The 144,179-nt window shown below is 44.9% G+C and overlaps 1 protein-coding gene across 1 annotated transcript; it reads right to left on the bottom strand.

The window, feature by feature from the left end:
• Nucleotides 1-30,427: 30,427 nt before the first annotated feature.
• Nucleotides 30,428-121,326, bottom strand: UCN3 (urocortin 3). The gene is made up of 2 exons (XM_075342610.1): nt 121,206-121,326; nt 30,428-31,334 (listed from the first exon to the last, which is right to left on the bottom strand). The coding sequence occupies exon 2, from the start codon at nt 31,317-31,319 to the stop codon at nt 30,855-30,857; it is 465 nt and encodes a 154-aa protein (XP_075198725.1). The 5' UTR covers nt 31,320-31,334; nt 121,206-121,326; the 3' UTR covers nt 30,428-30,854.
• Between the last annotated feature and the right edge of the window lie 22,853 nt (nt 121,327-144,179).

Here is a 144,179-nt window from a genome sequence, read left to right as displayed (position 1 = left end):
ACTTTTGTAACCTTTTCCAGCCTGATGAAAATCATCAATTCTTCGTCTTAGGTACTCAGAAATCTCCTTTGTTCTTATCATAATACACTACCACAAACGTGTTTTGAAAATCAGAATTTTATAGATTCCTGTTCTTTAAAGAAAACAGATCTCACATTCATACCTAATTGCAATTACACTGTTTAAAAACATCAGACATTAATTTCAGCTTCAAATTATCTTCTACTGCTAAAGGTGGTTACATACTTTTTCTAATCACAAAAGTCTGATATTTTTGACTACTTTGATTTGGTTCTCTTTATCTACTCTTATGACTGGCATGAAAATCTGGGACCTGGAAGCGATTGCTCTCTCTTCCTGTTATTCATGAATTTTTGTGTATTTTGGCCAAAATATCGAAAAATGCGTCATGCATTTTATACATTTTTTTTGTTGCACATTTTTTCATCTTTTAACACTAGAAGTCCCAGGAATTTCGAGCTCCATAGGTTGATGCCTAGTCTTTTAGTGTTGGTTTGGGAATTAAGGTCTCTATCCTTGCTGAGCGCATATGAGCAATCATGCCCTTCATGAATGGTAGGTATGTGAGTGGTTGTCTCATAAGTATTTTATACCTGAGCTGCCTCAGCCTTTTTCATAGGGGGCTGCTGCATCCTGCCATGACCAAGAAACTTAATTTTGGATGTTGGAACTTTCCTTTTTGCCGCTATGCCATTTACCAATCAGGTTAATTGATTTTATACTTTGATAGATCGGGCATTTCTGAACTCAGCGATACCAAATATGTGTATTTTTTAATTTTTTTAACAGCTTAATTTTCAATGGGCAATTTAAACTTTTAGGGGTTTTTTTATTTCTTTTTAATTTTTTAAAACTTTATTTTTTACTTTTTTTTTAAGTTTTCTAGTCTCCTAGGGGACCATAAGGATCAGCAGTCTGATCACTGAATAATTTCTGTTGATCAGACCTGCACAGCTCTGATCAGCAGAAATGCTGTGTTCCTGTTACAGCCACTGCTCTGTCGGCTGTAACAGGAACTATGTCATGACAGCAATAGGAGTCATCACATGACTCATCGCTACCATGGCAACCATCGGCTCCCCGTGATCAAGTCACAGGGACTCTGATGGTGGCAGGGAAAGGTGATTTCCCCACCGTGGCCATTTCAATTGCGCTGTCACTTTTTAACAGCGCAATCTAAGGGGTTAACTGTCACTGGTTGATTGCGGATCCACCTGCGCCTGTTAGCCACACCTGTCTGCTGTTCAAATTATCAATAGAATATCATCCAAAAGTTATTCTGGACATTTGTCAAGTCAGCAGTTTTCCCCATGATTCTGTAGCCTACTGAACAAGACTAAGGGACCAATTTAAATGCTTAGGAAGACTTTACAGGTATTTTGTGGTAATTATTCAAATTTTCTGAGATAATGACTTTTGGGTTTTCATTGGCTGTAAGCCATAATCATCAACATTAACAGAAATAAACACTTGAAATAGATCACTCTGTGTGTAATGACTCTATATAATATATGCGTTTCCATTTTTGTATTGAATTACTGAAATAAATTAACTTTTTGATGATATTCAAATTTATTGAGATGCACCTGTAATACTGTAATGCTTCCTAGCCACAAGGTATTTATCTTATCAAATATATCAATAATTTCTTGAATTTTTTTTAGCGCTTCAGAGAGAGTCTCATCCAGAATTTTACATAATGGGTTTGTGATTTTGATTCCCAAATAAGTTATATTAGAGTTTTCGCACGAAAAAGAAAATTAGTTTATCATTGAGAATTTTAAGTTCTGATCTAAGAAAAAATTTCATTTTTTTGGATTTCTTAAAATTTTTTTTGTAGTACGATACTGCAGAAAAATTATTAATAACCTCAGAGACAGTTCTAGGAGAATTAATTGGATCTGTTATAGTAATTAAGGTGTCATCAGCAAATATAACGATTTTATGTTGTCTGAGGTTAGTATCGATTCCTTTTATGTGGTAATTAGATCTAATTCTTTCTGCAAAGGGTTCCATGATTAATTCAAAGGGTTCACAATTTTTTTTAAGCAACACTGCATACATTAAAATCTTTTTCCTGGTGGGGCTGTGTTCACCAATTTAGATGATCCTGGGAATGAACGTTTAACTAAAGTGTTCCGCGGAGTGTGGGTATACACAAGTCACATGGAAGGGAGAGATTAGCCAATTATTAGTCTTATTGACCCCTCTTGACCCTTTTCATCTTGTTGCTGGAGTCTTGTGAAAGGCAATGTTTTCACAATTTTTTTCATTATTGATCAGTGCTATAGAACTGTTAAACATTCTTTCGCTCCCATAAGTAGTGGAAAATGGAAAAACAATAATAACAAATTAGAGACTATAGAGCAGAGGTCTTAAACACGTACCCCACGTGGCAATCGCATCCGGTGCAGGGGCCACAGCCATCACTGCTTTATTTTCAGATGAATATGTCGCACCCAGGGATATGCGGTACTCGGTGTTGGGCAGTGTACGTCTTGGGAATGTCACGATGGTGGCTATTACCCGGTTCCGTGCCCTGGGCCCTTTTTTGTAATGGGGATATTTACAGGGGATTGGTGAATAAAGTTTATTCGTGACACCACTTGCGGTGTTGCGGCTAAGTATAGGGAGCCGCCGCTGGAGAATGTGTCTATTGGGGCTGATGGTATTAGTAGCTAGTATGGTAGTCACTCCGCAAGTAGGGTATTACCTCAGCGGGTGTATGGTGCGGTGGGCGTCAGAAGAAGGAGTCTAGACAGGTATTCAGTGCAACTGGTTTACTCACTTTGGATGTTAACTGGTTGCCCGAGGCCAGCTGGTTTCGCCTCCAGGTCCCCTTCATCCCAGTGCCAGTCTAGTTCTGTGGTACCTCTGTCCGCCTGACGGTAGCGTGAACGCTGTGGGGTTAGTGTTTCTGGTCCTATCCCCGGCTATCTCTTTGCTACTGAGTCTTCGGATTTTTTAGGGTCAGCAAGGTCCTTGATGGTCCCCTTTGCTGTGCAGGTGTTAACAGGTCAGTTTGAAGCTCTGTCCTGTCCTAGGGTCCTGTACCCCATTGGTGCGTACTCCACCGGCAACCACTTCTCCTGGGTACCAGGTCACCGTCCACCCGAATCAGGGTGTCACTTTACCTCCAACTTCACTCCTCGCCTGTCAGACACTATCTACTGACTACTCTCCACAGTCTTCCCCTCCCACCTGGTCAACTAGTGGACTGGAGTGGCTCCACCTCTAGGCGGCCATCCATTGATCCCACCCTTGCTAGGTACCATTGCATGGGGGAATGTTGGGGAAAACTGGGATTACCTGGGTTTTTGGTGTTACCGACACTGGGGTTCTGGGTCCCTAAGGGGGTAGGCCCTGCATCCTTGTGGGGATGCAGAACCTTGTAGCACCCTGAGGGCTTCAGGGGTGCTACAAATGTTTTACCGGTGCTGCGGAGTCAAGCTCTCTCTGCACTATTCCAATGACTGCTGCTGGTTAATCAGAGGCAAGCAGCTGATGCATATGACATCATCTGCTTACATATGATTTGCCAGCAGCTACCATTAGACTAGTACAGAGAGAACTTGACTTTGCGCGGCAGCGGCAGAACCTTCATCTGAATTTTAGATGAAACACTGACAGCGGCCACGATAGTCAAGGGGAGTTCATGCCTGCTGGCCACATGAAGCAGGAGAGGACACTGAGGGAACAGAGGATAGCTGAGAAGAAGGTTTTGGTGTGTGTGTGTGTGTAGAATGGCACCATAGGAGACTAGGATGGGACATTGCTAGTGTGTGTGTGTGTGTGTGTTTGTGTAGAATAGCACAATAGGGGACCAGGGAGGGACATTGCTAGTGTGTATGTGTGTTGAATGCTGCAATAGGGGACTAGGATGGGACATTGCTAGTGTGTGTGTGTGTGTGTGTGTAGCATGGCACAATAGGGGACCAGGATGGGACATTGCTAGTGTATGTGTGTGTTTGTGTAGAATGGCACAATAGGGGACCAGGGTGGTACATTGCTAGTGTGTATGTGTGTTGCATGGCACAATAGGGGACCAGGATGGGACATTGCTAGTGTGTGTTTGTCTGTAGAATGGCACAATAGGGGACCAGGATGAGACATTGCTAGTGTGTGTGTGTGTGTGTGTGTGTGTCTGTAGAATGGCACAATAGGGGACCAGGGTGGGATATTGCTAGTGTGTCCGTGTGTCGAATGGCAGTATAGGGGACCAGAATGGGACATTGCTACAAGAAGAGGATCAGAAAAGGGGACATTACTACAAGAAGAAAACCTGCATGGGCACATTAGTAAAAGGGGACAAGGTTGGGCACATTACTACAGGATGGGGCACATTACTACAGGATGGGGACAAGGATAGGGCACATTTGTAAAAGGAGACAAAGCTGGGCACTATTATAGGATGAGCAAGAATGGGGCACATTTGTAAAAAGGGACAAGGATGGGAATATTACTACAGGATGGGGATAAATATGAGGCACATTTGTAAAGGGGAAAATGATGGGCATATTACTACAGGATAGGCACATTATTACAGGATGGTGACACGGATGGGGTACATTTGTAAAAGGGGCAAGGATGGACACATTACTACAGAATGGGCACATTACTACAGGATGGGGACAAGGATGGGGCACATTATTACAGGATGTGGACAAGGATGGGTACATTACTTCAAGAAGGGGAACAGGACGGGGCAGATGACTAAAAGATGTTGGCCAAAATTACTATATGGTGCTAATTGTAAAACTATATTAATTACAAGAAAGGGATAAAGTGTAAAGAAAAAAAAAGCATTGTTTTTACCATCAAAAATGTATATATATATATATATATATACATACACACATATACAGTGTGTATGTATATATGTATATATATACATATATACAAAAAAGGGCATATTTGCTATGATAAACGAGCAGAAAATGCTCAAAAACAGTGATCCAAAGGTGTAGAGAAAAAAATATATAGTACCAATAAAAATGTCACTTTGTCCTGCAATGAATGTGGCCCCCCAAGTTATTTTATTTCTATGTGTGGCCCATACACCCAGCCAAGTTTGAGACCCCTGCTATAGAAGTACAATTTTTTCCTGACTATTTGTTGTTTAAAGGGAATCTGTCAGCAGATTTTTGTTATTTTATCTGAGATCTCCATGGTGTAGAACAGAGTCCCTGATTCCAGGAATGTATCACTCATTAAGCTGTACACTGTAGTTTCAATACAATCAGTATTTTATCAGCAGGAGATTATCACTACACTACTAGGACTCAAGTGCATCTCAGTCAGGCTAATCTGTGTAACCCCACCCCCACTACTGATTGACAGCTTGGTCACCATGTACAGAGTGCACAGGAAGCTGCAAATAAGGGGTGTAGGTGGGGTTATACACAGCTCAGACGTCTGACCACAGTTACATCTGCAATAGAGCACAACAGGGATTTTATCCAAACTACTCCAAGCAGTCCAAAAAGTGATATATTGATGGAATCAAGCTTTCTGCCCCTACATCATGCTGCCCTTAGATTAGATAGGAAAGCACGTTGACCAATTCCCTTATAAACACCCTTGGCCCCCTTCAGGATTGATCTTTCCCACTTCTAGTCTGATGTTTCAAAGCTTCCTGTTTTCACCTTTGGAACATACTTGATCATCAGTTGCTTATTAAGTGCATAGCCAATTTTGCTTGGATGCCGGAATTGCAGGGATATATATCGTTATTGGACTTCACATTTACTGGAATCACAGATAATTTGATCAAAATAACTGATTTATCAGGAATGATTTTCTAGCATTATGATTCAGTGAATACATCTAAATAGTTTTGATAGGAGAAACAGCTTAGTCCTTGTATGATACAAAAATCATATTCTGTATTTAACATTATTACATTATAAAGTAAGTGAGTAAATGGTTATTGACATTGAATCCGTTCTTAATAGTACTTTAATTCAGTAAGGCAACAAGTGTAATTTATTTTCTAGCAGTGTCAATGTCATTAACCCAAGTGTCCTTTGGGTTTACAGTATTAATGTGGAGCCATGGGATAACTGTAGATATTAATTATGTATAATAGCAGTTAGTAATGTTATGTATATATTTCTCTGATCAATAGAGAGGTCATTGATTGACTTATCCATCACTTAATAATTAACACAAAAAGATTAATAATCATTTCTAAATTGTTAAATTCATCAAAGTAAGAAAATGTTTTCAACTAAGAAATTCCAAAGCCATGGTGCTTATACAACCTATATATACATTTTGTAAGTATTTATTTAATACTAGCTGTACTACCCGGCTTCGCCCGTGTTAATAACTGCTGTTAACAAAATAGAATGTATTAACAAAAATGTATTCTGCACACAAAAACCACAAAACAAATAGATAGAAATGTAATTATAATGTCTGTCTCCCCCTCTGTATATATCTCTCTCTATCTCTCTTTCCCTGTCTGTCTCTGACTGTCTCTGTCTCTTTCTCCATCTGTCTCAATCTCTTTCCCTGTCTGTCTATCTATCTCTGTCACTTTCCCTGTTTGTCTCTTTCCCTGTCTGTCTCTTTCCCTCTCTTTCCCTGTCTGTCTCTTTCCCGCTTTCCAACTGTCTCTTTCCCTGTGTCTGTCTCTTTGTCTGTCTCTTTACCTGTCTTTGTCTGTCTCTTACCCTGTCTGTCTCTTTACCTCTCTTTCCCTCTGTTTCCCTGTGTCTCTCTGTCTCTTTGTCTGTGTCTGTCTCTTTACCTGTCTGTGTCTGTCTCTTAACCCGTCTCTCTCTTTCCCTCTCTTTCCCTGTCAGCCTGTCTCTTTGTCTGTGTCTGTCTCTTTGCGTCTGTCTCTTTGTGTCTGTCTCTTACCCTGTCTATGTCTGTTTCTTACCCTGTCTGTGTCTGCCTCTATCCCTGTCTGTGTCTGCCTCTTTCCTGTCTGTGCCTGCCTCTTTTCCTGTCTGTGTCTGTCTCTTTCCCTGGCTGCATTGTGACACGCCAACATTCCATATAAGGGCGTGGCTGCGCATTCTTCTGAAGTTCTGGCTGCACTCATTCGCTTTAATGGAGGCAGCTTTTTTTGGCGAATAACTGTAAAGAGCGGGGTTCAAATTTCCCCTCAAAACATAGCCTATGATGCTCTTGGGGTCCAGAAGTGTGAGTGTGCAAAATTTTGTGGCTGTAGCTGCGACGGTGCAGATGCCAATCCCGGACACACACACACACACACACACACACACACACACACACACACACACACACACACATACACACACACATTCAGCTTTATATATTAGGTTTTCTTATGTTATATTTATCATCTTGGAATCTTTATGTACTAGACTTCCATACATCATGATCAATCAGATGGGTTTGTAGAACACTTCTGTCCTAGACCCCTGCTGATCAGACTTCTATGATGTCTGGTTGTAATTCCATAGTAAGAATCCTTTTTAATTCCTTGGAAATAATAAGGAAAACAAGACTTGACCCAAATCCTTATGTATTTGATTTAGCAGATAATTCTGTTAATACTGTACTGTTGTACCTAACTATAACATCTAATATCACCTTTTAATTTTATCATCTTTCACACAGATTTAATAGAAACTTTCTAAAAGAAAATATTTACATGTTGTAATATGTCTGACAATTGCAATGATAACATAGTAGACTCCAGACTTGACTAGGTGAAATGGAACCTTTGTGTCTCAATAAAGTTGATATGGGCCTAAATTGAGGCGTGAAATTCAAGTCACAACCTGGGTATTTACCCTATTAAGAAGTGGACCCTTTGTGTTGCTGTGGTGCCCCTGAGGCTTCAATCACCACAGGGTATTGCATCTCATTTAAGGTGCAGTACTCATCCTGGGTAAGGAAAAGATTAATCGTTGGGGTTTCTCACATTCACAAACCATACACAGTTAGGTGCTTTCTCACCGGGATTAGCCTAGGGTTGACAGGAGGGTGGCCATCACGAGGCATGGGACTTTCCCGGTCACTAGGCAACCACCTGGGGAGCGGGCACCACTTGGGAAAAAGGAAGGAGCATCTTGACACTTGAGCAGTTACCCCCGGGCACAGCTTGTGGTGAGGAGCACAGTCAGGACCTTGGTCCAGTCATCACCTTACACTTCTGGGAGCACTACAAGACTTGCGGCTTGGAGCAGGCAGCTTAGCCTGGGCTCTCTACAGCTACAGGGGATTTCAGGGTGTGCGGAGAGTGCAGGAGTCACCCGCAGCTCATTCCACATTCCATCCACGGTATTGGAGGGACCCCGACCAGAAAGGACACACAGCGGGAACACTGGCGGTGACCTCCGAATTATTTGGGATTGGCTGAGGCCCATCTCGGCAGAGACCGGTACTCCAAGGGTGACAACTGGACTGTGAGTAAAAGCCCTTCATTGTCGGTGCTGGGGCCCCACGCTCTGTCGCCAACGGCCACTGCCACCCCATCATCCTCCCTGGGGCCTAGCTCTACCTGTGGGGAGCTGAACTTACCCGGCTGTGACACCATCTACTCCAGAGGACAGCAACCACAGCGGTGACTGATTCCTAGCCACGTACCACAGGTGGCATCATGAGACAACTACTACACCCAACCTCCTCTACCCCTTGATCCTCATCATCCCCTACATCTTCCCTTTCTCCCTTTTTGTGGACACCTCAGGGTCATGGAACCGGGCATGGCCACCCGTGACATCCCTTGACCCTCACCGTCCCGGTGATGAGTATCCCCCAGACCCCGTGGGGTGCTCCATTGCAATGGATTTTGATGTCCACTTATACTGATGAGTGAAATCTAAATTAATACCTGGATTTTAGCCTAATAATCCGCATTGTAGCGGTCGTTCCCGGTCCCAGTTTGGTGTCCTCATGCATCCTTGCTCCCAGGTCCCAGCTGGGGTCTCGTCGCTCTCACCTGCCTTGTCCCAGCGTGGTATTCCCATGCATCTCAGGTCCCAATGGGGTCACCCTCCCTCTCACCTGCTCAGTCCCAGCGTGATATCCCCACGCTTTCCCCCCTTCCAGGTTTTGGCGGGGGCGCCCTCCCTTTCACTTGCCCGACGGTCCCTCTCACTCCTCTCCTGTCCCTGCTGTGGCCTCCTCCTGCTTCTAGGCCGAACGCATTTCTGCTGTGAGCACCCGTAGGGTGCGCACGCAGTCATGCCCTTTTCTTAAAGGGCCAGGCGTCCCATTACCCGGAAGCTTTTCCTCGGTGAACTGTTACCCTAAAAGTGTTTAAGATGGCCTCCCCTTACAGAAGGCGCCCGAGCAACGTTGTCTACTAGTGTGTTGCTAGTACTCAGGTCCCTGTACGTTACTGTGTCTAGCCCTGCTTTTGAGTCCTAGTTCCAGTCTCGCGTGCCTAACCTCTGTCTCGTCCTAGAGCAGTCATGGCGAACCTTTTACAGGCCGAGTGCCCAAACTGTAGCCCTAAACCCAATTTTTTTTCCGAAGTGCCAACCAATCCTATTATGTAAATAATTAATTGTAACCTTACCTTTGCCGTCTTCTCTTCTCTTCAGCAGGGGGCATCACGCTCATGCTTACCACACATTGAAGCTGAGCCCCTGCCCTTTCCAGACACAGCAGTTGGATTGATCTTTCTGGAAAAAATTGCAGCATATTAGACAGAGATTTTAGCCTGGAATGCAATCAGATGTCACCCTGTAATCCACATCTACATTTCAAAGTCTGAACATCTTGAAATCCCATAAAGACGTACGAGTGGCTCCCCTCCCCATCATTGTGTAGTTCTGTCCCCTTCCTCGGCCACTTCCTGGTAAACATGTCCCCCATCCTGATATATATTTCCTACATTCTGGTATATTTGTCCCTATCATGGCCCCATCCTGGTAAATGTCCTCCATCCTGGTAAATGTTACCCATTCTGGCATGTTCCCCCATGCTGGTAAATGAACCCCATCCTGACATATTGCCCATCCTTGTAAATGTTCCCCATCATGGCATGTACCCCATTCCTGGTAAATGTCCTCCATCCTGGTAAATGTTCCCCCATCCCGGCATGTACCCCATTCCTGGTAAATGTCCTCCATCCTGGTAAATGTTCCCAATCCTGGTTAATTTACCCCCATCCAGGTAAATGTACCCCTTCCTGGTAAATGTACCCTATCGTGGCATGTTTCCTCCATCCTAACAGGCATGTTTCCTCCATCCTGGCATGCATGTTTTCCCCATCCTGGCATGCATGTTTCCTCCATCCTGGCATGCATGTTTCCTCCATCCTGGCATGCATGTTTCCTCTATCCTCACATGCATGTTTCCTCCATCCTCACATGCATGTTTCCTCCATCCTCACATGCATGTTTCCTCCATCCTCACATGCATGTTTCCTCCATCCTGGCATGCATTGTTCCCCATCCTGGCATGCATGTCCCCACGCCATGCTGGCATGTGTGTTCCCCCTCCCCCACCCCATGCTGGCATGTGCGTTCCCCCTCCCCCACCCCAAGCTGGCATGTGCATTCCCCCTCCCCCACCCCATGCTGGCATGTGCGTTCCCCCTCCCCCACCCCATGCTGGCATGTGCGTTCCCCCACCCCATTCTGGCATGTGTGTTCCCCCACCCCATGCTGGCATGTGCGTTCCCCTCCCCCACCCCATGCTGGCATGTGCGTTCCCCCTCCCCCACCCCAAGCTGGCATGTGCATTCCCCCACCCCATGCTGGCATGTGCGTTCCCCCTCCCCCACCCCAAGCTGACATGTGCGTTCCCCCTCCCCCACCCCATGCTGGCATGTGCGTTCCCCCTCCCCCACCCCATGCTGGCATGTGCGTTCCCCCTCCCCCACCCCATGCTGGCATGTGCGTTCCCCCTCCCCCACCCCATGCTGGCATGTGCGTTCCCCCTCCCCCACCCCATGCTGGCATGTGCGTTCCTCCTCCCCCACCCCAAGCTGGCATGTGCGTTCCCCCCCACCCCACGCTGCCATGTACGTTCACCCCCACCCCACGCTGCCATGTGCATTCCCCCCACCCAACGCTGCCATGTGCGTTCCCCCACCCCATGCTGGCGCTGCCCCCCCATCCCCACCTTGGCACAGCCGCACACGAGTTATAAAAAAAAAAATAGAAAAAGCGCAACACACAACTTACCTGCACACGCTCCCCCGCTGCGTGCTGCTGGGTCCTCAGTTCCCACGCGGCCAGCAGACGGCGCCGCTCCTCCGTCTCCTAGGCAACACACCTGCAGCCTGGGAGAGGAGGAGTGTCAGAGCGGAGGAGAAATGTCTCCTCCGCTCCAACACAGATTTGATCTGCCGGTGCCACTGCACTAGCAGATCAAAACTGCAGAATCGGGCGACAGCACGCGTGCCACCAGAATGGGCTCAGCGTGCCCTTGGTGGCACGCGTGCCATAGGTTCGCCATCACTGTCCTAGAGCCTGCTCTCTACCACCACCTCCGTGCTGCCACGTCTGAGCCACTACCTCCGTGCTGCCATGTCTGCGCCACTACTTCTGTGCTGCCACGTCTGAGTCTCTACCTCCGTGCTGCCACGTCTGAGCCATTACCTTCATGCTGCCATGTCAGAACCATCACCTCTGTGTTGCCAAGTCCTAGTTCCAACTACTATGATGAAACATCCTTGCACACCAGCATCGGACATTAAGAGACTGTACCCATGCTTAAGAGACAATCTCCACTGGTCCCTGGCTGTCGTACATGTAGGCTTTCTGTTGGAGCGCCACACTATCCGTGTATAGGGGTTCGCTGCTGGTTGCTCCTCCAGGGGAGTCCAGTGCATGGCCCAGTGGGTCAACCCTCGGACGCTCGCCGCCGCAACACTCATACAGTTTTTTGGACTTCACTACACAAGTCACAGTCTCTGAGTCATCCCTATTAGCAAGATGATGTTATCCAAAACCTAGGGCTTACAGAAAAATGAGTGACGTATTGTTAGATGAGATACAAGACAAGAAAGGCGGAGTACTCTAAATGCAGTATTCAATGAGAAAGTCAGGGCAGGCTGCAGACAGCAGAAATAGCATAATACAGGATGGGTCAGTAACTTAATGACAATGCAGAAGCACAACTTTGCAAATGCAAAAAACAGAAAACCTATTGCTTAAGCAGAGAGTGATAAGGGTCCCTTACATACCTTCTGTTATCTGGGTATCGGCTGGTAAAGATACACTTTGGCCCTTATAGAGATTGTTAGTCATGGCTCACATGTGCTAATAGTATCATCAGAGTTACAGCAGGAAATTACAGCAGTCATGTAACTGCATCTGGAGAGCAGGACAGAGCACAGAGGTGGCTATATTGCTGCTGTGTATTCATGATCCATTTTCACATCTAACACTTGTGTTATTGCTTTTTTTTTATATAACTATTGGAAAAGCATTGAAGTGTTGAAATAAAATTGCTCCTATCAGAGACCAACATATTCTCAATACTGAGAAAGCAAATTTTTCATCCCAAGAATTATTTGGGACATTTATCTAATTTTAAAAATACTTGCTGGGTCAGCATGTTATAGTTGCCACAATTCATGTAAATGTCATTCATATTCTGTGGAATAAATCAGCTTGGATTTTAAAACATGGTATTCCCTACAGCATGCCCTGTCTATCATAGATTTCACACAGACATTTTGCAATTTTCATTCCATTTGCTAGGAATCTGTCAACAAGTCACTTTGATTCTTGTAATGTGTCACTTACTAGGCTGCTGTTTTGATAAAATCTGTGTTTTACCATCAGAAGATTATCACTACAGGACTAGCTGCCTTGTGCCTCCTAGTCAACAGCTCTGTGTAACCTAGCCCCATTACTGATTAGCAGCTTTTGGTCAATGTACAGTGTACTCAGAAAGTTATCAAACAGTGGTGTGCATGGGCTCAGCATTTAGAGAGCAGGTAGATCCGCATCAGAGAAAGCAGTGATGTTATAATAATGACAGCATGCAGCCCAATAAGTGACACATCACTGGAATCAGGTTTTCTGTACCTATATCATGCTGCTCTCAAATTACATAGCAAAAACATGGTGACAAATTCCCTTTAATATCATACAAGCAATCACTGTTTCAAAAATGTCTTAAAAGACATTAATTATTGATCACCATATTCTTACACCAGTAGAGCTATGCAAAAAATTAGCAATTATGCTGACAAGCAATAATTTGAGCAAAATATGATTTTTCAATGTTTGATCAGTTATGTTATTTAATAAATGTAATATGCCAAACTGGATCTGTAGGCACATGTTGAAAGTCATTATATACCATAAATAGAATAATATAAACATTTTAGGTAATTAAGGGAACCCCTTTTTTTCTAACCACATACATAACATGGTCACTAATGACTCATTAAATAGTCGGGAAAGGAGTGGTCTTATATCTAACATCAATGTTGAGGTACCATCACACTAAACGAAGCTCCAGCGATCTGACAAGGCAGGCATCGCTGGAGCATCGCTACATGGTTGCTGGTGAGCTGTCAATCAGGCAGATCTCCACAGCGATCAGTGATCAGCCACCAGCGACCCGTGTAACGACGCTGTGCTTGGTAACCATAGTACACATTGGGTTACTAAGCAAAGCGCTTTGCTTATAGTTACCCGATGTGTACCTTGGCTACGTGTGCAGGGAGCCGGCTTCTAGAAGCTGCGGACGCTGGTAACCAAGGTAAATATCGGGTAACCAAGCAAAGCCTTTGTTTGGTTACCCGATGTGTACCTTGGTTACCAGCGTCTGCAGAAGCCGGCTCCCTGCTCCCTGCACATTCAGATCGTTGCTCTCTCGCTGTCAAACACAGCGATGTGTGCTTAACAGGGAAAAGCAACGACCAAAAAATGGTCCAGGACATTCAGCAACGACCGGCGACCTCACAGCAGGGGACAGGTCGTTGCTGGATGTCACACACAGCGACATCGCTAGCAAGATTGCTGTTGCGTCACAAAAATCGTGACTCAGCAGCGATGTTGCTAGCGATGTCACTTAGTGAGACGTGCCCTTTACTTTAGAGCTGATTCCTGCTGCTGATGGCATGCGCACAGCTCCTGTGGCCGTCATACCTTTTTCGGCAATTTCTAAGAAGTATATACTTCCTGTGCTGTAAATATGTGATGCAGAAAGGGGTTAATATTATCATAGAACTCCTTGGTAACGCTGACTATTCCAATAACTTAAAGAAGGTACATTAATATGATTACATTTATAGATTTAAAAATATACTTATTTATAGTTATTTTCTTTACCAATAAAAAGTAAAAAAAATAGTTTTTAAAAATATGAAAAACTAAAAACACCCTTAAAAGTTCAAATCACCTCCTTTTGCCCCATTGAAAGTAAAACAATGAAAACCCACATATTTGGTATCACCACATTCAGAAATGCCCAATCTATCAAAATATAAAATCAATTCAGTTGATCGGTAAAGGGCTCAAAACATCGGCAATAACAGGCGATCAAAACATTGCATCTACCCAACAATGATATAATTAAAAACATCAACCCCAGTTACTGAAAAATTAGAACGATACAAGTTTCGGAAAATAGCGACAAAGCGCAATTTTTTTACAGCATTCTGGAAGTACATTTGGAGTCTTTGTCCTGCTGGTAGACCCATGACCTAGGCTGCAAACCCATCTTTCTGACACTGGGCACTACATTGAGACTCAACGTCTTTTAGTAAACTTAAGATTTCATGATGCCTTGCACACAATCAAGGAACCCAGTGCCAGAGGCAGCAAAACAACCCTGAAACATTTTTGAACCCCCTCCATATTTGACTGTAGGTACTGTTCTTTTCTTTACGTTTTTTGTAAACAGTAGAATGATGTGTTCTTCAAAAAACCTCTATCTTGGTTTCATCTGTCCACAAGACTCTTTCCTAGAAGGATTTTAGCTTTTTCATATATATTTTGGCAAACCGCAGTTAAGTTTTTTTTTATGTCTGTGTCAGCAGTAGGTTCTTCCTGGGTCTCCTGCCAGAGGGTTTAATTTCATTCAAATGATGCACGCTGAGCCTGCAGGAAAGCTTGGAACATGACTGGGGCTGCTGGTTCACTATCTGGACTATTCTGTGTTGCAAACGTTGAGCAATTTTTCTCAGCCATCCACATCCAGGAAAATTAGATACCGTGACATACATTCTAAACTTATTGATTATGTTGCATACCATGGACAAAGGAACATCAAGATCTCTGGAGACAGTTCTCTTCTTTTCTTTCTGTTCTCCATGCTTTGTCAACTTCTCCCCTTTTTATCTGGTTTCAGGTGTGAGTTTTATTTTGCCCACATGCGATACTTTCCACATGTGAGTTTAAAGTAGCATCACGTGCTTGAAACAAATTTTCTTTTTTACTCTTTTTTTTTCCTGCGTTCCCCAATATACACAAAGGAAATAAACATGTATAACAAAACTTGTGTAATTGTAATAATTTTCTGGGAGCAATGCTTAATTTTGTAGAACAGTTTCAAGGGTGCCAACACTTTTGGGCATGACTATATAAATACAGTTAGGTCCAGAAATATTTGGACAGTGACACAATTTTCGCGAGTTGGGCTCTGCATGCCACCACATTGGATTTGAAATGAAACCTCTACAACAGAATTCAAATGCAGATTGTAACGTTTAATTTGAAGGTTTGAACAAAAATATCTGATAGAAATTGTAGGAATTGTACACATTTCTTTACAAACACTCCACATTTTAGGAGGTCAAAAGTAATTGGACAAATAAACCAAACCCAAACAAAATATTTTTATTTTCAATATTTTGTTGCGAATCCTTTGGAGGCAATCACTGCCTTAAGTCTGGAACCCATGGACATCACCAAACGCTGGGTTTCCTCCTTCTTAATGCTTTGCCAGGCCTTTACAGCCACAGCCTTCAGGTCTTGCTTGTTTGTGGGTCTTTCCGTCTTAAGTCTGGATTTGAGCAAGTGAAATGCATGCTCAATTGGGTTAAGATCTAGTGATTGACTTGGCCATTGCAGAATGTTCCACTTTTTTGCACTCATGAACTCCTGGGTAGCTTTGGCTGTATGCTTGGGGTCATTGTCCATCTGTACTATGAAGCGCCGTCCAATCAACTTTGCGGCATTTGGCTGAATCTGGGCTGAAAGTATATCCCTGTACACTTCAGAATTCATCCGGCTACTCTTGTCTGCTGTTATGTCATCAATAAACACAAGTGACCCAGTGCCATTGAAAGCCATGCATGCCCATGCCATCACGTTGCCTCCACCATGTTTTACAGAGGATGTGGTGTGCCTTGGATCATTTGCCGTTCCCTTTCTTCTCCAAACTTTTTTCTTCCCATCATTCTGGTACAGGTTGATCTTTGTCTCATCTGTCCATAGAATACTTTTCCAGAACTGTGCTGGCTTCATGAGGTGTTTTTCAGCAAATTTACCTCTGGCCTGTCTATTTTTGGAATTGATGAATGGTTTGCATCTAGATGTGAACCCTTTGTATTTACTTTCATGGAGTCTTCTCTTTACTGTTGACTTAGAGACAGATACACCTACTTCACTGAGAGTGTTCTGGACTTCAGTTGATGTTGTGAACGGGTTCTTCTTCACCAAAGAAAGTATGCGGCGATCATCCACCACTGTTGTCATCCGTGGATGCCCAGGCCTTTTTGAGTTCCCAAGCTCACCAGTCAATTCCTTTTTTCTCAGAATGTACCCGACTGTTGATTTTGCTACTCCAAGCATGTCTGCTATCTCTCTGATGGATTTTTTCTTTTTTTTTCAGCCTCAGGATGTTCTGCTTCACCTCAATTGAGAGTTCCTTAGACCGCATGTTGTCTGGTCACAGCAACAGCTTCCAAATGCAAAACCACACACCTGTAATCAACCCCAGACCTTTAACTACTTCATTGATTACAGGTTAACGAGGGAGACGCCTGCAGAGTTAATTGCAGCCCTTAGAGTCCCTTGTCCAATTACTTTTTGTCCCTTGAAAAAGAGGAGGCTATGCATTACAGAGCTATGATTCCTAAACCCTTTCTCCGATTTGGATGTGAAAACTCTCATATTGCAGCTGGGAGTGTGCACTTTCAGCCCATATTATATATATAATTGTATTTCTGAACATGTTTTTGTAAACAGCTAAAATAACAAAACTTGTGTCACTGTCCAAATATTTCTGGCCCTGACTGTATATACAGCAGATATATACACTGGAGATCAAAATAAGAGAATAGCACACAGCTTCCTAAATGTTAAGGTCATTGTGATTATATCCTAACATGAGTAAACTAGCAGTATTTTAAGCTTATTGCAGAAATTGATTTTTTTCAAAAGCACATAATAAAAATGTAAATGAGATAAATGAAGAAGAACACTGATCAAAATTAGAGAACACTTTCAGATACCTGCAAGTTATTGGTGTTAATCTGGTACCTGGTGCTAATTTCCTTAATTATCTGACAAACCCTATGTAACTGGCAGACTAACTTTTCAGTTTGCACTTACTTTGCAAAAATGGTGTGCTGTTCCAAAGTGACTGAAACCCTCTGGCAGAAAGTTATCCAGATAAAGGCCAAAGGGGTGACCATATGAACCATAGCAAGAGAAGTTGGCCATTCCAGTGTGTGATTTTGAGAATTTTGCATCTTTACAACATCATAAACTCTTTCAAGTCCCCCAAGAAGTCTGGTCGCCCTCGAAAGACAAATGCAAGAGAGGACATGGTAATGCGGATAATCTCCAAAAGTAATCGTTTCAACTCTGCAGCTGGAATTGCTCAGCAGTTCAGCACTGAACAGAGTAAACATCTGTCTCGTCATACAGTATAAGGACATTTAAGAGCATTTGGACTGAAAGCCCACTCTGCAGTGACTAAACCTCTCATTAGCAGAAAGAATCAAAGGGCTAGACTTACCTTTGGTGAGGAGCATGTTGAGTAGACAGAGAAGAATGGTCCATAGTTCATTTTAGTGATGAAAGCAAGTTTAATTTATTTTATGTCTAATGGGATATATTATGATCGTCGACAAACTGGGGAAAGACTGAACCGAAAGTGTGTTAAGAAGTCAGTGAAAGGTGGTGGAGGAAGTGTCATGGTTTGGAGAATGTTTTCTGTAGCAGTAGTTGGACATTTAATACAGCTACATGGCAGAGTGAATGCAAGTGTGTATCTGAACCTCAACATCACGTGGTTCCTTATTGGTATTCATCACTTAATCTGCCATCAATTTTCATGCAGGACAATGCCCTCTGTCACACAGCAAAATGGATAAAGCAATTCCTTAAAACAGAAAACATTGTAACAATGAAATGGCCAGCACAGAGTCCTGATCTAAACCCAATAGAAAACCTCTGGAAAATCCTTGGTGACAAAGCTATGGCCAAGAAACCCACAATAGTCAAAGAACTGTGGAAAAGACTGGAAGAAGAGTGGACCAAAGTCACACCAGAGCAGTGTGAGAGACTAGTGATGTCCTGTGGCCGCAGACGTGCTGAAGTCATTCAAATCAAAGACCTGTACACTTCCTACTGATTGGTGACTGTTGTTACCTTTCGAACATTTAGTTAGGATCTTTCTCTGTGCTACAGTCATTGCTGTTCTCCATTTATGATCAGCATGTTTTGGACAAAATAAAGGTTTTATGTTGATAAACTTTGGATTTTTTGTAAAACACTGTTCTAGTGGCATTGGTGTAGCCATTTACAAAAAAAACTTGAAATGTTGAATGATGTAGATTATATTATTTCAGAAAAAAAGCAAGTGGCATACATTATTCTCTAATTTTGATCTATATGTATATGTGTATATATATATTTATATATAGTAGCGCAATCAGCTGAGCTGTCACTGAGGTTACCCGCGGCCACCGCTGGATCCAGACCAAACTCGCACGTGTTTGACGGATGTGTGAAGGGGGCCTAACATGAAGGACAGATCACAGTTCAACCTCACAAGGTTGTTCCCTGAGCCACCATTGTTAGGGGACGATCCCTCATCTATCTGGCTACACATTTATTATAGAATTCTGAACATGCATATAAATGTATTGTTAATGTCTGTTTGTATGTTACTCTCTGTTTATAAATTTATATACAAATGACCTCTTTCTTTCTTTCTTTCTTTATGTCTTGTAGTGGATCGTATTCTCGGTTGGATGGCACATAGATCTTGCGAGACTAATTTGGAAAAGATGTCCAAACTGCTACAGTCAGTGGCCGGGGGCATTTTTGTGCTTTTGATTTTCAAATTAGTGAAAGGGCCCTTTCCTGTATGATTCCCATTATCATTGGATAGATCTGCCAGCAGTCTGACATCCTCCAGCATTTCCATTGCTATTCCTAGCCTTGCACATTCGGCCTTATCGTTGTGTTTGAAGAATTTCCTCCATCTAAGTTTTCTAAGGAACAGTTCCACATCCTTCACCCAGTTGAAAGGATCAAACCTTGTTGTAGGAACAAATGATAGGCCATAACTAAGAACCCGTTTTTCAGTGTCTGTAAGAGCATGACTAGATAGATTAATTACCTGGTATCCCATCGAATCCTGAGGGACTATCTTCTCCTGGGGTTTCTTGATGTATGGTTTCGTAAATTGTATGGGTCTCTTGTCCCTAAAAAAGAGGATGATGTTGCTGGAGGGGGTAGTGATTGTGACAGTGGTAACGGTAAGGAGGGGATAGGGGCAGTTGAAGGGTTTAGTATGGCTCTCTGCCCAGATCCATGTCCCAATGATCCATAAGATAAGGATGAGTTGGGTTGCTGTTGTTCCTGATCCCATTGTCTCGGCTGTCTATAGTTTGGTCTACTCCAGTTGTTTCTATTTCTATAGTTTCTTCTACCCCTGCTTCTACTCCTGTTAGGTTGACCCTGAGGTTCCGAGTCGGAAATGTCTGATGAGGAGGGGTCAAATGACGCTCCTCTCGTCGGCACTGACAGGTTATTACTCCCTGAAAAGTACCCCAGATCTCTAAGGAAGTGCTTGTGCTTTCTTGCCTTTAAATTTTGCTGATATTTATCCACAGCTATTTGTAATGCTATTTCTTTAGTGCAGAAGTCTGAATCACCTTGGTGTTTTAGGGCTTCCTCCCTCAATGTTTGTAAATCTTTGGAAGTTTTTTCCAGGGTGATTTTTTCTTCATCCACTAGAATGGTCATCAACCTAATGGATGAGTTTGTCAGTTCTTCTTCCCACTTTTTGAGAAGGCTTTCTGTCCTGGAACGCATCATCTATTTCAGGTGTCATTCTTTCCAAGAAGTGATTCTTCTATATCCCCTGATGATCCCCCATACTGCGTTAGGGGGGTGAAACGCGTCGGGAGAGCTAGGAGATCCACAAGCTAAGTGGTACTCTAAGCTCTAACCTAACCTTCCAGTACTTCCAAACTAGGGAAACCTATGTAATAGAAGAACCCTGGACATCTAACGCCTATTGTCTCTGTTGTCTATGGTTCTGTATATTTGTACTACACTTTTAATCACGATATTTTGGTGGTGGTAGCCCCCGCTGGAGATGAGCAAGGACGGTGAGACTGACATACATCTACAGCGTTATTTCAGGCTCTACTTAGTGAAAAAATCTAACCTATGAGGGGTAGTCACAGCATATATCAAGCAGTATCACTCTGACAGTGACGAATCAACGCCCCCACTTCACTTGTTCATTAACACTGTCTGGGGCTGTCCCCAGGCGAGGGCACTGTTTGTCTGACACCTGCACCTGATATATGTTTCTATGTTTTCGAAATATTTATGAGAAGAACAATATATTTGTTCTGTTTTAATTAATTATAATAAACGATTTTATAAGAGTAGATTTAATAGTGGTTTTTTTGGTAACTACTACTCTATACAATATTTGTTAGTGGTTCAGACATTATTTATGGCGGGCTTCCTGTCAGGACCCATTAATACCACAAAGTGGTTAGATGATGCTGATGAAGTTTTCTCAGAAAAAACACCAGAGGGCCTAGGGAACACCAAAAACACCCTAAAAAACATATTTTCAGACCTATTGTTGGCCTATAAGCTCAACATAAAATCGTGGTGGGAGGTGCAGTCCCTTGAACAATATATAAAACAAAAAATTGTACCTAGGGGGTTGAGGGTCAACCTAGTCCCAGCGGAACGTTCCAGGACAGAAAGCCTTCTCAAAAAGTGGGAAGAAGAACTGACAAACTCATCCATTAGGTTGATGACCATTCTAGTGGATGAAGAAAAAATCACCCTGGAAAAAACTTCCAAAGATTTACAAACATTGAGGGAGGAAGCCCTAAAACACCAAGGTGATTCAGACTTCTGCACTAAAGAAATAGCATTACAAATAGCTGTGGATAAATATCAGCAAAATTTAAAGGCAAGAAAGCACAAGCACTTCCTTAGAGATCTGGGGGACTTTTCAGGGAGTAATAACCTGTCAGTGCCGACGAGAGGAGCGTCATTTGACACCTCCTCATCAGACATTTCCGACTCGGAACCTCAGGGTCAACCTAACAGGAGTAGAAGCAGGGGTAGAAGAAACTATAGAAATAGAAACAACTGGAGTAGACCAAACTATAGACAGCCGAGACAATGGGATCAGGAACAACAGCAACCCAACTCATCCTTATCTTATGGATCATTGGGACATGGATCTGGGCAGAGAGCCATACTAAACCCTTCAACTGCCCCTATCCCCTCCTTACCGCTACCACTGTCACAATCACTACCCCCTCCAACAACATCATCCTCTTTTTTAGGGACAAGAGACCCATACAATTTACGAAACCATACATCAAGAAACCCCAGGAGAAGATAGTCCCTCACGATTCGATGAGATACCAGGTAATTAATCTATCTAGTCATACTCTTACAGACACTGAAAAACGGGTTCTTAGTTATGGCCTATCATTTGTTCCTACAACAAGGTTTGATCCTTTCAACTGGGTGAAGGATGTGGAACTGTTCCTTAGAAAACTTAGATGGAGGAAATTCTTCAAACACAACGATAAGGCCGAATGTGCAAGGCTAGGAATAGCAATGGAAATGCTGGAGGATGTCAGACTGCTGGCAGATCTATCCAATGATAATGGGAATCATACAGGAAAGGGCCCTTTCACTAATTTGAAAATCAAAAGCACAAAAATGCCCCCGGCCACTGACTGTAGCAGTTTGGACATCTTTTCCAAATTAGTCTCGCAAGATCTATGTGCCATCCAACCGAGAATACGATCCACTAAACCTAATCTAACAATGGAAGAATGGGGAGCATTAAGGGATTTGGAAGAAAACACGAATCTGACCATCAAACCGTCAGATGAAGGCGGAAATATTGTGGTGATGGATACGATAAACTACCCGATTATGTGCAAAAAAATTTTATCGGATGTAACGACCTATGAAATTTTAACAAAAGATCCCACATATGAATATACAGGCCTGTTAAAAGATACTCTTGATAGAGCCTCAGACCTTAAACTTATTTCTGATAAGGAATTGGATTTCCTTCTCCCTAAACACCCAGTAATAGCTACGTTCTATGCCACCCCAAAAATTCATAAGGGCCTATCCCCACTAAAGGGGCGCCCGATTGTGTTGGGGATAGATGCTCTAAGCCAGAACTCTAGTGTCTATTTGGATAAAATCCTTCGCCCATTTGTCATCAGTTTACCGTCCTATGTCAGAGACACGAACGATTTAATATCCAAACTAGATGGAATCGTCTCTGAAACCATATTAGTCTCGATAGATGTGGAACAGCTGTATAGCAGCATCCCACATGAAAAAGGGTTGGAGGCGGTACGATATTACCTATCCACAAGAGGGAATCAATATGTCGCACATAATGACTTTGTGATCGAGATGCTTACATTTGTATTGACACACAACTATTTCCTCTTTGGGGGGAAGTTCTACCACCAGCTGAGGGGCACGGCAATGGGCAGCCCGTGTGCCCCCACTTACGCTAACATATTCCTCGGCTGGTGGGAGGACACGCTTGTTTTTAGGGAAGAGGATACTACGTTCTGTCCTCATATTCATATGTGGGGTCGGTACATCGACGACATCCTCGTCTTGTGGACAGGGGGGACTTCCTTGTTCCTCCAGTTCATGGAAAAACTGAACACTAATGACCTAGGGCTAAAATTCACCCACGAGATAGGAGGTGAATCATTGGCATTTCTGGATGTTAAAATATTTAAGAATAGGGATGGAACACTATCCACCTCTATTTTTAGGAAACCTACAGCCACTAACAGTCTTCTAAGATGGGAGAGTCATCATCCCACACCCCTGAAAAGAGGCATCCCTAAAGGACAATTCTTGCGCCTCAGGCGCAACTGCTCATCCTTGAGAGAATTCGAGCTACAGGCGGTGGATATGAAGGGTAGGTTCCACAGTAGGGGCTATCCTGACCCTATTGTGGAACAATCATATCGACATGCCAAAGACAGGAAAAAAAAACAAACCTACTAATGTCTAAAAAGAACGAGAACAAGAATGACATCATTAGGCTTATTGCGACATACGACGACCAGAACATGAGGATGATGGAAATCCTGAGAAGACATTGGCCTATCTTGAAAGCTGACCCAGATATATGCGACTCTATTTCCTCCAACGTCAATGTCACCTTTAGAAGAGGGAAGTCCATTAAGGACTATATTACTCACAGCCACTTCACACCACAGAAAGGGACAGGTACATGGCTGGATAGGAAACCCATAGGGACTTTTAGATGCGGCAGATGCACCTACTGTCCCTATATCAGTCAAAATAAGACCTTCTGTAATCAAAAAACTAAGAGAACATTTAAAATCAGGGACTTTGCGAACTGTAGAACGGAAGGCGTGGTATACCTGCTCCTGCTCACGTGGATACGTGGGCAAAACCAAGAGACAATTACGGTCAAGAATTGGGGAACACATAGGGGACATCACACATAAAAGAGACACAGCTATAGCCAGACATGTTAACCTCTTTCACGGGGGAGACCTAAGGAGTATATCCTTTCAGGTTATAGAGGCTATCCCCAAACCCCCACGCAAGGGAGACTGGGATAGAAAAATCCTGCAGCGGGAAGCCAGATGGACTTTTCTGCTGGATACAGTCTCCCCAAATGGCCTTAATGAGATGATCCGCTTTCATAGCTTCATATAGCGATTCTGACCACAAATTTCTTAAACTGACAGGATAGGTTTTGTTTTTACGTTATGTACCCCGCGTATGGTCATTGTATACCATGTACTATTCAACATTAAACATGAGACTGCAGTACTCACTGGACATCCCACTTATACGACTTACTACTACATTCCCATCCTTAATGGAGATATCCTTGTGGATATAGTGATAGCAAGTAATTGTTCATTATCTCACATTTAAGATCTAATAACCTGGATGGTTACCAAATCGAAAACCATAGGTCCCCCTGTGCACCTCACTATGATACACATAATATGACACTGACGTGCCAATAAGGTGCGCCTGGCTGATACAGCGCTGCTTTAGCCATTCTGTGACATCAATGATCATGTGTCTGTATGGAACGCAAGCTTGCGCTCCATATTTGACCCTGCCTACACTGGGAATGCTATGTGCTCCAGTGTGCGATCTAGTACACCCCTAGTACCGTCCCTGGCTAGTCACCTGACCTATGTAGTATGTGACGTGCAGCGATATACCTATCGCTATGCACTCCAAGTATGCGATCAATCACATCCCTTAGTACCGCCCATGGTCAGTCACCTGACCTGCTAAGCATGTGACGCACAGTGTCACATCCGGCCGACGATGCATGTGACACATAGCGATACGTCACATCCGGCCAACGGGGCACTTCCGGTTTACGGGCGGGATTTTCAATCCTGCCCGGAGAAGGCTTAAATACCTCATCCAGAGGTACGGATAGCACAGGAACAAGCAGACGAGGTGGCTCCCCTGGCATCCTCCCCTGGCATCCTCCCCTGACGTCCGTGGACCGTGGGCTCCCAGCGTGTATAGAGTGGTACCACTCGGGACTGACAGTCCTTGCTGGTTGAGCTCACAGCAGGGTAAGTGATTTGACCGCCTAGATAGAAGCATATATAATGCCAACCACCCTGCCAACCATCAGGGATCATCCTTAGTACAGACACTACACCTGTCCTTAGAGTGTAGGGGGCAGGATGATTACATACCTGTTCCAAACCTACCTTAGGCCCTTAACGTAATATCTATATCATGCCCCCCCTTCTTTGGCAGTGCGCATGGGATTTTGTGAAAAATATAGTGTATCAATACAGGACACCCGTTTGTGTTTCTAGGGAGTATATACCTGGAGTCTGCAAGGCATCACAGTTCCTTCATAGGCCTCCGTCTGTCGCTCCCGTACAGGTATAATAATTATTCCATATGTATCACTATAGAAGACCTATATCGACTCTAATGCATATATTAATTATTATATGAGCCTAACTACATGATATACTAATGGTTACAGGATCATACATTGAGCCCCCTGTGGCTGTATATATGGAATCTAAAAAATGAAAAAATACGATACATGAATACAGGTCACCTTTTTCTGTTACAGGGAATATACACCTGAAGTCTACATATAGCCATAAGTCCCATGACAGACCTGCCCTCTCCGCCTCCTCACAGGTAGATCAATTACCCCACATATATCACTGTATATTAAAACCTATGCATGTACTGAGCATTACTCAGTGAACCTAACTGGTATAATAATTGGTTACAGGAGAAAGGATTAAACCCTGCACACGTCACTGAAGGCAGGCAACTAGGGACCCCTGCACCTGCTTGCCATACATCTATATATGATTTGCTACCTACAGGTAAAAAGCCCCGTCAAATTTGGTTGTGTACTGAGATGTTTGTCTTGAGAATTATGAGGACATCTAGCATAAGATTATACTTCTCCTATAGGCAAAAAACCAGTAGTCAGCCATACCCTGAGGAACTATATCTTTCCAAACCGTATAGGTGGATCTGTCTGGTTATCAGAAGGTAACTGTTACCCATAATATAGTATAATCTGGTAGATGGGATATAGGCTCATACCTACCATATATTGTTCATAGGACCTGTCTTTGACCCAGACACATAGTGCAAAACCCGAACAATGGATTCAAATTCCCGGCTACAATAGACATGCCCGTTATGCTTGAACATTCAACTACGGAGAGTCAAGGTAACAGATGGATAGCCTCATACCAATGAGACTCTCTCTAACGCTATAAGTCGTATGAGATATGATCTATAATGCATTACACAATGGGTATTCATTGTCCTTTTGACATACAGGTACTAATTTGATGGGAAACTGTGATCACTATCTAGATTGGAGATAGTCACCTTACAAGAACACAAGTACTTAATCACAGGGATCAACTATCTTGTAAGTTGTTCCGAGGGCTCTGGCCTCATAATGAATGCAGTCTAAAAATTATACATACTCATACTTTTGTTTATTTACGCATCATCTATTTCAGGTGTCATTCTTTCCAAGAAGTGATTCCTCTATATCCCCTGATGATCCCCCATACTGCGTTAGGGGGGTGAAACGCGTCGGGAGAGCTAGGAGATCCACAAGCTAAGTGGTACTCTAAGCTCTAACCTAACCTTCCAGTACTTCCAAACTAGGGAAACCTATGTAATAGAAGAACCCTGGACATCTAACGCCTATTGTCTCTGTTGTCTATGGTTCTGTATATTTGTACTACACTTTTAATCACGATATTTTGGTGGTGGTAGCCCCCGCTGGAGATGAGCAAGGACGGTGAGACTGACATACATCTACAGCGTTATTTCAGGCTCTACTTAGTGAAAAAATCTAACCTATGAGGGGTAGTCACAGCATATATCAAGCAGTATCACTCTGACAGTGACGAATCAACGCCCCCACTTCACTTGTTCATTAACACTGTCTGGGGCTGTCCCCAGGCGAGGGCACTGTTTGTCTGACACCTGCACCTGATATATGTTTCTATGTTTTCGAAATATTTATGAGAAGAACAATATATTTGTTCTGTTTTAATTAATTATAATAAACGATTTTATAAGAGTAGATTTAATAGTGGTTTTTTTAGTTAATAAACATTGCCGGAACACTTACAGGTCCCCGCGACACGTCCTGCACTCTGTCTCCCACCGCTTTTCTTTCCGATAATCGCTGCGTCCTCCTGGTAACCAGCACTGATGATAGGACCTATCGTGACGTCAAAATAGCATGTGACCAGTCACATGTCTATTATCTCATTGGCTACAGACTGGTCATATGGCTATGACGTCATGCTAGGTCCTGTCAGAGCATCTCTCCAGTACTTGATGATCGTTCCAGCATGTCCGTGTACCGGCGAAATGCTCTGGCACATGGTCGACTCCCCGTTCCTGCATGTGTGCCCTCTTTACAGAGTCAGCCCACATGCAGGGACTAGCTGTCACAGCCAGTAAATAGCGGCACCGGGAATCACGTGATCGGAGCACCATTGCTATGGTAACCCGCTTGTCAGCGGTGATGTCACCGCTTACAGCCTGCAGACTCTGCTCACTCACTGAGTGAATAGACTGCACGGGGAGCAGCAGCATCTTCCTCCCATGCAGCGCTGTCTGATGTAGCAGAGCTGCATGGGTTGAAGAAGAAAGAAGACAGAAGACCATGGATCGTGGAGGGCTGACAGAGAGTAATAAACATGGAGTCTCTAATGTGTCTGTGAATTTATCTCTATTAAAGTATTCTTTCTCTGTGTGGTGAGTTTTTTTTTAAACCTTTATTGGAGATTCTTAATGGCCGGGTCAAACTTGCCTGACATTAAGAATATCTGGCTTAATACTGGCTAGTAAAATAAAGCTAGTATTAACTCATTATTACCCAGCGATCCACCCGGCTTCAGGGCAGCTGGAAGAGTTGGATACAGCGCCAGATGATGGAGCTTCTATGAAAGCGCCATTTTCTGGGGCGGCTGCGGACTGCAATTCGCAGCAGAGGGGCCCAGAAAGCTCGGGCTAACTGTGCCGTGGATTTCAATCCCCAGCTGTCTAGTTGTACCTGGCTGGACACAAAAATGGGGCAAAGCTCATGTCGATTTTTTTTTTAATTATTTAACACAAGGAATGGACATTAGACCAGTGGAAATCTGTGCTTTGGTCTGATGAGTCCAAATTTGAAATCTTTGGATCCAACCACCGTGTCTTTATGCGACGCAGAAAAGGTGAACGGATGGACTCTACATGCCTGGTTCCCACCGTAAAGCATGGAGGAGGAGGTGTGATGGCGTGGGGGTGCTTTGCTGGTGACACTGTTGGGGATTTATTCAAAATTGAAGGCACACTGAACCAGCATGGCTACCACAGCATCTTGCAGCGGCATGCTATTCCATCCGGTTTGCATTTAATTGGACTATCATTTATTTTTCAACAGGATAATGACCCCAAACACACCTCCAGGCTGTGTAAGGGTTATTTGACTAAGCAGGAGAGTGATAGGGTGCTATGCCAGATGACCTGGCCTCCACAGTCACCAGACCTGAACCCAATCAAGATGGTTTGGGGTGAGCTGGACCGCAGAGTGAAGGCAAAAGGGCCAACAAGTGCTAAGCATCTCTGGGAACTCCTTCAAGACTGTTGGAAGACCATTTCTGGTGACAACCTCTTGAAGCTCATCAAGAGAATGAAAAGAGTGTGCAAAACGGTAATCAAAGCAAAAGGTGGCTACTTTGAAGAACCTAGAATATAAGAAATATTTTCAGTTGTTTCCCACTTTTTTGTTAAGTATTTCATTCCACATGTGTTAATTCATAGTTTTGATGCCTTCAATGTGAATCTACAATTTTCAGAGTCATGAAAATAAAGAAAACTCTTTGAATGAGAAGGTGTGTCCAAACATTTGGTCTGTACTGTATGTACTGCCCCTGAAGCCATTAGGAGCTACAAGGTACTGCATCCTGTCAAAGATTCAGGGCCTACCCCCGGGGACCCAGAAGACCAGTGCCGGTAACATCAAAACACATACATAATCCCTGTTTTTTCCCTTCCCCAAGGACTGGTGACAGACTAGAGTTGGACCCAATAGATGGCCACCTAGGGATGGAGCTGATCCAGTCCACTACATGACAATCAGGGAGGAGGGGTCAGACAGTCAGTAAGTGGAAGTGAGAGGAGACGGACGTGACCGTACTGACGGGAGTGTGTAACAGTGACCTGTCAGGCGCAGGCGTGTGGTTGACGAAGAAATACAGTAGAGTACTCTCGGAACCATAGCACCGACGGGGTACAGAGCCCTACGTCAGGCAAACGCTCCAGGCAGACCTGATAAAATCTGCACAGTGAGGGGACCATCAAGGACCTCACTGACCGTAAAGTTCAGGGGCACCAGCAGTGACGGGAGAACCATGGACCAGAATGGAACACCGACCCTACAGGGTTCAAACTGCCCATCGTACAGAGTCGTACAGACTAAAGACTGAGAAACTACCAGGAGGTGACCCCCAGACGCTCCAAGCCACGAGGACCCACCAACTAGAGAGAGGTGCAGGGGAAAGAAGCCACTAGATCACCAAACCGGCACTGGGACTAAGGGGACCAGTGGTGAGGACCAGCCTTCCTCAGGGTAACAGCAATCATAGCGCTGTGAGTAAATAAAACCAGTTACACTGCAATCCCTTGTGTGGCCTACCTTCTTTCCTCGCCTAACTCCATCACCTACCCTCTGGTGTCCCGGCCCTACTTGCGGAGGGCCCAACATCAAGGCTGCCATTACCATCAGCCCCAGCGGTGAGAGACTGTGCAGCGGCGGCTCCATCTACCTAGCCGCATCTCACAAGTGGCGTCACAACATAAACTTTATTATTTCTCCCCTGCATATTACCCCTTTCAAGTGACCCCCAGGGTCACAGAACCATGCAACGGCCACCCAGTGAACTGTCCCCATAAATATACGGCCCGGGACCGAGTAACCCATAGCCCTGGGGCGAGTCATATATACCACGATGGAGATCATTTATACCAGGATGGGGAACACATATACCAGGATAGGCATCATATATACCAGGATGGGGGACATATATATCTGGAAAGGGCCCAGGATGAGGGACATTAATACAGAAATGGGGGACATTACTCCCATAACAGTGTCTGCAGTAGATCCTTCCTATAACCCTGCGTCATGACCACATTTTTTTCTTCAATTTTTTTTTTACTTTTTTCTGCCTCTAACACCTAGGTGCGGTTTATAGTCCAAAAAATACGGTACGCTTTTTCCTACACAAACTATCGTTAGTGCCTAGGATTCCTTGGAATTAGCACTGAAAAGTGTAGTCTACTACATTATTCAGAACATCAAAAGTACATATGTTAAATAGCAGCAGTTGTTTCTCAACGTATTTATTATATATAAATGACTTGAGTAGATAAAACACATTTAAAGGAAAGCATAACACTTTCTAGAACTTGTTTTAATAAAAAAAAACATCACAGTGGGAGATGCAAACATATTTTTTTTTAATAATTTTCAATTTGTGCATTAAAATCTCAATGTAAAGGAACAGAAACTACAAAGAAAATAGCAGAGAAAAAAAAGATATAATAAAATCTATAGGACACCAATAAAGCCAAAATACAGAAATTTCAGAGAGTTAGGAAAAGATAAAGATAGAGAAAATAAAATAGAACAAAAGTTTATTTTTATTAAATAATTATAAAAGGGGGCAAGATGGGTGACGTATCACCCCCTGGGCATAGACATGTAGGAATTAAATGCAGCTTTGAAGGACTCATAATATAGCAATGTACTGTACAAATAGAAGTTCCAAGGCTCGGCCATATGTGGGACTGGAGATTTCATGACACAAGTCCTGTGCTAGTTTATCTACCTCCATTTGTGAGCCACACACGGCCTAGCCATCCTTACTTTCGCCTACCAATTTGAGCCATCAGTTGGGCATTTGCTGCAGCTTTTGCCCTCATGTTTTTAGCCTTAGCAATGTCTAATAGGATGGTCATTAGATTAGTAGGTACATCCAATGAAAGAGTGAATTTGGTCCGACGGTCACTTTTTGCCTTGTTTTGATACACCTTGCCCTTCACCTGGGCCTGTGACAGATATCTATAACGTGCAGCTGGAAATGTCCTCTTTTCTTTCTCATCCTCTTCTTCCTCCTCTTCCTCCTGGGATAATAGGTTATCACTCGGTCCAAAGTCATAGCCCCTCTTGCTAAGAACTGAATTGTCTTCTAAACTTCTTCTTTTGGCCTCCTCAAGGACTTCTTTGAGGCAGCTGAAAATTGACTCTGTTTTGTAAAAGTTATAGTGAAGACTTGACCGGGCCATGCACAATATGAACAGTAGCAGGAGTAGCCTAGTGTGTGGCATACTTCCACCATTCACCTAGGAAAACAAAAAAAAAGGTTTTATTCCATGATTTATGCAAATCAGAAGCCATTCAAAAGCAATATGAGAAACTTGTATTTATGAGAAAATAATAAAATAGAGCTCAACATTGGTTTAATGACCAGTTTGAGGCTACCCCACACATACCTTTAAAGTGGACACATCATTACAAAGAAAATAAAAAGTGCAATTCCTCCCTTGATATCAGAGATAAGAATTAGGCTGCTTTCACACTTGCGTAGAACACCATCCGTTGCTATCCGCCGCCTTGAGGAACTACGGTAACCGTTGCAGGAAACCATTTTATTCCTCATAGACTTCTATTAGCTACGGATAGCAATGGATGGCCTTGCGTTGCATCCGTCAGCCGACGCTGCGTTGCATCCGCCTGGCGGATGGAACACTGCATGTAGCATTTTTCTGCGCTTGGCGGAGTGTCAAAAAAACGCAACCTGCAGGATTCCGTCGGCATCCGTTTTTTTTTAAAATGGACGCCTATGGTGGCAGGTTCCGTTAGAATCCGTCATTTGATGGATTCCGTTAACGTAACCATTTTTACACAACTGCGCATGCTCAGATGTGTAAAGTCAAGAAAAAAAACCTATAACGGATTGCGTTATTTTGTACAATCCATAGCATCCGTTGTGCCACTATATGCAACGCATCCGGTGCATCCGTCATACAACGCAATGCTACAGATGCCATTCAACGCAAGTGTGAAAGCAGCCTTACGTTTTCATGCTGTGTTTTAGGAGCAAAAAAAATGGAATTGAATACTCTGATTAATCCATCACATAAGAGAGAACAATGAGTCTTCGGGTGCTGAATTTACTACAATGTGGTTCCCTAAAGTCTGCATGATGGTGATGGAAAAAAAGGGCAGCTTGGTTTTATATGGAATCTGAGATGGAGGCCATAATAGAGCCCAGCTGAAGGCTGGACTCATATTATGGTTTCTTTGCCTCCCATCAGTGACTCTATTGAGGCGTCTGTCAGCACCTGTTAAAAACGACATTCTAGTGGAATCCCTGGGCCATTGACATTAATGATGCAGACGGTCACTTTGTGCTTTCTTGAGACGGTTACAAAAGCATGGTTAAGTGACGTATTGCAAAAACACCATATTTTTATTTAGAGAGAAACAGGAGCTGGGCAGATGTCTTCTTCTGCTGCTCATTCTACACTCTGGCACCCTGCAGTCTTTAAAGGGAATCTGTAACTAAAACCTATTTGCCTAGGCAACTAAACCCCTAAACTACTAAATAGTTTAGGCGTTTACTAATAGGGAAATGAAATAGTAATCAAGATTACCCCTACACTGACTTATGAACTAATAAGTCTGTAACTAAATATCACGATGAGACTGCAGGTGTCACGTCAGGTACTAGAGAACTCCCAGCATGTGGTGCAAAATAGGAAAATAGCAATACAAGGGTAGGCCCTGGTGCTAGGGAGAGGGGAGCAGGATCACCTACTAATACTCACATGAGGCTGATCCCTGCATTCCCTAACATCCCTAAACAGGTCGTTCCCCTTGTGCGCTGTCACATGCCTAGCTAGGCCCTCGCTGGTACTGAACCCTGACTAGTGAAGGTCAGCTAGATGCTAGTCTCGCCACTGCAATAAAAAAAAAACATGAGGAAGGTAAGACAAATAGGTGAAGAAAGACTCAACAAATAACTCTCCACAACTTCTCCAGCAGAAACCTCCCAGCTGCATCAGAAGTGACACCTCAGCTTCCCAAGAGACTAGCTCCATTAAATTGGGCAGTATAGATATGAAATATACATGGCATAGGGAAGAGTGAGGAACAAGTATTTATAGCCATATAAACATTTACTGTTTAACTGCAGAGATACTATTAGTGGTAAGGAGATTTCAGAAGAAGGAGCCTGAAGACAGAGAAATTAAAGTTACAGGCTGCAGCGAAGCTATGATGATGTCAGTATTTCCCCATATAAGATTTGTTACAAAATTGAGATTACCTGTGACAATTCTAGAACCGAGACTAAAGGGTGCTTTACACGCTGCGACATCTAGAACGATATATCGTCGGGGTCACGGTGTTTGTGCCGCACATCTGGAGTCGTTAGCGACATCGCAGCATGTGACAGCTAGGAGCGACGATCAACGATCGCAAAAATGTCAAAAATCGTTGATCGTTAACACGTCGCTCCTTTTCATAATATCGTTACTGCTGCAAGTACAATGTTGTTCGTCGTTCCTGCAGCACCACACATCGCTACGTGCGAAACCGCAGGAACGACGAACATCTCCTACCTGTGTCCACCGGCAATGCGGAAGGAAGGAGGTGGGCGGGATGTTACGTCCCACTCATCTCCGCCCCTCCGCTTCTATTGGCCGGCCGCTTAGTGACGTCGCGGTGACATCGCGGTGACGCCGAACACACCTCCCCCTTGAAGGAGGGATTGTTCGGCGGTCACTGCGACGTCGCCGACCAGGTATGTGCGTGTGATGCTGCCGTAGAGATAATGTTTGCTATGGCAGCAATCACAAGATATCGCATGTGCGACGGGGGTGGGTGCTATCGCGCTGGACATCGGTAGCCGATGCTAGCGATGTCGCAACGTGTAAAGTACCCCTTACTGTCTGGCATTGTTCGTACAACTACCTAAAACCTTTCCACAGTACTGTCATATACAGTTAGGTCCAGAAATATTTGGACAGTGACACAATTTTCGCGAGTTGGGCTCTGCATGCCACCACATTGGATTTGAAATGAAATCTCTACAACAGAATTCAAGTGCAGATTGTAACATTTAATTTGAAGGTTTGAACAAAAATATCTGATAGAAATTGTAGGAATTGTACACATTTCTTTACAAACACTCCACATTTTAGGAGGTCAAAAGTAATTGGACAAATAAACCAAACCCAAACAAAATATTTTTATTTTCAATATTTTGTTGCGAATCCTTTGGAGGCAATCACTGCCTTAAGTCTGGAACCCATGGACATCACCAAACGCTGGGTTTTCTCCTTCTTAATGCTTTGCCAGGCCTTTACAGCCGCAGCCTTCAGGTCTTGCTTGTTTGTGGGTCTTTCCGTCTTAAGTCTGGATTTGAGCAAGTGAAATGCATGCTCAATTGGGTTAAGATCTGGTGATTGACTTGGCCATTGCAGAATGTTCCACTTTTTTGCACTCATGAACTCCTGGGTAGATTTGGCTGTATGCTTGGGGTCATTGTCCATCTGTACTATGAAGCGCCGTCCGATCAACTTTGCGGCATTTGGCTGAATCTGGGCTGAAAGTATATCCCGGTACACTTCAGAATTCATCCGGCTACTCTTGTCTGCTGTTATGTCATCAATAAACACAAGTGACCCAGTGCCATTGAAAGCCATGCATGCCCATGCCATCACGTTGCCTCCACCATGTTTTACAGAGGATGTGGTGTGCCTTGGATCATGTGCCGTTCCCTTTCTTCTCCAAACTTTTTTCTTCCCATCATTCTGGTACAGGTTGATCTTTGTCTCATCTGTCCATAGAATACTTTTCCAGAACTGAGCTGGCTTCATGAGGTGTTTTTCAGCAAATTTAACTCTGGGCTGTCTATTTTTGGAATTGATGAATGGTTTGCATCTAGATGTGAACCCTTTGTATTTACTTTCATGGAGTCTTTTCTTTACTGTTGACTTAGAGACAGATACACCTACTTCACTGAGAGTGTTTTGGACTTCAGTTGATGTTGTGAACGGGTTCTTCTTCACCAAAGAAAGTATGCGGCGATCATCCACCACTGTTGTCATCCGTGGACGCCCAGGCCTTTTTGAGTTCCCAAGCTCACCAGTCAATTCCTTTTTTCTCAGAATGTACCCGACTGTTGATTTTGCTACTCCAAGCATGTCTGCTATCTCTCTGATGGATTTTTTCTTTTTTTTCAGCCTCAGGATGTTCTGCTTCACCTCAATTGAGAGTTCCTTAGACCGCATGTTGTCTGGTCACAGCAACAGCTTCCAAATGCAAAACCACACACCTGTAATCAACCCCAGACCTTTTAACTACTTCATTGATTACAGGTTAACGAGGGAGACGCCTTCAGAGTTAATTGCAGCCCTTAGAGTCCCTTGTCTAATTACTTTTGGTCCCTTGAAAAAGAGGAGGCTATGCATTACAGAGCTATGATTCCTAAACCGTTTCTCCGATTTGGATGTGAAAACTCTCATATTGCAGCTGGGAGTGTGCACTTTCAGCCCATATTATATATATAATTGTATTTCTGAACATGTTTTTGTAAACAGCTAAAATAACAAAACTTGTGTCACTGTCCAAATATTTCTGGACCTAACTGTATGTATTTTATGCTTACAACAAGTCATCTAGTTGAGAAGACCACTCCCTAAAAAACATCTGAACTTGCAATTATCATGTCATATACCGTTTTTTTTGGACTATAAGACACACTTTTTTCCCCCCAAATTTTGGGGGCAAGTGGGGGGTGCGTCTTATAGTCCAATGGCTGCGGTGCGGTGGTGGTGGAGTGGCTCATCAGAGGCAGGAGCAGGCTGTAACAGCGCTACCCTGACCACGTGAGCCCGCTCATTTGATATGCACGCCCATCATCCCGCCCATCTCTCAGCCCTGAAGCCGGAGCTGACAGGAGGGCGGGATGATGGACGGGTGATCACCCCAGGCAACTACAGCCTGGAGGGATCATGTGCGGCTATATTCACTGCTCCCCGTGCACCATCATCAGCGCGGGGGCAGTGAATAAGTACGGTATACTCACCGTTTCCCCTGCAGCATCGCGGTGTCCTCCTGTCTGCCGGCTTGCTGATGTGTGTGGAAAGCGGTGAGCACAGCGATGATGTCATCGCTGTACACACGGCCCCACACAGGTCAGCTGGCACACAAACAGAAAGCGAGTGATGCTGCGTGAAATGAGGAGCGGTGAGTATACAGCGGGAGTCTTCCAGCTGTTACCACAAATCCGGCCGCGGCTGAAGTGACCGCGAGATCCGCGGTGATTTCAGTCAGGTGATGTGCAGTGACAGCTGAAGTCCCCGCTGATCCCGGCTCACTTCACTTACGGCCTGACCCTCACAGAGAGCGGTCGTGCTCTATGGCTGCTCTCTGTGATTTTCAGATGTAGCAGAGTTGGATGTGTCGTGGCACATCGTGTGGATTACATCGGACCTCGGTGTTTTAGGGGTTAATAAAGTGGTGAAAGAGGGTGCTTTTTTGTTTTTTATTTCAAATAAAGGATTTTTATGTGTTTGTGCTTATTTACTTTCACTACAGTTTAGTGATGAGGGGGTGTCTCATGGACGCCTGCTATCACTAAGATAAGACTTAGTGGCAGCTATGAGCTGCTGCCATTAACTCATTACCCCGATTGCCACCGCATCAGGGCAATCGGGATGAGCTAGGAAAAGTCCCAGGACTGTCGCATCTAATAGATGCGGTAATTCTGGGTGGCTGCTGGCTGATATTTTTAGGCTTGAGGGGCTCCCAATAACATGAGTCTCCCCAGCCTGAGAATACCAGCCCTCAGCTGTGAGACTTTATCTTGGCTGGTTATCAAAATTGGGGGAACTGCAAGCCGTTTTTTTTTTTTTAAATTACCCCCATACAGCAGCAGATCCTCGTCCCATAACAGTGTGTCATGACTAGAGATGAGCGAACCGGTCCCGGTTCGGCTCGAGGCGGTTCGCCAAACGGGGGGTCTGGCTCGAGTTCGGCTCGTCGAACGTTCGACGAACCGAACTCGAGCCCATAGGAAACAATGGCAGGCAATCACAAACACAGTAAAACACCTAGAAAACACCCTCAAAGGTGTCCAAAAGGTGACAAACAACTCACAACACAACACAAACACATGGGAAAGTGACAAGGACATGTACTCATGCGAAAACAAAACAGCTGGACAAGGAAAAAGAGGAGGACACACAGATATAGGCATGGCACGCCCTTCTAAAGTCATGTAAAACACCGCAAGGTGACTCCAAGCGGAGTCTCCCTTTTTTCCAAAAATTGGGCCCCACACACCCACCCCTTCAGTGGCAGCAGTTGTGCCCCAGTTGTACACTTCACAGCTAGATTTGCATCAAGCACATTCAAAAATACGCCATTCTTATCCGTCCCCAGGATGACACCGGGGTAGGTAGCAAAGTCTTTCCTGATCCCAGCTCTGTTCATCTTGGCTTCTTTTAAAAACACAGCAAGCAAGGGTTACTCCAAGCGGAGTCTCCCTTTTTTCCAAAAATTGGGCCACACAGACACCCACCCCATCAGTGGCAGCACTTGGGCCCTAGTTGCAAACAGGATGTTTTGATTTACATCAAGCACATTCAAAAATACGCTATTCTTAGCCGTCCACAGGATGACACCGGGGTAGGTAGCAAAGTCTTTCCTGATCCCAGCTCTGTTCATCTTGGCTTCTTTTAAAAACACAGCAAGCAAGGGTTACTCCAAGCGGAGTCTCCCTTTTTTCCAAAAATTGGGCCACACAGACACCCACCCCATCAGTGGCAGCACTTGGGCCCTAGTTGCAAACAGGATGTTTTGATTTGCATCAAGCACATTCAAAAATACGCTATTCTTAGCCGTCCACAGGATGACACCGGGGTAGGTAGCAAAGTCTTTCCTGATCCCAGCTCTGTTCATCTTGGCTTCTTTTAAAAACACAGCAAGCAAGGGTTACTCCAAGCGGAGTCTCCCTTTTTTCCAAAAATTGGGCCACACAGACACCCACCACATCAGTGGCAGCACTTGGGCCCTAGTTGCAAACAGGATGTTTTGATTTGCATCAAGCACATTCAAAAATACGCTATTCTTAGCCGTCCCCAGGATGACACCGGGGTAGGTAGCAAAGTCTTTGCTGACCCATGACTTGTTCATCTTGGCTTCTTTTAAAAACAATGTAAGCAAGGGTTACTCCAAGCGGAGTCTCCCTTTTTTCCAAAAATTGGGCCACACAGACACCCACCCCATCAGTGGCAGCACTTGGGCCCTAGTTGCAAACAGGATGTTTTGATTTGCATCAAGCACATTCAAAAATACGCTATTCTTAGCCGTCCCCAGGATGACACCGGGGTAGGTAGCAAAGTCTTTCCTGATCCCAGCTCTGTTCATCTTGGCTTCTTTTAAAAACACAGCAAGCAAGGGTTACTCCAAGCGGAGTCTCCCTTTTTTCCAAAAATTGGGCCACACAGACACCCACCCCATCAGTGGCAGCACTTGGGCCCTAGTTGCAAACAGGATGTTTTGATTTGCATCAAGCACATTCCAAATCCACAAGCATTTACTCTCCCCAGGATGACACAGGGGTAGTAAATTCCTTCTGGATCCATGACTTGTTCATTTTGATGAACGTCAGTCTGTCCACATTGTCACTGGACAGACGCGTGCGCTTATCTGTCAGCACACACCCAGCAGCACTGAATACACGTTCAGAGACAACGCTGGCAGCTGGACACGACAAAATCTCCAAGGCGTAAGTTGCGAGCTCTGGCCATTTTTGTAGGTTTGAAGCCCAAAAGGAGCAAGGCTCCAGTTGCACAGTCATGGCATCGATGTTCATTTGGAGATACTCCTGTATCATCCTCTCCAGCCGTTGACTATGTGTCAGACTTGTTGTCTCTGGTGGCCTTGCAAAAGAGGGTCTAAAAAAATTATGAAAAGATTCCATAAAATTGCTGTTACCGGCACCAGAAAAGGTCCTACTGGTACGGGTAGACTGTTGAAGATGACGAGACCGTCCCATGTTTGTCAAGTTACAACTGGGAGATTCACTCCCTGCACCTGCACGGTTGTTTGGTGGAAAAGCCGAGCTAAGATCTAGTAACAGCTTCTGCTGATACTCCTGCATACGTGCGTCCCTTTCTATGGCTGGAATTATGTCACAAAATTTGGACTTGTACCGGGGATCTAATAGTGTGGCAATCCAGTAGTCATCATCACTTCTAATTTTGACAATACGACTGTCATGTTGGAGGTAGTGCAACAAAAAGGCACTCATGTGTCTTGCGCAGCCATGCGGACCAAGTCCATGCTGTGTTTGTGGCATAGAGGTGCTACCCGTTCTTTCTTCCTCTGACATCTGACCCCAACCTCTTTCAACTGAAATTTGACCAAGGTCTCCCTCATCCGCTGAGTCTTCCATGTCCATGGACAGTTCGTCCTCCATTTCTTCATGTTCTCCTGCACCTTGCTCAACATTTCGCCTGCTACTATGCGCCCTTGTCGATCCCTGTCCCCCATGGTCCCATGCCTGCTGCGTTGGTGATGATGAACGTCTGGACCTTCGTGATGTTGTTGTCCCTTGCGCATATGAATCCTCCTGTAGTTCCTCCCCTTCATGTTGTCCCACCCCCTGACTCCGAATAGTGTTTAGCGTGTGCTCCAGCATGTAAATGACTGGAATCGTCATGCTGATAATGGCATTGTCAGAGCTAAACATATTCGTCGCCATGTCGAAACTGTGCAGAAGGGTGCATAGGTCCTTGATCTGAGACCACTCCATCAGGGTGATCTGCCCCACCTCTGCATCTCGTTGGCCCAGGCTATACGTCATGACGTATTGCACCAGGGCTCTGCGGTGCTGCCACAGTCGCTGTAACATGTGGAGAGTTGAATTCCAGCGTGTCGCCACATCGCATTTCAGGCGATGAACCGGCAGGCCGAAAGACTTCTGGAGCGATGCAAGTCGCTCTGCTGCGGCGCTTGAACGGCGGAAGTGAGCTGACAGTTTTCGTGCCCTGTTCAGAAGGCCATCTAGGCCGGGATAGTGTGTTAAAAATTGCTGCACGACAAGGTTCAACACGTGAGCCATACAAGGTACGTGTGTCACCTTGCCCAGGCGAAGTGCCGCACCCAGGTTTGCAGCATTGTCGCACACGGCCTTACCAGGCTGCAGTTTGAGTGGAGACAACCATTTATTAAACTCGGACCGCAAAGCTGACCACAACTCCTCAGCTGTGTGACTCTTATTACCAAGACATGTCAAGCTAAAGACCGCCTGATGCCGTTGCGCTCTGCTGCCAGCATAGTAATGAGGGGTGCGTGATTCCTTCTGCGCAGTGAGAACGCTGGTGGCCTGACCAGGCAGGCTTGGGGCGGAGGTGGAGGACCCAGATGAGGTGGAGGATGCAGAAGCAGTGGCGGAACTTGGACAGACAGAGGATTGACACACAAGTCGTGGGGACGGCAAGACTTGTGCAGCAGACCCTTCACCATCTATCACCATAGTTACCCAGTGCCCAGTCAGCGACATGTAACGTCCCTGTCCATGCTTACTGGTCCAAGTATCGGTGGTGAAATGCACCCGTTCACACACAGAGTTTCTCAAGGAAGCGGTGATGTTGTGTGCGACATGCTGGTGTAGCGCGGGCACACCTTTCTTAGAGAAGTAGTGGCGACTAGGCATCTGGTACTGGGGCACAGCGACAGACATAAGGTCTCTAAAATCCTGTGTGTCCACTAGGCGGAAAGGCAGCATTTCGGTAGCCAACAGCTTACAGAGGGATAGAGTCAACCTCTTAGCTTTGTCATGGGTCGGAGGAAGTGGCCTTTTATTTGACCACATCTGAGGGACAGAGATCTGGCTGCTGTGTGTAGACGGTGTTGAGTAGGGTGTCCCTGGAAAAATGCAGGTTTGTGAGGAAAGTGCAGGCGGAGACATGATGTTGCCTTCATCCAACGTTGGTGCTATCGATGTCTGAGAGAGCTGTACACACTCACTTGTTTCCCCTTCCAAACCAACTGACGACCTTACAAGCAAACTGCCTGTTGCGGTTACAGTGGTGGAAGTTTTGCGTGGAAAAACAGGTGTGGCAGCTGTCCCCACAGTCCTAGAAGATGAAGAGCGCGCGGATGCAGTGGAAGGGGCGGGCGGTGGATGGTTCGCTCCGCTAGGCCGCATTGCAGCACGGTGAGCTTCCCACCGGGACTTATGATATTTATTCATGTGACGATTCATGGAAGAAGTTGTCAAACTGCTGAGCTTTTGACCTCTACTAAGAGAATCATGACAAATGTTACATATCACATGAGTTGGGCGATCTTTTTCGATGTGAAAAAAGGACCAGGCTAGGCAAGGCTTAGAGGCCATGCGACCTGTTGATCCACCCCGAATAATGCTCATAGGCAGAGTGGTGGCTGAGGATGCAGTTGTAGACGTGCTACCAGTGCTCCGACTCTGTCCAGGAAGGCGCAAGGTAACTTCGTCGTCGGTTGCATCCTCCTCCACCGCCTCTGTTGACCTCCTCGAGTGCCTGACTGGGGGTTGACAGTAGGTGGGATCTAGAACGTCATCATCAATTGTTGTGTTTGCACTCCCCTCCCCCTCAGACCGAGCCTCTTCTTGCCCTGACGGAATATTTAAGTTGTCATCCCAATCGGGTATCTGCGTCTCATCTTCATCAGTATGTTCCTCATTGTCTATAACCACAGGTGTTACAGTTTGTGACAAAGGGTCAACATTATGCTCAGAAACTTGGTCCTCACGGCCTGAATCTGAGTCACAAAGGTTCTGGGCATCACTGCAGACCATTTCCTGTTCTGTACTCACTGTAGCTTGGGAGCAGACCTCTGATTCCCAGGCTATAGTGTGACTGAACAGCTCTGCAGACTCAGCCATCTCAGTTCCACCATACTGTGCAGGGCTGATGGAGACTTCAGAGCTGGGAGAAATCAAGTGTGATTGGGATGACAACTCAGAGGACTGGTGTTTTTTGGATGCGGTACTTGAAGTGGCTGAGAGGGCACTTGTTGGACCACTTGAGATCCATTCAAGCATTTTCCTTTTTTGCCCATCATCTACCTTTCTTCCTGTTGTTCGTGTCCGTAAAAAAGGGAGCACATCGGATTGTCCACGGTAAGTAGTAGACATCTTACTTTTGCTGGTAGATGGTCTATCTTCAGCAGATGATAATGGAGCTTTGCCACCTTCCCCACGGACAAAACCTTTTTTGCCTTTTCCACCACGCCTCTTCCCCTTTCCACCAGCATCTGTCATTTTGCCACTCATGTTGATTGCGACAAGATTGTGGACTGAAAATGTGGTAGTAAAAATTGAGAGGTGGTGAAGATTGCAGTGGTGGTCTAGCTTTATTAACAGCAGAATAATAAAGAATAAATATCCCTGACAATGCAACTTAGTTATAATTAGTTGGAGTGTGCAACGCAGGCAGACGTGCTGCAAATGTCTTTGCACTAGTGGGACTATAGCAAAGTCCAATAGCCACGTATAGGATGCCACTAGGTACACTGAGTGTTTGCTAGTATAATGGCTTGGTTAGAATGAGTTGTAGTGTGCAACGCAGGCAGACGCGCTCTGCAAATGTCTTTGCACTAGTGGGACTATAGCAAAGTCCAATAGCCACGTATAGGATGCCACTAGGTACACTGAGTGTTTGCTAGTATAATGGCTTGGTTTTAATGAGTTGTAGTGTGCAACGCAGGCAGACGCGCTCTGCAAATGTCTTTGCACTAGTGGGACTATAGCAAAGTCCAATAGCCACGTATAGGATGCCACTAGGTACACTGAGTGTTTGCTAGTATAATGGCTTGGTTAGAATGAGTTGTAGTGTGCAACGCAGGCAGACGCGCTCTGCAAATGTCTTTGCACTAGTGGGACTATAGCAAAGTCCAATAGCCACGTATAGGATGCCACTAGGTACACTGAGTGTTTGCTAGTATAATGGCTTGGTTAGAATGAGTTGTAGTGTGCAACGCAGGCAGACGCGCTCTGCAAATGTCTTTGCACTAGTGGGACTATAGCAAAGTCCAATAGCCACGTATAGGATGCCACTAGGTACACTGAGTGTTTGCTAGTATAATGGCTTGGTTAGAATGAGTTGTAGTGTGCAACGCAGGCAGACGCGCTCTGCAAATGTCTTTGCACTAGTGGGACTATAGCAAAGTCCAATAGCCACGTATAGGATGCCACTAGGTACACTGAGTGTTTGCTAGTATAATGGCTTGGTTAGAATGAGTTGTAGTGTGCAACGCAGGCAGACGCGCTCTGCAAATGTCTTTGCACTAGTGGGACTATAGCAAAGTCCAATAGCCACGTATAGGATGCCACTAGGTACACTGAGTGTTTGCTAGTATAATGGCTTGGTTAGAATGAGTTGTAGTGTGCAACGCAGGCAGACGCGCTCTGCAAATGTCTTTGCACTAGTGGGACTATAGCAAAGTCCAATAGCCACGTATAGGATGCCACTAGGTACACTGAGTGTTTGCTAGTATAATGGCTTGGTTAGAATGAGTTGTAGTGTGCAACGCAGGCAGACGCGCTCTGCAAATGTCTTTGCACTAGTGGGACTATAGCAAAGTCCAATAGCCACGTATAGGATGCCACTAGGTACACTGAGTGTTTGCTAGTATAATGGCTTGGTTAGAATGAGTTGTAGTGTGCAACGCAGGCAGACGCGCTCTGCAAATGTCTTTGCACTAGTGGGACTATAGCAAAGTCCAATAGCCACGTATAGGATGCCACTAGGTACACTGAGTGTTTGCTAGTATAATGGCTTGGTTAGAATGAGTTGTAGTGTGCAACGCAGGCAGACGCGCTCTGCAAATGTCTTTGCACTAGTGGGACTATAGCAAAGTCCAATAGCCACGTATAGGATGCCACTAGGTACACTGAGTGTTTGCTAGTATAATGGCTTGGTTTTAATGAGTTGTAGTGTGCAACGCAGGCAGACGCGCTCTGCAAATGTCTTTGCACTAGTGGGACTATAGCAAAGTCCAATAGCCACGTATAGGATGCCACTAGGTACACTGAGTGTTTGCTAGTATAATGGCTTGGTTAGAATGAGTTGTAGTGTGCAACGCAGGCAGACGCGCTCTGCAAATGTCTTTGCACTAGTGGGACTATAGCAAAGTCCAATAGCCACGTATAGGATGCCACTAGGTACACTGAGTGTTTGCTAGTATAATGGCTTGGTTAGAATGAGTTGTAGTGTGCAACGCAGGCAGACGCGCTCTGCAAATGTCTTTGCACTAGTGGGACTATAGCAAAGTCCAATAGCCACGTATAGGATGCCACTAGGTACACTGAGTGTTTGCTAGTATAATGGCTTGGTTAGAATGAGTTGTAGTGTGCAACGCAGGCAGACGCGCTCTGCAAATGTCTTTGCACTAGTGGGACTATAGCAAAGTCCAATAGCCACGTATAGGATGCCACTAGGTACACTGAGTGTTTGCTAGTATAATGGCTTGGTTAGAATGAGTTGTAGTGTGCAACGCAGGCAGACGCGCTCTGCAAATGTCTTTGCACTAGTGGGACTATAGCAAAGTCCAATAGCCACGTATAGGATGCCACTAGGTACACTGAGTGTTTGCTAGTATAATGGCTTGGTTAGAATGAGTTGTAGTGTGCAACGCAGGCAGACGCGCTCTGCAAATGTCTTTGCACTAGTGGGACTATAGCAAAGTCCAATAGCCACGTATAGGATGCCACTAGGTACACTGAGTGTTTGCTAGTATAATGGCTTGGTTAGAATGAGTTGTAGTGTGCAACGCAGGCAGACGCGCTCTGCAAATGTCTTTGCACTAGTGGGACTATAGCAAAGTCCAATAGCCACGTATAGGATGCCACTAGGTACACTGAGTGTTTGCTAGTATAATGGCTTGGTTAGAATGAGTTGTAGTGTGCAACGCAGGCAGACGCGCTCTGCAAATGTCTTTGCACTAGTGGGACTATAGCAAAGTCCAATAGCCACGTATAGGATGCCACTAGGTACACTGAGTGTTTGCTAGTATAATGGCTTGGTTAGAATGAGTTGTAGTGTGCAACGCAGGCAGACGCGCTCTGCAAATGTCTTTGCACTAGTGGGACTATAGCAAAGTCCAATAGCCACGTATAGGATGCCACTAGGTACACTGAGTGTTTGCTAGTATAATGGCTTGGTTAGAATGAGTTGTAGTGTGCAACGCAGGCAGACGCGCTCTGCAAATGTCTTTGCACTAGTGGGACTATAGCAAAGTCCAATAGCCACGTATAGGATGCCACTAGGTACACTGAGTGTTTGCTAGTATAATGGCTTGGTTAGAATGAGTTGTAGTGTGCAACGCAGGCAGACGCGCTCTGCAAATGTCTTTGCACTAGTGGGACTATAGCAAAGTCCAATAGCCACGTATAGGATGCCACTAGGTACACTGAGTGTTTGCTAGTATAATGGCTTGGTTAGAATGAGTTGTAGTGTGCAACGCAGGCAGACGCGCTCTGCAAATGTCTTTGCACTAGTGGGACTATAGCAAAGTCCAATAGCCACGTATAGGATGCCACTAGGTACACTGAGTGTTTGCTAGTATAATGGCTTGGTTAGAATGAGTTGTAGTGTGCAACGCAGGCAGACGCGCTCTGCAAATGTCTTTGCACTAGTGGGACTATAGCAAAGTCCAATAGCCACGTATAGGATGCCACTAGGTACACTGAGTGTTTGCTAGTATAATGGCTTGGTTAGAATGAGTTGTAGTGTGCAACGCAGGCAGACGCGCTCTGCAAATGTCTTTGCACTAGTGGGACTATAGCAAAGTCCAATAGCCACGTATAGGATGCCACTAGGTACACTGAGTGTTTGCTAGTATAATGGCTTGGTTAGAATGAGTTGTAGTGTGCAACGCAGGCAGACGCGCTCTGCAAATGTCTTTGCACTAGTGGGACTATAGCAAAGTCCAATAGCCACGTATAGGATGCCACTAGGTACACTGAGTGTTTGCTAGTATAATGGCTTGGTTAGAATGAGTTGTAGTGTGCAACGCAGGCAGACGCGCTCTGCAAATGTCTTTGCACTAGTGGGACTATAGCAAAGTCCAATAGCCACGTATAGGATGCCACTAGGTACACTGAGTGTTTGCTAGTATAATGGCTTGGTTAGAATGAGTTGTAGTGTGCAACGCAGGCAGACGCGCTCTGCAAATGTCTTTGCACTAGTGGGACTATAGCAAAGTCCAATAGCCACGTATAGGATGCCACTAGGTACACTGAGTGTTTGCTAGTATAATGGCTTGGTTAGAATGAGTTGTAGTGTGCAACGCAGGCAGACGCGCTCTGCAAATGTCTTTGCACTAGTGGGACTATAGCAAAGTCCAATAGCCACGTATAGGATGCCACTAGGTACACTGAGTGTTTGCTAGTATAATGGCTTGGTTAGAATGAGTTGTAGTGTGCAACGCAGGCAGACGCGCTCTGCAAATGTCTTTGCACTAGTGGGACTATAGCAAAGTCCAATAGCCACGTATAGGATGCCACTAAGTACACTGAGTGTTTGCTAGTATAATGGCTTGGTTAGAATGAGTTGTAGTGTGCAACGCAGGCAGACGCGCTCTGCAAATGTCTTTGCACTAGTGGGACTATAGCAAAGTCCAATAGCCACGTATAGGATGCCACTAGGTACACTGAGTGTTTGCTAGTATAATGGCTTGGTTAGAATGAGTTGTAGTGTGCAACGCAGGCAGACGCGCTCTGCAAATGTCTTTGCACTAGTGGGACTATAGCAAAGTCCAATAGCCACGTATAGGATGCCACTAGGTACACTGAGTGTTTGCTAGTATAATGGCTTGGTTAGAATGAGTTGTAGTGTGCAACGCAGGCAGACGCGCTCTGCAAATGTCTTTGCACTAGTGGGACTATAGCAAAGTCCAATAGCCACGTATAGGATGCCACTAGGTACACTGAGTGTTTGCTAGTATAATGGCTTGGTTAGAATGAGTTGTAGTGTGCAACGCAGGCAGACGCGCTCTGCAAATGTCTTTGCACTAGTGGGACTATAGCAAAGTCCAATAGCCACGTATAGGATGCCACTAGGTACACTGAGTGTTTGCTAGTATAATGGCTTGGTTAGAATGAGTTGTAGTGTGCAACGCAGGCAGACGCGCTCTGCAAATGTCTTTGCACTAGTGGGACTATAGCAAAGTCCAATAGCCACGTATAGGATGCCACTAGGTACACTGAGTGTTTGCTAGTATAATGGCTTGGTTAGAATGAGTTGTAGTGTGCAACGCAGGCAGACGCGCTCTGCAAATGTCTTTGCACTAGTGGGACTATAGCAAAGTCCAATAGCCACGTATAGGATGCCACTAGGTACACTGAGTGTTTGCTAGTATAATGGCTTGGTTAGAATGAGTTGTAGTGTGCAACGCAGGCAGACGCGCTCTGCAAATGTCTTTGCACTAGTGGGACTATAGCAAAGTCCAATAGCCACGTATAGGATGCCACTAGGTACACTGAGTGTTTGCTAGTATAATGGCTTGGTTAGAATGAGTTGTAGTGTGCAACGCAGGCAGACGCGCTCTGCAAATGTCTTTGCACTAGTGGGACTATAGCAAAGTCCAATAGCCACGTATAGGATGCCACTAGGTACACTGAGTGTTTGCTAGTATAATGGCTTGGTTAGAATGAGTTGTAGTGTGCAACGCAGGCAGACGCGCTCTGCAAATGTCTTTGCACTAGTGGGACTATAGCAAAGTCCAATAGCCACGTATAGGATGCCACTAGGTACACTGAGTGTTTGCTAGTATAATGGCTTGGTTAGAATGAGTTGTAGTGTGCAACGCAGGCAGACGCGCTCTGCAAATGTCTTTGCACTAGTGGGACTATAGCAAAGTCCAATAGCCACGTATAGGATGCCACTAGGTACACTGAGTGTTTGCTAGTATAATGGCTTGGTTAGAATGAGTTGTAGTGTGCAACGCAGGCAGACGCGCTCTGCAAATGTCTTTGCACTAGTGGGACTATAGCAAAGTCCAATAGCCACGTATAGGATGCCACTAGGTACACTGAGTGTTTGCTAGTATAATGGCTTGGTTAGAATGAGTTGTAGTGTGCAACGCAGGCAGACGCGCTCTGCAAATGTCTTTGCACTAGTGGGACTATAGCAAAGTCCAATAGCCACGTATAGGATGCCACTAGGTACACTGAGTGTTTGCTAGTATAATGGCTTGGTTAGAATGAGTTGTAGTGTGCAACGCAGGCAGACGCGCTCTGCAAATGTCTTTGCACTAGTGGGACTATAGCAAAGTCCAATAGCCACGTATAGGATGCCACTAGGTACACTGAGTGTTTGCTAGTATAATGGCTTGGTTAGAATGAGTTGTAGTGTGCAACGCAGGCAGACGCGCTCTGCAAATGTCTTTGCACTAGTGGGACTATAGCAAAGTCCAATAGCCACGTATAGGATGCCACTAGGTACACTGAGTGTTTGCTAGTATAATGGCTTGGTTAGAATGAGTTGTAGTGTGCAACGCAGGCAGACGCGCTCTGCAAATGTCTTTGCACTAGTGGGACTATAGCAAAGTCCAATAGCCACGTATAGGATGCCACTAGGTACACTGAGTGTTTGCTAGTATAATGGCTTGGTTAGAATGAGTTGTAGTGTGCAACGCAGGCAGACGCGCTCTGCAAATGTCTTTGCACTAGTGGGACTATAGCAAAGTCCAATAGCCACGTATAGGATGCCACTAGGTACACTGAGTGTTTGCTAGTATAATGGCTTGGTTAGAATGAGTTGTAGTGTGCAACGCAGGCAGACGCGCTCTGCAAATGTCTTTGCACTAGTGGGACTATAGCAAAGTCCAATAGCCACGTATAGGATGCCACTAGGTACACTGAGTGTTTGCTAGTATAATGGCTTGGTTAGAATGAGTTGTAGTGTGCAACGCAGGCAGACGCGCTCTGCAAATGTCTTTGCACTAGTGGGACTATAGCAAAGTCCAATAGCCACGTATAGGATGCCACTAGGTACACTGAGTGTTTGCTAGTATAATGGCTTGGTTAGAATGAGTTGTAGTGTGCAACGCAGGCAGACGCGCTCTGCAAATGTCTTTGCACTAGTGGGACTATAGCAAAGTCCAATAGCCACGTATAGGATGCCACTAGGTACACTGAGTGTTTGCTAGTATAATGGCTTGGTTAGAATGAGTTGTAGTGTGCAACGCAGGCAGACGCGCTCTGCAAATGTCTTTGCACTAGTGGGACTATAGCAAAGTCCAATAGCCACGTATAGGATGCCACTAGGTACACTGAGTGTTTGCTAGTATAATGGCTTGGTTAGAATGAGTTGTAGTGTGCAACGCAGGCAGACGCGCTCTGCAAATGTCTTTGCACTAGTGGGACTATAGCAAAGTCCAATAGCCACGTATAGGATGCCACTAGGTACACTAAGTGTTTGCTAGTATAATGGCTTGGTTAGAATGAGTTGTAGTGTGCAACGCAGGCAGACGCGCTCTGCAAATGTCTTTGCACTAGTGGGACTATAGCAAAGTCCAATAGCCACGTATAGGATGCCACTAGGTACACTGAGTGTTTGCTAGTATAATGGCTTGGTTAGAATGAGTTGTAGTGTGCAACGCAGGCAGACGCGCTCTGCAAATGTCTTTGCACTAGTGGGACTATAGCAAAGTCCAATAGCCACGTATAGGATGCCACTAGGTACACTGAGTGTTTGCTAGTATAATGGCTTGGTTAGAATGAGTTGTAGTGTGCAACGCAGGCAGACGCGCTCTGCAAATGTCTTTGCACTAGTGGGACTATAGCAAAGTCCAATAGCCACGTATAGGATGCCACTAGGTACACTGAGTGTTTGCTAGTATAATGGCTTAGTTATCAGTTGGAGTGTGCAGAGGACAAGAGGGTACAGTGGCAGGATTGTGGTGCTCTGGGTAGAGGAATGGAAGACTGCCTTTCTATTCCCTCCTAATGGTGAAATGCAGGTAGGAAATCCCTGACCTGGGCTACACAGACGCTGTTGCTGTTTGCAGGACCTGTCACCTATGGCTCTCTGACCCTGCCGGTTGGAGCCCTTAAAAGGACTGCTATAAAGTGCTCTCCCTAAGCTGTCTAACGCTGTGTATGCAGCGCATACAGCTGTATCGGCTATAGGACTCAGGAAGACGGAGCTGCGACAGTGATGTCTGACACCAAAGACGCAGAAGGCAGATAATGGCGTCCGTGAAGAAAATGTCCGGTTTTATAATGCAGGGACATGTGACATGCAGATCCTATCACACATGCCGTTGCTTCTCTGGCTCAAAGTCCACTTAGCTGTGTGTGTGTCTGGGATTGGCTGACATGCTGGCCCGCCCCACAAGACGCGCGCGCTTAGGGAAGGAAGACAAGAAAAAAAAAAAAAAAAAATGGCGATCGCCATTATAGAAACAGCAGTGATCTGAAGGCGCTGTTCACGCACACTATACACTGAAATGTGATAATAGTTTGATTCACAGAGTGACTTACACTATTACAGCAGAAACCAAGCTATGATTTAGCTGTTTTTTGGCTGCTAGAACCGTTCTCGAACGTTTCTAGAACTACCGAGCTTTTGCAAAAAGCTCGAGTTCTAGTTCGATCTAGAACATGCCCCAAAATCACTCGAGCCGCGAACTGGAGAACCACGAACCACGAACCGCGCTCAACTCTAGTCATGACCAGATTTTTTGCTTAAAATTTTTTTTTTCCTATTTTCCTCCTCTAAAACCAGGGGGCATCTTATGGTCCGGTGCGTCTTAAGGGGGATTTACACGCTACGATATCAGTGCCGATATCGCTAGCGTGCATACCCGCCCCCATCGTTTTTGCGACACGGGCATATCACTGCCCGTCACGCACAAAATCGCGCACCTCCGTCACACGGACTTACCTTCCCTGCGACGTCGCTCTGGCCGGCGATCCGCCTCCTCTCTGAGGGGGTGGGTCGTGCGGCGTCACAGCGACGTCACACAGCAGGCGTCCAATAGAAGCGGAGGGGCGGAGATGAGCAGGACGTAACATCCTGCCCACCTCCTTCCTTTCGCATAGCCGGGGAAGGCAGGTAAGGAGATGTTCTTCGCTCCTGCGGTGTCACACATAGCGATGTGTGCTGTCGCAGGAACGAGGAACAACATCGCTAATGAGAGGTAAACAATTTTTTGATTTAGGATGACCTCTCCGCGGCAAACGATTTTGGCTGCTTTTGCGATCGTTTTAGGTCGCACAAAAGTGTTACACGCTGCGATATCGTTAATGACGCCGGATGTGCGTCACTAACGACGTGACCCCGACGATAAAACATTAACGATATCGTCGCGTGCCCCTTTATAGTCCGAAAAATACTGTAGGTTTCACTTTGTTATTTAGTCTAATATGAAGCATGCTTATTTAGTGTTATTGAATCAGGTAATTCTGTGGAAGCTAATTTACAATTCTTATATTATCATAACTATTATTATAGCATTGAAACTGCTTTATATTTAGCCATTTCTATTAGTGAAGTTATCTAGCAGTCCTCTCAAAAGAGTTTAGACAATGAAAACAGATGTTGGTGTCTGGTAATGAACAAGCAATCAGTGGTAATATTTAATTTTCACTCTTAAAAGGAAATCTAAATTAACATTTATGTAGTAAATGAATTTTACAGATTTAGAATAATTATAGTTCCTGTATGTAACAGCTTACATTTTTTAAATTAATTGTTTTCCTAGACAATGATCTTAATAAAACAGGTATAGGAGAACAATCGTGATATTTTACCGTATATGTTCATAAATATATATGGGGCAATTTATTAAGATGTTTATGGAAGAATTATGGCATAAAACACCTTGATAAGTCACAGTAAATTGCGCAACTTGGAAGTTGTGTAAAAATATTGTGACATTTTATGTTTACTCGCCAGGGTCGTAGCATGGGTGTGATGTGCCAAGGATATGACCATCATTAGCCAAGTTAATCATAAGTTAGGCCCCTTAACTTAATGATTTAGGCATATTAAACTACAGTGAGCCCCTTCAATAATACTGGTTTACGTAAGGCTAGTCTTAAAGGGACTCTGTCAGCAGATTTCTGCAATGTAATCTGAAGACAGCATGCTTCATGTGTTGAAACAGATACTTCAGCCCTGCATCTTTTATCTCTCAGTCTTTTTTTTTACCTGCAATGTTAGCTTAAACCTATTATCTTTATCATTAGTGAGTCTCAGCAGTGCTTGAGTTGTAGTCCAACTTCCCCCTCTTTGATTAGCAGCTTTTGTCTATGGAAATGTACACTGAAAACCTGGTGTGCCTTAATCATACTGCTCTCAGATGAGGTAGCAAAAAGCTGCTGATAGATTCCCTTTAAAGAATCTGCCCCTATGTCTCTAATTGCATATACTTAGAAGTATAGTAAGTAATTTAATTTTCAAGTACAGCTTTGTCAAAAATCAAACATAATAGAACGATTTATTTTCTGTATCAGTGAAAGGCAGGGGCCAATGAAGTAGCTTTGGCAATGTACAAATATGTAATTTCTTATTGTAAGTGGTGCAGAAGGGTTAATGCCATGCTACCATGAATGAAAGGAAACTGCAGGAGGGATTTAATGGTGATTTTATTAACAACGCGTTTTGGAGATATTCATGTGCTGCCCCCGCGACAGCTGCTGGGACCCGGATCCACAGTGGCTCGAGGGGTCTCCGGATCCAAGGCGGGGTCGCGCGGCTACCTCGGAAATAAAAAGGGGGGAAAGATGTGTTTTGGGTGGTGAATGGGATAATGTTCGTGACGCCACCCACAGTGCGTGGTAATGTGAGAGACCACCGCTGTTGTTGGGGAGCCCGGTGACGATGTTGAAGCAGCAGGATGTTTAACCCCTCCGTGGGTAGGGGGTTTGGTGTCCCGGGGCCCGGTGATGAGATGGAGTGGGGAACCCGTCGGGGGTGAAGGGATATCGGGTACTCACACAGTCCAAAGTCACTGACGCTGACACCAGGTAAACCAAACTCTTGCATGCTCTGCTTCTCTTGGTTGAGCACGCTGAGTCCGTGCCCCTTTGGTGTTGCTGGTTGGTCTGAAGCCTTGTCCCTTGGCACTGTGTGTAACTTTGTGGATCCCTTTCGCCTAAGACTACTCGGGTCCCGCTCACCTGCGTGGCTAGCAAGGTGAGCCTGCCCTCAGGGTTCACGCTTGGGATTTTTTGGACGATTTTGGGAAGTCCTATTTCCCTTTTTGCACTAGTACCCCGATTCTGGAGCGGGTGGGGAACAGTTCCTGAAGATTCCGTTCCCGATGGGTGAATTACTGGGCTGCGTGAAGCTTCATCCCAGCCTAGGGTCCGCGTACCCTTTTGTGCCCTGGCCCCTGCCCGGTTGTAACACAAGGCAGCCGGCCTGCTCTCTGTAAGAGCAACGTACCCCCTGTAACTACCCCCTGCGACCGGGGTTCTAGCTCCTTCTGGCCAGGCCAACGTCTGGCACCTGGGACGGGTACAGGAGCCCAGCTCCACAGCATGACCTGCAGTGTCACCGCTGTCTCACTGCTCAACTCTACTCAACTCAACTACTGACATCCCTCTTCTATCTCCACATCTGGGTGGCCCTATTCCCCTCAGGCTGCCCAATGGGTGAATGGTGGGTGTGGTGCAGAGTGTTCCTCAGGATTTTTGTACACCTATTGGTAGCAACACCAAATTGACAGGACCCGTAACCAAGGAGGAGCGGGTACCATGCAGAAGGGCAGATTGCACGGCACCCTTGTGACGACCTAATAGGTTAGGGCGTCACATTCATCTCCTTCAAATAAGCATTCAAATTACGATTTTTCACCTGATGAAGGAGTTGAATATTCCTGAAACGCATTGTTAATAAAATCACCATTGAATCTCTCCTGGAGTTTCCTCTCATTCACGGTAGCCCGACATTAATCCTTCTTCACCAGTTTGTATTCACCTTCTATGTGGACCTGCAGAGGCTGAGTTCTAAGCTATCAAATTGGTTGTGAGTGTCACAACTAGAGTTGAGCGATGTTCGAGGTTCGAGATTCGGCAATTTCATGTTCGAGTGATTTTGGGGGTGTTCGAGATCGAACGCGAACGCGAGCTTTATGCTAAAAGCTCGATAGCTCGAGTTACGTTCGAGAACAGTTCGATCAGCAAAAAGCCTAGCTATTTACTAGCTGGCTTTTCACTGTAATAGTGTGAGTCACTCTGTGATTCACACTATTATCTAATTTCAGCGTATAGTGTGCGGGGGCGGCGCATTTAGATCAGTGCTGCTGGGATAATGGCGATCGCCATTTTTTCTTCCCTTAGCGCGCGTCCAGTGGGGCGGGCCAGCATGTCAGCCAATCCCAGACACACACACAGCTAAGTGGTCTTTTTTGCCAGACAAGCAAAGGCATGTGTCATAGGCTGCCCATGTCACATGTCCTTGCATTATAAATACGGGCATTTTCTCTCACGGCGCCATTATCTGCTTTCTGCGTCTAGGTGTCAGTCACCGCTGACGCAGCTCCTGGCGCCGCTCCGGCTGTGTACGCTACACACACAGTGCTCTACAGATTAGGGACAGAAGTTTATTTCAGTCCTTTTCAGGGCTCATTTTCTCTGGGTTAAGATCCATAGGTGACAGTCAGGTCCGTGAAAACGGTGTATACAGCTTCAGATAACAGCATCTGTGTACCTAAGCTCAGGGAATTCTTTGCTGCATTTCACCATTAGGAGGGATAGAAAGTGAGGCTTCCTTTCATGTCCACTGACCCAGAGAACCCGGCCACTGTACCCACCTGCCCACTTTTGCCACGCTATTTTTATAGCAAACAGTGCTGGACATAAGTGGCATCAAAAAAGTGGCTGCTATACTCCATTGCTGTCCCACTGGTGAAAGCATTTTCCAGCATCTCAGCATTCAACCCTCATGCACAGTATGCTACGCTATTTCTATAGAAAACAGAGCTGAACATAAGTGGCATCAAAAAAGTGGCTGCTATACTCCATTGCTGTCCCACTGGGGCCAAGCATTTTCCTGCACCTCTGCATTCAACCCTGATGCACATTTTGCTACGCTATTTTTATAGCAAACAGTGCTGGACATAAGTGGCATACAGCTATACTATGCTATATACAGATATACTATAAATACTATACTATAAACTATGCATACAGATATACTATGCTATACTAATTTTGTGTCCCACTGGTGCCAAGCATTTTCCAGCACCTCTGCATTAAACCCTCATGCACATTTTGCTACGCTATTTTTATAGCAAACAGTGCTGAACATAATTGGCATCCAAAAAGTGGCTGCTCTACTAATTTTGTGTCCCACTGGTGCCAAGCATTTACCAGCACCTCTGCATTAAACCCTCATGCACCTTTTGCTACGCTATTTTTATAGCAAAGTCTGGGAATTCCTTGCTGCATTTCATCATTAGGAGGGATAGAAAGTGAGGCTTCCTTTACTGTCCTGGTACCCACAGAACACGGCCACTGTACCCACCTGGACACTTTTGCCACGCTATTTAATTTTCCCACATAGCTAACACTTTTTCTGCCATCCTAAAATTGTCTGGAATACTAAGTTAATGTTGCTTTGCTGCTAAGCAAGGTACAACACATGTGCATTCTACACTCCTTTCCATTTCTGGAACGCAATTATTAACTGCAGGTAGTCCAGCCAATCTGTGACGAAGGTGCAGGCGTGGATATAATGTTGCCTTCATCCAATGGTGGTTATCTCGCTGTCTGACAGCTCAACAATACCATCTGTTTCCACTTCCAAAACAAGTGACGACCTGCCAATCACACTCCCGCTTACGGGTACAGGGGTGGAAGTTCAGCATGAAAAAGCATGTGTGACTGCTGTCCCCACAGTCACAGAGGATGAAGAGCACGCAGATGCACTTGATGGGGCAGGCGGTGGTTGCACAGCCCCGCTAGGCCGCATTGTAGCACAGTGAAATTCCCATTGCGACTTATGCGTCATTTTAAGTCTTGTACTTGGTGGGCTCCCCAGTATGCAGCCAAACGGAGCAACAGGAAAAGGACTCTAGGCAGTTGGGTTGAAAAATGATTGTTTAACTTTCCCAAAACAAACAATAAGAACCATGCATAAAATTGAAATAATAGAACAATCTATTCAGTTGCCTACTACCAGCTAATCCCTCTGCGTAGCAGCATTAATTGTGTGTTTGTGCGTGTGTGTGTGTGTGTGAACATGACTTAAGCTGGGTTTACACACTGCAACATCTCAAACGACATCGCTGTAACGTCACCGGTTTTGTGACGCAATAGCGATGTTGTTTGCGATGTTGCAGTGTGTGAAACCTATCAGCGACCTGGCCCCTGCTGTGAAGTTGCTGGAAGTTGCTGATCGCTACAAGTCGTTCAGGACCATTCCTAGGTCCTTTGTTTCCCGCTGTGCAGCATGAAGTTTCAGTGTGTGAATCCTTTTCAGCGACTTTGTTAGCAACTTCCCTTTCAAAAGGCTGCTTATCAACGTCCCCAACAACCAGCTAGGTCGCTCTGCAGGTCCGGATCGCTGGTAAGTTGTTGGCCAGGTTTGCCGGTTTGAACGCTCACCAGAGACTTAGCAGAGACTTAGGGAGGTCGCTATTGCGTCACCAAACCGGTGACGTTACAGCGATGTCCTTTGCGATGTTGCAGTGTGTAAACCCAGCTTTACCAGTGGCGCATCACAAGAGCTTCAAAGTTATCTACCTAAACATAGACAAAAACATTACCCCCCCTGAATACCCTTGTTAGCTGAAGCCTCACAGATAAGGTAGATGATAACAGTGTGAATGCAAACCACACAGCTCTGCAACACAGTCATGGAAATCTTGAAAAGCAACAGTCAATGCAAACATGTGTCGCTGTCACTCTATGATTTAAACTGTAAGTGACAATTTGACAGTGAAGCAAGTCTTATTGTCTATATAGTCGGCCAACCCAGAACAGATGTGTTTTGCTAATAAAACAAAGTGTTGCATGCACGCATTATTGTCTGGGCACAGCCTACCGTACCCGGGTACTGTGATGTCCAGTTGCCATAAATACAGACTTTACGCTCCTCTCACGGTAAACAGTATAGACAGCACTGGAAGAATGTTGCTCCTTGCTGTAAAACACACCTTTAGCTTTTCCTTCTGTTCATAGACAGCATCTCCAAGTCCACACCCGAAGACCAATTTGCTATTGCTATAGTGACCAAACAGACAAAGGCAGATCCCCCAAAAAAACAGCCCCTTGTGTGTAGTCTGCAACAATGCATGCAATGAACGGCAAATAAGCATGTTGCATTGACAGTGGCTAAAGCTGAGCAATACACCTTCACGCTATCAATTCATATCCATGTGACACTTCATGGAGGAAGTACTCAAAGTTGTGAGTTTTTGCCTTCTACTTAGAGATTGTTGACAAATCTTACAGATAACATGACTTGGGTGATCCTTTGCGATGTCCAAAAAGTCCCAGGCTAGGCAAAGCTTACAGCCCATTAAACCTGCATAGCCAACATGACTTATGCTCAGAGGCACAGTTGTGGCTGAGGATTCAGCTGTTGACGTGCTTCCAGTACTTTGTCTGTGTCCATGAAGACACAACGTAAACTCGTCGTCAGTAGTATCCTCCTCCACCTCCTCTGCTGACGTCATCGAGTGACTGACTTTGGTTTGACAGTAAGTGGGGTCTCCAACCTCACCATCACCCTGTGTGTTTTCATTCCCCTCGTCCTGAGTCCTTTGTGACAACCTCTTCCTGCCCTGACCGAATAGCAAAGTTGTCATTACAATCAGTTATCTGAGTCTCCTCATCATGTTCCCCATTGTCTCCACCAGGATGATGTACGGTTTGGAAATGAGGGTGTACATTATGCTCAGCACCTTCTTCATCGGGGCCTGGATCCGACTCACAAAGCTTCTGGCCATCTGTGCAGATCATGGAACTCGCTGCTTCAACATGTCAGATTATCTGCTACACCCGCAAGCTTCAAACGGAAACTGAAAACTCATCTGTTCAGAAATCACTATAACCTTCAATGACCCCACCACCGTGCGTAGCTGCCGCCCAACCTACACCCCACTGTCTCCTCCACAAAATCCTTTAGAATTTAATCCCGCAAGGGCAGGGCCCTCTTCCCTCTGTATCAGTCTGTCTATTGTTACTTGTATATGTATTCTGTATGTAACCCCCTTCTCATGTACAGCACCATGGAATCAATTTATAAATAAATAATAATAATAATAATAATAATACTACTAATAATAACTTCTTTGTCTGTACTTACTACAGCTTTGGAGCAGACCTCTGATTCCCAGGCTATAGTGTGACTGAACAGCTCTGCAGACTCAACCATCTCTATTACCCCATACTCAGCAGGGCTGGTGGAAACTTGAGAGCTGTTATCAAGCAAGTGCGATTGGGTTGACACCACAGTGGAATTGAGTATTTGTGATATTGAACTTGAGGTGGAGGAGAGCCCACTTTATGGCGCACTTGACATCCGTTGAAGCAGCTGCTGTTTTGGTGCCTCATCTACTTTTGTTAACGATGGTCGTGTCCGTGAAAAAAGGATCATATCAGATTATCTACGGGAAGAAGTACACCTGTTATTTTGGCTGTTATTTGTTGTTATGAATCGGTGCTGCCGTAAACGCAAGCAACCTGCTGCGGTTCCAGTTGCGCCCAGGCGTCAGCTGCCATTTAGGGCTGTGCCTCGGGTTGTCCAGCTGGCTGCTTTCTCCTCCACGTCTAAGTGTGGAGAGGTGGCTCGTGTGCATGCGTGTGCCGTTTTACCCCAGCCGCAGCCTAACTCCAGTGTTTCGCCTAGTGAGTATACTCAGCCTGACTGTGCCATTCCTGAGGCTAAGTCTTCATTTTGGGCTACAGCGCATGTTCCCACACTTTGTGCGAAAAGCCTCTTTGCACAGGTACTTGGACTCTAAGTCCTGTGTTGTGCCTAGACAGCATGCTGAAGCTGATAGTCTTTTTTCGGAGACTATTTCATGCTACTGAGCATGCTCAGGCACTTACTGCATCAGAGGCTAGGTCCGGTAAAGAACTCTTTGGCCCTGCCCCTGATGTGGGGGGCACATATAGACCACAGGGTATCAGGTGCCCTGACAATGTGGCCAGGCAACTCCCAACTGGCTTGCAGAGGCCCGCCCCTATGACTTGTCACCTCATTATTGTTGGTCAGACGATGACTGGTGAGGTGTTTGGGTCATGGCTGCCATTCGGTCATCATTGAAGTGGAGGTTCCAAATAGGACGCTAGTTATGCCACTCATGACGTGTCACTCTGCTGTTGTCTCCAGGAGGTGCATTGTGGTCCACCCTGGTTTGGTGCGGACCCAGATTATAAAAGGTGCTGGAGCCAACAAGGAGGTGCGCAGTCTTCTATTATGCTCCAAAAGAGCACACCTCCATATGTTGAACCCATTGCGGCTTTAGGCCAGAGGTAGGCAGGGATAGGGTGTCAATGCATGCCGCCACCACAGTTGGTAACGCAGAACAGTTAAGACCAGCTCCTGTCCTACCAGTCCTGCTAGTGCAGCCCAGTGGCATTAACAGGCCTGCTGCTGCTGATGCGCCTACTGTCCACAGGTGTGGCACCTACGCACGTGGACAGCGTACCCAATGGCCCCTGTGTTGTTAACAAGGAGTTCCTGGGCTGGGTGGGCGTGTGGACCCTGTGACGCTAACAGTGCTCCCAGTCTCCAGATCCGAGTGTCGTCTAACTCGGTTCAGGCTACTATTAGTTTCAGAGCCACCCAGCTCTGTATCCTCCACCTAACCTTCCAGTTGCCAACCTCTCCTTTTCCATCTGGGAGCACGGTGGACACTGACTGGCGATGGGGATATATACCTTTCTCTTTCTTTCCTTCTTAATTTTTTTATATAGCGGTAACATAGTATATACCACCTTATCCAAATCTGCCAGTCCCACCATAACAGATGTTGTTTGTTCAGCAAATGTTACTGTTGCTTAACCACCAAACCCACGGACACGAACTTTTTTCCCCTTTCCAACCCACCTGTTCCCATTTCCACCAGCATCTATCCCTTTTCAACTCATTTTGTATATGACCAAAAGTGCAACTCTGCAGGGACACCGTACTCAACGCCGTCTCAGCACAGCAGCCAGCCCACGGTCCCTCAGATGTGGACAAGTAAAAGTCCATTTCCTCCTATCCATGACAAAGCGTTGAGATTCACTCTGTGCAGCACTGGTGTTTAGTAGAAAAGCCGATCTAAGATTGCGTACCACCTTCTGCTGATACTCCTGCATACGTGCGTCCCTTTCTATGGCAGGAATTATTTCGCCAAATTTTGTCTTGTACCGGGGATCTAACAGTGTGGCAACCCAGAAGTCAACATTACTTCGAATTCGTACAATCCGAGGGTCATGTTGCAGGTAGTGCAGCAAGAAGGCACTCATGTGTCTTGTGCATCCAGGAGGACCAAGTCCTTGGTGTGTTGGTGTTGGAGAGGTGAGAATCGTGCCTCCTTCCTCTTCCCTCTCCCCCCAACCTCGCACAACCGAAATGTGAGCAAGCTCTCACTCATCTGCTGAGTCTTCCATGCCCATCGCCAGTTCGTCCTCCATTTCTTCATGGGCTCCTGCACCTTCCTCAACAGTTTTGCTGATACTATGCGCCCTTGTTAATCCCTCTCCCCCACCATGACTGCCGCCTAGGTGCCGCTGACCGTCTGGACCTTGTAGATCTTGTTATCCCTTCCGCATATGACTTCTCCTGTACTTCCTCCCCTTCCTCTTGTCCCAAAACCTGACTCCGAATAATGCTTATAGTGTGCTTCATCACGTAGATGACCAGAATTGTCACGCTGAGAATGGCATCGCCAGTGCTAAACATCTTCGTCGACATTTGTAAACTGTGTCGAAGGGTGCATAGGTCCTTGATCTGACACCACTCCAGCAGCGTGATCTGCACCACCTTTGGATCAAGTTAGCCCAGGGTATACGTCATAACCTATTTCAGCAGGGCTCAGCGGTGCTGCCACAGACGCTGCAACATGTGCAGATTCAAATTCCTGCGTGTCGGCACATTGCATTTCAGGCGTTTAACCACCAGACCTAAAGACTTCTGTAGCGATGAAAGTTGTTGAACTGCTGGGTGCGAACCATGGAAGTGAGCACATAGCGAGCGTGCCCGCTGCACAAGGCCATGTAGGCTGGGATGGTGTTTCAAAAATTGCTGGAGAATCAGATTCAACAGGTGAGCCATACAAGGCACGTGTGTCACATTGCCCTGACGAAGGCCCGCAGCCAGGTTTGCATCATTGCCGCACACGGCTGTTAAGTCACCACCGGAGTCCGCTCCATCAATTTGTACTCCGGTCGTCAGGTGACAACGTGTATAGTGCTGATGATGGGAGAGGAGTCGATGCCAGTGGCGCAGGTGGACACAGGTTATGCTCACCCACTGGGCTGCGTTACCTTGACAGATGCAGAACCACTGGCTGAATGTAGGTGGTGGGTATCTCACAGATGAAGTACCATCATTCAGTTACAACCAATGGGAAGACACCACACCCTTTTTTAGGCCCATCCTGTCTGCAGACCACTGCCAGACATAGCTATGAACCTGTGGTTACTGTTACCCCCAGTTCAGTTTTATGATTTTGTGTGCTTGTTACCTGACTACTTTTCCTGCTTGCTGTTTATGTACCTCGTTGGCCGATCCGCAGTTCACCTCTGCTTGTTTTCTGATTAAGTCCTGGCCGTCCCATTCTATTCCTCTTCCTCAATTAATGTTTTGACCCTGCCTGACTACTATTCTCTGGAACTGCAGCCTTCCACAGGTATTGATCAACTTGGGCCCTGTGTAATTCCAAATCCCTGTATAGGGGTTAAAGGGTTTCATTGTTCTGGGGGTCCTGCTTGGTGAGTGGCTTCCCTCTAGCCTATCCTTTACAGCCCATCTGAGTGTGTGGATCAAGGAAGGCGTTACACCGTGCTCTCTGCAGAAGGCCATGTAGGCCAGGATAGTGCTTTAAAAATTGCTGGACAACCAGGTTCAAGACATGAGCCACACAAGGCACATGTGTCACATTGTCACGGCGAAGGACCGCACCCATGTTTGCATCATTGTTGCACCCGGCCTTCCCTGGCTGCTGGTTGAGTGGAGACAACCATTGATGAAACTCGGTCTCCAGAGCTAACCGTCCACAACTACTCAGCGGTGTGACTCACATTTGCCATACATTTCAAAGTAAACATTTGACCGCAAGATGTTATTGAGCTCTTTTGCCAGCATAGTAAGGAGGTGTGTGGGATTCCTTGTGCGCAGTTACAAGGAAGGGTGGCCTGACCACACAGGGTTTGGGCCGAGGTGGAGGACCCAGACGAGTTTGAGGAGGCAGAAGCAGTGTATTAACTTCTATATACAGAGGAAGGATTGGCATAACTCGTGGGGACGGCAAGACTTGTACAGCAGACCCTTCTCCATCTCTCCCCATAGTAACCCATTACCCTGTCAGCGACATGTAACGCCCCTGTCCATGCTTACTGGGCCAAGTATCTGTGGTGAAATGCACCCTGTCGCACACAGTTACTCTAAGAAGCGGTGGTGTTTTGTGCGACATGCTGGTGTAGCGCGTGCACGCCTTTGTTGGAGAAGGAGTGGCGCCTGGGCATCGGCTCTTGGGGCACTGCAATGGGCATAAGGTCTCGAAATTCCTCAGTTAAAAAGGTTGGAAAGGCAGCATTTCGGTAGCCAACAGTTTGCAGATGCTGAAAGTCAACCTCTAAGCCATGTCATGCCCTTCTAAAAGCATGTAAAACACAGCAAGGGGACTCCAATCACAGGGGGTCTCCCTTGTTTCCAAAAATTGGTCCACACACAGCCCACTTGACTGGCATCAGTTGACCCCCATTTTCAAGATGAAAAAGATGCTTTGCATGAAGCACTCTCAAAAATACACGTGCCTTTCGCCTCCCCTGGATGACCCAGGGGAAGAAAAGTCCTCTGAGAGCCATGACTTGTTCATCTTGGTTCTTTTTTCAAAAGCGAGGAAACTCCAACCACAGTCTCCCTCGTTTCCACTAATTAGGCCACACACACCCCACTTGACTGGCATCAGTTGACCCCCATTTTCAAGATGAAAAAGATGCTTTGCATGAAGCACTTTCAAAAATACACGTGCCTTTCGCCTCCCCTGGATGACCCAGGGGAACAAAAGTCCTCTGAGAGCCATGACTTCCTCATCTTGGTGAACGTTAGTATGTCCACATTGTCAGTAGACAGACGCGTGTGCTTATCTGTCAGCACACCCCCATCAGCACTGAGGACACGTTCCGAGAGAACGCTGGCTGCTCGACACGACAAGGTCCCCAAGGCGTACGTGGTGAGGTCAGGCAATTTATCCAGATTGGAAGCCTAAAATGAGCAGGGCTCAAGTTGCACAGTAATGGCATAGATGTTCCCTTGCATATACTCATATATCTGTGTCTCCTCCTCTTTTTCCTCGTCCAGCTGTTTAGTTTTCGCATGAGTATTTGTCCTTGTCACTTTCCCATGTGTTTGTGTTGTCTTGGGAGTTGTTTGGCACCTTTTGGACACCTTTGAGGGTGTTTTCCATGTGTTTTTAGGTGTTTGTGATTGCCTCCCATTGTTTCCTATGGGGTTCGAGAATTTGACAAACGGTTCGACGAACGGCTCGTCGAACGGGGCACCGTTCGACGAAACGAACCGAACTCGAACTTTAGGGGGGTGGCTCATCTGTAGTCACAACCCATAAAGGTGAGCCTCTTTCAGTGCCTATCCTTATTCTTTGACCCGGATAAGACCCTATTTGTGCTCCTTTGTCTTGCAGCCTTTTTTACGCTGTATAACATCACAAGCATACTGATGTACATAAAATACCTAAGCAGGGCAGGAGCAACGCATTATATATAAATGATTTACTGATCCTTAGTATTGTATTGTGCATAAAACATTTACTCATATACTGTCAAAGTTTGTGTAGGTGGAGGCTATGACAATAAAAGTTAAAAATATTCATTGTTATGCTTGTGTCTAGGGGGAGAGGGGCTGAAAAGTTTAGGTTTAGTGTGCAATCCATTCAACAAATGAAAATGCAAATTTATAGCAGATGTAATTCTACAGGAGCCATGGGGTACAATTATTCTAACTATTGCTAAGATGTCACCAGGTTTTGTCACCTAATCTGAAAGCTGCATAATGCAGAGACAGAGAACCTGATTCCAGCGATGTGTCACATACTGAGCTGTTTGCTTCAGCTTTGAAATATTCACAGTTTTATGTTCTGCAGATCTAACAGTTCTCTGAATGCTCAGCTCAGTCTAACTCTGCCCATACCTCTGAGCTTTCTGTGTACACTGTGGATAGGTAGAATGGTACCAATCAGTGTTGGAAGCAGGGTTATACATAGTTTATGACTATGGCAATATACTTGCTTGGTCTCATGATAATCTATTGCTGATAAAACAATTATTTTATCACAAGAGGACTAGTAAATATGTTGTCTTTAAGTCCTTCATAGTCATGAACTCTGTGTTATCCCACCCATCACTGATTGGTAGCTTTCTGACTGTGAACAGTATACACAGAAAACTGCCAATAAATTACAGTCATATGAAAAAGTTTGGGCACCCCTATTAATGTTAACCTTTTTTCTTTATAACAATTTGGGTTTTTGCAACAGCTATTTCAGTTTCATATATCTAATAACTGATGGACTGAGTAATATTTCTGGATTGAAATGAGGTTTATTGTACTAACAGAAAATGTGCAATCCGCATTAAAAGAAAATTTGACCGGTGCAAAAGTATGGGCACCCTTATCAATTTCTTGATTTGAACACTCCTAACTACTTTTTACTGACTTACTAAAGCACTAAATTGGTTTTGTAACCATTAAGCTTTGAACTTCATAGGCAGGTGTATCCAATCATTAGAAAAGGTATTTAAGGTGGCCACTTGCAAGTTGTTCTCCTATTTGAATCTCCTATGAATAGTGGCATCATGGGCTCCTCAAAACAACTCTCAAATGATCTGAAAACAAAGATTATTCAACATAGTTGTTCAGGGGAAGGATACAAAAAGTTGTCTCAGAGATTTAAACTGTCAGTTTCCACTGTGAGGAACATAGTAAGGAAATGGAAGAACACAGGTACAGTTCTTGTTAATCCCAGAAGTGGCAGGCCAAGGAAAATATCAGAAAGGCAGAGAAGAAGAATGATGAGAACAGTCAAGGACAATCCACAGACCACCTCCAAAGACCTGCAGCATCATCTTGCTGCAAATAGTGTCACTGTGCATCGGTCAACAATATAGCGCACTTTGCACAATGAGAAGCTGTATGGGAGAGTGATGCGAAAGAGTCCGTTTCTGCAAGCACGCCACAAACAGAGTCACCTGAGGTAAGGAAAAGCATGTTTGGACAAGCCAGTTACATTTTGGAAGAAGGTCCTGTGGACTGATGAATCAAAGATTGAGTTGTTTGGTCATACAAAAAGGTGTTATGCATGGAGGCAAAAAAACACGGCATTCCAAGAAAAGCACTTGCTACCCATAGTAAAATTTGGTGGAGGTTCCATCATGCTTTGGGGCTGTGTGGCCAATGCCGGCACTGGGAATCTTGTTAAAGTTGAGGGTTGCATGGATTCAACTCAGTATCAGCAGATTTTTGACAATAATTTGCAAGAATCAGTGACGAAGTTGAAGTTACGCAGGGGATGGATATTTCAGTAAGACAATGATCCAAAGCACCGCTCCAAATCTACTCAGGCATTCATGCAGAGGAACAATTACAATGTTCTGGAATGGCCATCCCAGTCCCCAGACCTGAATATCATTGAACATCTGTGGGATGATTGGAAGCGTGCTGTCCATGCTCGGGGACCATCAAACTTAACTGAACTGGAATTGTTTTGTAAACAGGAATGGTCAAATATACCTTCATCCAGGATCCAGGAACTCATTAAAAGCTACAGGAAGCGACTAGAGGCTGTTATTTTTGCAAAAGGAGGATCTACAAAATATTAATGTCACTTTTATGTTGAGGTGCCCATACTTTTGCACCGGTCAAATTTTGTTTAAATGCGGATTGCACATTTTCTGTTAGTACAATAAACCTCATTTCAATCCAGAAATATTACTCAGCCCATCAGTTATTAGATATATGAAACTGAAATAGCTGTTGCAAAAACCCAAATTGTTATAAAGAAAAAAGGTTAATATTAATAGGGGTGCCCAAACTTTTTCATATGACTGTATGTGGGTGGGGTTTCTGTCCAGACATCATGCTGTTCCCAGATAGAGTAGCAATAACTTGGTTACAGATTTCCTTTATAAAATGTTTATTACTAAAGCCTCATTAAAGGGTATCTGTCAGTAGGTTTTTCTTACTTCATTTGACAGCAACATAATGTAGGCAAGGAGATTCTGAATCCAACAATGTAGCACTTATATTACTGGGTACAGCAGTTCTCACATAATCGAAGAATTGAGTTTTAAGTATGTAGCTGAGCTGGGAGAGCTATTCCCGCCCACACCAGGATCTCAGTAGAGATTGTATATTGACTGTGAGGTGTCTATCACAGCAGGTGGCGTGTCAGTCTTCTCTGCACATACTTTTCTGGTCCTGCAATGTTTATCGCAGGGTAATAAAGCCATTGGTTTAAGTGCATAATAGCACACACAGATAAGAGAAGCACAGTTGCTTTTTATTTTTGAACCCCTACATCATGCCATGCATCTATATCTTTCGCTTACATAGCAAAAACCTGCTGACAGATTCCCTTTAAACTAACAATATATACAGTATGACTGTAGGATTCTTGCATTTAGCAATAATAAAAGATGGACCATGAAAAATGGTCCAATTTCTTGTGTGGTTTGTATAGGATAAAGCTTACCAGGCTTCATTTATCAGAGCCATATTACAGTAAAACTGTCTTTGTTGCCAATAGACACTAATTAGAACTTGAGCTTTCATATAACCAGATCAGTGTAAGAAGTGGATGAAACTATCAGCCAGTCGGGCTGTATCTTTGTGGTGGGCAGTAGTGTTTGTGTCCAATGTAGTGCCCCTGAGGTCATCAGGGAGCTACAAAGTACTGCATCCCCACCGGGATGTAGGGCCTACCCCCTAGGGACCCAGAAAACCACACAAACTCTCCAGAAAATCCCTGTTTTTCCCCAATTATCCCCCATAGAATGGTACAAGGCTAGGGTCGGACCAATGGATGGCCGCCTAGAGGTGGAGCCACTCCAGTCCACTAGACAACCAGGTGGGAGAGGCAGACAGTGGAGAATCAGACAGAGGAGAAGACACAGTAGTAGTGGTGGAGTGAAAATGAGCAGACGAACTGACCGGAGTGAACTGTGACCTGACGGCCCAGGCAGTTAGTTGCCGGTGGAGAACTCCCGGAACTACGCACCAACAGGGTACAGAATCCTAGGTCAGGAAAATGCTCCAGGCAGACCTGATATAATCTGCAGAGTGAGGGGACCATCAAGGACCTCACTGACCTTGAAGTTCGGGACTCAGTAGCAAAGGGAGGGGTGGGGACAGGACCAGAGATTCCAACCCCACAGGGTTCACGCTACCGTCATACAGACTGCTGAAGTAGACAACCAGGAGGGGACCCCCGGCCGCTCTACGCCATGGGGACCCACCAACCAAAGACGGGTGCAGGGGAAAGAAGCCACCATGTCACTAAATTGGCACTGGGACTAAGAGGACCTGCGGTTAAGACCAGTGACCAGCTTGTAGTGAGTAAAAAGAACCAGTTACACCAAACTCCCGTTGTGGCCTACCTTTTTTCAACACCCACCTGCAACATCTATCCTCTGGGGCCTGACCCTGCTTGTGTACCGCCCTGAGAGGGGCCCGGCCGCTTCCTCCGCTTGCTCGGGCCGCGATGCTCGAGGTCCGGGCTCCGGTTATTGGTGGCACGAGCGCCTCCGGACCGGGGGCCACGTCACTCTTGTTAAGGGAAGGCAGTGGGGGGTGGTGGTTGTGTAACTGGTCGTGACGCCACCCACGGGTCGTGGTGACGGGGGATGCACCACCGCTGCGGCTGAGGTGATGGCGGGCTCGTCCGGGATCGGTGTTGCGGCCGCAGCTGAGATGTTAGCCCCTCCGTGGGTAGGGGCGGTGTGTCCCGGGGCCCCGGTGGGGGACTGCGAGGGATAATGTTGTCGTCGGGGTGCAGGGCGCTGTGCCGTGGTGTAGCGTCGTGCCCGGATGGCACTGGTGTACACAAGATTGATTCACACTCAGAGTCACTGGTGAAACAAAGTTCGGAAGTGGTTGGTCCCCATGGCCGGCTGCTGATGTCCCCTGTGGGGTTGATGGTGGCCCCTTTTCCCGTGCACCTCTAGATGTTTGTGTTTTGGCCCCCCCTGCCTAAGCAGTGGTGGCCCGCTCCCCGGCGTTGATCTGCCGGAAGAGCCCTCTGTTGCCCGCAGGCGCTGGCCCGTCAGGTGTTTGGCCCTTGGCGGTGGCGCTCACACGGATCATGTGGGCTTTTGCCTTCTTTCGGGACTTTGGGTGTGGATGAATCCGTGAGGTCCGGCCAGCAATCAGTCAATTTGCCTATACTCAGTGGCTTCTAAGCTAGGACGGCGTCTGAGTACCCTCCTGTTGGTGCTCCAGTACATGGTTGACTCCCCGGTTCAGGACCGGCGGGCTCCAACCCAGGCCCGGTCCGTACGGTTCCGCCGGTTGCTGTAACAGTACTCCTGCAGACGGCCACCACCGTCTGCCTGCCTAACGTTTACAAGGGGGCCCAGGCTCTCACCCGGGTCCCTGACAGCTGCTCCACTACCACTCACTGTCAACTCTAGAACTCTTCTCTCCCTACTCTCCTTTGAACTTCCTGCCTCAGGACAGTAGACTCCTCGGTGGGCATGCCTTTCTGCCTGACTCCGCCCACCTGGTGTGCTCTACTTGCCCTGAGGGAGGCATCAGGTCTCCCTTTCGGGTGACATGAATATGACCTCACAGGGGATGGGGGTGTGTGTGTATGTGGTAGATGTTATTACCTGTGACCCCTAGGGTCCAGGGCGTCAAACTTGCGGAGGGCCTAACATCCAGGCTGCCACTAACACTAGCCCATGTCTATAGCCGCAACACCACAAGTGGCGTCACGTAAAAACTTTATTCAACAATCCCCTGTAAATATTCCCCTTTTTTGCTGGTCAATTTCCATTGCTTCCCATACATGGTTTGGCGTGGAACTGCTATAACACAGTATAGTCAATTTAAATACAGTTATATGTTACCTCATCGACTTTTGTTACATACATCCAAGAGAAGATTAGGAGAAGCCCATGGAAATCTAAATAGAAATGATCCCAGAGGGCATACGTCAGCAAAACAAAATGTCAACATATTCTGAAATCACTCCCCCTGAAGCAATACTAAAAGGCTGTTGTGAAAAATTAAAGAAAGGGGAAAAACAGGAGCACATGGGATAATGATTGTAGACTGGCTTTAACCTGCTGCAATAAATCATAAATCTGATAAAGCGTGGTTCCCTTCTCACTGGGTGCAAGTCATTGATAAAACAATAGCTAATGGATCACAGGCAACTTACATGAGTTTTCACTTCATGGTCCAAAAATCAGCATTTGCTGCCCAGCTGAGTGCAGATTATATATGGATATCTTCAAATGAAATTTTGTTTCAAACTTGTATCTCTTTTCATTATGCTGTCAACCTTGTATATTACGTGATATGAGTTTATTTGGACATGTTAGATAACCTTTTTTGCCAATTTCTGCAACAACGTCAGTTTGGCAAATGTTTACTTGATCTAAATGGGCCACTTTTAAATGCAGTGAAGTATAAATGCACTGTGATCTGTTATTCAGTCAGGGCCAGAAATATTTGGACAGTGACACAAGTTTTGTTATTTTAGCTGTTTACAAAAACATGTTCAGAAATACAATTATATATATAATATGGGCTGAAAGTGCACACTTCCAGCTGCAATATGAGAGTTTTCAGATCCAAATCGGAGAAAGGGTTTAGGAATCATAGCTCTGTAATGCATAGCCTCCTCTTTTTCAAGGGACCAAAAGTAATTGGACAAGGGACTCTAAGGGCTGCAATTAACTCTGAAGGCGTCTCCCTCGTTGACCTATAATCAATGAAGTAGTTAAAAGGTCTGGGGTTGATTACAGGTGTGTGGTTTTGCATTTGGAAGCTGTTGCTGTGACCAGACAACATGCGGTCTAAGGAACTCTCAATTGAGGTGAAGCAGAACATCCTGAGGCTGAAAAAAAAGAAAAAATCCATCAGAGAGATAGCAGACATGCTTGGAGTAGCAAAATCAACAGTTGGGTACATTCTGAGAAAAAAGGAATTGACTGGTGAGCTTGGGAACTCAAAAAGGCCTGGGCGTCCACGGATGACAACAGTGGTGGATGATCGCCGCATACTTTCTTTGGTGAAGAAGAACCCGTTCACAACATCAACTGAATTCCAGAACACTCTCAGTGAAGTAGGTGTATCTGTCTCTAAGTCAACAGTAAAGAGAAGACTCCATGAAAGTAAATACAAAGGGTTCACATCTAGATGCAAACCATTCATCAATTCCAAAAATAGACAGGCCAGAGTTAGATTTGCTGAAAAACACCTCATGAAGCCAGCTCACTTCTGGAAAAGTATTCTATGGACAGATGAGACAAAGATCAACCTGTACCAGAATGATGGGAAGAAAAAAGTTTGGAGAAGAAAGGGAACGGCACATGATCCAAGGCACACCACATCCTCTGTAAAACATGGTGGAGGCAACGTGATGGCATGGGCATGCATGGCTTTCAATGGCACTGGGTCACTTGTGTTTATTGATGACATAACAGCAGACAAGAGTAGCCGGATGAATTCTGAAGTGTACCGGGATATACTTTCAGCCCAGATTCAGCCAAATGCCGCAAAGTTGATCGGACGGCGCTTCATAGTACAGATGGACAATGACCCCAAGCATACAGCCAAAGCTACCCAGGAGTTCATGAGTGCAAAAAAGTGGAACATTCTGCAATGGCCAAGTCAATCACCAGATCTTAACCCAATTGAGCATGCATTTCACTTGCTCAAATCCAGACTTAAGACGGAAAGACCCACAAACAAGCAAGACCTGAAGGCTGCGGCTGTAAAGGCCTGGCAAAGCATTAAGAAGGAGGAAACCCAGCGTTTGGTGATGTCCATGGGTTCCAGACTTAAGGCAGTGATTGCCTCCAAAGGATTCGCAACAAAATATTGAAAATAAAAATATTTTGTTTGGGTTTGGTTTATTTGTCCAATTACTTTTGACCTCCTAAAATGTGGAGTGTTTGTAAAGAAATGTGTACAATTCCTACAATTTCTATCAGATATTTTTGTTCAAACCTTCAAATTAAACGTTACAATCTGCACTTGAATTCTGTTGTAGAGGTTTCATTTCAAATCCAATGTGGTGGCATGCAGAGCCCAACTCGCGAAAATTGTGTCACTGTCCAAATATTTCTGGACCTAACTGTAGATACTTGTAGTGAGCATGTTCCTATAGAGGCCTTTTAAATGAGGGGACAGGACTAGAGATGAGTGAACCTGTCAAGGTTCGGTGTGTTTCATGTTCGCTTACTTTCCCAGTGTTTGCCAAGCAGCTCGATGAACATATCCGAACACCATTGAATTCAATGGGAGGCAAAACATGTGTTAGAAAGGGCTAATGAGGCTGGTGTTAGTAAGCACGGGGGGTCTGGTGTTAGTAAGGACATTAGGAGTCCCAAAAACTCACTTGACCCCAACTTCCTTCATTCACTAGGGGGGTTACTTAGTGTTAGAATTATACACAAATACAGTAAGACTTCTATAAGGTGCCAGAATAGGAAATTAGTGCTTTAAATACTTTAAAAGGAGTTTATGACCAGGTTTTGACACCTAATCTGGGAGCAACACTTACTCGGCTGCTGATTGTAGTTTTAATAAAAATTACTGATTTATCAGCAGATATTCACTGGATCACTAGTGAACCTGCTTTCCATGTAGTCCTCCATATTCATGAGCGCTGTATAACCGCATCACTGATTGTCAGTTTTTTGTGTACACTGTGCATAAGTAGGAAACTGCCAATCAGTGGTGTGGGCAGGGTTACATGGAGCACAGCATTCAGACAACTGATAGAGCTGGAGCACATAAAAACGTTTTTTTGAAAACTGCAGCATGCAATACATAAAGAGTCTCTGCCCCCTACATCATACTGTTTTTAAATGGTGTAGAAAAAGCTGGTGATTTCCTTAAATCAGAAGATTCTTGACCACTGGCTGATAGTATGGAAGCATTGATAGGATTTAAAACAGCATAGTGCACTGCACACATATGTGTGACTGATTTGTGTGCAATTGTCATATTAAAGGGGTTGTCAACTAATAGGTCAACCCCTTCTGATTAAACTCATTTCCTTAAGTTAAAATAAAAAACCCTGTACTCACCTTCCATTCTGGTGCCATTCCAGCGCTGTTGATAAATGCAGTGTGGGGTTCACGTGACATTGTGACATCACGCAAGCTCCGCCTCCGTCTAATCATTGCCGACTTTTTGTACCAAATGAGCAATCAACAGGAAGTGAGTGGCAGTGTTAGTGTCACTTCCTGTTGATTAACTTATCTGATCCGAAGGTGGGGAAAGAGACGCTGGCGGTGATTGGATGCATGGCTCGCATGACGTCACAATGTCACGTCAGCCCCAAACTATGGTTATCAACAGCGCTGGAATGACACCAGAATGGGAGGTGGGTACAGGGCCTTTTATTTTAACTGGGGAAACAAGTAAAATCTGAAGGAGTTATCCTAAATTGAGGTCACTAACTTTACTGAGGTCACCTGAGGTCAAGTTACCTGTAATTACAGGTGGAAGACCATAGGAACCTCCAGCTGTAACCACAAATAACCTGAGTGACGTCACCGCTCATCGTGCAGTTCAGCCCCTGCCTGAAGCTAACAGTGGGCGGTCATTGTTCTATGGCCGCGCTATGCCTTCAGATGTAGAAGAGCTGGAATCGTTGTGGAACCTATTGTGGATTACGTCAGACCTGGGTGTTTTGGGAGTTAATAAATTGGTGAAAGAGGGTGTTTTTTGTATTTTATTACAAATAAAGGATTTCTGCTGTGTTTGTGTTTATTTCTTTTCACTTACAGATCAATACAGGAGAGGTCTAATAGACGTCTCCCATTATTAATCTAGGGCTTAGTGGCAGGTGTGGTCTGTTATTAACTTATTATTACCCTGATTGCCATCGCACCTGGGCAATCTAGAAGAGTCGGGTAAAGTTCCAGGATTGTTGCATCTGATAGATGTGACAACCCTGGGAGGCTGCAGGCTGCTATTTTTAGGCTGGGGGCAATATGCATGGGTCTCCCCAGCCTGAGAATACCAGCACCAGCTGTTGGCTTTATCATGGCTGAGTATCAAAATTGGGGGGGACCGCACATCGTTTTTTAAATTTATTTATTTATTTAAATGATTTAAAAAAAAAAAGCCTCACATGGTCCCTCTTATTTTGATACACAGCCAAGATAAGCACACGCTGGGGTCTGCAACCTGGTAGCCTTATGCTCTATCTGTATTGAGTACCATAATATAGAGGGACCTTACGACAATTTAATTATTTATTTTTATACCACCATAGTGACCCGGAGACAGGGTCTGTGATCGCTAGCAGTCAGAATCTGTCACACAGGCTGTGGACGCGTCTAACTACAACCAATCACAGACGCCAGGACTGCTGGTCGGCATGGGAAAAATTGAATATGTACGAAGCTAATAAGCAGCCCTGTAAGAAGAATGAGCGACCCAGAAGCAGTTACAGCCACACCGGAGACTCAGTAAGTATTGCGCACTTGCTTTATTTTTCCTTTATTGTTTTTTTAATTCCTAAGTTGCCCTATCCGGATCTTTAGCCAGAGATCCCTGAGAATTCCAGGCCCGGCACCTGGATACTTTTGAAACTGCGCGGATTCGGACTTTTAAAGTCCGGGTCCGGCCATCACTACAGGTGAAATGCTTTCAAAGACAACATGGCAGCCTGTGACTCACTGTTAGGCTATGTGCCCACAGGACAACGTACCCGCGGATTTTGCAGCTGAAAACCTGCGGATTTATCTGGATTTTCTAGATAAATCTGCAAGTTCTAGCAAGTACAGACACTCCCCATGGTACCCTATACGATTTGGGGAGTGCTGTATCAATGGTGCGGTATGTGCGGCTGCAGAATATGCTGCGGATGTCCCGCAGCCGCATGTAACTGCATGTCAGTTATTCATGCGGAAATATCTGCGGAATTCCCGCTCCTCCATTATGGAGATACAGGGCAGGAATTCCGCAGGTATTTCCTCACTTGTCCCGCAGCTTTACCGCAACAACTCCGCACATATACTGCAGCGATGGATAGCTGCGGATTCCGGGGATCAGCTGCAGTAAACCTCTGGAAAAACCTGCGGAAATGTCCACAGGTACGTTGTTCCATGGCCACATAGCCTTAGGGGCACTTTGCACACTGCGACATCGCAGGTGCGATGTCGGTGGGGTCAAATTGAAAATGACGCACTTCCGGCATCGCATGCGACATCGCAGTGTGTAAAGGCTGGATGATACGATTAACGAGCGCAAAAGCGTCGTAATCGTATCATCGGTACAGCGTCGGCGTAATCCATGATTACGCTGACGCGACGGTCCGATGTTGTTCCTCGCTCCTGCGGCTGCACACATCGCTGTGTGTGAAGTCGCAGGAGCGAGGAACGTCTCCTACCGGCCTCACTGCGGCTTCCGTAGGATATGCGGAAGGAAGGAGGTGGGCAGGATGTTGACATCCTGCTCATCTCCGCCCCTCCGCTCTGATTGGCCGCCTGCCGTGTGACGTCGCAGTGACGCCGCACGACCCGCCCCCTTAACAAGGAGGCGGGTCGCCGGCCACAGGGACGTCGCACGGCAGGTGAGTGTGTGTGTGAAGCTGGCGTAGCGATAACTTTCGCTACGCCAGCTATCACCACATATCGCTGCTGCGACGGGGGCGGGCACTATCGCACTCGGCATCGCAGCATCGGGCTGCGATGTCGTAGTGTGCAAAGCCCGCCTTAGTGTTTCTGCCTGCCATAAACCAGACCTAGTAAAAGAAGAGGTTAAATATATAAGTGCCAGCAGTTTCTCCTTCAGAACAGGGAGCGGCATTGGCCCCACCCGTCTCAAGTGGCCTCAGCATTCGCATAACCTTGCCAGGTGCTACCAGTCCTGTGTTTTGTTTACAGGAATGTACTGTAAAGTATTTTTTATATAAATGTGTTTTTCTACTCGTATTCATTAACAGCAGTAAATCCACAGGTCCCTATTAAGTTCTAATTAGCACCAGGTGATATCACTGTTTTGATATCTCATATCACACATTATTTTAAATTGAACATATGCTATTGTTATGTGAAATTAAGTCACACAGTAAGAGTATTCACGTAAATATCTGTTTTAAAAAAATACAAGTTTTAAAAAATACAGCAAGCAGCATAATGCTACTGTGAGTGACATTTATCAAATATAGCCCTAAGACAAATTGTTGGAGGCTTTGTTATTTGCGTAGTTACATTAGGCCTCAAATAACCTGACAGCACGTTGTACTGTACAGTATCTGGAAAGCTGCATACATATAGCAATAACATCTAATAAACGGCTGTCCATCAGTACACCGGTTCCATCAAATTTGCTAGGGTGGTGACCTTCCGTATTGAAGAGAATTCATACTGTATTTAACACAATATACAACTGAAACCTAAACTCTAATACATTGCAAATAAATAATGTCCTCAAATAACATCAATGTGCTAAGAAACTTTAGTTTTAACCGAGAAAGAATAAAGTCTTTATTACAACACTTTCTATGTCAGATATAATAGGCAATGTCCACAGGTATACATGCGCATTATTATGGGTGATGCTCTGTGTAAGTCAGGGAGATGCATCGAAGTCCTTCCCGAAAAGAAGTACTGATCACATACTGTAGATCTTTATCAAAATTTTTTGTGTATTTAAACCATCTGAGGACGTGAAACAATCTTCAGCTGTAAGCTACTACAGCACACTCGCCTCCCATAATTTATATCCTGCATGCACCTTGTGGACATTTTTTTATGAAGATATAAGTGAAGATTGCCATGAATACACCTCTTTTCATAAAGAACTTTAGCTTTGTACTTTCAAATTTTCCTTTTCTTTTTCCAAGAACTATGACTTTTTAAATTTCTATAGGCAAAGACACATGATGGCTTGTTTTTTGCAAAAAAAACCCAAATAACAAAAAGTGGAAATCTGTCATTGTTTTGCTTTTACAGATTTCATTGGTAGTATAAATAACCTGGCCATATGATTCTTCAGGTCAATACGATTACAGCGATACCAAACTTGTAAAGTTTTTTTAGTGATAGTATGACCCACTATTGTGTGACTCTCTGCTGTGACCTGGGGTGACCTCATGAGGTCATCTCAGTTCACAGCTGTGGTTCTCACACAGTATAGTGTATGACGCTACAGTGGTTACTCTCTCAAACAATGAGGAATGATCTGTTCTTCATTGGCCGGGACAATGAGTCTTGGAACATCATGGGACCCCCTTTTGGATTGCGGCAAACCTTGGATTAGAGTTTTTGCAGGGAAATAAAATGGTGAATGAAGGTGTCTTTTGTCTTTATTTTTTTAATCATTTTCTCTTTTTATGTCTTTCAGATTCGCTTTTGGGAAATGTTGTGGGACATTGCTATGCATTACAGCTGACTTTTTTTTTTAAAACACATTTTTAATAAATTGGTGAATGAGCGCTGTAGTTGGGAAGGTGTTTGTTCAAATAAAATATATTTTTTTCTATTTTCCACTACTGTATTAGTAATGGGGGTGTCTAATAGACACACACCCATTACTAGTACCAGGGCTTGATGTTAGTTGGCAATTCACAGCTGGTATCAACCCATATATTACCCTGTTTGCCACCGCACCAGTGCAACTGGAAGAGCCGAGTACCATGCCAGATTTGGTGCATCTAATAGATGCGCTACCTCTGGGGTGACTGCGGGCTGCTATTTTTAGGCTGGGAAGGGCCAAATAACCATGCTCATTTTTTTCAGAAATTATTTATTAACTCTGCTAAATAGCTATACAAGCTATCTAGTAATATCTCTATGTATTATCTATCTATCTATCTATCTATCTATCTATCTATCTATCTATCTATATATCTCTCTATCTTTCTATCTATATCTCTCTATCTACTGTATCTATTATCTCTCTATCATTATCTATGTATCAATCTATCTCTCTATTCATTTAGCATTTATCTTGCATTTTTCTAGCTTTTAACATCTTTTAAACATAAAAAACATTCATTTCAGTATGATGCATTTTTTTCCAGTACCGGCCAGACGGATATCACATGAACGTTTCACAAGGACATATGGACGGTACACGGATGGCACATGGATGACACACACAGACACACGGATGTCCATATGAATGGACAAAAAGGATCGTGCATCAAGTGCTTTTTTTTACATGGATGTGTGAAGTGGGCCTAAGGCCCCCTTCACACGTCCGTGAAAAACACGCACGTGTGTTACGGGCCGTTTTTCGGGTCCGTGTCCCGTTTTTGTGTCCGTTTTTATGGTTCGTGTGGCATCTGTGTGAATTGCGTATGCTAGCCGTGTTTGTGTGTAGAACGTCCGTGTGTGCGTGTGGAATTAACGTGTATGTGTACGTGGAATGTCCGTGTGGAATGTCCGTGTGTGTGATGCACAATGTCGTTTATAAATGTCGGCTGACAGCAGACAGAGTTGCGCGATGAGAATGAACTCGGGTGAACTTCACCCGACTTCATCCTCATACCGCGGCACTGTCTGTGTCGAGTACTGATTAGCGGTCACCTGTGAAGGATTCACCGGTGACCGCTAATCCCCTGAGTGACTGAAGTTTCCCCCCCTCTCTCATACTCACCGTTCCTCGATCCCCGGCGCGGCGCTGCACGGCGTTCACACTGCTGCGGCGGCTTTTACTATTTTGAAAAAGCCGGCCGCTCATTAAACAAACTCCTATTCCCTGCTTTCCCCGCCCACCGGCGCCGATGATTGGCTGCAGTGAGACATGCCCCCACACTGAGCGACAGGTGCCTCACTGCACCCAATCACAGCAGCCGGTGGGCGTGTCTATACTGTGCAGTAAAATAAATAAATAAATAATTAAAAAAAAACGGCGTGCAGTCCCCCCCAATTTTAATGCCAGCCAGATAAAGCCATACGGCTGAAGGCTGGTATTCTCAGGATGGGGAGCTCCACGTTATGGGGAGCCCCCCACCCTAACAATATCAGTCAGCAGCCGCCCAGAATTGCCGCATACATTATATGCGACAGTTCTGGAACTGTACCCGGCTCTTCCCGATTTGCCCTGGTGCTTTGGCAAATCGGGGTAATAAGGAGTTAATGGCAGCCCATAGCTGCCACTAAATCCTAGATTAATCATGTCAGGCGTCTCCCCGAGATTCCTTTCATGATTAATCTGTAAATTACAGTAAATAAACACACACACCAGAAAAAAATCCTTTATTAGAAATAAAAAACACACACATATACCCTGGTTCACCAATTTAATCAGCCCGAAAAAGCCCTCCATGTCCGGCGTCATCCAGGATGGTCCAGCGTCGCATCCAGCTCTGCTGCATGGTGGTGACAGGAGCTGCAGAAGACACCGCCGCTCCCGACAGCTCCACGCGGCAAATAAAGACAGCCGCGCGATCAGCTGAGCTGTCACTGAGGTTACCCGCTGTCACTGGATACAGCGGTGGCCGTGGGTAACCTCAGTGACAGCTCAGCTGATCGCGCTTCTCACCTCAGTTGCTGCGTGGAGGTGACCGGAGCGGCGGTGTCTTCTGCAGCTCCTGTCACCTTCATGGAGCAGAGCTGGATGCGACGCTGGACCATCCTGGATGACGCCGGACATGGAGGGCTTTTTCGGGCTGATTAAATTGTTGAACCAGGGTATATGTGTGTGTTTTTTATTTCTAATAAAGGATTTTTTTCTGGTGTGTGTGTTTATTTACTGTAATTTACAGATTAATCATGAAAGGAATCTCGGGGAGACGCCTGACATGATTAATCTAGGATTTAGTGGCAGCTATGGGCTGCCATTAACTCCTTATTACCCCGATTTGCCAAAGCACCAGGGCAAATAGGGAAGAGCCGGGTACAGTTCCAGAACTGTCGCATATAATGTATGCGGCAATTCTGGGCGGCTGCTGACTGATATTGTTAGGGTGGGGGGCTCCCCATAACGTGGAGCTCCCCATCCTGAGAATACCAGCCTTCAGCCGTATGGCTTTATCTGGCTGGCATTAAAATTGGGGGGGACCGCACGCCGTTTTTTTTTAATTATTTATTTATTTTACTGCACAGTATAGACACGCCCACCGGCTGCTGTGATTGGGTGCAGTGAGGCACCTGTCACTCAGTGTGGGGGCGTGTCTCACTGCAACCAATCATAGGCGCCGGTGGGCGGGGAAAGCAGGGAATAGGAGATTGTTTAATGAGTGGCCGGCTTTTTCAAAATAGTAAAAGCCGCCTCAGCAGTGTGAACGCCGTGCAGCGCCGCGCCGGTGATCGGGGAACGGTAAGTATGAGAGAGGGGGGGAAACAGACCGACAGACTGTGAGAGAGGGACAGAGAGACCGACAGAGAGACCGACCGACGGACTCAGGGAGATTGACCGACATACACAGAAATAGAAAGAATAGCCGACATCACTAGAAATAAAAACACCAAACGGACACGGACTATAGGTAGATGCATACGTGTTTACTAACGTGTGTGCACATACCCATAGACTTTCATTGTGTCCACGTGTGCGTGCTCCGTGCAGATAACGGACATGCATCCGTGCAAAACGCAAACACATACGGATCACGGACACGCACACACGGACATAATGAAATAACGCACGTGTGACCACAATCATAGATTAACATTGGTGCACGTTTGGCCGTGTCTCCGGTATATACGGAAACGGACCAAACACACATGTGTATCACGGACGTGTGAAGGGGGCCTAAGACAGCAGATGAGTTTACCCAATTAAAAACCTTATCTCGTCATTTCGAGAAATTTCACAATTGTAATCCGAATCTTTTGAAAATTAAACCTACTGATCAAGTTTCTCTTAGGATAAGGGGAGGTGATTTGTGTAAAATCCTTACCAAAGCAGAAAGTAAGTGGATTTATAGCTTAGGCACCATGACCCCAAAAGGTCTTAATTAAACTTTAGGGTTTAATGCATTCCTGTAAAAAAACTTATCCATATTATAAATATTCTTGGTTGGTATTGGTGTGGGTAGGGAGTCTTAAGGTTTTTAATTCTTAGGATTTTTCAATGATGTTACTGTAATCATGATTTTATTTTTTTTTTCTATGTATTTCAGCAGTTTCTCCATTCATCTGTAACCTGGTCCTGAGAGAAATTTATTTCTGATGTTAAGTACAATATTCCACACTCTCGCTAGGGATTCAGAGACTCTTCATTCAACTTTTGTCAGCAATGCATAAACATGGCGGTTTGTCATTTTCTGCATGTTCCACATAACTTTATTAATTTTGCTAATTCTTCTATTTTTTTTAGATGATATTTATTAGTATCATTTTCAGTATTCTTTGTGTATCACAGGTACTGCACTTGCACTTTAAACATGTATTTACATGTTTTATGTATTTCCACTTGTACTTCATCTACTGTATAGAAGCTATTTAGTTTACATTCTTTATCTTTACATGTTCATCAATTCACTTTTCACTCTTATTATATAGTTGTATAATGGCCTTACATGTTATTTATTGGTTATTAATATGACACTCATTTCATCATGCTCTTTAATTGTACATGTTTATAATTAATAATGCCACCATAGGGCCATATTTGCCTTCCCTTTCACTACACTAACAGGCATAAATTGTTGCCTAATTGCCTCATAAACCGATGCAAAAGTGCGCTTGTGCTGCTGTGACCAGCCTCGGACTTCCATAAGGCGCACACAGGTATGTGTTGTGTGTCTCCAAACTTCAAGGTGAGTGACACGCACACTGCAATCCACCGCCGTTTGGCCTGAAGTCACCTTTCCATCCATAGGGGATGTTACGCAGTGTAATGAGCGCTACACCCCTTGCACTAACACGTAATCCCTTTCTCTCTCATACATTAGACCTCGATCTGAATTTACCCCAAAGAAGCAGGGTAAAACGCGCGTCGGGATGGAGGCACCTGGACTCCAGCCTACACTTTCCTACAACATTGAGGTATTTATGATCCATCTATATTGGCTCATGGCATATCTACACTATTTTTCTGCAATTTAATGTTCTCATTCAGCATGCATCTGTAGGATTACCACACTGCCACCTTGTGCCTATAATTAGTACAGCAGCCTATGCATATTGTATCATTCATATGCAGTTCTAATTGCAGGATTTGTTTTGCATGCCTACCATCATTAGTGGTGCATTTAAGATCAGCCACTGTCCTCATGGATCCTATTTTCATTTTTATCCAGTGAGACTTTTATATCCATATAGGGCACTTTATATAACCCTCCTCATTCATACTTACCATAACTTTTTCTCGTAAATGGATATATGTACTGGGCATTTTATACGTTAATCTACCTCTCTTATTTGTGAGTTACTTGTATATTGTGCACTTTATATAAATTCCTCCTTTTTTCTAGTTATATACAATTTTTTGTGCCCTCTATAAAGGCTCATTAGGTGGTTTGTTAGATGGTAATGGTGTTACTACACTTGGTATACTTGTACCTTGGTATATTGTTCTGTGTATTGTCAGGTACCTCATTTTTCACTGTAGTATCCTCTCGCATTTTATTTATTTATTTATGTATTATAATATATATTCATTAAAAAATATTATTTTATTCCGATTGTTAGCTTCGTGTAGGAGGGATTCATATTGATCTCCTTTCTGTACTTATATATTTGCAATTTGAAGCTGTTGGGTAGGGGAACATTCCCGCATTCTTTAGGCCAGAATATTTTTGTTATATTGAATTCAAATGCAGTGTTTGATTTTCATTTGTTGATATTTAGAAATTTTAAATTGAAAATTACTTTTGTCAGTTTCAAGTTATTTTAATGATCATTGTTATGGTTTCTTTTTTAAATTTTAACAAAAGGTACCAACAGTTTTGTCCATCTGTGTCTATATTTATTTAATTTTTAATTTTTATTTTTATTTTTAATGGAGGGTGGGAAAATTGGTTGATTGGAATTTTTATATATTCTTTTACTTTACTTTTTCTTTTCGGGGGACTTAAACCTGCGATTGTATGATTGCTTGTGTGACGCCCTTGCAAAACCAGGTAGTCACACAGATAAGCCCCCACACAACACCTTTCCCACACAGGGTTAAACCAGCCGACCTGAAACCCTAGTCACCCCCCTCAGGGTAGGACAGACACACCAGTGGGCGGGACCAGGCAGAAGGGAACGCCCACCTAGGGGTCTAGAGAACCCGGGGCGCGAAACAAGTCAGATTAAATTTGGAGTTCAAGTAGAGTGGAAGCTGGGGCTAGGTGTAGCTCCAGTGGACAGAGAAGCTGAAGTTGACAGGTGCCGGGGTTGGAGCCCTGGTGCCTTGGATAGGTGGCAGGATCAAAGAGGACCTAGCGTCACCTATCACAGGTGCTCAGGAGAAAAACAGTCTAATAGGAGTGAAGTAGCTCCGGCACACCATTTATTTCCCAATTGTGATTACACATAAAAAAGAAGAATGAATGTTTCTTTTGAATATTTATTGAAAAAAATGATACAGTTACAGAAAGTCCGCCTATGACAACGTTTCGGCCATCGTTTCGGCCTTCATCCGGTCGGACAGACTGGCTAAACATATTTACAAAATAAAATAAACATGACAAAATTAATCAGTACACTTATAAGTGAACATGTTATATTCAGCAATGTACAAAAGGAGAAATAAAGGGTAAGGTGACGTGAGAAATAAGGAGAAGCCATTGTTCATGTGAATCGGACATAAGGACGAAAGTCACCCTGAAAAGTATGGTAAGTCCTGTGAGGGAGGAGTATGTGTAGCCACGTCCTGGGACTAACCTGGTTGAAGAATGGTTCCAAGAGGGGCAAAGGAAGCTGGTGAAAATGGTGAGTCGTGTGAATACGTTATTAGTCTGTGATGGAGATGAAGGGGGAAAAAAAGGGGGGGGGGAAGGAAAAGAAGAGGAAAGAAATGAGCTACTAAGTTAATGAGAACAGAAGCTTAGAAAGAAGATAGTGTGGGAGTATATTATACCTATTGATAAATGGACTTATGAATCCTAGGACAATAACGGGGCCCCATCAACAATTCAGATAATACTTGTAGGAGTACTCAGTGATGCAGAAATAATGCTTGGCTCTAAGAAAGCGTAAGACCAATCTAGTAAAAAAGGGGAGGGGGAGCGGGAGGGGGGGTTCATAGTTAGTAATGGAAAACAGAAATTAACTGGGTATAGCATGAAACAATACATCCGGTACTGGTACCCATATATGAGTGGCAGGGTGTCAAGAAATCCTGAAGCAGGGCTTCTATGTGGCAGGTTATTATTCGGAAGAGATATTAGTGTCAGAGAGTCAAATTAAGCTAATTTGCCATAGAAGATCACCCAATCTCAAAAATAAATTGATACGAGCAGATATTGGTTCAGCTAATACTAGTCCACATCAGAGATTTTTGGGCACTCCCCAACTGGGTACCTTCCCATGTTTGGGTTGTGCCCAATGCTCTAATGTTATCAAAGGTAACACTTTTTCTCACCCTAGGTCAGGCAAAATCTTCCAGATCAAACATTTCTTCACATGCGACAGCACTTTTGTCATATATTACATCAAGTGCCCTTGCGGTCTCGGATATGTTGGGGAAACCACCCAGCATATCCGAGACCGCATAAGTAAACATAAGTCCGACATTAGATGCGGACGTATGTTGCTACCCATTCCCCATCATTTCATAACAGCTGGCCACAAGATTTCCCAGCTTCGATTTCAAGTTATTGATACAGTTGAAATTCATCGCAGAGGCGGGAACAGGGTTGAACGCCTTCGTGACAAGGAGGCCAGGTGGATACACACATTAGGTACCATGGAACCCCATGGACTGAATAGAAAGTACGAAACAGGTTTTTGAGCATTTCCTTCTTACTTTTGGTACATGTCTCTCTCCCTGCTCTTAGTCATTGGTCATTGTTCTTTTAATTATAATTACAGGCCCCTAAGATCAATACTCCTGTTACGATTGAGATTCCTGTTATAATGGGTGTCCTAATAATGTGCTATTCCTTAGTGAATTCCCCATCACATACATCATGATATGATTCTGACTAGTACCTTTCCATACTTGCATTTTTATGTTTACCCATTTAATTATAATCACATAATTCTCCAATATTGTTTCCTGTATTATGTATTATCGATACTGTATAATTGGTACTGTTTTGACTTATACCTAACTTGATTTTTCCCTTTTCTTACAGAACTATAATCTCACTTAGACCTGCACAGCCTGCTCCCACCATCATCTTGAACCTTGCACTGGATCCACTTCCTTATTTGGCATAGAGTACATCACTCCTTCAGTTCCACAGCCGGCCACTACCGCCGAGTGCGCTCTCACGCCACACTACACACACTCTTACATGGTATTCTCACCAAAAACCCCTATGTGTCCAGAGCGCATGCGCGACATGCGTTTCACCGGCCTGTCTATCACTTCCGCGTGTCAAACACCGGAAGTGACGCTGTACCACCAGCGCTATTTAACACTGTCATCAGTATGATCCTCCCACCTCACCGGACGCACAGGGCACATAAGCGGTTTCCACACATACTGGTAAGTGATCCCCCTCCACACCTCCCCCGCAGCATGCTGAACACTGTTAATCCTTCTCTCCTTTCTGTCAGATTACCCCTGCATAGGTCCTCTAACCTGATTCACCGCTGTATCCCTAAGCCCCATTGGTAACTAACTAATCCGGATTTGAGGTATACCATCTACTTTACCATACTGGCGCTTATTTTCTCCCTGTATTTAGCGCGCTACTATATCTTATGTCTATATTTGCCATATATCCTTAGGCAAAAGCCCCGGCTCCCATACAACTGTGGATAACACTCCCTTGTTTTTTCACTATGTGCAAATGAACGAAGGTAGGAGGTTCTCCAACCCCCCTTATGATTTTTCAGAGGTAAAAGAATATCTGCCCCTAATTTTTCTTAAAAGCTTTATCTAATCTTTTGATATCACAGTCCTATTGGTAATCAATCATACCCTTTTTTTAGGTAAACCATCCGTTTTACCAGATTGGCACTTATTTCCCCTTGACTTTCTACTATGCGCAAACGAACTGAGGTATAAGGTTCCCCAAACCCCCCCCCCTCCCCCCCTCTTTTTTGTGTATCATGATCTTTCATAAGCGAAGGAATATAATAAATATTTTTTTCCTATGTTTTCTCTTTAGAGCTTAATTTAACTCTCTGACACTAATATCTCTTCCGAATAATAACCTGCCACATAGAAGCCCTGCTTCAGGATTTCTTGACACCCTGCCACTCATATACGGGTACCAGTGCCGGATGTATTGTTTCATGCTATACCCAGTTAATTTCTGTTTTCCATTACTAACTATGAAACCCCCCCCCTTTTTTTTCTAGATTGGTCTTACGCTTTCTTAGAGCCAAGCATTATTTCTGCATCACTGAGTACTCCTACAAGTATTATCTGAATTGTTGATGGGGCCCCGTTATTGTCCTAGGATTCATAAGTCCATTTATCAATAGGTATAATATACTCCCACACTATCTTCTTTCTAAGCTTCTGTTCTCATTAACTTAGTAGCTCATTTCTTTCCTCTTCTTTTCCTTCCCCCCCCCCCTTTTTTTCCCCCTTCATCTCCATCACAGACGAATAACGTATTCACACGACTCACCGTTTTCACCAGCTTCCTTTGCCCCTCTTGGAACCATTCTTCAACCAGGTTAGTCCCAGGACGTGGCAACACATACTCCTCCCTCACAGGACTTACCATACTTTGCAGGGTGACTTTCGTCCTTATGTCCGATTCACATGAACAATGGCTTCTCCTTATTTCTCACGTCACCTTACCCTTTATTTCTCCTTTTGTACATTGCTGAATATAACATGTTCACTTATAAGTGTACTGATCAATTTTGTCATGTTTATTTTATTTTGTAAATATGTTTAGCCAGTCTGTCCGACCGGATGAAGGCCGAAACGATGGCCGAAACATTGTCATAGGCGGACTTTCTGCAACTGTATCATTTTTTTCAATAAATATTCAAAAGAAACATTCATTCTTCTTTTTTATGTGTAATCACAATTGGGAAATAAATGGTGTGCCGGAGCTACTTCACTCCTATTGGATAGGTGGCAGACAGTAGTCAGAGCCAGCAGGAGATGGGAAGACGGCTGCCGGAGATCCGAGGTGGACCGGGACAGGGTTGTAGCCCGCCAGTACCAACACCGGAGAACCGACCCGGAAACCGTGCACAAGGGGGTACTCGGACCCTGAAGCCAGGACTGGCACCGACGGCCTAGCTAATTAATCGATTGAGGGCAGAATTTTAGGTCCTGTCCCAACCTAAGTCCCGAAAAGTGACAACCACCCACCGAGGGGGATAGGGCATCCGCCAGGGACCAGGAGATCCCAAGGGTCAGCGTTGATGGGCACGGCTCCGCACAAAAGGACCGGGAGCGGACTCCCGCGTTACATACCGGGAAGTCTATTGAAAGAAAACACACAGTGCAGAGGAGAGGGACACTGACTACTAGCCCGGGTGTGGGACCAGATATACCCGTAAGTGGAGGCCGGCCACCACCACCTTGGATGACCACAAAGAACGTTGTGCTTCTTGTCTCCATACCGCCGTGCAATCCCGTCCAGCATCAGGACAACTGAACTGTGAGTGTGTGAAACCTGCAACTCTGCACAACATTGGGTCCCGGGGCATCCATCCCTACCCACGGAGGGGTTAACATCAAGCTGCCACTACATCTCCCCCGGGTATCCCATAACAGCAGCAGTGGTGTTACAATTCACCACACACCGTGGGTGGCGTCACAGACAGTTTACAACAAATCCCGTACATTTACGTCCCCCTTTGATTCGACATGTCCGCACGAACCCCAGGTCCGGAACACCCCTCGAGCCGCACCGTAGGTCCGGATCTGAGCAGCGCCGGCTGCTGGCGTGGGGGTGGCACACTTGTTTTAAATCACAGGCATATCATCATGGCAGGCCAACAGTAGGCCTCAGTTGCCAAGGTAACCCAAGCCCTGCATATTGCAGGAGAGAGATGGATACATACAATGGTGCTCCACTAGATGCAAAGATTTTTCAGCAGCAAGCGGAGCTGCTCTCACTGCTTTGAGAGGCAGATGCTGGTTGTGTAAGAAAGCCAACATCTGCTGGATATGATGGGGGCTCAGATTCTGAGCTACATCATACATGGGGACCTGACATTAGATGTACCAGTACAGGTTAAACAGTATCTGTCATGTTATACATGTAATCCAGACTGTGGGTAACATATTATAGAGTATTTGAATCAGTACACACTAATTTTGTGGGAATTCATTTCAATTACTGTTAATTTGAACCATATGAGTCCATAGTGATTGACAGCTAACTGCACAGTCAAACAAGAAAAGCTGTCAATCACTGCTGAGTGGGGATTTAAAGAGAAACTGTCACTAGGTATTTGCCACCTAATCTGAGAGCAGGATTCCAGCGATGTCACTTACTGAGCTGCTTAGTGTAGTTTTGATAAAATCAGTGATTAATCAGCAGTAGATTATCATTAGAGGACTACTTGGCGTGCTGTCAATTAGTCCAGCACATTCATGAGCTCTGTATATGGCCAGAGTCACACTGTGTAACTGGTGCGAGTCTCACATCGCCTCACCCGGCACGGCCGCACACTCTCCTGACAGGAGCAGGTTGGTTGCATGTATCTCTATGCAGCTATACCGCTCCTGTCCGGAGAGTGTTAGGCTGTGCTGGGTGATGCAATGTGAGACTCGCGTGAGTTACACCCAAGGCACTCCCAAGTGTGACTCTGGCCTAACTGCTAGATCAGCAGCAGAGAAAACCTTGATTTTATCAAAAGAACACCAAACAGCCCAGTAAAGGCCGCTTTACACGCTGCGACATCGCTAAAGCGATGTCGTTGGGGGTCACGGAATTCGTGACACACATCCAGCCTCTTTAGCGATGTCGTTGCATGTGACACCTACGTGTGATCGAAAATCGTCGCAAACACGTGCAAAATCGTTTATCGTTTACATGCTCCCCTATTTCCAATTATGGTTGCTGCAGCAGCACACATCGCTACGTGTGACACCGCAGAAACGAGAAACCTCACCTTACCTGTGGCCGCCGGCAATGAGGAAGAAAGGAGGTGGGTGGGATGGGCGGGATGTTACGTCCCGCTCACCTCCGCCCCTCCGCTTCGATTGGGCAGCCGCTTAGTGACATCGCTGTGACGCCAACCGAACCGCCCCCTTAGAAAGAAGGCGGTTCGCCGGTCACAGTGACGTTGCTAGGCAGGTAAGTAGTGTGACGGGTCCGCGCGATTTTGTGCGCCACGGGCAGTGATTTGCCCGTGACACACAAACGATGGGGGCGGGTACACACGCGGGCGATCTCGCCAGTGAGATCGCAGCGTGTAAAGCGGTCTTAAGTGTCACATCAGTGTAATCAGGGTCTCTTCCCCTGCATTATGCTGCTCTCAGTTGGGGGAGCAAAAACTTGATGACAGATTCCCTTTAGTGAATAAAGTAGACGCTGCACTTTTGTTCCTGCACTAAGCATAAATACATGAATCTGTCCTCTTGTTGTTCTATAATTTATTTTTTTGCAGATCACACACCATGTTCACTGTGACAAGATTTCCCTAAACTGTAGGGCTAAATTTACCGTTTCCATACTCAGAAGAAATCTTTTTGATCTTTCCAGATTATTCTTTAAAAAGTATACATACACCATTAATGGTATCCTCACTGCAAATGCTCCATGGTATGTTTTCTGGAGCAGCTCATAAGATGCACCTTGCCCAGTCAGCACTAAATTGCGGGAACATAGTTTTTGTTAGTTTTGAAATACAGTATTGCATGTAATGACATATGAGGACATGGCCTGGCTTAGCTATTTTCGATATGTTTGTTTGCACTTGGCATCGACTGGTAGACTGTAGTGGGTACAACTTCCCACCTCTGTGTTTTTGCAAACGTTGCTCTAAGCTCTGCAGTAGTAACCAACGATAGGAACATCTCTGAGTATGAGGATGAAACAGCAGGCACTAAATGGTACTTTACACGCTGCGATATCGGTATCGATATCGCTAGCGAGTGTACCCGCCCCCGTCGGTTGTGCGACACGGGCAAATCGCTGCCCGTGCCGCACAACCTCACTTACACCCGTTACAAGGACTTACCTTCCCTGCGACGTCGCTCTGGCCGGCAAACCGCCTCCTTTCTAAGGGGGTGGTTTGTGCGGCGTCACAGCGACGTCACACGGTAGCCGTCCAATAGAAGCGGAGGGGCGGAGATGAGCGGGACAGAGGTAAGGCGATGTTCGCATTGCTGGTGGACGGAGGTAAGGCGATGTTCGTCGCTCCTGCGGTGTCACCCATAGCAATGTGTGCTGCCGCAGGAATGACGAACAACATCGCTAATAAGCAATTAACGATTTTTTGATTCAGGACGACCTCTGCATGGCGAATGATTTTGACCACTTTTGCGATCGACTAAGGTCGCTCGTACGTGTCACATGCTGCGATGTCGTTAACGTCGCCGGATGTGCGTCACAAACACCGTGACCCCGACGATAATACGTTAACGATATCATAGTGTGTAAAGCCCCCTTAACAGCTATTTGCTTGTGTGAGGGAACACATTTTCCTGCCTGTCTGTTTTGTCAAAAAAGTGAATGTTTCTGCTGCGTCACAAGTCCAAGCAGGGAAATGAGAAAATAGCTGCTGCAAGCCCCTGCCATTTCATCTGTATATGTGACGCCCTGGCAAAACCAGGTAGTCACAGATGTGTATACATTCTCCTTGTTACCATCAGAAACCTGCACTTAGAGATAACACACAGCCATTAAATCCTAGCCACCCCCTCATGATAATAGGGACACACCAGTGGGCGGAATCAGGTGGATGAGAACGCCCACCTAGGGGTCCTGAGGTGTCAGAGGCGGGAACAGTTGAGTTCAGTTAGTTCAGTGAGTTGAGAACTGATAGTGAAAGCTGACAGTTGTAGTGAGAAGTGAAGTGAAAACTGTGCAGTGGTAGTCAGGGGTAGTGGCCCCTGGACTACTTGGCTAGGTGGCAGATGGTGAGCAGAGCCACAGGCGACGGAGATCCGGTCGCGGGAGACCTAAAGTGGATCAGGGCAGGGTTGTAGACTGCCGGTACCGACAGCAGGAATCGGGTCCGGAGTCCGTGCACAGTCGGGGTGCCTGACCCTTGGGCGAGGAAGGTTGCAAGCCCCTCTCCAATTGGCCAGCCGGGGACAAGGTTCCAGACATTGTCCCAATTTACTGCCCAGATAGAGCGAAACAGAAGCCCAACGCGGGGGATAAGGTGTCTGCCAAGAACCCACTGAAATCCCAAGGGTCAGCTTTCGCGGGTCACAGCTCCCAAAACAATTAGAACTGGGAGTGGACTTCTCCGATCCATGCAAAGTCGTCCAAAAGAGAAAGAAACACAAAGTGCAGGAGGAAGGGATATCTGTTCACCAATATGGGTGCGGGACCCGAGTGCACCCTCCAAGGGCAGCCGGCCACTGGCAACTTGGTTTACTACTGGACTTGTGTGAAGTTATTGAACTGTGAGTACACCACTGCCCCCCGGTCCGGCGCACCACCTCCAGCAGCCATCACTCCCATGTTCGACCCTCGGTCCTCGGGACTACACCTCCCCTACCCGTGGAGGGGATCCCACCTTGCTGCCCCCCTGCTCCATCAGCCCCGGGCGCCCCATCAACCGGCAGTGGCAGTGCCAACATCCCTCATTGCAACCCATGGGTGGCGTCACAGACAATCTCCCTTGTAAATATCCCCTTTTCCGACGATTGTGAGGACGGGCGGCCATGCGAGCCCGGGTCCGGTCACCACTCGAGCGGCAGCAATGAAAGCAGATCCGAGCAGGCCCCCGAGAAGAAGCAGCAGCGGCCCCCGCCCACAACAACCCGAACCTGGCGTCACGAACAGGATTCTTACCCCATCGGTAGATGATGTGCGCCTTGCTTTAAACTCCATGAACTCTTTGAAAATTTTGAGCTGTCGCCATCTTGCCCGCCTTCTTTGGCGCCAAAACAATTCCGTCATCTTTTTGCCCGAAAAAGGAGCGAAGTTGAAGCCCCAACCCGTGGGACCGTGGGCGGAAGCTGGGGACTCCCAAGACAGGAAGTGCAAAGGACAGTGGGTCCCGCGAGACTGCTGTCGAAAAACCAAGGGGGAAGGCAGGAAGAGCGGCATGTGATCCGAGGAGATAAAGGGCAGGGACACCATAACTTTGCCAAATCCCGTTCCTGGACACAAGAGCGACAAGATGTCTCAGCGGTCCGGCATCCAGCATGTGGCGGGTCCTATCCCCGGGACCGCCAACTGGATTGAGGAGCAGACGGACAAGATGTGCCGAAGAATTCAGGCCCAGGCACATTTTATCTTGACGAAGTGGACAACCAAAATGAAGGGCCTGGCTGCAGCCGTCCAGGCACGCGAAATGGAGATGGCCTCGGAGGAGAGGGTAAGCAGCGACCCACGCCCCTATGTTCTCCAGAAACCGGCCATCCCGGCTGAGGGGTTCGGCCTGCCCCCGTCCACCATGTCGCCTCCCTCGCCACACATGTCCGCGGACAGTGCCCCGATTGGCCCGCTAACCCAAGCAATGGCAGCGGAACCCATCCCATGTAGAAAAGAGGACCCAGCAACGGGGACTTCGAGCCTTGCCTGCACCACCGATCTGGCACCCGTCTCGGCCCCGAACCAGGCCACAACCCCGATGATGTCTTCCCGGCCCCGGCAGTGCACCCGGCCGCAACAGTGATAATGTCGGCCCCGGCAGTCTGCCCGGCCGCAACAGTGATGACGTCGGCTCCTGCAGTCTGCCCGGCCGCAACGGAGGTGGCACCCGACTTGAAATTTACTCCGGCTGCGGCGCCAGCCACTTTCCAGTACCCCGTCCCGGCTGTGGAGCAGCCGGGGTGTACCTGCTGAGAGGAGGAGCAGGCCACCGGTCGATGGGGCCCACGGCAATGTGAGAGGCCGGTCGTCGTCGGTGCCGAGGGCATCCGTGTAGGCCTGGCTCCTGAACAGGAGGTGAGGCATGGAACCCGTGCCCCGTACTAGGAGCGACAGCAACGGCAGCTGCGCCAAGAAATTGCCGCACGAGAGAAATGCAAAGCGGAGGTGCTGGCCCGCACCTATAAGGAGAAGGACCACCTGCGGCAGGCTACTTTCCGGGTCCTGGGCCCGACCTACTGAGGGCAAGTCCGCCACTTTGACCTCCAAAAGGGGTGGGGGTTCACCTACGAACCGGGACTGGATGCAGAAATTTTCGTGCCCCGGAGGGATGTGGCCCCTCACTTGCCGATTGGCCATCCAGATAGGAATCTGGAACCCGGAGACATGGTCAGTTAAACCAGACACTGTGGAGAGCGAGGGTGGTTTGCCCTTGATATAAAGAAGTGGGTGGTAGTGAACAAAACCCCCTGCCTCGCCTCCCACCATTTCTTGCATGAAGATAAATAGTAGGTAGCGGTTCCCGGCTACCCTTATCCTGTTTAAAATGTTTACCCTTTTGTTAAAAAGTTAAACAATGGACAATGGCTCATGAACTGGCAGAGCCACCCCAAAAACTTTCTTGGGTCTTGTAAATACTCCCACCTACTTTCTTGTTACCCCACCACCAGGAGGCGGCACCTCTGGATAGGTTGGTTGAAGGAAGGGCCTGCAGTAGAGTCGGCCGAGGCCCAGTCACTAACAAAACCGGTGGCTAACCTGCAGGCCAAGGGTTCCCGGACTATGGAACTCTTGTAGTGGACTGGCGGGCGAGGGACCTTGCCTGGACATTGCAAATGCCCCCAGGAACCCAGAACGGTGTGCATCTGAACTAGCGGTGGCACCGAGGGTGGTTTCAGGTGATTTGGGTGGCGGGTGAAAACGGGAAATGTAGATGACTGTTTTAGTTACTGCAACGTTCAAGAAATGTGCCTCCCATAAGGGATGAATGTTTTACCATGTTTTTATATCTTTGTTACTTTTCTACTTTACAGTTGCCGAAAAAAATAAATGTCAGTAGCCGGACAGCCCGTGGACGGCCTGTATTCAACCAAGAGGGAGTGTGACGCCCTGGCAAAACCAGGTAGTCACAGAAGTGTACATTCTCCTTGTTACCATCAGAAACCTGCACTTAGAGATAACATACAGCCATTAAATCCTAGCCACCCCCTCATGATTATAGGGACACACCAGTGGGCGGAATCAGGTGGATGAGAACACCCACCTAGGGGTCCTGAGGTGTCAGAGGCGGGAACAGTTGAGTTCAGTTAGTTCAGTGAGTTGAGTACTGACTAGAGATGAGCGAACCGGTCGCAGTTCGGCTCGAGTTCGGTTCGCCGAACGGAGGTCTCGTTCGAGTTCGGTTCGGCGAACCGGTTCGACGAACCACTCGAACCGCATAGGAAACAATGGGAGGCAATCACAAACACATAAAAACACCTAGAAAACACCCTCAAAGGTGTCCAAAAGGTGACAAACAACTCACAACACAACACAAACACATGGGAAAGTGAAAAGGACATATACTCATGCGAAATCAAAAGAGCTGGACAAGGAAAAAGAGGAGGAGACACAGATATAGGCATGGCATGCCCTTCTAAAATAATGTAAAACACCGCAAGGTTACTCCAAGCGGAGTCTCCCTTTTTTCCAAAAATTGGGCCCCACACACACCCACCCTTTCAGTGGCAGCACTTGTGCCCCAGTTGTACACTTCACAGCTAGATTTGCATCAAGCACATTCAAAAATACGCCATACTTAACCGTCCCCAGGATGACACCGGGGTAGGTAGCTAAGCCTTTCCTGATCCCAGCTCTGTTCATCTTGGATCATTTTTAAAAACACTGTAAGCAAGGGTTACTCCAAGCAGAGTCTCCCTTTTTTCAAAAAATTGTGCCACACACACCCACCCCTTCAGTGGCAGCACTTTTGCCCCAGTTGTACACTTCACAGGTAGATTTGCATCAAGCACATTCAAAAATACGCCATCCTTAACTGTCCCCAGGATGACACCGTGGTAGGCAGCAAAGTCTTTGCTGAACCATGACTTGTTCATCTTGGCTCCTTTTAAAAAACACAGCAAGCAAAGGTTACTCCAAGCGGAGTCTCACTTTTTTTTCCAAAAATTGGGCCACACACACACCCACCCCTTCAGTGGCAGCACTTGTGCCCCAGTTGTACACTTCACAGCTAGATTTGCATCAAGCACATTCAAAAATACGCCATACTTAACCGTTCCCAGTATGACCCCGGGGTAGGTAGCTAAGTCTTTCCTGATCCCAGCTCTGTTCATCTTGGATCATTTTTAAAAACACTCCAAGCGGAGTCTCCCTTTTTTCCAAAAATTGGGCCACACACACACCCCCCCTTTTCAGGGGCAGCACTTGTGCCCCAGTTGTACACTTCACAGCTAGATTTGCATCAAGCACATTCAAAATCCACAAGCATTTACTCTCCCCAGGATGACACAGGGGTAGTAAATTCCTTGTGGATCCATGACTTGTTCATTTTGATGAACGTTAGTCTGTCCACATTGTCACTGGACAGACGCGTGCGCTTATCTGTTAGCACACACCCAGCAGCACTGAAGACACGTTTAGAGACAACGCTGGCAGCTGGACAAGACAAAATCTGCAAGGCGTAAGTGGAGAGCTCTGGCCATTTTTCAAGATTTGAAGCCCAAAATGAGCAAGGCTCCATTTGCAAAGTAATGGCATCGATGTTCATTTGGAGATACTCCTGTATCATCCTCTGCAGCCGTTGACTATGTGTCAGACTTGTTGTCTCTGGTGGCCTTGCAAAGGATGGTCTAAAAAAATTATGAAAAGATTCAATAAAATTGCTGTTACCAGCACCAGATACGGTGCTACTGGTACGGGTAGACTGTTGAAGATGACGAGACCGTCCCATGTTTGTCAAGTTACAACTGGGAGATTCACTCCCTGCACCTGCATGGTTGTTTGGTGGAAAAGCAGAGCATCGAGTAACAGCTTCTGCTGATACTCCTGCATACGTGCGTCCCTTTCTATGGCTGGAATTATGTCACAAAATTTGGACTTGTACCGGGGATCTAATAGTGTGGCAAGCCAGTAGTCATCATCACTTCTAATTTTGACAATACGAGGGTCATGTTGGAGGTAGTGCAGCAAGAAGGCGCTCATGTGTCTTGCGCAGCCATGCGGACCAAGTCCACGCTGTGTTTGTGGCATAGAGGTGCTAACCGTTCTTTCTTCCTCTGACATCTCCCCCCAACCTCTTTCAACATAAATTTGACCAAGGTCTCCCTCATCCGCTGAGTCTTCCATGCCCATGGACAGTTCGTCCTCCATTTCTTCATGTTCTCCTGCACCTTCCTCAACATTTCGCCTGCTACCATGCGCCCTTGTTGATCCCTGTCCCCCATGGTCCCATGCCTGCCGCGTTGGTGATGATGAACGTCTGTACCTTGGTGATGTTGTTGTCTCTTGCGCATATGAATCCTCCTGTAGTTCCTCCCCTTCCTGTTGTCCCACCCCCTGACTCCGAATAGTGTTTAGCGTGTGCTCCAGCATGTAAATGACTGGAATTGTCATGCTGATAATGGCATTGGCAGCGCTAAACATATTCGTCGCCATGTCGAAACTGTGCAGAAGGGTGCATAGGTCCTTGATCTGAGACCACTCCATCAGGGTGATCTGCCCCACCACTGTATCTCATTGGCCCAGGCTATACGTCATGACGTATTGCACCAGGGCTCGACGGTGCTGCCACAGTCGCTGTAACATGTGGAGAATCGAATTCCAGCGTGTCGGCACATCGCATTTCAGGCGATGAACCGGCAGGCCGAAAGACTTCTGGAGTGATGCAAGTCGCTCAGCAGCGGTGGTTGAACGGCGGAAGTGAGCAGACAGTTTTCGTGCCCTGTTCAGAAGGCCATCTAGGCCGGGATAGTGTGTTAAAAATTGCTGGACAACAAGGTTCAACACGTGAGCCATACAAGGCACGTGTGTCACCTTGCCCAGGCGAAGGGCCGCACCCAGGTTTGCAGCATTGTCGCACACGGCCTTACCAGGCTGCAGGTTGAGTGGAGACAACCATTTATTAAACTCAGTCTCCAGAGCTGCCCACAATTCAGCCGCTGTGTGACTCTTATTTCCAAGACATTTCAAGCTAAAGACCGCCTGATGCCATTGCGCTCTGCTGCCAGCATAGTAATGAGGGGTGCGTGATTCCTTCTGCGCAGTTAGAACGCTGGTGGCCTGACCAGGCAGGCTTGGTGCGGAGGTGGAGGACCCAGACGAGGTGGAGGAGGAAGAAGCAGTGGCGGAACTTGGACAGACAGAGGATTGACACACAAGTCGTGGGGATGGCAACACTTGTGCAGCAGACCCTTCACCATCTATCACCATAGTTACCCAGTGCCCAGTCAGCGACATGTAACGTCCCTGTCGTTGCTTACTGGTCCAAGTATCGGTGGTAAATGCACCCGTTCACACACAGAGTTTCTCAAGGAAGCGGTGATGTTGTGTGCGACATGCTGGTGTAGCGCAGGCACACCTTTCTTAGAGAAGTAGTGGCGACTGGGCATCTGGTACTGGGGCACAGCGACAGACATAAGGTCTCTAAAATCCTGTGTGTCCACCAGGCGGAAAGGCAGCATTTTGGTAGCCAAGAGCTTACAGAGGGATAAAGTCAACCTCTTAGCTTTGTCATGGGTCGCAGGAAATGGCCTTTTATTTGTCCACATCTGAGGGACAGAGATCTGGCTGCTGTGTGTAGACGGTGTTGAGTAGGGTGTCCCTGGAAAAATGCAGGTTTGTGAGGAAAGTGCAGGCGTAGACATGATGTTGCCTTCATCCAACGTTGGTGCTATCGATCTCTGAGAGAGCTGTACGCACGCACTTGTTTCCCCTTCCAAACCAACTGACGACCTACCAAGCAAACTGCCTGTTGCGGTTACAGTGGTGGAAGTTGTGTGTGGAAAACCAGGTGTGACAGCTGTCCCCACAGTCCTAGAAGATGAAGAGCACACGGATGCACTGGAAGGGGCAGGCGGTGGATGGTTCGCTCTGCTAGGCCGCATTGCAGCACGGTGAGCTTCCCACTTGGATATATGATATTTATTCATGTGACGATTCCTGGAAGAAGTTGTCAAACTGCTGAGGTTTTGCCCTCTACTAACAGAATCACGACAAATTTTACAGATCACATAATTTGGGCGATCTTTTGCTATGTCAAAAAAGGACCAGGCTAGGCAAGGCTTAGAGGGCATGCGACCTGCTGATCCACCCCGACTAGTGCTCAGAGGCACAGTGGTGACTGAGGATGCAGTTGTAGACGTGCTACCACTACTCCGACTCTGTCCAGGAAGACGCAAGGTAACTTCGTCGTCAGTTGCATCCTCCTCCACCGCCTCTGTTGACCTCCTCGAGTGCCTGACTGTGGGCTGACAGTAGGTGGGATCTAGAACTTCCTCATCAATTGTTGTGTTTGCACTCCCCTCACCCTCAGACCGAGCCTCTTCTTGCCCTGACCGAATATTTAAGTTGTCATCCCAATCTGGTATCTGCGTCTCATCGTCATCAGTATGTTCCTCATTGTCTATTACAACAGGTGTTACAGTTTGTGAATAAGGGTCAACATTATGCTCAGAAACTTGTTCATCACGGCCTGAATCTGAGTCACAAAGGTTCTGGACATCACTGCAGACCATTTCCTGGTCTGTACTCACTGTTGCTTGGGAGCAGACCTCTGATTCCCAGGCTATAGTGTGACTGAACAGCTCTGCAGACTCAGCCATCTCTGTTCCACCATACTGTGCAGGGCGGATGGAGACTTCAGAGCTGGGAGAAAGCAAGTGTGATTGGGATGACAACCCAGAGGACTGGTGTTTTTTGGATGCGGTAGTTGAGGTGGCGGAGAGGGCACTTGTTGGACCACTTGAGATCCATTCAAGCATTTTCTTTTTTTGGCCATCATCTACCTTTGTTCCAGTTGTTCGTGTCCGTAAAAAAGGGAGCACATTGGATTGTCCACGGTAAGTAGTAGACATCTTACTTTTGCTGGAAGATGGTCTATCTTCAGCAGATGTTAATGGAGCTTTGCCACCTTCCCCATGGACAAACCATTTTTTTCCTTTTCCAACACGCCTCTTCCCCTTTCCACCAGCATCTGTCATTTTGCCACTCATTTTGATTGCGACAAGATTGTGCACTTAAAATGTGGTAGTAAAAATTGAGAGGTGGTGTAGATTGCAGCGGTCGTCTATCTTTATTAACAGCAGAATAAACAACAATAACTATCCCTGACAATGCAACTACGGCCCTTAAACTGGCAGCATAGTTTGCTAGTATAATGGCTTAGTAACAATGAGCTTGAGTGTGCAATGCAGTGGTGCTGCAAATAGCTTTGCACTAGTGGGACACTAATGGAAGTCCAACAGCCACTTTTAGGATGCCACTAAGTTTACTCAGTGTTTGCTAGTATAATGGCTTAGTAACAATGAGTTTGAGTGTGCAATGCAGAGGTGCTGCAAATAGATTTGCACTAGTGGGACACTAATGGAAGTCCAACAGACACTTTTAGGATGCCACTAAGTTTACTCAGTGTTTGCTAGTATAATGGCTTAGTAACAATGAGTTTGATTGTGCAATGCAGTGGTGCTGCAAATAGCTTTGCACCAGTGGGACAATAATGGAAGTCCAACAGCCACTTTTTTAGATACCACTAAGTGTACTCAGTGTTTGCTAATATAATGGCTTAGTAACAATGAGTTTGAGTGTGCAATGCAGAGGTGCTGCAAATAGATTTGCACTAGTGGGACACTAATGGAAGTCCAACAGCCACTTTTAGGTTGCCACTAAGTTTACTCATTGTTTGCTAGTATAATGGCTTAGTAACAATGAGTTTGAGTGTGCAATGCAGAGGTGCTGCAAATAGATTTGCACTAGTGGGACACTAATGGAAGTCCAACAGCCACTAAGTTTACTCAGTGTTTGCTACTATAATGGCTTAGTAACAATGAGTTTGCGTGTGCAATGCAGTGGTGCTGCAAATAGCTTTGCACCAGTGGGACAATAATGGAAGTCCAACAGCGACTTTTAGGATGCCACTAAGTTTACTCAGTGTTTGCTAGTATAATGGCTTAGTAACAATGAGTTTGAGTGTGCAATGCAGAGGTGCTGCAAATAGCTTTGCACTAGTGGGACACTAATGGAAGTCCAACAGCCACTTTTAGGATGCCACTAAGTTTACTCAGTGTTTGCTAGTATAATGGCTTAGTAACAATGAGTTTGAGTGTGCAATGCAGAGGTGCTGCAAATAGATTTGCACTAGTGGGACACTAATGGAAGTCCAACAGCCACTTTTAGGATGCCACTAAGTTTACTCAGTGTTTGCTAGTATAATGGCTTAGTAACAATGAGTTTGAGTGTGCAATGCAGTGGTGCTGCAAATAGCTTTGCACCAGTGGGACAATAATGGAAGTCCAACAGCCACTTTTTTAGATACCACTAAGTGTACTCAGTGTTTGCTAGTATAATGGCTTAGTAACAATGAGTTTGAGTGTGCAATGCAGAGGTGCTGCAAATAGATTTGCACTAGTGGGACACTAATGGAAGTCCAACAGCCACTTTTAGGATGCCACTAAGTTTACTCATTGTTTGCTAGTATAATGGCTTAGTAACAATGAGTTTGAGTGTGCAATGCAGAGGTGCTGCAAATAGATTTGCACTAGTGGGACACTAATGGAAGTCCAACAGCCACTAAGTTTACTCAGTGTTTGCTACTATAATGGCTTAGTAACAATGAGTTTGCGTGTGCAATGCAGTGGTGCTGCAAATAGCTTTGCACCAGTGGGACAATAATGGAAGTCCAACAGCCACTTTTAGGATGCCACTAAGTTTACTCAGTGTTTGCTAGTATAATGGCTTAGTAACAATGAGTTTGAGTGTGCAATGCAGAGGTGCTGCAAATAGATTTGCACTAGTGGGACACTAATGGAAGTCCAACAGCCACTTTTAGGATGCCACTAAGTTTACTCAGTGTTTGCTAGTATAATGGCTTAGTAACAATGAGTTTGAGTGTGCAATGCAGTGGTGCTGCAAATAGCTTTGCACCAGTGGGACAATAATGGAAGTCCAACAGCCACTTTTTTAGATAACAATAAGTGTACTCAGTGTTTGCTAGTATAATGGCTTAGTAACAATGAGTTTGAGTGTGCAATGCAGTGGTGCTGCAAATAGCTTTGCACCAGTGGGACAATAATGGAAGTCAAACAGCCACTTTTAGGATGCCACTAAGTTTACTTAGTGTTTGCTAGTATAATGGCTTAGTAACAATGAGTTTGAGTGTGCAATGCAGAGGTGCTGCAAATAGATTTGCACTAGTGGGACACTAATGGAAGTCCAACAGCCACTTTTAGGATGCCACTAAGTTTACTCAGTGTTTGCTAGTATAATGGCTTAGTAACAATGAGCTTGAGCGTGCAAAGGGCAGGAGGGTACAGTGGCAGGGTTGTGGGCCAGTGTACAGGAAAGGAAGCCTCACTTTCTATCCCTCCTAATGGGGAAATGCAGCGAGGAAGTCCCTGAGCTTAGCTACACAGACGCTGTTATCTTCTGTAGCTGTTAAAATCTGTTTCCATGGACCTGACTGTCACCTATGGCTCTGAGCCTGCTGTTATTAGCCCTTACAAGGGCTAATAGAAACTTCTATCCCTATTCTGTATAGCGCTGTGTGTAGAGCGTACACAGCAGTATCGGAGACAAGAGCTATGCCAGCGGTGACTGACACCCAGACGCAGAAGGCAGATAATAGCGTCCGGACGGGCAGATACCCGTTTTTATAATGCAGGGATATGTGACATGGACATCCTATCACACATGCCGTTGCTTCTCTGGCTAAAAGTCCACTTAGCTGTGTGTGTGTCTGGGATTGGCTGACATGCTGGCCCGCCCCACTACACGCGCGCGCTTAGGGAAGGAAGACAAGGAAAAAAAAAAAAATGGCGATCGCCATTATCCCAGCAGCAGTGATCTGAATGCGCTGTTCCCGCACACTATACGCTGAAATTTCATAACAGCGTGAGTCACAGAGTGACTTACACTATTACAGCGGAAAGCCAGCTAGTAATTAGCTTGGGTTTTTGCTGCTAGAACCGTTCTCGAACGTAACTAGAACTATCGAGCTTTAGCAAAAAGCTCGAGTTCTAGTTCGATCTAGAACAGCCCCCAAAATCACTCGAACCGCGAACTGGAGAACCACGAACCGCGAACCGCGCTCAACTCTAGTACTGACAGTCGAAGCTGACAGTTGTAGTGAGGAGAAGTGAAGTGCAAACTGTGCAGTGGTAGTCAGGGGTAGTTACCCCTGGACTACTTGGCTAGGTGGCAGACGGTGAGCAGAGCCACAGGCGACGGAGATCCGCTCGCGGGAGACCTATAGTTGACCGGGGCAGGGTTGTAGCCCGCCGGTACCGACAGCGGAAATCAGTTCCGGAGGCCATGCACAGTCGGGGTGCCTGGACCCTAGGGCGAGGAAGGTTGCAAGCCCCTCTCCAATTGACCAGCCGGGGACAAGGTTCCAGACATTGTCCCAGTTTACTGCCCAGATAGAGCAAAATAGAAGCCCAACACGGGGGATAGGGTATCCGCCAAGAACCCACTGAAATCCCAAGGGTCAGCTTTCGCGGGCCTTTTCCCAACACAATTAGAACCGGGAGTGGACTTCTCCGTTCCATGCAAAGTCATCCAAAAGAGAAAGAAACACAAATTGCAGGAGGAAGGGATATCTGTTCACCAATCTGGGTGCGGGACCCGAGTGCACCCTCCAAGGGCAGCCGGCCACTGACAACTTGGTTTACTACTGGACTTGTGTGAAGTTATTGAACTGTGAGTACACCACTGCACCCCGGTCCGGCACGCCACTTCCAGCAGCCATCACTCCCGTATTCGACCCTCGGTCCCCGGGACTACACCTCCCCTACCCGTGGAGGGGATCCCACCTTGCTGCCCCCCTGCTCCATCAGCCCCGGGCGCCCCATCAACCGGCAGCGGCAGTGCCAACATCCCTCACTGCAACCCACGGGTAGCGTCAGAGACAATCTCTCTTGTAAATATCCCTTTTTCCGACGGTTGTGAGGATGGGCAGCCGTGCGAGCCCGGGTCCGGTCACCACTTGAGCCGCAGCAGCGAATCCGGATCCGAGCAGGCCCCCAAGAAGAAGTGGCAGCGGCACCCGCCCGCAACATATACTCACTTATCATAAATGACTTATGCTTCCTCCCTTTTTCAATAGCTGTGGTATGTATATACCAGGAACTGGAGCAGCTTTGCATGTTCAGACATGGTCATTACTCAATACATAGCAAGGGCTCATTTATAAGATTATCTCAGCACAGGGATATTTTTTTTCACACATGCAATTGTGGAAATTATTATTATTCCAATCTACAGGGTGGGCCATAAGTATCGATACACCCTGATAAAAAAGAGTAAAGTTAAATTCAAAATGGCGGCTTTGCAGATGGCTGCCATGGGCGTCACCCGGCCATGGCGGTCATGTACTAATATGCCACAAACGGTAAGATGATATCAGCAACCACTTCCATTTTATCAGGGTGTATCCATACCTATGGCCCACCCACGGTGTATCCATTCTTATAGTCCACCCTGTATTGATTAAAATATACTTTGTTTTTGGGACAGTCCTTTTAAACCATGGAATGATGGGCAGAGAATAGTAAAAAAGGGTTTGGCTTAGCAGGAAGAGGGTCTCAAGCACAGATATACAGTATATGGTTTCCAGGAATACTGTTTGCCAGTTGTGAAGAACCATCAGTCCATATAAGAAAGCAGGTAAGTATAACAATGCGAGCGATGTACTATGTGTCATTTATGCATGCAGTGTGTTTAGTGTAGCCAATTGTATAAGAAAAATATACAATATTGTGTGGGCTATTAATGACAATAGTGTTAAATATATGCTGAGTGCATGCCATATGCTGTATATGTCCAGTGCATGAGTTCTGTGCAGTATATGAGAACTGTGTGAGTGGTTTGTGCAGTATACACTGTTAAGCAAAAGGGTAACAATGTTTTGAACTACTGACTTTCAGGTTCCATATCTCCCCATCCACTACAGCTTTGAGTGTGAGACGTCCTTCATATTATAGACAATCATCTTGGATATATCATACATAAATTTGACTTGCATCTATTTAGAATATCATTAATTATGCAGATTCTTGTCATGTCATTGCATTGTTACTGTTTAGCTCCTGGTGTTTGAAAAATCTTTCTTTTCCTGTATATTATAAATTACAACCATTTTTCATATTCCCTCATAGCTTAATGTGTTATTAGGTTGATTCCCAAGGGGAAGGTGACAGGTTTGAATTGAGAAGCAGCCATGCTTATTGATAGTGGTCTCTTGGCAAAAAAATAGTCAAATTGCTTCATGTGAGTGGCATTACAGTTGGAAGAATACAAAATCAAGTCTGTCCATCCATTAAAAAGCCAAGAGGTGGATGTCTAGGCAATATATCGAAGTCAACATGTTGGCTCAAAACAAGGTCTATCAGTTCTGGCACAACAAATACAGCAGTGGAGGTGGCTGGTATGCTTCGTAATAGTGAGATCAAACAAAATGGAAATAAGGCCATAATACTGTGAAATTAACACCGGGGTACCACTATGTACTGGCCCCCGAGTGGGTATGCTCTTCAATAAACATTATATAAAAGAGGAGAACAAAAAGAACGAAAACCAAGAATGTCGTGGAAAAAATGATTCATTTTTATTAAATATTTTAATATGCAAAAAATGTGATTGGTACAAAATAGGGTTAAAAGTAGAAAGATAAGGTACAGAGACAATACTGGCTAATATTTCGTGAAAACCTGCACTAGATGGACAGGAAAACGGGAGAAGAGCCCCCTCTCCCAGCCAGCATGACCACTGGAAAAATGTGGAAAATTATTTATCTGTAAAAATATCACATAGGATATAATGTTGGATATCAGAATGCCTTTCTGTTGTAAAAAGGAAACATATATCACCCGTTGTGGGCTGACATCAAAAATAGATGGAATAAATATCACGGATATAATATCTCAAAAATGGCTGTCTGAATCAGCATGTTTAGACATAACTAAGCCCAAAAAATAATAATATATATATTTTATTGACTGTCAATTAATCAGTATATGTGTGCAACGGTTAGGAAAACTATCAACATGCCTAAAAAATGGCTATGAACCCTATATACACCACAATGGCGTAGAGGAAGGCCAATAGTTAAAGATGGAAAAGTATATAAAAAAACTAGACAGATCACAGGGTATAATATAGAGATATCACTGAGTGCAAAAATTGCCCACAACGGGAGATATATGTTTCCTTTTTACAACAGAAATACATTCTGATATCCACCATTACATCCTAGGTGATATTTTTACATAATCTTCGTCATTTTTCCAGTGGTCACGCTGGCTGGGAGAGGGTGCTCTACTCCTGTTTTCCTGTCCATCTAGTGCAGGTTTTCACGAAACATTAGCTATACCTGATCTTTCTACTTTTAACCCTATTTTCTACCAATCACATTTTTGCATATTAAAGTATTTAATAAAAATGAATCATTTTTTCACCACATTCTTGGTTTTCGTTCTTCTTGTTCTCCTCTTTTATATTATATAATAGTGAGATTGCAGACATCCATGCAAGCACCATGTGAGGGATGCATGTTACACAAGTCTGGAATGATGGCTCAAAAAAAGGTGATGAAGCCTCAACTTCAATATCATCATAAAATTCATCATCTCGAGTTTGCAAAAAAAGATAAAAAGTCGACATTAGTAGATTGGAAACGGATTATTTGAAGTGATGAGACCAAATTCAATAGACTAGGCTCTGATGGGTGGAAACGGGTCTGGAAGAAACAAGTTGAAAAGTGGGTACAATCAAGAAATTGAAGGAACCGTCAAGTTCAGTGCTGGAAGCCTGATGATATGGGGTTGTTTCACAGCCAAATGCATTGGATACTTGACCAGGATAAATGGTGGTCTCAATGCTGAGCTATATGTGAGTATCCTACACCATGAGTTACTTCATACATTCAAGTAGTATGGGTATGACATAGTGTTCCAGTGGGAAAACAACCTGGAGTATACATTGAGATTGGTGAAGAAATGGTTCAATGACAATGAAGTAGAGATCCTGGATTGTCCACAACAGTCCTCAGACCTGAACCCAATCGACCACTTATGGGTAGAGTTGAAGAAAAGCTGTGTACATACCCAAGTGAGTCAACCAGAATGCATCAACATTGGAAATGTGTAGAGGATACCTGGGATCAGATTTCAGTTCAGACATGCTTGAATTTGATCGGGAGCACGACCCGATGATTCAGCCAGTGTTGAATCCAAAGGTAGATTTACAAAATACTAGACAAATCATAAAAATTTAAAATGTTGAATTTTAGGAGCAAAACTAACAATGCAGTGACATGACAAGAATCTGCATAACTAATCCTATGCTAAATAGTTGGAAGTCAAATTTATGTTTGAGATAGCCAAGATGATTGTCAATAACCTGAAGATAGTCTCACTTTCAAAGCTCTAGTGGATGGCGAGATATGGAGCCTGAAAGTCAAAAGTTCAAAACATTGTTAAGCGTTTGCTCATCAGTGTATGTCCAGTTTATGAGTACTGTAAATGCTACATGATGGCAGTTTGTAGTATATGTCCAGTGTGTAAATGCTGTCTGTGGTAAGTGGCCAGTGTGTGAGTGGTGTAAGCAGTATATGGCCAATGTGTGAGGGCTATTTGTGGTTATTGGTATTATTTAAAGGCCTTCAGCTTGATCTTGAGCAATGGCGACTTGATGGATAAGTGCTCTGTAGCAAGATCAATCTTGTGCAAGCCTAGCTAGGTCTACCAGGATCTTCTCTGCTGCTTTCTTGATTATATCAAGCCATCCTGTTGATGGTTTTCCACTTCACCTATTTTCTTCTATTCTTCCACTCATTACGTTCTTCTCCAGTAATTGTGCTCTTCGTATAATGTGTGCAAAGTAGGTAAGTTATAGCTTGGTGATCTTTGCTTTCAGACTTCTGGCTTAATTTATTCCAAACTTCATTTTTTGTTCTTCTTGCCTATCCATTGTATTGATCACATCCCTCTTCAGCACCATATTTCGAAGGCATTGATTCTTCTTTTTTTTTTTTAAACATCTTTTTATTGAATTTTAACCGAATTTCTTTTACAATCTGCTCTTATACAAAGAGCATTCCATTGATGACATTATAATTAAAACAGTCCCGCCCACCCCTCCCCCCGCTCTCTTCTTTTGTTTTGTTTCTTCATCGTACAGGTTTCACAACCATATGTTACTACCGAAAAGACCAGACTATGTATGAGCCATGTCTTTGTTGCAGTGAACTGTTCCTCATTTTGAAAACCTTGTCCAGTAACTTCATTGTTGATGTGCCTATAGCCATTCTTCTATTGTCTTACGTTGTCATCATCGCATCTTGAATGATCTTTGATCCAAGTAGGTTGAAGTCCTTTACAACTTCCTGTTTATTGCCGTCCATTAGTATTGAGAGAACCTGGACTGTAAAAGTCTGGATTCACATGGGTAACCTAGTACCCCTGCACCAATCCCGGCCCCAGAGTTCTCAGAGAATTCCGGGTAACCATCTGGATCCGGCCACTCTGGTAAATAAAAAATTAATAACTAAGAAAATGAAAGAAAACAAGAATAAAGCAAGTGGGTTATACTTACCAATCTCCGTGCAGCTGTAACGCTACTTCAGGGGCCGCTCATTATCCTCATGCATATGAGTCTCGGCGTCTGTGATTTGATGCAGTCAGACCGCGCTTCCACTCTGTGTGACAGAGTATCTGACTGCTTGGAATCACAGGCGCTGATCGTGATGCAAAAATAAAATACAAAAAAAATCAATCCTCTTTCACCCCTTTATTAACACCAAACACCCAGTTCCGAAGTGATCAACACAAGGTCCCACAACGATTTTGGCACTGCTACATACTGAAGCCACAGTGCACGGGCACAGTCGCAGCGATGATTGATGACGTCACTCAGTTAATTTGCGGTAACAGCTGGAGGTTCCCACGGTACCCCACCTGTGAGCGCAGGTATACTGACCTCACATGACCTCATAAATCTCAGTGACCCAGCGTGTTGTGCCTTCAGTATTTATGTAGCAGAGTTGGAATCGTTATGGGACCTCATGTGGATTATGTCAGAACTGGGTATTTGGGGTTAAAAAAGGGGAGAAAGAGGGTGTTTTTTTGTATTTTATTTCAAACAAAGGATTTTTCGGTGTTTGTGTTTATTTCTTTTTAGTTACAGATTAGTAATAGGAGGATCTCAAAGACTCTCTCCATTACTAATCTAGGGCTTAGTGGCAGCATTGAACTGTCCTTAACCCTTTATTACCAGGGTAATCGGGATGGGCTAGGTAAAGTCTTGGGATTGTCGCATCTAATGAATGCGACAATTCAGGTTGCTATTTTTAGGCTGGAGGGCCCAATAACCATGGGCTTCTCCAGCCTGACATTACCAGCCAGTAGCTATCGGCTATATCATGGCTGGGTATCAAAATAACCGCAAGCCGTTTTTAAAAGATTTCTTTCTTTCTTTCTTTATTTTTTTTTAAAAAGCCACATAGGGTCCCTTCTTATTTTGATACACAGCCAAGATAAGCACACAGCTGGGGGGGGGGCTGCAGACTTTAGCCATATGCTTCATCTGTGCTAGGTATCATAATATGGGTGGAACCTATAGCAATTTATTTATTAATTTTTACACCACAATTGGGATACACACAGCATCTGTGATTGGTTGCAGTCAGACACGCTGTCAAACAGGGTGGGGGTGCGGTCTGACGGCAATCAATCACAGATGTTGGGACTGCCGATGGGCGGGGGAAGCAGTGCATATGTATGAAGGATAATAAGTGGCCTCAGAAATACTGTTACAGCCGCACGGGAGACTGGTAAGTATAACGTACCTGCTTTACCCTTTTTTTTCCTTCTTTAATTACCTGAGTTGCCAGATCTGGATAGTTACCCTGAGTTCCCTGAGAACAGGAGCATGGATACTTGTGACATCGCATGGATTTGGATTTTTACAGTCCGGGTCTGTCCATCACTAGTTCTCAATAGAAACCACCTAATCGCGCAACGACCTGCTGCCAACTCTGGCACTGGACAGTATGCTTAGTTTGATACCTCAGTTGAAACATATCCACCTGGGGTGTCCCTTGATGGCAAAATACATTGCCGACAGCATGGCTTTCAACATCACTGACCCACACAAATACACACAACAGACACCCAAAACAGGCAAAAAAATCACAAAGCCCACATCAAATAAACAATACACACAACAAATAAACAATACAGACAAATTCACAATATTGAGATCAAATACACAATTTAGACATCAAATACACAATACAGACAACAAAACCACAATACACTCATTAAATACATAACACACAACAAATACATAACACAGAAAAATGCACAATACAGATATCAAATACACAATCTAGACACCAAATATACAATACATACATCAAAAAACACAATATACACATCAAATATAGAACAAATATCAAATACAGACATCAAGCACACAACACAGACACCAAATACACAACACAGACAACAAAAAACACAATACAGACACCAAACACGCAACAACACATCAAATACACACAGTAAATACACAACACAGGCAAAAAACACAGCGCAAACACCAGACACACAACAGACACTAATCACACAACACAGACAACAAATGCAAAACACACACATAAATACACAGCACCACAACACAGTGCCAAAACAATTCCATCATACAAAGCCCAAACAATGCCAAAACACAGTGCCGAAATAATGAAAAGGAAATAATATGCATATAGAGTGAAACAACCTCCACAAAACACATAGTGCCCAAACATGCACCAAAAAATCCCATTAATTTTTGCAAAGATTTACATAGGCTGCCTTTACCCCTTATAAAAAAAGCTAATGTGTCGTGCAGTGTTCTGTGTTACATTCATTGGGTGTCATAGCAGTGTCGGCCTCTGTTTACACTGCAGAGTCTGACAAAACAGCCTGGGATCACTTAGGGGTTCGATTACGAGTAGCTCGAGAAAAGCTGACAAACGGTTAAATGGGGACTTGTTATTCCAGGCTACCAGTGTGAGTGACGATGACTCCAACGTATACTGTGACTCTAGTAAAGTAGAAGGTGAGTACAGTAAAGAAGAGCCAAGCAAAGAGGGCACTTTATCCTCCCATCGCCGGAGATGCAAGAGGCGCAGAGGGGCAGAACAAGCTTCACACTCTGAAAATAAGATCAAGGTGAAGACAGTGTTGTGTGCTTCTGTTGAAAATCTGGATCCTCCTCAAGACTCTGAGTGGGTAAGGAGGGAGGAAGAAGTCATGTTGCCAGTCACAACTGCTGGGTTAGATGCAGAGAACAATGTGCTGCAAGAGGAATCAAAGCTGGAGCTGACACAGGAGAGTGAAATCATTTGAAAGGGGCCAAGTGAGAAAGCAGTATTGGTGTCCTCTACGATTTCTAAATATAAAGCTGATGGTGTGTTGGGTGATAGAGCTATAGAAGAAGAAATCCACGAGAGCGCTATAGGAGAAGAAATCTATGAGAGCACTATAGGAGAAGCAAACTGTGAGGGCTCTGTAGAAGCAAAAATCTGTGAAAGTGATGTAGGAGATGAAATCCGTGTGAGCGTTGTAGGCGATGAAATCCTGGCAAGCGTTAGTTGAGGAAAAATCCCCAAACATCCAAAAGAGTAAAGCGCCGAGGGGGTGTGACATCCTGGCAGAAAAAGAAGAGAAATCTGTAAAGGAATGTGGTGAAGACTCCAAAGAACCTGAGGCCGAGGAGTTGGAGTGTGAGAAAACCTCTGAAGTTCTGGAAAACTCAGAGGAAATTGAGGGTGATGCTGCAGAGACCAAGATGGAAGACACAGAGATTGACTCAGCTAAAAGTAGGAGACCCGAGATCAAAGGCAACGAGAAACCGAAAGGCTCTAAGACTGGGGCTGAACCTGAGGAGTATGCACTCAAGAGGTGGAGTCTTTGGTAGGGAAAAGAGATGGATGTGTGACACCCTGGACTAGCCAGGTAGTCACAGGTAGGCCCTTGCATAACACCCTTCCCCTAAAAAGGTATCACCAGCCACCCTTAAAACCCTAGTCACCTACCTTAGGGTTTGATGTACACACCAGGGGGCGTGCCCAGGCGGTTGGACATGCCCACCGAGGAGTTCACAGGCCCTGAGGCAGGAGAAACTAGTTAGTCTGAGATTAAGTTGGAGTGGAGAGGAATGAAGTTCAAGTGCAGAGGCAGACCTGTACCCAGGTCTGCCACAGTCTAACACCAGGTGTCTGGGTCGGAGCCCAGTCACCTCTGGCTAAGAGGCATATGGTGGCCTCAGCCTGCAGGAGCCGGGAAGACAGCTCGGTGGAACCGTAAGGGACCGGGGCAGGGTAGTGGCCCGCCGGTACCGAAGCGGGGAACTGACTAGAAACCGGAGCACAAAGGGGGGTACTCAGACCCTGAAACTCAGTCCAGAAACCAGTGGGCCCAGTTAATTAACTTATTGAGGTCTGGACTATAGGTCCTTTCCCACCCAAGTCCTGACTGAAGACAACAGCCTACCGAGGAGGATAAAAAGCCACCGCTCAGGCAAAGAGATCCCATGGGCTAGTGTCTGCGGGCAAACAGGCTCACACACATAACGCCGGGGAGCGGACTCCCATTGCTGAAGCACGGGCTGTCCACAGCTACACAGAAAGTGCAGGAGAAAGGCGGAGACTACCAACCCGATTGGGGGGCCAGACGCAGCCGGCTGCGGGCACCGACCACCATCTTTTTGGTTTACCAGAGACTCTTGTGGATCTGTAATAGTGAGTACAACTGTGCCCTCGGGCCATGCACCGCCCTGCACCGCCAAGCACCCTCATACCATCCCCAACGGGCTCCGGGACCATCACCCCTGCCCACGGAGGGGGTTAACACCTTTGCTGCGCAACATCTCCCCCATGTGCCTACTAAACAGCAGCAGTGGTATCCAAATTCACCACAACCCGTGGGTGGCATCACGAACTCAAACCAAAAAAACCACGGCCTTGGCCTAACCCTAATCCCCCTCAAAAACGCCAGCCCCTTTCAGAGCGAAGTGACCCCCGGTCCGGAGGCGCTCGAGCCACCTACAAACAAACCCGGATCCGAGCGGCTCAGCTGCAGCCGAGCGCGGGGCGGTACAGATGCAAAAGACTCAAGGAACTGTCCGATACCCTTGAAGGTAAAGAAATCCGTCCAGTCTTTAAGTGCATGGTAGATGTGCCCGAAGACTTAAGAAAAGCTTGTGCCAGTGAGACGGTGCATGAAGGTTTCAAGAAGGCTGTAGTAGCATGTAGTGTGTACTTTACCTTAGAGACAAATCAACTGATTATACTGTATGCAAGTGAAGCCACAGTGAAGCAGGTTACTATCTTGAGTAACATGCAGCTATGTTGTGTTTGTACGAAACAGATAATCATGTTAAGTAATGAAAAAGCTGCCAGACACTTAATGTGTGCAAAGAAGCTGACCGCAGCATTTCAAGAAGTTATAGTAGTGGGAAGAGATTTAATTGGGCTTACCATACATACACACACTCAAAAGTAACATTCAGCAAGCAAAGAATCCCGGGTATCACAGCAATCCAATTCGAAGAAGATAGAGGAACATTTTAAATTTATGGTGTGGAAGCTGTGAAGAGAGCTCGGAATTTATTGGAACTTGTGGAAGATTTTATCCAGGTCTCCCGAAATCTTGTTGGGAATATGGTTGGAAAAAATGGAAAGATCATCCAGGAGTTCATGGATAAGACAAGAGTTTTCAGAGTTAGGGGTACTTTGCACGCTGCGACATCGCAAGCCGATGCTGCAATGTCGAGCGCGATAGTCCCCGCCCCCGTCACAGCAGCGATATCTTGTGATTGCTGGCGTAGCGAACATTATCGCTACGCCGGCTTCACATGCACTCACCTGCCGTGCGACGTCGCTCTGGCTGGCAACCTACCTCCTTCCTAAGGGGGCGGGTCGTGCGGCGTCACAGCGACGTCACACAACAGGCGGCCAATAGCAGCGGAGAGGCGGAGATGAGCAGGATGTAAACAACCGGCCCACCTCCTTCCTTCCACATTGCAGCCGGGACGCAGGTAGGAGATGTTCCTCGCTCCTGCGGCTTCACACACAGCGATGTGTGCTGCCGCAGGAACGAGGAACAACATCGTACCTGTCGCTGCACCGGCATTATGGAAATGTCGGACCCTACACCGATGATACGATAACGACGCTTTTGCGCTCGTTAATCGTATCAAAAAGGATTTGCACACTACGATATCGACTGCGACGCCGGATGTGCGTCACTTTTGATTTGACCCCACCGACATCGCACCTGCCGTGTCGTAGTGTGCAAAGCCCGCCTTAGAATGGCATTGGAATGCAATGAGAATTAGAAGGCATAATGAAGCCAAGATAACCCGTGAATATGGTATGGTTCCATTTCTCATTGCAGGAACTATTGAAAGTGTTGGAAATGTACGGGTGCTTCTAGAATATCATATTGAAGACCCCCCATTACTAATCTGTAAGTAAAAAGAAATTACTAGTAACACTAAAAAAATTCTTGAGGTGAAATAGAATACAAAAACACCTCCCTCTTTCACCATTTTATTAACCCCTCAAACACACACGTCCGATGTTATCCATACGAGGTCCGATGACGATTCCAGCTCTGCTACATCTGAACTGACAGCTTGCTGCAATAAAACATATCCACATGCTGTAACTTCAGGCATAGACTGAGCCACAATATTGAGCAGTGACGTCACTCTGGTTATTTGCGCTCACAGCTGGAGATTCCCACAGCCCTCCACCTATGATTGCAGGTACCCTGACCTCAGGGGTCCTCAATGAACTCTCACTGATTTCACATACCCTCATCTCCTGCGTTTTTGCTTGTCAAGAGATGGTGTAAACATTTCAGCACCAAATCTGCATCTCTTGGCAAAAAAAATGTACAAAATTGATTTTGAAACTGTTTTGGTGCAGTTTTTTCTAGGAGGTGCAAATTAGGTGCTGAATTCTGGTGCAGACATTTCAGTACCAAATTTGCCCTCCTGGATGAAAATGGTGCAAAACCATTTTTGCGCATTTTATTGCCAAGAGATGCAGATTTGGTGCTGAAATTTTTACACCATATTACTGCACCCAATCTACACCTCCTGGCAAAAAAAACGCATCACTACCACATCATACCTCATGTGGTAGTGATGCATTTTTTTGCCAGGAGGTGCAGATTTGGTGCAGGAATATGGTGTAAACATTTCAGCACCAAAACTGCATCTCTTGGCAAAAAAATGCTGTTTTCTGCCAGGAGATGCAGGTCTATGAACTCAGCAAAAGTTCACTGAGGTCACTTGAGGTCAGGTTACCTGCAATCACAGGGCCCTGGGAACCTTCAGCTCTGACCATAAATCACCTGAGTGATGCCACCACTTATTGCGCAGCTCACTTAGTCTCTGGCTGAAGCTCACAGCAGAAATAGACAAGAACAAGCTGTGGATAGAAGGAATGCAATAGGGTCTTACCAATGTATAATATGAGAAAGCTGTGAAAAGATAAGGCGCAAATAGGGTCTTACCTGGTAAAACACGTATGGGTGAATGTTGGCAGGAACACTCACCTGGTGCGGTTGTGCCAGTCACAACCCCTTTTGAGAATGTAAGCAACGAGGAGATGGCGTGGGAGGCATAATGTATAATATGGTGACTTTTTAAGGAAAACCACTCATCTGAACTGGTTGTGTGTCTCACAACCAATATAGAAATGTATAACAGCTGCAGCCGATCACACGTGCCACAGACAGAAGCAAAACAAAAACAGGATAATTGTGGTGTACTCCGCACTGCTGTACAAAGAATCACTGCAAGTAATAAAGCAATGTGGGTGGTTTATTCTACACATTTCGAAGAGATATCCCCTCTTCTTCCTCAGGAAAATCCACCAATCAAACCAATTGCCTTTTGTTGATGTACTGGTCCTGAGTAAGAGGTCTTTGACCTTGAAACGCGTAGACCGATGAAATAAAAACAAAATTATCCTTCATCAACTATTCTACAGTTTCATATTTGGCTGATGTGCAGCTTTAACCCCTTCTATATATCTCTTGAGGTATCAATACGGGGGAATTTGACACCAATTGTTTTATTTATTAATTTATCATCAGTATAAGGACACAGACATTGTTTGTGTATTCCAACCAAGCACAGATGCTATCTCAGAGGAAGGGTGGGACGTGGTCCAATGGCAGACAATCAGAGACGCTAGTGGAAGGGGAAAGCAGTGAACATGGATGCGGGATAATTATTGGACCCGGAAGTAGTGCTGCAGTTGCGGGAACCCAGAAAGTATGTACTGCTTTAACTCTTTTTTATGTGCTTTGTTTTACAGCCCCCCTACAGCATTTTACAACATATCACTTTTGCGTCCCATTGAATTTACTAGGTTCGGCTAGTATTTCCAATTGGATTGGCTAGGATTGTTGATCTGATGGGCGATCTCAGGTGGGCTCAGCGATCTTGAACTGATCCGATCCTTGGCATGATCGCTCATCTCTAGTCTTAAAGTAATAACAGACTGTCATTTATCTCTACATAGTTGAGTGGATTTTGCCATATCTTGTCTTAGAACAGTTGTGGAATAGGGTTTGACACTGTATGGAACTGTATACCAACTCTGTTTCTGGAAAACACACCTGATGGTTGCAAACACTTTATGGAAGTCAATGATCCCACAAGTAAACTAATGATAAAGCATATTTGTTATCTTGAAGCCATTTCAGTTGGGTACCTGATGAAGCTGCTTGAGAGAATGCTTATGGTGTGTAAAGTTGTCATCAGCGTAAAAGGGGGAAATTTTGAGAAATCTGAGATTTAGCGCATATTCAGATTTGTTTCACACATTTCTTTACAGCTTGTTTCCATATGTTTGACTTTGTGTTTTTGATGCCTTTTGTCTTAATTTACTTCCAATAAGAAGAATGAAAACAAATGAATTAAAAAGTGTGCCCAAACGTTTGACCAATAATGTACGTCCTATGTGTGAGTGGCATTGGCAGTATAATTCTGTGTGTGTGGTGCCATCTGTGCTATATGTTCAGTGTCTGAGTGGTATATTTTCAGTATATGGGTGTCATACGTGGAATACGACCATGGTGTGAGTACCACATGCAGTATATGTTCAGAGTGTTGATGCTGTATGTGGTATATGTCTAATTTGTGAATATCATGTGTGGTAAATATCCAGTATGTGAGTGCCATATGTGGTATACAGAGATGAACAAAAGGGTAACAATGTTTTGAATATTTGACTTTCAGGCTCCATATCTCACCATCCACTACATATTTGAGCCTGAGACTGTCATTTTATAAACCATCATCTTGGCTATCTCATACATAAATTTGACTTGCAACTATTTAGCATATTATTAGTTATGCAGATTCTTGTCATGTTACTGCATTATTACTATTTTGCTCCTGGTGTTTGAACATTTTTTTCTTCCTGTATACTACAAATTACAACGTGTTCTTACATTCTCAATAGCTCAGTGTTTTATTATATTGATATCCAAGTGAAAGATAACTTGTTCGAATCGAGGAGCAGCCATGAAGAAGATTTCCCAGGAAAAGAGAAACAGCATCATGCAGCTCATTGATAGCAGTCTTTCGGCTAAGAAAATACCCAAACTGCATCATTTGAGTGTCCAGGACAGTTGGAAGAATAGGAAATGAAGGCCTTTCATCCATTCAAAAGCCAAGAGGTGGAGGCCCAGGCAAAATATTGGAGTCAACAAGTTGGCTCAACACGAGGTCAATCAGTTCTGGCGCAACAAACATGGCAGTGGATCTGCTTCATAATAGATCACTCTGTTTGTAATGACTTTATATAATATATGTGTTTCCTTTTTGTATTGAATTACTGAAATAAATTAACTTGTTGATGATATTCTAATTTATTAAGATGCACTTGTACATGCAGGTTCCATCTACTGTACATTTATGGTGTGCTCTGTTCATGTGCCATAAATGTACAAAATGGAAATACCTATTTAAGGTTGAGTTCAGATATGATGGGGTTGAAGTGAATTTAAACAGCGGATTCCACACAACATATTCATGAGTTTACAGTACAATACATATGGGTGGGGTCATTTGAATGCAAACAAAAAAATGCATGGAGAAAGGCTAAGTCATTTTCCTAGTCCTAGAGTATATGAAAGACATACATTTGTCTGGGGACACTGAGTAAAGAACTAATGGCCGGGGGAATCAAAAGCAATTTTGCAGAGGGTACCATTCAGCCTAAGGCCAGCCTTGTATGAGGTAACAGAGTTGATGTGGATGCAGACCTGTCACATCATATGCAATGTATATGTCATTATTCCCTACCTAATATTACCTCAACCAAAGGGTAGCTAAAAGCAATGTGTTTATAGAAATTCATAAATTCTCATTCAGTGTCATTGCACAATTGCCAAAAACGATAATGTAGTAGTCCCATTTGCTGTCTGTAAGCATTGGGGTAGTTAGTATCTAATAGAGTATAGCCAGGACTTTATCCTTCTTATGTAAGATTACAATGATTCACTGGTGCATTGTCAACCCACATCATTGATTGACTTCCACCATTAGTTTTAAACAGCTATTATCCGTGGATTATATCTAATGATACATGTCATGTCCTTAGATCTTGACCATTTTTCTCACACAAGATTTAACCCCAACAATTCCTTATATGTGACCAGTGATCCCAAACAAGTCAGATATCATTACCTTACTAACACCTAATTGCCTTTATCTCCTAATGAGCATTTCCATAATTTTTCACCCTTTTAATTTCCCCATTCTTCATTAATGAGTAATCCCTTTATAGAGACATTGATATTATAGATTGCCTTTTATAAATTGTGCGGAATCAAAGTCATGAGGAAAGACTAAATTAAAATGTGATATCTAGAATGATGCTCTACTAACATGATGGAGATTTATTAATCTTGTATGTAGGCTAAAACCGCAATGACGGGTCAGGCACTGCTGTTTTTCACCATTTTTCTAATAACTGGTGAGATTATTAGTAAATGTGTCACACTACATGGAAAATCCCACCTACTTTGTCCTGCACAATCGTGTGCATCAGCATGAGCGTCATACTTTTCAATTTCAATGCTAGAAGAATGTTATAAATACAAAAACTGTCCTCATCTAGTAAATGATTCTCTGGGGATGCTAGAAAAAAGCGGCCAAATTTCTGTTTTTTACAAGTCGTATCACACTGAGCGCGAATAGGGTTCACTATGGAGTGAGAAGTCGTCCCTGGCCACTAACTCTGCCTAAAAAGAATAATATTGAATGTGTTCAGCTTTACCTTACATTGAAATCCCTACTAACACTTCGCTTGAGTCCAGTGACCAGTCCTACACAATGATTGACACATCCCTTTGCGAGAGTGAATAAGGGGCAACCGTCCTTTCCGTTGTAGGACCACCCACTAAATGTATAGACTTAGAAATAGTAGGGACTTCCATTAATGAAAAAAACCCATACACATCAATACGTCTATACATATATCATCCTGTTTAACCCCTCAAGCTTTATAGTATTCTACTGACAAGTTGGACAGCGCCTGTATCTTGACAGGTTCTCTTTCGAGCAATATGTTTTGTTTTTAGCCTGTAGGGTCTCCACGAGGTATAGCTTCCACCTTAGACCCTGTCTTAGCCTCTCATACAGCCAGACCAGATCTCGTATTTTGCACTGACGAGGGACAACATCCCTAAACACCGTGCCTGCAAATTGAGATTCTGATCTGGCATAAATCCTAAGTCATATGATAAGGCTCGTTAAAAGGTCACTTTTGTCTTTTAGGATTGCTACCCCCAATAGGTGGCACTAGAGTTCATCTACTTCCTCCCTGAAGAGACCATTTGCATAGCCTGTAGGGTGAAACTTTCAAAGTCCAAATATTGAACAACTACTTTAGCATTTCCGTTTGGGGCATTTTCCAACTCCTTTTAGCCTCACACCATTTTAAAAACTGTGTATTTACACATGAAAAGTGTAAATATAAATCTGGCGGACGTCATGTACAGCCAGTGTTTTGCCACATTCTGAGCCATCGTTGAGGAGCGTTTTGCTTAGTTAATTTTTCCTAATGTGATTTCCGCAGTAATTATTGTAACTTTGTGTAAGGAAATCTTTTTTCTATACAGATCCCCAGACTTTGAAGACAACATTCTAACATGCTGCAAATGGACCAGCTTCAAAGACAGCGTTATATTCTTAACTATGCCTAATCTAATTGCAAGTCTTAGTCTTACCCAACTTTAGTGACAATTTTATAAATCGCACTTTGATGCCAGATTTCGCACTTTTTTCTGACAAAATAGAAAACATTTTACACATTTCTGTGATAATGATGCCGTCCCCTCAGCAGACATGAAAAGGATCACTGCAAGTGATGAAAACTGTAAGCAGCTATCTATTATTATAATTTACAGAAATATCTGTCGTGCTTTTCTACACGTCGGTAATAGATATACTGGATCACTTGTACATGAGGATGGGCAGAAAGGATGGAAGTGAATGTTACACTAAGAGCTGACACTTTATAGGGAGGGAAGGAATGTCTCCTCATTAGCACATCTAAATACTCACAAGGAGGATGCCTTCCAACAGCCGGGATTACAATTAGTCTTAAATTAGAGAATGTAGATTAAATGTATACAAATGCGCAGATATAATTGGAAAATATAAAGCTGTAAATCACTGGATCTTAGCATGAATAGGGAGGGATATTGAAAGCCTTTAACATAAAATGTTAGCTTGTTAGTTAGAAATGGGCTTCAGAACATATAGTTTTTCTTTTCCTGCACAACCTCAACATATATTGGATACTGGCACTATAAACTCACATGGCAGAATGGAAATGGATAACTAGTGCTGCACAGGTTACCTGACATTACTGGATTCCAAAATGTGTCTGACTATCTATCTATCTATCCATCTATCCATCTATCTATCTATCTATCTATCTATCTATTTATCTATCTATTATCTATCTATCTATCTATTTATCTATCTAATCTATCCATCTATCTATCTATTTATCTATCTATTATCTATCTATCTATATATCTAATCTATTGATGATTATATCTATTATTGATCTATCTATTATCTATCTATCTATCATCTATCTACCTATCCATCTATCATCCATCCATCAATTATCTATATATTATCTATCTAATAATCAATCTATATCTATCTATCTACCTATCATCTATTCATCTATTATCTGTCTATCTATTATCTACCTATCCATCTATCATCCATCCATCAATTAGCTATCTATTATTTATCTATTAATCTATCTATCTACCTATCATCTATCCATCTATTATCTATTTCTCTGTCTATTAGCTATCTATCATCTATCCATCTATTATCTATCTATCTATCTATCTATCTATCTATCTATATCTATATATCTATCTATCCCTCTATCTATCTATCTATCTATCTATTAATGTATCTATCTATCTATCCATTATCTATCTAGCTATCAACTATTCATCTATTATCTATTTATCTATCAATTATCTATCTATTCATTTATGTCTCTATCTATCTATCCATCTATCTATCAATTATCTATCTATTAATTTATCTCTCTATCTATATATTTCCTATCTATCTATCCATCTATCTATCTATCCATCTATCTAGCTATCTATCTATCTATCTATCACATTTATCCCATTTGCACTTCACTGTTTTATTCATTTTTCATTGATTTATTGATTGTTTAGATATTTTATTTCTTAGATAACTGGTATAAACATTGCAGGAACACATGTAATAACCAGGAGGGATTCATGTTAAATGTAAATTTATGATGCACTAGTAGAACTTCAGCTTGTTTTGATTAAACATATTCATTAACATCATTCTAATTTATCAGTCTGTAAATCTGCAGATGATTACATATGATTGGGATAATAGATAAAGAAGATGAGTGCCATAGATTCAAGTTGCTTTAATGTTCTAAAACTCATTACTCCAAGGGGTGGAAAAATACTGATGTATCTCTGGAACACATCTCTCCTTGGTTTTTAACAGTGTATTATCAGCAATAACTAATAAATATTAGCATATATTGTATTCAATGAATTTCTCTTTACTGTAGATAGATGTATGGAGATATATATATATATATATATATATATATATATATATATAGATAGATAGATAGATAGATAGATAAAATCAACTTTTAATTTTTTCCAAATGACTTCCTAAAGCATAACATGCCTAATTTTTAATATTTCCATTATTTTCAAACTTTTTCATGCAAAAAAAAAAAAATTCACAAGCACAAATCTAAGGAGCCAGATATATTCTTAGAGATGTTGGACACCTCAACACCCCTATTCTTAAATGCCCAACATCACAAGGAAGTTATAAGCAACATTATTCCACTTTTAATAAAGATGAGCAAGTGATGGGAAAGCCACCCTAGGTCTGTGAGAGATGAATGCAGTCTGTGGCGCACAGCATTGTCTCCTGAAGCTCCACTTTTAGTTAAGGTGTGAGTGTCAGTGTGTCCTTACCTGAATGTGGCAGTGCTGATGAGTGACGCTCCCTTCTCTCTGCCTCTCAGGATAAAGAAATCATCAGGAAGCTTGCCTCTGACTTGAAAGTCTGCTCTCCCTCTCCCTCTCTCTCATTTCCCCTCCTCACTCTTATGGAAGGGGCTCTGATATTTTCTCTATGGAAACGCTCCCCTCTCCTGTGTGGAAAGCAATGGAACAATCGCAGTGTCTTACGCAAATCTGTAGACAAAGACAAGTTGTTAGACGTTGTGATAACCTTCAGACAGTTGTGAGGTTTCTCAGAGTGGACATGACACATGTGACATCTGTTAAGGAAGTCTTGTTCAATGGACTGCATCTTGAGAAACTTTTGTTAATTGAAATATTATGTGTAATAAAATATTCAAAGTTTAATTACAAATTTAGAGTGATATTTCGGAAACAAATACTAGGGTTAAAGTTAAAAAGTCAGTATACAAGTGGCAGATAATATTCCGTTTCTCCCGCTACTTGTGAAAACTAAAAAGTTATTCTGAAAATAATAATTTATTGCAGTATTTTTATAATTCTATTAATCTAGCTTCTAACCTTAGATATAATGGATAGCATAGTACTGTTCCCCCTTTAGATTTAAATGGGGGGGTCCACTTTCAGAAAACTGTATTTCATGGGCTTGTAATATCTATAAAAATACAAACTGAGTATTAACCTCCTGTGGGTCCAACAACGGTTTTCAGCTGTCTACCTCCCATTCTTTCTTGTTTGGCTGGAGAGCTGACATCACGTCTGGATGAAAAACGAAGTTGATGGTGTACTTCTTTAATTCTTTTCTAATTTTCTAGTAACTTGTCCTAACCTTGCTAATGCAATACATTGTCATGGGGATATGCGGATGGGCTCCTAGGTTGACCCTAAGACTGGGACCCCTGTGCTGTCCCTTATCTTGAGGGTAGACTTGATGATAGTCAGGCTCGCGTATCCAACGTGGCCATCCCATCTCCTGTCCACACCCTGATACTATTTCACCCGCACCCTCGGAGCGGGTTGGAAACCCAGTAACCAACACCCCACAAATAGTCACAGACAAGTGTAAACGAAAACTTGTGCATACTGCACTCAAACACAAAGGAGGGACAATATGTGAATTGGGCAGTAACCCAAAAGAGGTAGGAAAAAAATACTCAACTGGAGAACTCACATAGCACGCTGAACCGCAACTTGAAGATCACCATACAACTGGATAGCAACAGGAACTAGGAAGCAAAAGAGCTATATCCAACAAACAGCCCCAGAATCTTTTAAAGGCTGGAGATGGTGACCAGCAGCCTGAGCTCCCAAAAGCTGATCACAGGCTAGAAGAAATTATCTCTTGCTGTACTGGAGAGCAGTGAAGCCAGAACCAACCGACGCCCATGATAGGACTGTGCAACTAAAGAATCCCAGGCAGTTTGTCGGACTCTGAAGTGTGAACAGAGTCCAATGCCGCCATGGCACCCAGCAAGTGCAATGCAGAACACCGCATGACATATATATTTTTCATATATGTAATCAGTGTGGATAGTAATTTGTGAACTAAACACAGCAGCACCAGACACACTTTTTTAATAGTTCTATATAATTATTGTGGCCTGATGTGGTGACATTTCATTTAGCCATTCTCACACAACCCCAAGCCTGCACTTTGAGGTTACCACTACTAGGACAGCCGATTCTGATTCCACATGTTTCCCCCAAGTAAAAAAATAAAGCCTATACTCACCTCCTATACCAGCACCTTTCCAATGGTGTCGGGGATCGTGATGCATCCAATCAGTGCTGGCTTCCTTCTCACCTTTAGACCAAACAAGTAATAAACAGGAAGTGAGTGCAGCCGTAAAGCACATTTTTGTTGATTAACTCGCTTGGTATGAAGGTGGGAAGACAGAAGCCAGCACTGATTGGAAGTGGATCTCATGTGACATCACAACCCCACGTGAGCCTGGACACTGTTGGAAGGGCGCTGGTATGGAAGGTGAGGATAGGCTTTATTATTTTACCTGGGCAAAACATGTGGAATCCGAAGAGGTTGTTCTAGTACTGGACAATCCCTTTAATATACTGTCTCAGGAAGTCTCTGCTGTTAAAAGCAAGGCTTACAACTATGTCTCCCAAAATTTCTCTTCTCAAGCCCTACTATGTAAACTGAGGGTACGTCTGGGATTTACCAGTCATCAACTTTCATGTCAATTTAGGGAAGCGTGGAGTGTCATCAATGCTATTCACAATGCCACTAGTTTCAGCCACCAGAAAGTCCATAGTATCTACCACAGTACCTTGAGTACCAGCCACAGAGTTTCCAGTAACAGCTACATGGCCCCTATATAGTCACAGTAATTTTGTTTTTCCCACCAGTCAGTGAAACAATTATTTGAAAAGTTAGCTTGTAACTTTATGTTCATGTGCTAATCTGTACAGAAGAATGTTTTTTTTAGATAATATGCTGTGTTGTAGATCCTTTCTGAATTAAATAGCGTCTAATACCCATGGGAGGCAAGCAGCACAGTAGGAAGCTTCACTGGCTTAGGGTAATGCTGCCCTTTGGCAAAAAACTATCAAGAAGTCTATAGTCCAAGATCTAAGTGAGCCTTTTACCTTTTGGCTGTTTAAATGTAAAAATCGCTGAGCAAAAAAGGTCAACAGAGGTTTGATGTTGCTGGTAGGGCAAGGTTTACAGCAAATACAGGTGAAATAGCCACAAAGGTAGAAGTCAGCTAGTACATCAGGCTGTATTGGCAACAATATGTTGGACAAACTAGCTATCATACAGAATAAAGATATTTTCCAACTGGAAGGGAGTCTGTTACCACCCAAACTCAATTTAAACTATTTATTTAGTATGGACTTAGGACAATAAAATTCTTACCTGCAGTATAGATTTTCCTAGATGGACAGAAAAATAGCTTCATTTCATATTGTAAGATAATAACCAGCTACACTGTGAATGGTCGGTATAGATCACAGAGGTGGTTGTCATCTGGGATATAAACCTGAGATGTCTTCTCTGGTACCTGTAGTGGTTCAAGTCTTGGCCAGGTTTACAGTTTGCTAGAGAAATGCATGGGTCTGGCTATCCACAGACCTCCACCTATGTGTGTGTCACAATTGTTTTAATGGTGTCTGTTTGTTTGACACATGGTCAGTCAGTCAGATGGAGCCTCTGAGAGAGGTGTGGTGCACAGAGAGGAGTCAGTGTGTTTTCAGGCTTCCAAACCTCTTGAAATGAATCCCAGTGAAAAGGGGTTTTATGTACTCATCAGGGTCAGTGAGTGAAACCTGAGGTTGCTCCACTGGGATACTATGGTAGAGAAGTATATTCAACCTAAGTGAGCATACTGCGAGTGGGGTAATGAACTTGAAATCTTGTTTTATGTGTATGTTCCTGTAAAGCCGAAGGAAGGCTCATATTTTGCTCCTGGAATAAAGTTGATTTGTGGCAAAGTAAACTGACTACAAGCAAGCAAAGTGAGTAAACCCCATTACATTGAGTTATTGAGTGAGTGAATTGTCACATAAGGTGGAGAATGCGGGCAGCATTTCAGAAAGCACATGAGGATCCAGTTAATTTACTGTGAATCAGCGAGTCTACGAAGTTCCATGTGGAGCTGTACAGAGCTGTGGAAGCTAAGCGGATATGAGTGGTGCAGTATGTTTAGATAAAATGCTGTTAAATTACCTGGTGCAGGTCAGTGAGCAGCAATAGCAGAAGCAGCCAGAGGTGCCAGGAGGTGGCAGCGGCCACAGCAGTGAGAGCAGCAGCAGCAGCAGGGGACTGACAGCTGAAGGTGCAAGGAGGTCCAGCAACAGCAGCGGGAGCTGTGGCAACCATGGTGGCAGCTGTCAAAGCACTTTGATGGTTCAATAATGTGCCAGGGTGTGCAATTCTTTGTGGGCCCAGTGCAGACATGGGGTGCTTGGGAAAACACCTGGCACACTAAGGAACTGTGCAGATTGGGTTGCCCAAGAGGGGGTGATTGTTCAAAAGGGGGTGGATACCCAAAAAGGTGCGGATACCCAATGTGGTGGTTGCCCAAAAGAGGGCGGATACCCAAAAAAGCGTGGATATCCAAAAGAGGGTGGTTGCACAAAGGGTGACAGTGCATCCCAAGTTTAAAGGGCCAGTGGAACAGATGGACTGTAGCTGGGAACAATAGTATTCCTGCTACGCGTGTCCAGTCTGTAGTATGGTCTGCTCATCTGATGAGGGGCCACATCTGTGTTCCATGGGGGTGGATGGAGAAAGCATGACTGGCTTGGTGACCCTAGTGAGAGCCACATCTGATATCTACCCAATTCCTGGAAGTAAGATCCACGTCAGCTGCATCTATGGAAATGGTGAAGAATACCCAGTAACCAGAGTGGTCATTGAGATGGCCAGGGACATTGGGGCACATTACATTTTTGAAGTCCTGGACTTACTGCTTCTAATTATAATTGATTGGGACTCTAAATTATGTTTGAACTTGTGGGAGATGGCAAATGTTCGGTTGCTTGAGTAAAAGCCAGAATGGTTCTAAGGGAGTCCCACCACAATGGGAGGCTGAAAGGGATACTTGTTGAATGTTGGTATGTAATGCAGCAGAGTTTGTGCCTCCTAAGGTTGACAGTCCCAATTTAGGGATGACCAAATAAAATGGGGGACATGCCCAACTTAGCAACACAAGGTTTAAAACAATAAACAACAGTATGTCCGTTGAAAATTGGGTAACTCCAGAAGAGGGGGCCGACACCTGGTTAAGTTGGACATGTTGGTCCTGGATACCAGGGGCAGTGATGATGACTCCACTTTAGGCTGTGTCTCTAATAAAAGAGTGCAGTGAAGAAGAGCCGAGTAAGACAAGTAAATCCTTTTCCCGTCGCTGGACGCATCAGGCACAGAGAGGCGGAACAAGCTGCACCCTCTGAAAATATAATGAAAGAAGAGACAGTGTTGTGTGCTTTCGTTCAAAATGTGGATTTCTTCAAAACTCTGAGTGGGCAAGGAAGAAGGATAAAGTCATGTTATCAATAACAACTGCTAGCTTAGAAGCAGACAATGATGACAAATTTGAACAAGAAAAATGCATTGTGACGACGGAAATCAGCAAAATTAAATCATGGAAAGGAGCCAACAGAGAAAGCAGTGTTGGTGTCCTCTACAAATTCTAAGGGGCACTTTGCACACTACGACATCGCAGGTGCGATGTCGGTGGTGTCAAATTGAAAGTGACACACATCCGGCATCACAGGCGATATTGTAGTGTGTAAAGCCTTTTTGATACGATTAACGAGAACAAAATCGTCGTAATCGTATCATCGGTGTAGCGTCGGTCATTTCCATAATTTGGAAATGACCGATGTTACGATGTTGTTCCTCGTTCCAGCGGCAGCACACATCACTGTGTGTGAAGCCGCAGGAGCGAGGAACATTTCCTACCTGCGTCCTGCGGCTCATGCCAGCTATGCGGAAGGAAGGAGGTGGGCGAGATGTTTACGTCCCGCTTATCTCCGCCCCTCCGCTTCTATTGGCCACCTGCCGTGTGACGTCGCTATGACGCCGCACGACCCGCCCCCTTAACCCCTTCAGCCCCGGGGCACTTTCCGTTTTTGCGTTTTTGTTTTTTGCTCCCCTTCTTCCGAGAGCCGTAACTTTTTTATTTTTCCGTCAATATTGCCATATGAGAGCTTGTTTTTTGCAGGACAAGTTGTTCTTTTAAATGAAACCATAAGTTTTACCATATGGTGTACTGGAAAACAGCAAAAAAATTCCAAGTGGGGAAAAACTGCAAAAAAAGTGTGATGGCACAATAGTTTTTGGGATGTTTTATTCACCGTGTTCACTATATGGTAAAACTGATGTGTGGGTATAATGCCTGAGGTCGGTGTGAGTTTGCAGACACCAAACATGTATAGGTTTACTTGTATCTAAGGGGTTAAAAAAATTCAGAAGTTTGTCCAATAAAAGTGGCGTACGTTTTGTGCCATTTTCCGAAACCCGTAGCGTTCTCATTTTTTGAGATCTATGGCTCAGTGATGACTTATTTTTTGCGTCTAGAGCTGACGTTTCTAATGGTACCATTTTTGCACAGATGCTACGTTTTGATCGCCTGTTATTGCATTTTGCGTAAAACTTGCGGCGACCAAAAAACGTAATTTTGGTGTTTGGAATTTTTTTGCCACTACGCCGTTTACCAATCAGATTAATTGATTTTATATTTTGATAGATCGGGCATTTCTGAACGCGGCGATACCAAATATGTGTATATTTATTATTTTTTTAACCCTTTAATTTTCAATGGGGGGAAAGGGGGGGGATTTGAACTTTTAGGTTTTTTGTTTTTTTTTATTTTTTAAAACTTTTTTTTTACTTTTTTTTTATTTTACTAGTCCCCCTAGGGGGCTATAGCAATCAGCAATCCGATTGCTATTATCTATCTGCTGATTACAGCTATACAGCTGTAAACAGCAGATTCAGTCACTTTTGTTTTCACCCTGCTCCCGGCCGGGTGAAAACGAAAGTAAAACGTCATAGCTTGTTCATCACATGACCCTATGCTACGATGGCAACCCCCGAAAGTCACGTGATCACTCACGTGACTTCCGGTGGGGGCGGCGGTAAGTAAAAAACATGGCCGCGCGCATATACAGTTAGGTCCAGAAATATTTGGACAGTGACACAATTTTCGCGAGTTGGGCTCTGCATGCCACCACATTGGATTTGAAATGAAACCTCTACAACAGAATTCAAGTGTAGATTGTAACGTTTAATTTGAAGGTTTGAACAAAAATATCTGATAGAAATTGTAGGAATTGTACACATTTCTTTACAAACACTCCACATTTTAGGAGGTCAAAAAAAGTAATTGGACAAATAAACCAAACCCAAACAAAATATTTTTATTTTCAATATTTTGTTGCGAATCCTTTGGAGGCAATCACTGCCTTAAGTCTGGAACCCATGGACATCACCAAACGCTGGGTTTCCTCCTTCTTAATGCTTTGCCAGGCCTTTACAGCCGCAGCTTTCAGGTCTTGCTTGTTTGTGGGTCTTTCCGTCTTAAGTCTGGATTTGAGCAAGTGAAATGCATGCTCAATTGGGTTAAGATCTGGTGATTGACTTGGCCATTGCAGAATGTTCCACTTTTTTGCACTCATGAACTCCTGGGTAGCTTTGGCTGTATGCTTGGGGTCTTTGTCCATCTGTACTATGAAGCGCCGTCCGATCAACTTTGCGGAATTTGGCTGAATCTGGGCTGAAAGTATATCCCGGTACACTTCAGAATTCATCCGGCTACTCTTGTCTGCTATGTCATCAATAAACACAAGTGACCCAGTGCCATTGAAAGCCATGCATGCCCATGCCATCACGTTGCCTCCACCATGTTTTATAGAGGATGTGGTGTGCCTTGGATCATGTGCCGTTCCCTTTCTTCTCCAAACTTTTTTCTTCCCATCATTCTGGTACAGGTTGATCTTTGTCTCATCTGTCCATAGAATACTTTTCCAGAACTGAGCTGGCTTCATGAGGTGTTTTTCAGCAAATTTAACTCTGGCCTGTCTATTTTTGGAATTGATGAATGGTTTGCACCTAGATGTGAACCCTTTGTATTTACTTTCATGGAGTCTTCTCTTTACAGTTGACTTAGAGACAGATACACCTACTTCACTGAGAGTGTTCTGGACTACAGTTGATGTTGTGAACGGGTTCTTCTTCACCAAAGAAAGTATGCGGAGATCATCCACCACTGTTGTCATCCGTGGACGCCCAGGCCTTTTTGAGTTCCCAAGCTCACCAGTCAATTCCTTTTTTCTCAGAATGTACCCGACTGTTGATTTTGCTACTCCAAGCATGTCTGCTATCTCTCTGATGGATTTTTTTCTTTTTTTTTCAGCCTCAGGATGTTCTGCTTCACCTCAATTGAGAGTTCCTTAGACCGCATGTTGTCTGGTCACAGCAACAGCTTCCAAATGCAAAACCACACACCTGTAATCAACCCCAGACCTTTTAACTACTTCATTGATTACAGGTTAACGAGGGAGACGCCTTCAGAGTTAATTGCAGCCCTTAGAGTCCCTTGTCCAATTACTTTTGGTCCCTTGAAAAAGAGGAGGCTATGCATTACAGAGCTATGATTCCTAAACCCTTTCTCCGATTTGGATGTGAAAACTCTCATATTGCAGCTGGGAGTGTGCACTTTCAGCCCATATTATATATATAATTGTATTTCTGAACATGTTTTTGTAAACAGCTAAAATAACAAAACTTGTGTCACTGTCCAAATATTTCTGGACCTAACTGTACATCTCGCTGCCATGGTCGTGAAGGGGTTGATAAGGAGGCGGGTCACCGGCCAGAGCGACGTCGCAGGGCAGGTGAGTGCATGTGAAGCTGGTGTAGCGATAATGTTCGCTACGCCAGCTATCACCATGATATCGCAGCTGCGACGGGGGCGGGGACTATCGCGCTCGGCATCGCAAGTGTCGGCTTGCGATGTCGTAGTGTGCAAAGTGCCCCTAAGTATAAAGCTGATGATCTGTCGGGTGAAAGCGCTATAGGAGATTAAATCCATGAGCGTGCTATAAGAGATAAATCTGCGAGAGCGATGTAGGGGATGAAATCCTGGAGGGCACTGTAGGAGATGCCATCCTGGAGGGCCTTGGTGGAGGAAAATTCTGCAATGATCAAAAAGAACTGACTGGTGAGACATCTACGTTTGGGGTGGCTGAAAATGGAAACAGCACCAAAACTCTGAAAGGAAATGAGTATTGGACTGAGAGGTGTGACACCCTGGAAGAAAAAGAAATCTGAAAAGGGGAAATGGTGCAGACTCCAAAGAACCTGAGGCTGAGGAGTTGGAGTGCAAGAAAACCTCTGAAGTCCCGGAGAACCCAGAGAAAATTGAAGGTGATGCTGCAGAGACCCAAGAGAAAGCTTGAAGATGACACTGATGTCACAGGGTGTGAAGGGATAACAGGAAACTGAGGCTCCTAGACTGGCCCTCAGGCTAGGAAGCCCTAGCTGTCTCTAATTCCAGAGATACTTCTAATGGTGCAGATGTCTGGTCTGTTGTCCTTATCCTGCTCCTGGCAAGCCCTGATCTTAAACCCCCACTCCTCCACCCCAGGGAAGACTGGGACAGGAGTGTTTGAGCCCACAGACATAGACATATGGGAAAACCAAAAACTCTTTGACACAGCTAACACACATGGACATATAAGACAATACATGATAAGAAGGACATAAAGAGCAAGGAGGAAATAACCAGACAACAAGAAGATTTCCACAGCACACCAAGCAGCATGCAATAAATCACCAGCAACTTAAACACAGCAGCACATGTACCAATTTAGCAAAAGCTTCATCACTTACTGTCATGGAGAGAGAGGTCTGACAAAGAGGTGTCTGGAGGGCTGAAGCCCAAAGTCAAAAGAGAAGACTTTCTGGTCTAGGAAAAAGTGGTGCCAAGCTCCATGGCTTTAGGCAGCGGGGGTTATATGTAAGATGGTGACCGGCTACATTGTGAATGGCCGATATGTATCACACAGGTGGTTGTCCTCTGGTATATAAACCTGGGATATCTACTCTGGTACCTGTAGTGCCACAAGTATTGATAAGGTATTCACAGGACCAGGTTTATGAATAGCTGGAAAGATGGGTGGGTCTGGCTACCAACATACCTCCACCCATGGGTGTGTTTCATATGTTTTATAGTGAATCTGTCATGTTTTTGTTATCCCATCTGAGAGTAGCATAATGTAGAGATAGAGATGATGATTGCATCACTTACTGAGCTGTTTGCTGTCATTTTGATAAAATCAATGTTTTCTCTGCTGCAGATGTAGCAGTTATACAGAGCTCATGAATATGCTGGACTACCTTGCAGCAGGACCTCTGCACCTATGTTACAATGCTCTCAGATTGGGTGGCAAAAACCTGGTGACAGATTCCTTTTAATGGTCTCTGTTTGTTTGACACATGGTCGGTCAGTCAGTCAGTCAGAAAGAACCTTTGAGAGACACGTAGTGCACTGTCAGACGTCAGTGTGTGTGTTCAGGCTGCCTAACCTCCTGAAGATAATCCTAGTGAAAATGGGTTATATATACTGACCGGGGTCAGTGAGTGGAGCCTGAGGTTGCTCCACTGGGATACTACTGTGGAGAAGTATATTTGAACCTGATTGGGAGTACTGCAAGTGGGGTAATGGACTTTTAAAGCTCAAGGAAGGCTCATGTTTTGTTCCTGGAATACAGTTTATGTGTGGGAAAATAAATAACTGGACTTTTATATGAATTGTATTCCTGTGTCTATCTTGCAGAAGGAAGCAAAGTGAATAAACCCCATCACATTAAGTGAGCTGTCACATTATGTAAATGAGAGGTCCACTTTGCAACCTTGGCGTGGCTATGGGCACAGTGCACCATTCTGCCTCAATCAACATGCAGTACACCTCACCATAGCATGATTGACAGGCCTCACTTGCACAGAGTTAAGGGTGCTTTACTTGCGACATCGCTAACAATATATCGTCGGGGGCACGGTGTTTGTGACGTACATCCGGCGTCGTTAGCGTCATCGCAGCGTGTGACAGCTAGGAGCGATGATCAATGATCGCAAAAACGTCAAAAATCGTTGATCGTTGACACGTCGCTCCTTTTCATAATATCGTTGGTGATGCAAGCTGCTGTTTGTTCATCGTTCCTGCGGCATCACACATCACTGTGTGTGACACCGCAGGAACCACGAATATCTCCTTACCTGCGTCCACCAGAAAAGAAGGAAGGAAGGAGGTGGGTGGCATGTTCTGGCCGCTCATCTCCTCCCCTCCTCTTCTATTGGACGGCCATTTTGTGACAACGCTGTGACATCGCTGTGACGCCGAACGCACCTCCCCCTTGAAGGAGGAATTCTTTGGCACCAACAGCGATGCCGCTGAACAGCTATGTGTGTGTGACGCTGCCGTAGCGATATTGTTCACTATGGCAGCGATCACCACATGCCGCACGTATGACGGGGGCGGGTGCTATCACTCGCAACATCGCTAGCAATCACTAGCGATGTTGCAGCGTGTAAAGCCCCCTTAAGTGTTGACAAAATTGATTATCTGGCTCTGCACATTTGCACTGAGAATACAGAATCCAAGCGTACACAGACATAGTGTGAGTGCGGGTGTGGTTTCCCTCCTCTTTTTTCTGAATCGGTAAAATCTATACTGCAGATATCAGTTTTATAGGGGTTAAGTCTTCTCCTGTATGAGTAGTTTAAATTGCATTTTGTGGGTGACAGACTTACTTTAATTAGGATAAAAGGAATCAGGTTGAACACCTAAACCACCATATACATACTGTGCCATGGGAAAGGTTTCAGCCAATATTCACTTTCTTGACAAGCTTTATTTTCAGGGGCTACAGTAGTAGGGTGAGTCATCTTAGTACAATGCTGAAAATACATTTCCAAGCACTATTGTTGACAACCCGTCGACAATGAATGGCCTTGGGGGCTCTGAACCCTGTAACATGTTTACATGATGTCAGTACACCAGGATACCAATGGTACAGTGGTAATCATGTAATCACTGATAAAAGAATAGGACAGGGACATTTTTTATATAATTTAATTAACAATATTCTATTCGAAAGATAATGGGTTGTAAAGTATCTCATAACACTGTCAACAGTCTCTGATACTAAAATTATGGTGACAGCAATTATTCCCATGAAGAACTGTATGAAATAGTGCCTCTAATATTGTGCCTCCAGTAAAGAATTATCTGTATGATAAGCTTTCCACATAGCAGTGTCCAGAAAGGGCAAACATAGTAGTAGTTAGGGCCCCTTCACATTTCGTTTTTACATACGCTCTGTGGTCCCGTCGGAGCTTTCGTCCGAACCCCCCGCAAAACAGGTTTCAGACGCATGCGCTGATGGGGTCATTGACTATAATAGAGCAGACGGAATCAGCGTGTGCTCTGTCTTGTACCATTTTCAGGCGTATACGCTTTCTGTCGGCGGACATCCAGATGTTATCTACTACGTCTGGGTGTCCACCTGCAGAAAACGTATACGCCCGAAAATGGTGCAAGACAGAGCACACGCTGACTCCATCTGCTCTATTATATTATTATAGTCAATGGCCCCATCGGCGCATGCGTCCGTAAGCAGTTTTGCAGGGATGTTTGGATGGAAGCTCCAACGGGACCAGTGAACGTAAATAATAAAGCAATGTGAAACCAGCCTTACTAATACCACATTACTTCATTTCTCTGACAGCGTGCATAGCTTGCCCCTAAAATGCAACACAGTTCTCTTCCTCAGTGGAAGCATTGCTTTGTACTTGTGATCGGCATGTGAGAAGATAAGTCTGCATAAAAAACTAAATGTGGCTCCATAGTTTGTTCACTAAAACTGTAGAGCATGAAATTAAGTGATCAGCAACAAAAGTCGTCATCTGAATGTCTGACGCTGATGATCCTTCAGTACTACTCTACATCCTGTATCTACTGCATACAATTTGTCCTGTCTTTCACACAACTACAAAAATTGAACAAATTTTTTGAGGTGGGTGATAAACCTGAAAAATTTCAGATTCATGAAATGCCAAACCTTTGTTCTTTTAATATATAATTTTTATTCTTTAGTAAGCCATGTTGTGTCCATTTTGAGCATATGAAATGCAAAGAATATATGCGGCTTATCTCTACAGTATAGTTAGCAGTTGTTTTAATTGTTAGTATGTGAGTATAATGGTTTTTTCAACTTTAAGTGTGAAATATTAAGGACAGGATTTATAATCATGGTTTTATTTATTGCATTTTTTACTTTTCAGAACTACGTTGCTTTGTAGCAAAATACTGATTTATTGCATTGAATCTAGAACCTTGAGAGAAAAGATCCAGTTAATCACATGAAAACAATTTTCAGTAATTCAAAAGGGTTGCTTCCAGCCAGTTGAGCAAAAGATGAATAACTCTATGACTGAATGGCTATTTAAACATACACTGTTGTGTCCCATGAATGGTAACGTGTTGTATATATTTCTTGCATTGCATATTTTTCCTTATTGTTACTAGGTAGATTAGACTGTATGAAGTTTGTCCCTATGTACCTCCCTTAGTTGGCTTCTGTATAGAAAGCTCCTGCCTTCTCCTTCAGTTTAGTCTAGAGAGGAACCATTGCTAAAGACACGTCTATAATCCTGTACAGATTATTCCTTTTCACCTGCCTTTACTTTGTACTTAATACAAGATTCTAGAAGAAAACTACAGTGTTTCTCCTTGTCTTCCTACAAGTCATCGTTGGGCTGAGTTAAAGCTATCTGTGGATGCCAGTAGAGTGAGTAAAATCATACAGTTATCTAAGGGACTGATAATTAGAGCGGTTGGATTCATTGCTACCAGGAAGAGACAGAATAGTGAAAAGGACTAGCTGTGACCGGGATTAGTATTCATATATCAGTAAAGACCTGTTTCCAGGAGTGCTATACTGCATACAATCCAGAGAAAGGATTACCCTAAGGGGCTGATAAGCCACAGCATAAAACTTTATAGCAGCTTCAGACAAAGTGCCCTGTAAAGTATTAACCTGTTATCAGAACTGTGTGCAGCTATAAACCTAGAATCACCCATAAGCTAATTGTAAATTGCAGCCAGAGACTCTACAAATACATTCTGCAAACACAGACTGCTGGCTGCAGAGATTGCAACATTGTATTGGTTTCCCTGACAACCAGTGCAGAGCAGCATTCACCCTTCCTGATGGAGGTAAAGAGAACCCTTTCACTACCTGCTTTAAAGCAGCAAGAAAAAGACATGGACTCACACTTAAATTACAGGGAAAGATCTAAGCGGTTGATCAGACCAACATGGAAGGTTAAAGAGAACCTAGAAACAGCCAGAAGTGAACTGCTCACCCACACAGCATTATTGTGGCAAAGAGTGCAAAAACAAGTGACTGTTTTATCTGCGCCCGGTGCTCATGAGCTACCATCAGAGGGAGCCCTTGAACAACTGTACTCAGCATACCGATCCTACAAAGAAATTTGTAAAAAATATTCCTCTACCCTGCTAAGATCAAATACGTCCGAGTCTCAAAAAGAACTACAGGACTTCCGACAGCTTAATGATGAACAAGACCAAACCGTGCGCGACATTGTGAGTGAGACAGAAGCAAAAATGGCGGAAATGTCAGGAGCGGCATCTTACAAATCCAGGTCCGTTAAGAGCTCAAGGCACTCACTCAAATCAGGCTCATCAAGGTACTCAACCCTCAGCGAGCAGCTCATAAAGGCGCGCGCTGAAGCAGAAACAACAAAAGTACAAGCCATCTTTGCCCAGAGAGAAGCAGAGATGAAAGCAGAATCTGCACACGGAGAAGCAGAGATGAAAGCAGAATCTGCACGCAAAGAAGCAGAGCTGAAAACAGAATCTGCACGCAGAGAAGCAGAGACAATTGCAGAATCTGCACGCAAGGAAGCAGAAATTGAAGCCCTACAGAAGGAATGTGATCAAGTGGCGGCAATGGCAAGGCTAAAGGTCTTTGAGCAAGCTCTGGGTGGGAGCCAAGAAGGCAGCGCCAGTTTGTGTGATCTCGACACAGAAGACTCACTTAAGCGTACAAGAGATTACGTGCTGAGCCAAGCCGACGAACTGCCAACTACCATCAACATTCCCGTCAGTGCTAACACTTCTCCAGAGCCTCAAGACACTGATCCACCTACAGCTTCCAGCCTTCCAGCTCAGTCAAATGCACCTCAGACTTTCAAGCCTGAAGCTGCTTCATATTCCAATGCACAGCCACACCCTGTGCATCAGCAACCTCCGTATGCCCATGTCTACATGCAACCTAACATGCTGGCAAGGCGATACACTCCCAACAACCGTGTAGTTCCAGCCCCGCATACAACAGAGACTGTACACACCAAACCGGCGATCACTGGTCTAAACGCCTACGCCACTCCGTACCTTCCCATGTTCCCAAACCATGAAGCTACGAACCACGCAACCAGCACCACGCAGTCACAAATGTGCCCCAAATGTCGGAAAGATCAGACATGTCCGACTTTGCACGGTACATGATTCGCCGAGAACTCACCAACACCGGTCTCACAAAGTATGACGACCAGCCCGAAAACTACAGAGGGTGGAAGTTTGCCTTCAAAACCGCAACGCGCGACTTCAGCATTACGGCTGCTGAAGAGCTGGACTTGCTAATCAGGTGGCTAGGGCCATGGTCTACTGAGAGAATCAAGAGACTCAGATCCGTCTACATCAGCGACCCAACAACTGGTCTCGCAACAGCATGGGACAGACTAGAGAAAGGCTTCGGCAGTCCTGAAGCAATTGAAAATGCATTGCTGAAACAACTATACGACCTTCCCAAAATATCCGGCAAGGATGCTTCAAAGTACCAGGAACTCAGTGACCTGCTGTCCGAGCTCCAGCTGGCCAAAACAGACACACACCTACCTGGCCTCAGCTACCTGGACACCGCCCGTGGGGTGAAACCCATAGTCGCTAAGTTACCTTACAATGTGCAGGAAAGGTGGACCACAGTAGGAACAAACTATAAAAAAGAGCACCAAGTCTCCTTCCCTCCATTCTCCTACTTCTGCGAGTTCATCAATGGCATCGCGGAACGTAAGGCAAACCCCAGCTTCACCTGTGGAGAACCCACCAACTCCACTTCACCAGCTCCCAGATATGAGAGCCCTCATCAAAATGACAGAAAACGTAGAGGCCCAGTATCAGTCAAGAAGACCGACGTTCTACCACCTACACCAACATCAGCACCAGACAAGGGCAATGAAGGCGAGAAGGCAGAAAATCCAAACTGCCAGTGTCCTATTCACAAACTGCCACACCCCCTGAAGAAGTGCATTGGCTTCAGGAAGAAACCCCTTCAAGAACGAAAGGAACTTTTGAAAAGGTTTGGGGTATGTTTCAGGTGTTGTGCCTCTACAGAACTCCTTGCCAAGTGTCACGCACCCCGGGTCCCCTGCGCTGCTCCCCGGCTCACCTGTCACGCTCCCCGGCTCCCCCGCCTCGCTCCCCGGTTCTTCGGTCCGGTCTCCGCCGCTCCCCGCTCTCCAGCCTCCATTGCCTGCGCTTCCCAGGCGTCCTGGTCCCCGCTCCCGGCGCCCGTCGGCTTCTCAGCCCCAGCCCGGCTCTGCTGCTTCCTCCTCTCAGCTTCCTGCTCTGGCTTCTGGCACCCAGGCCGCGCGCATGCGCATTAGGGCGCGCGCGCGGTCACTGACCCTTTCTTAAAGGGCCAGCGTCCATTGACAGGAAATGAAGCACACAGGTACAGGGTATAAAGGGGTTTAATGTCCAAGTGGGCGGGGCCTGATCTTCGTGTTTCTCAAGCTAGGAGTCAGGTCTCCTTGTGTTCCTGTGAGATACTCACCTCTCTCTCTTCTAGAGCCGATCCTGCCTTGCCATCCGGTCCTGCTGAATCCCGAACCCCGAACGCTGTCTACCTGCCATCCTGACAGTCCGTACCATCTCGGATCCCTGCGGTGACCCGTCATCTCGCTCCAAAGGTTCCGGACTCCGCCTGACATCATCTCGGCTTCCGAACCTGAGCTTCGTCACCCGGACTACCATCAGTGACTCCGTTGTCCCAGGGACTTCTCCATTATACTTTTGTGCACGGACTGTTCTGCTACCTGTAGTGCTCCAGCTACCGGACCCCTTACCATCATCAAGGAGTTCGGCCCAGTGGATCCACCTCCTGGGTCTGCCCGTCCACCTGGCCCTAACACCAAGGACTGTAAGGTTACAATCAAGTGCATGGAGTGTGACAGCATGGATCACATACAAGCGCTCCACCCATCTCAGCCTGATCCTGCACCTACACCTTCTCCTACCACAAGTCATGGCAGGGAGAGTACAGGCCAAGCTGCAAACCACCTCACAGTATCCTCCTCGTGCACCGAAGTCTGTGGAGAAGATCTCTGGGACAAGTCTTGTGCAAAAATATGCCTTGTAAAGGTATATCCCAAAGGTCACCAAGAAAGGGCTGTGAAGGTGTACAGCATCCTGGATGACCAGAGCAACAGGTCACTCGCCAGGTCTGAACTCTTTGACTTGTTCGGCTTAAAAGGAAATGCCTACCCTTACACACTAGGTACTTGCAGTGGCATCTTAGAAGCTTGCGGGAGAAGAGCCAGTGGTCTCGTGGTAACATCTCTTGAAAATACCGTAGAGATACCTCTACCGACACTCATCAAATGCAACCAGATACCGGCTAACCGGGAAGAGATTCCAACACCAGAGGCAGCTCTTCACCACCCTCACCTGAGAACTATCGCCAGCAAGATCCCAGTTCTTGATCATAATGCAAAAATCCTGATTCTGCTTGGAAGGGACATCCTCCGGCTACACAAAGTACGCCAATAAATCAACGGGCCACACGACGCGCCATTCGCTCAGAGCTACGACTTAGGCTGAGTGATCATAGGAAACATCTGCCTAGGCAAAATGAAGAGTCCCGACACGATCTCCTCCTACAAGACGCACATCCTCCCAAATGGTCGCGGCACTCACTTTCAACCATGTCCGCATCACTACTGGATGAAAGAGAGGTCTCCCGACACCAGGTGGCGACAGCAGCCTCCCGACTGCGCGGACGCATACCACCTCTGGGTTGACGTCTTCGGGTCAACAGTGTTCGAGTCTATAAATGAAGACAACAAATTGGCACCGACGAGAGAAGACAAGTAATTCATAAAGATTATGGATAAAGAGTTCTCTCAAAATGACTCTAACAGTTGGGTAGCCCCATTACCCTTTTGGTCTCCAAGGCCAAGGTTGCCAAACAACTCCCAGCAAGCAACCGCAAGGTTCTCCTCTTTAAAACGCACCTTGAAAAGACAACCAGAGATGGAGAAACACTTTGTCGAGATTATGCAAAATATCCTCGACAGAGATCATGCTGAACAGTGGCACCACATTCCCACTGAACAAAACCCAGCTGACCGAGGAACGAGACTCACTGCTGCATCCAAACTCGGAGACAACATGTGGCTGACACCTCCAAGTAACTTATATGAGGAGACCTGTGATAACTACATCGGCAACATGTATGAGCTGGTGAAACCAGAATCCGACAAGGAAATTAGACCGGTCGTCTCTGCTCGCTACACTTCAGTGACATCAAAGAGAAGTTGAGACCTCATTGCTTTGAGCGCTTCTCAAGTTGGTCATCCGAGGTACGAGCCGTAGCTTGTCTTATTCACATTGCTCACTGTTTCACCGACTACAAGTCTTCAACGTGCCACGGCTGGCACATGTGTGTGATTCGTCCAGTCACCGAACTCGTGCTACTTTTACCGAAGGAGTACGTTACATGAACTAACTTTGTCGTTGGATACTGCCACGGCGGGGAGTGTACCTTTCCTTACCCCTGCTGTACTGAGACACAACTGTCCATGTCCAATTGAACCTTGAACTTTTCCTTTGGACTAAAACTTTACCGTTGGATTATTAGTTTGGAGGAAGAGTTGGCATGTTTGCGGCTTCCCCAATCAGAAAATGGGTTTGTTGAACATGGATTCATTTTTTACATTTTTCTACTATTACATTTTTACGCAAGGACAATGCGCCATCAACCAAGCATGGACTTGAATTCAGTGCATTACCGTTGCATTTTTTGTGTTTGTCTCTTTTCCCGTTACAGGTTTCGTGACATCGAGGGACAGGATCGACTCCTTACGTCGTAGAAGGACTTGTGAAATCATATGATTTCAGACGGGGAGTGTTGTGTCCCATGAATGGGAACGTGTTGCATATATTTCTTGCATTGCATATTTTTCCTCCTATCAGGAAATTCCTTATTGTTACTAGGTAGATTAGACTGCATGAAGTTTGTCCCTATGTACCTCCCTTAGTTGGCTTCTGTATATAAAGCTCCTCCCTTCTCCTTCAGTTTAGTCTAGAGAGGAACCATTGCTGAAGACACATCTATAATCCTGTACAGATTATTCCTTTTCACCTGCCTTTACTTTGTACTTAATACAAGATTCTAGAAGAAAACTACAGCGTTTCTCCTGGTCTTCCTACAAGCCATCGTTGGGCTGAGTTAAAGCTATCTGTGGATGCCGGTAGAGTGAGTAAAATCATGCAGTTATCTAAGGGACTGATAATTAGAGCGGTTGGATTCATTGCTACCCGGAAGAGACAGAATATACACCGTGTGCAGAATTATTAGGCAAGTTGTATTTTAGAGGATTTTTTTTTATTATTGATCAACAACTATGTTAAATTATTGAGAAAAAGAATGTATATATATTATAGGTAGTGGATTGCAGAAGTTGTGGCAGAAAATATCTACTTTTTTTAAAAAAAATATTATACTTTATTAATATGCATTAAAAAGCAAACAATAAAACATATATGTGGACTAAAACTTTCTTGAATCCCGTGGAGGTTGCTATGAACCCAAAGAGAAATTTGAGACCACTATATAGAAAACACAGATATATAGTCAAAAAGAGGAGGGGGTGGGGGGAAGAAAGTATTCCTCTTCCTCTCACCCTAATTACATATATTACTGCCTGCCAATGGAGCACATCCTAAATTAAACGATGCCCCAATTCCCCGGCGGCTCTCCCTTTTCTGGCCCTCACCCTTTTTAGTGTCAGGTCACTGGGGTCTCAAATAGGGAATTATATATATCTTACCACTACGGGCTCACAGGAACAACATATATAAAACCTACCACTCATAAACTCAGTGCACATTAATATCTTAGCCTAAAGACAGATAAGTATAGAGTGACATTAATCCATATCTCATATGAAGGGGATTTTAGTAAATATCTCTAAATCGGCTTACCCCTACCTGGCAATGGAGTACACCCTTAGTTTCCTGGTGCCCCCATTCCTCGGCGGCTTGCCCTTATAGGGCCTCACCTCCCTATCAATTTATTGGGATTTGGGTTTTGAGATATGGAACAATAGATTATAGGTCACTTATCTGTCATTTTAAGGAGTGCTCTGGAAACGTATCATTTTCATATCAACAAAGATCTTATCTCGACACGTTTCACTCCGCCCTGATTATGGAAGGAGTTCATCAGGAGATTTTGACACAAAGCATAATAGCCTCCTATAAAAAAGTATATCAAAGTCAGATTTTTATTTTGCAATCAAATATTCAAAAGAACACAATTCCTAATAAGGAACTAGTTCACCCCATCTCAATACATCATGTTAAATGCCCATACACAGTCCAAAAAATTGTATAGCCTAAATACATAGTAGCCCCTACCTTAGATGTGTCACCTTCAAGGATCGATGTGGTATAATACAATACAGACAGGCAGCGGGGGTTTAAATAGGATCAGTCCCTCCCCTTAGATCCATGTGACACTTTCCTGTCTCTCTATTGGTGGACAGCTTATTTTATACTTTATTCACTTAAATGCATTTGTCAGATAGAGATTAGAGATCCACATTTTTGTACTCTGGAAAGATTTTAAATTACACACAGTACAAATGGCATTGGCAGGCAGTAATATATGTAATTAGGGTGGTCTTGTGTATAGTGGTCTCAAATTTCTCTTTGGGTTCATAGCAACCTCCACGGGATTCAAGAAATTTTTAGTCCACATATATGTTTTTTTGTTTGGTTTTAATGTATATTAATAAAGTATAATATTTTTTTAAAAAAAGTAGGTATTTTCTGCCACATCAACAACTATGTTCTCAATCAACCCAAAAGACTCATAAATATAAAAGATTAATATTTTTGGAAGTTGGAGTGTTGTTTTTTTTTTAGATTTGGCTATCTTAGGAGGATATCTGTTTGTGCAGGTAACTATTACTGTGCAGAATTATTAGGCAACTTAATAAAAACCAAATATATTTCCATCTCACTTGTGTATTTTCACCAGGTAAACCAATATAACTGCACAAAATTTAGAAATTAACATTTATGACATGCAAAAACAAAACACTCAAAAATTAGTGACCAATATAGCCACCTTTCTTTATGATGACACTCAACAGCCTACCATCCATAGATTCTGTCAGTTGCTTGATCTGTTTACGATCAACATTGCGTGCAGCAGCCACCACAGCCTCCCAGACACTGTTCCGAGAGGTGTACTGTTTTCCCTCCTTGTAGATCTCACATTTTATGAGGGACCACAGGTTCTCTATGGAGTTCAGATCAGGTGAACAAGGGGGCCATGTAATTATTTTTTATCTTTTAGACCTTTACTGGTCGGCCACGCTGTGGAGTAGTTGGATGCATGTGATGGAGCATTGTCCTGCATGAAAATCATGTTTTTCTTGAATGATACCGACTTCTTCCTGTACCACTGCTTGAAGAAGTTGTCTTCGAGAAACTGCCAGTAGGTCTGGAAGTTGAGCTTGGCTCCATCTTCAACCCGAAAAGGACCCACAAGTTCATCTTTGATGATACCAGCCCATACCAGTACCCCACCTCCACCTTGCTGGCATGTGAGTCGGAGTGGAGCTCTCTGCCCTTTACTGATCCAGCCTCTGGCCTATCCATCAAGAGTCGCTCTCATTTCATCAGTCCATAAAGCCTTTGAAAAATCAGTCTTAAGATATTTCTTGGCCCAGTCTTGACGTTTTATCTTATGTTTCTTGTTCAAAGGTGGTCGTTTTTCAGTCTTCCTTATGTTGGCCATGTCCCTGAGTATGGCACACCTTGTGCTTTTTGATACTCCAGTAACGTTGCAGCTCTGAAATATGGCCAAACTGGTGGCAAATGGCATCTTGGCAGCTTCACGCTTGATTTTTCTCAATTCATGGGCAGTTATTTTGCAACTAATTGCCTGTGACGCACGACAGGGGCGGGTACGATCGCTTGTGCAATTGCACGATAGATCGTACCGTGTGACGCCGGCATTACAGAAAACTCAAACACCTTGATTTACACTCAGTTTTTGAGTCCCATTTTTGTTACATGATGCTGCTGCTTAATATAACACCACAATAGCTGCAGCTCTCTGTTCAGTCACCCTCTTACACATGAAAAAAAAAATCGCACAATCAGCAGGCAACCCTAGCACACCAGCCTGACTAAAAAACTGAGGCACGCTTGCAAGGCTGCTCAGCGGAGATGAGAAGAGATCCCATTACAAAAAGCACTTCATCACATAAAAACAATCCCTCACCATTTTCAAGTCCACACGCACTGCTACAAAACAAACCTACTTTTCATCTCTCGTAGTCTCCCTGTTACACAACTGTAAACCACTACTCCACACTTTCAGGTCTCCTCTATGTCCCCCAGAACCTCCTCCCTCTCCTTTCATTTCAGCTGAAGACTTGCCTTAGTCCGGTGACACACGGGGCACTACTGCGATGCTCGCATGACACTTGGCTCGCGCTGGCAGCACAGCAGGAACCGAGTGTCATGCTAGTATCCCTGTGACTGCGGTGCGACTGTGCGAGCGGACCTCAGCTGTGGGGGGAACGGGCCGGCTCTCAGGAGGGGAGGGCCAGCGCTGTGGAGTGGTGGATCAGGCACGGAGGAGAGGAGGGAGGGATTTATCTCCCTCTCTCCTCCATAGCCGGCTATTGCGATTCTCTCTCTGCACTTAAATGGGTGCGAGAGAAAAGAGTCTCGCATTAAAATCGCAGCATGGTGCAATTGTTTTCTCGGTTCGATTAGGGCTGAGAAAATAATCGCTCATGTGCGCTGACACACAGGCTAGAATTGGTCCGAGTGGAATGTGATGTTTTATCGCACTCCACTCGCACCGATTTTCTCGCCGTGTGGCTTAGGCCTTATTCTTCTAGTATAAGATTGACAACATCAGTGAAAGCTTAGGCCTACAGGTCCCACAGCCCCTCCTCATAACCACTCAGCCCTCTTTCCCCCAAATCAGTAGTATTAGCCACACCTGTTTCTAGAAGCTTCTGGCAGCTTCCGGTAGTCCTTGTAGAACTATATAAACTAGCCAGAGCAAGCGAGGTGCTGAGCGTGCGAGGTACTGAAGCAAAGT

The sequence above is a fragment of the Anomaloglossus baeobatrachus genome, chromosome 4 (assembly GCF_048569485.1).
Source record: "Anomaloglossus baeobatrachus isolate aAnoBae1 chromosome 4, aAnoBae1.hap1, whole genome shotgun sequence".
NCBI classification, from domain to species: domain Eukaryota; kingdom Metazoa; phylum Chordata; class Amphibia; order Anura; family Aromobatidae; genus Anomaloglossus; species Anomaloglossus baeobatrachus.
Note: the sequence above shows the minus strand (reverse complement) of the source record. Positions and strands in the feature narration are given on the sequence as shown.

Coding starts and splice junctions, on each gene's coding strand:
- UCN3 (XM_075342610.1), bottom strand. CDS start 31,319: ATGCCACACACTAGGCTACTCCTGCTACTGTTCATATTGTGCATGGCC.